The 144,179-nt window shown below is 43.0% G+C and overlaps 1 protein-coding gene and 1 pseudogene across 1 annotated transcript; one reads left to right on the forward strand and one right to left on the reverse strand.

Moving 5' to 3' along the window:
- The first annotated feature begins 8,888 nt into the window (after positions 1 to 8,888).
- Positions 8,889 to 114,970, forward strand: LOC126281842 (myrosinase 1-like; annotated as a pseudogene).
- A 13,053-nt stretch (positions 114,971 to 128,023) lies between these two features.
- LOC126281843 (translation initiation factor IF-2-like) lies at positions 128,024 to 129,398 on the reverse strand. Its single transcript, XM_049981093.1, has 2 exons — positions 128,876 to 129,398; positions 128,024 to 128,529 (listed from the first exon to the last, which is right to left on the reverse strand). The coding sequence occupies exons 1-2, from the start codon at positions 129,396 to 129,398 to the stop codon at positions 128,024 to 128,026; spliced, it is 1,029 nt and encodes a 342-aa protein (XP_049837050.1).
- Positions 129,399 to 144,179: the final 14,781 nt, after the last annotated feature.

The raw sequence follows: 144,179 nt of genomic DNA on the forward strand, positions 1-144,179 counted from the left end.
TTTGAAGCACCGGACCCGAGACTGCAACTTGATAATGATGTGCTGTCAATGTGGTCTCTCACACAACAGTTCCTGCTACGAGAAGAACTGGGAACCCATGTAAACGTCATTCGTAACAATACGAAATCCACTGGTAACAACGCTCCTGTGCTGACAGCGATCGTGTCAAGAGCGACTACGAAGAGTGCGGTGCTCTGATGTGCACTTGTTCCTCACTCACCCCAAGAACACTGTATGTGCTCCGACCTGAGTCTGGAGAATACTACAGTATCAGGCACAGTTTCGGCTCAGTTTCATAGGAGTGCTATGGAACGACGTGGCCATATTTAAAATACTGATAGCTCCACTTGTTCACAACAAGCCCTAAAGGCAGTGAAAGGCTGTATCCCACTCGTCAGATTGTTCTTACTCCTCGCACTCTCCACATTAACCAAACAAGAGACCCACTGCCTGAAATTCTGCCTTTCATTGTCATAACTTTGGATCGTTCTCCATCAATAGTAATAGACCCTATTTATATCTCAGGCTGTTGCCCCCCACTTTCTGTACCTGTCACTGTTCGGTCCCTTTCATGTGGCTGACTTGTTTAGAAACTTACGCAAAATTCACTGGCCTCAACCAGTTATTTTACATCTATTTTTCAGCTGTGTCGAGTCCCTTTCTGAAAGGAAAGTGTAGGTGGTGAACTTCGTCGGCCAAAGGGTTTTCTATCATTTCATGCAAAAATGTACCACTTCTTGCGAAGACACACCGCTGTGTATGCAGGCAAGAGGAAGAACATATTGGACCATGTGGTGCACCAACACCCAGAGTAAGGCACGAATGGCGACAACAGCGACGAGGTCTGCGTCTCTTACGGAAGTACCAGGATGACGTGCACATTCTGAAGGAGCTCAACGTGAGTACTCGCTGGCGTTACGCAGGCGTAGTACTCGGTGAATCTACCGTGTTATGATGTGACTCACTTGTAGCACAGGCTCTGCTGTCTCACATTAATGAAGTACACTTCTAACATTCTCCGTGGTGACTGTCTGTTCTAAGTCGTGTCTCCCTACCACTTTCGCGCAACGACGCTCTCAGCGTGTTTTTTAGGGAATTGACTAGTTTGAACCTGGGACCTGTTGCTGCAGGTAAGGAGACGCCAGACTACACATGAGATGTAGAGTTCAGAAGAGTTCACGGAGACTAGCGGTGATATAACCAAATACTTAATGATTTCAGCGTCAGCTCCACTGCACTCCATGTAAAAGAATCTTAATACTAACTAAATTTAGTGGAAGGGGTTCAAGGCTTTCCTATTTCTAGTTAGCTGGTAAAATAACGTCGAAAAAGCAGTTAAGTTTACCATTGGAAATTTTATTCTACTCACAAAACATCATTCATAAATTGCACTATTGATAAAAGGAAATGTTTTAATACAGGATGGTAAAAACCAACTGCGTTCAACAAAAATGTGAACGAATATTCCCTGAATGGGTTTCAAAGTTCTACAGTGGATCGAAGGATGACCTATGCCATATCACATCTATAATCTAGGTTTAATTTAAGTTTCACAAAAGAGGAAACTATCAAAATGGTCTACAGTGACACTCAATTATCTTTAATTACTTATCTAACTTGTAAATTACAGTGGCTGATGTGGCTTCCCAATAACTATATAACAGAAAAATCATAGCGTTTCAGATTTTAACTTAGGTAGCAAATGTGAATACCATGAGCTTTAATTGACGAACGACACTAGTATTACGCAAAACGGGGGTGTAACAGATGAGCCTTCTGCAGTTCTGCTGTTATACGGCATCGCGTTCGTTCATTACCTTGTCGTTGGTTAGGTAGCGTCAGGGGGCGTCGGCCGGCACAGCTCCACGCACCTCTCCGTCTCGGAAGCAGCTCTCTCCTAACTTCCCCTTACTACAATTTACCAAAGTTGGTTTAAAAAAAAACTATCTGGCTGTGTTTTCATCTGACCAATCAGGGTCTCAATGTTAACCTTAAGCTCAGTCTACAAAAATTCTGTCTATCCAATGAGAAACGTTATACTTTTCGTGGTAGGGCAATGTTTTTAAAGTTTGCAACATAACAGAGACGCGAAAAAGTCTCACGTTAAAACTTGCAGCTGGTGTGGCCCTTTTTGTGTTATCGTAAGATCTATACTGCTCTTCTGGAGAGCTCTATCTTTTAACATGGGCTGGGGGAGGGGGGTCCTGGCGGTTACTTTTCGTGGTGGGGAATCTTTTTAACGTTTGCAACGTAACACAGATGCGAGAAAGTCTCAAGGTAAAACTTATGGCTGGTGTGGCCCTTTTAGTGTTATCGTAAGACCTATACTGTTCTTCTGGAGGGCTCTAGCTTTTAACATGGGCAGGGGGGGGGGGTCCTGGTCGTTAGCTGGCGACGTGGGTGCCTGTCCCTTATTGTAGGGCCTTCTATCTTAACACAGTTCTGCTCTCGGCTTCTGTTCTCGTTTCCTCTCGGAACTGCGTCTGTCTCTCGGTGGGAAGGTATGACATGCATTTAAGCATTCTTGTGTTAGTCTGTGGTTACTCGTATTACTTTGGTTAACTTAATTTCACGATTTATTTGGAGCTATGTGACATACTACTGGATTTGGTTATCATGTCAGGGTTTTCATGGAAGGTGTTGGATTTGCCTGACACCTTACACACTGTAATTCTTCATGCTTTCCCGGCGATCTGTTGACATCTTGGATATTCGGGAATCCAGCCGGATGTTCGCGTCGTTCTCGCACGATATTTTAACAGTGTGCCTCGCTGTCTTCTTCAGGTGCTACCTGAGACTGGTCCTTGAGTCCAGTATTTATGCCTGGGAGGAGCTGGGCGTTCCCTAATCGGTCCACGCAGATTCGAGTGTTCCATCTGTGGTCCGCGCCCGCCAGACTCGGCTTCAACGGACATCAAGAGCATATTTTGCTCACCCACCAAAATTGAGCCTATGCTGGGGAATGTAAAAGATGACCTGGGGCTACGCAAGCCAGGTATTTACAACATACCATGCCAGTGTGAGATGTCATACATTGGCCAGACCACCAGAACAGTGGACATCAGGTGTAAAGAACACCAGAGACATACCAGACTCATGCAGACAACTAAATCAGCCATAGCAGAGCATTGTCTGGAACTTGGTCATTCAATGGATTACAATGACACCAAGATTGTGACAGAGACCTCACGATTTTGGGACAGTGTCATTAAAGAAGCAATTGAGATTAAGGTCACAGACAATCTAATCAACTGTGACTCGGGATACCAAATCAGCACTGCCTGGAATCCAGCGCTTGAGCTTGTGAAAACTTAATGCAGGACACTCCGGGATTCTGCAAGAAATATAACTGGAGACCGAAAGAGCATCCATGAGACAAGGTGTTGGACATTAGAGACCAGATCTGACACACCCCAGATCATGAACTCGACTTCAAAAGACGGCCAGGCCGGGCGCGGACGGCGGAGGCGACACCGGCGACCAGAGAGGGACAATGTAGCCGCGTCTGGCAGGCGCGGACCTCAGATGGAACACACGACGCGGCGCGGACCGATTAGGGAGTGCCCAGAACACAACAGAAGTGGAAACCGTAGTGACAGTCATGAGATAGAGTACCCAACATCTCAGATCGGGTCTAACACACCCCAAATGACAACCACAACCGTTGAGGACGGCCAAAACGGGCGCCGACGGCAGTCGGAACATCCGCGACTGGAGGGGTCCGTTGAAGCCGAGTCTGGCGGGTGCGGACCACAGATGGAACACTCGACTCGGCGCGGACCGATTAGGGAACGCCCAGCTCCTCCCAGGCATAAATACTGGACTCGATCAACTCAAGGACCAGTCTCAGGTAGCACCTGAAGAAGACAGCGAGGCACGCTGTTGAAATATCGTGCGAGGACGACGCGAACATTCGGCTGGATTCCCGAATATCCAAGATGTCACCTTACACACTGTTTATCAGAAAAAGTGCAACATCAGGACAAGGCATGCAACAAACTTCAAATTCGCATGAAGTGTACTATGAGTTGGGCACAATAAAACGCCAGGAAAACGTATCATCTGCCTTATGATATGCAAAGCAGTTAACATTATTTGCCATCAGTTGCGTTTTGATTAAGATGAATTACCTGTTTGATGGTGCATGAAGTATTTTTCCGGCCAGTTTCACTTTGCCCACCCTGTACATTTTTGGATTTGCAAATGATTAGAATTTAAAAGCAACTACACAAAACAGGTAATAGTAACATCTTCTACATTCTGTATATAATTAAGAAATACACATTACGTCTCTCATTTGAAAGTTATTTGTTTGTGAGTAAACTATGATGTTTTGTTTTGTGGGGTGCGCAACTGCGCAATCATCAGTGCCCGTACAATGTCCCAGTTCTAACATAGTCCAATTTTTACACAACCCAACCTAGCTACTGTCACAAATGATGATGATCATGATGAGGACAATGCAAACTCCCAGACCCTGGACAGATAAAATCCCTAGTCCAACAGAGAATCGAACCCAGGACTCCGTGATCCTGTGGCAGCAATGTTAGCCACTAGATCTCGAGCTGCGGACTTTGTGAGTAACTGATCTCATGCATTGACTAAGGATGAATGTCACCCATTTCCTGACTGTGACATGAACATGGCTGTTGAGACCGTGGACTGTGGTTTGTAGTCTGCAATATTGCTGCTCTTATGGACGGACTCCTTCGAATGTCATTTGCATGGGGAATCTATGAGTTCAGGTGCACCGTCATAACTGCAGCCCCAGTGGAGATATGTACCGTTTACAAGGGTGAGCTGGATTGTACAGCCATTTACCAAACCTAGATTCAAGAAAGTCGGCCCAATTGGCACTACAATCTGGAGTCAGTAGAGTTGGACGGAATGTGCCGACAGCGGCAGCAGGTTGCAATGTGACTGCAAACGCGAACTTAGGTGTCTCAGAGGGGGTGCGGGTGTGGGGGCAACGCTTGGCAACACTGTACTCGCAGCCGGGACTTATGTGTATAAACACCTTACCCGGGCCGCCCTGCATGCCGCAGGAAGAGGGCCCGAACTCTTCCAAAAGGAAAGGGAACTATCGGATCTTCGAACAAGCAGAATAATTGCACCACCTACCCAGTTCAGGTGTAGCTGCGAGCGAACTAACTATTTCCTGTGTATTGTGTTAGTTATTTTAGCGTGTGCTATAGTGAATCTTGAGGCTCAAGTGACAAGTGAATACGTGAAATAACGGATCAGGTAATTTCACTGCTCTCTGAACCTTTTAATTCACGGAAGTTTGAAGAAAAAATATAGAAATCAAGAGGCTAGGTAGGTCGAATCCTGCTTTAACAATTTCACAGATTGATAAAACGAAAAGTCGCCAATTCTATAGGAAATTTAACTCTGAATTGTACAACAAGCATGAATGGCTGTGTGGTTGTGACATGAAAAATGCCTTAGTTTGTTTCCCTTGTTTATTATCTGGAGGAGATCTTTCATGGTCTAAACACGGAGACTATGAGATTCAACAGCTCCACGACTAAATTAGAAAACACTAACTTTCTTCAGCACATGTAAATAACGTTGTGAATATGGCAAGTCTAGGCAACGTAAATATAGCTACCCAATTAGACAGTGGATACAGAAGGTCCGTGGCATTACACAACCAAAAAGTTACCAATAATAGGTACATGTTGAATTTAATTATTAACTGTATTCGTTTCTGTGCGTTGGAACTTGCCCTCACGGGACATGATGAGACTGAATCATCTTCCAACTCTGGTGTTTTACGTTCCTTGATTAATTTTAGTGCAGAATTAGACTCTGTATTATAGAGAAAGCTACAGTTTTCAAAGGAACCTCGAAAACTATCCAGAAGGAACTCCTCCAGTGCATGCATCAAGTCTGCCAAGAGGAAATTAGAAAGGAAATTAAGGGTGCTGAGGTTTCGGCCATAATAGCTGGCGAAAGCAGTGACGTAACCTGTGTTTTCCAGATAGAATATAGGTACATCATTAATGGAAAACCAGTTGAAAGATTTTGGGACTTCATAGCACCTGAAAAGCAAGATGCCCAGTCTTTGGCAATGTCAATGATTGAAGATATAAATAATCATTTGCGGAATTTTCCACATAAGCTAAAAGCGCAAACATATGATGGTGCAAAAGTCATGAGTGGTTCGTCACGTGGGGTGCAAGCTCTTGTTGATGAAAAGTTTCCCAGTGCTTCATACATTCATTGTTATGCCCACCAGTTGAATCTCATTATGCTTAAAGACGCTTCCATTAATAAAAATGTGCGAATATTCTTCACTAAACTTCAGGGACTTTGCAGCTTCTTTTCAGCATCTCCTCAAAAGAACAGTAGTCCTCGACGAAATAGTACGAAAATGACTGCCACGTTCGTTGGCTTTTCAGTCAAGGAGCGTCAATGCCGTTTTCGAATTTAGGGAAGCTGTTATGATGTGCATGAGTAATATGAGCCAGGGGGGAAAACTGTGTAATGAGAACATGATTCTGCAAGCCTGTGGCTTAGTAACAATTTTGAAGGATGAAAAGTTCATTGTTTGGCTTTCATTTTTTCATAAAATCATGATCAATGTTGATATTTTGTGTAACCAGCTACAAAAAAGGGATACTGACTCAACTTACGCCCAAAATCAGCTGACTGCTTTTGAGCGTGAAATTGCGAACATTAGGGAAGGAGTGAGTGAAAATTCAACAGGTTTCCACGAGTACCATAAAGAGGGAGAACTGAAGATGGCGCAGCGATGTGTAATCTACTGCAGGAGGCAAAAGAAATATGTGATAACATAAGTTACGAGGCAAAAGAAAGATTCAAGTTCACAGGACACGTAGCTGCAGCCTCTCTCTTTCTACCAGAGAAATTCACTACTTACTCTTCCAGTTTCCAGAAAGTTCTTTCAGAGCTGCTATTGAATGCTACTGTTTTTTGGAAGCAAAGAAACTTCGAACAGAACTCTCTGTTATTTATGGAAGAGAGGAGTTCAAAAACATGTGTGGAGCTTTGAGCTGGATTACATAACAGACACCAATCTTTGTGATACACTGAGCGAATCTGTGAAGCTCCTGAAAGCGATAATTACAATTTTAATGACCACGTCAGAAGCAGAACGTTGTTTTTCTTCACTGAAACGCATCAAATCCTTCTTGCGGAATACTACGGACCAAGAAAAACTATCAGCATTAGCGATGCTCTCTATTGAACGAGACCTCGTTTTAGGAATTGTAGACTTCAATCAAAGACTGACTGAAAGATTTGCAAATATGAAGGAAAGAAAAATAGAGTACCTGTACAAGTGATCACCACCACATCCAAATTCAGAGATAAAATCGAATGGCATTAACATCAGTCCTGCTGAAAAAGGTTAGTAAGGCATGCCTGCCGCTTTTGAGTATATAGAGCTGCAGTTGATTTTAATTCGTTTTATTCTGCAAAAGTAATACTTTCTTCAGTGTATACTTTTTGGTTTTATAATGAGTAGATGCAGGAGTGACACGAGCGAGCGGTCTGTTTATATCAGGCATTACAAAAACATGAGCAGTGCACTGATTTTCTCTCTTTTGTTAATATTTTCCTTCGTGAGCAAAGTGCACCACCATCTTCTTTTGTCACGAGCCGCCACTGCTCTAAAGCAATGAGAAGTGGCCCAATACTAGTGGGAGAAACAACAAGACTGGGTACGTTAAGAGCGTCAGTTCGTCTTTTCAAACATATCCAAGCTTTGTGTATAAAATCACGATGGACCTGTCCCAGTGCGGAGTGCCTGACTAGAATTAACGTTTCTAGGCTGCATTCATAATCGTTTCATCAACCCAGCACCTAGTATGATGGTATGACGTATTGATACACAACAAAATCACTTCTGGTTTGCATAGGTGGTGCTATGTATAGTAGCCTTTACATTCCGATGTGTTAGTCCAGTAGTTTTGGGCTGTTTTTAAGGACCATGTGACATATTTCAACTAGATAATACAAGACTGCATGTTCCTCAATCTATCGTTACTTACCTCCTTCTGCCCCAACTACCCTCTAGACAGCTTTGAAAGTCATGATCAGGTTGGAATTCTACCTGCTAATCTAATTTCGTTTCCATTGCTGGAAGCCACAGTGGAAAGCATAATTACCTCAGGCTGTGGTCTGATGTTGCATTGCTGTGATCTCTACATACTAAAACAGGTGGGGATTGACTATAACAAATTTGGGAAAACCTACCACAAACCCTCGCAGCCCACATCTAGCAATATGTTGCCTTCGACTGCTACCAGCTCCAAGACATACTCTGTACCAGCTGTCAGATCACGCAGCATCGTCTACATCTGCCTACTGTCTGTGCAACCTGCTGGTTTATGGGCTGCTGCTAGATGTGGTACTGTGGAGCTCGCACTAGTACCATCAAGCCGAGGACACCTCTAGAGTGACACCAGCTGGCCTCTGTGAGTCTTCATGGATCTTGGGTGTGGATCCATCGCATGAAACATGTGATTTCCCACAGAAGAGTCCGGCTGTTCTGCGCCAGTGCCTAAGGTTTGGCAGGTGTCTGATGTCAGTCATGACTCAGCAGGGTTTCTTGCTACTGTTCTTCACTGAGGTAGCGTACAGACATGACGTCGTCGTCTGCAGCGTGCCAAGCACGTGGCATCGTAATTTTCTCAGGTTACCTTGGCCGCCTGTGCTTCAACACATGAATTCAAGTTGCCACCAGCATTCATTTTACGAGAGTCACAGTGAATAATTCCTAATGGAGTATTTCCAAGAGACTAGTAGTATGTACCTTTCATCTTGCATGCTATCCTCAGTCCAATATTCTCCATAAAACAGCGTCCACAACACTGACACTACAACAGTGCTTCCAGAAATAGCCAATTACTGCCAGCAACATGTGCGTCAGCATTCAGCATCATCATCTCAGTGGAGTGAATGAGAGCAAACTGATTTTCTTTGCACCAATTATTGACAAAATGGAGAAGCAATTACATGGGAGAGTTGTCTTGAAGGAGCAATTCGTGAAATTTTGCTCAGCGTTGGTTTGAATGGGTGGATAATACTAGATGAATGTTTAATGGTATGTGCCTAGATAAGTGTGGAAATGCAATTTGCTGGAGCATAATGCCCCATGCACTCAACCTCCACCAGTGTCCTGTTTTAAATGTAAAGGCCTGGCCAGTTTGCTGGAGAATGCAGAGAGTGTGCATGATTAACACACACATGTAAGGATTAAGAAACATTAGTAGGAAAAATTATGATATGATATTAGTTTAAGACTTTTTCAGTGTTTCTTTTTATTTTGTCCTGCTGTGGTACATTCAGGCTTTGCAATGAGTAAACCTGGGGAACGACACGTTACACTACAGATGCGGTTCAGTGTTTACTTTTGCAATGGCCCACATGAGGAAAGATAACGCTGACAGCATAAGCAGTTGGAGCAATTACGAGAAACCAGAGCCTTGTCCAAATTATCAGGATCCATCCCAGAAACTAATGCACCTACGTCAGTTTTTTGTGTAAACCAGGAGAGGCCGTGTTGACATTTTTGGACAACATTTTGACAGCTCTGAAGCTGAGTTGTTGATCAGAGGTACAGGTGTTACTTACGGCTAAATTACGTTACAAAGGAGGTGCAAAAACGTACATGATGTATCATGCAGAATGTTCATACATCTGACAGTCTATGGAGAGTCTTATTGCAGCGTTATAGGAGAAAGAATAGCTGTAGATAATCGTATTATTGGGTGAAAGATAGGGTGAGTCCATCCGCATCTGCATGGAGAGAAATAGGAAACTTAATGTCAATACATATGACTTGTATTAAGAAAGGTACGGTCAAAACTTCCGAGACTTAACAGGAGTCACATGAATGTCATTACTATCAGAAGAGTTGCCTGCAGTTACCCAATTCCGTGAAAGAAAGCCTTTCTTTTTTTCCATCGACGTCAGATGTTAGTGATGTAGCTGATCGGGCCACATATAGAGCTATTGTTGTAAGATGGCTGCCTATTGTTAAACGTTAGGCCCTCAAAATTCCGAGTGGAGCTTCTAGTTAATTTTAGCCTAACAGAAACACGTTGTCAGGCAGAATTTTGCTTAACTGGTTTCGTAGGTGGAGGAAAACACCAGTTTTTTTTAGATACAAGAGTGCACTTGTTTTTCGAAAGTTTAACGACAGTATTATAGAATTGATAGATTGCTATTCACCATATAGAGAAGAAGTAGACTCGCAGACAGGTGCGAAAAGCGAGTACTACACACGTGAGCTCGCAATCAAAAGGTCTTCTATTAACATAGAAACACACACAATCACGAAAGCACAGCTCTCTTTCACATAACAACTGTATCTCGCCTCTGACGGCGTTTTAACCTGGAGAAAACTGTTGTGAGTGGTTCATCCTTGGTGCAAGGGGGAGCAAGTGAACTGTATTTAGAACCACTGAGAATTAATTTACCTGATAAAACACTGAAAGCTATGGGAAAACTGCTATGGATGTGTGTAGGAGCTCATCTGATCCACTGAGAGAAAAATGATGAATTAGGTAAATCATGAAGTTATATGTGCGGCAGGTGGAGGATGAACAGGTGGTGCCCTTCAGAATAGATAAATTGGGGACTGAAGACCTTAACTTGTCTACCGATTTGTTGATCCTCGAGAGAGATTTTCTTGATAAGATGAGCTCGGACCCTACATATAAACAAGCCACCAGTATATAATTATAGGAGAAGATAAAACATTCAGAATGAACGGAAAAATTATCCAAGGAGGAATTGTTGCTGGAGTTTGAAGACCAGTTTAATCTTTCTTGGGCTTTCCTAGCACACCCTGTAGCACAACACAGATTCCGAATTGGGAATGGGCCAATGTGTATCAGTGTAATGCCTGGACTTTATAATGTGCAGCTGGTGACTGAGTTCGTTAAACAACATTTATGGAACAGCATTATTGAGGAAAGTAGCAGTCTTTAGTGAACACCAACAAAAAAGGTATTGATCGAACCAAAGCTTATCGTTTTTGCTGTCACTACAGACATCTTACCAGTCATTTAATTACAGACACAAATCGAGTACTGAACATAAGTGGAAGTTTGCACAATTTGGGGGCAGTGCTTATACTTTTCGCGCATGAATATGGTGAGTTGGAAGTAGCAGTGGAGGAAAGACGGAAAACGGCATTTATACATCTTTGAGCACCACCAAAACCACCATATGCTGTTTGGTTTGGAAAATGCGTCAGTCACATTTCAACTGTCAGATGAAGTTTCGCAAGAGTTAAGACCAAGGCATTATATTGGATGGCGTAGCGGTCTTTGCAAAGGATACAGAGGAACATGTGCAGTGACTAAAATCGATGTCCTGGAAGTTGCATGCAGCACACTTAACACTAAGGTAGTATTGCTTCACACTACAAGAGGTACAGTATTTGGGCCACATTATTAGTTGTAATGGGGTCTGGACAGATCCTACATTAATGAAGACCGTATAAGATTTTCGTACATTTTGTAGAGAGAAAAATTTACACTCATGTTTGGGTTTAGCGAATTACTATATAAAGCTTATCCCAAAAGTTGCAGAAATAGCGTGACCCCTCACTTATTGAAAAACGGTGTACGATAAAATTCTATTGGAAATCAAAATATGAAGACATGTTCAAAGAATTAAAAGAACTGTTGACAGCTATCAGGCGTTAATTATTACAAACTGTGGAAAAAAATCGATATTGTTTTGTGATTCAAATAACTACATGGTTGCTACGTATTAAGTCAAGAAGTAATCGTGGAATGGAAATCGATATCCTGTGCCATACACTAGCTACATAAAATGGAGAAGAACAATTCGGCCATGAAGAAGCCAACTGTTAAGCCCCATTTGTGGAGTACCAAATTTGTGATGATTTCTATATCGTAGAAAATTTATTGTAGTAACACATCATGTCACACAAAAGTGTGGTTGGAAAATCCATCAGGTAAAAGTACATGGGACACTGAAGCATAGCGAACACGAATTTTGAGGTAACCCATCGACCTGGAAAAACCCACAGGAATGCAAATAGTCTCAGTAGGAAGGATTATTTATTACAAAGACTGGGTTACACCAGTACAGAACTTCAGGCAGAGCAAACATCTGACGAAGCCTATAAACTATCTACAATGCAATGGCAGTTTCTCAGTGTGTTAAGTGAGAAGACAAAACTTAAGCCACATGTTATGGTTCCAGCAATGATGGATTGGGAAGCGTTAAGTGAGGCACGTGATCAAGGATGATCAAGGCATGGGGATCGGAGAAGCAGGGAAATGGAGGTAGTCGAACAGTACTGGTACTATACTTGTCAACAGGATGCGGCAAAGTGTCTGAGGAACTGTGTACTGTGTGCATATTGAGCTGAGTTGAGCTATCAAGTATTCCACTTCAGAGATTAATGGAGGCTAACAAGCCTTTTGAAATTATTGTCAGGGAAATGCTATGCAGAATATTTTTCATGCAACGTGCAACTAGTGGCTAATCCAAATCAGCAAGCTGACAGTGTAGCTCACATCACGGTAAATAATTGCTAGTCCAAGTTTGGTGTTCCAGAAACGTTAATATTGGACGAGGGCACTAACTTTATGGAAAAACTGATGAGACACCTTTGCCATTTGTTATTTAAGTACCACACCCAGTTTGATGAATAGTGGTGTGAGCGTAGTAAAGGTCTGGTTAGACCTGTTAAATACATGTTTGGCCCTGGCAAGGCCGTTGTGCATTTTTGCAGTCTGTGTAGGGGATACTTCCATAGAAGTAGCTGATTTACAGACCATGGACAGCTAACTTCTACCCTGCTACGACCGACTCAGTTTCTGGGTGGTCTACAACAAACTTGGGAGGATCTGCCAACTAGAGTGGAAATGATTATACCTCTGGAGGTAAATATCCTGTCAACGTACCACCAGATATGAGTCTCATGCAATCCCATAAAATGGAGCAATTTTGGATAGTTTGTGAAAGTCAGGACGAAATTTCGGTAAGAGCACCAGATGGCAAGTAATATTCATTAATGTCAAAGAGACAAAGTGCAGCGATGACGGAGATAGGAGGTTATCGGGTGCCCATCCACAGTAGTCCCAACTGTCACAGAGACACTTCTAGGAGGACAGGTGCAGAACGAAGCTGACGATATATGTCGGCAACACGACCTTATTTTCAGAAGGGGGGACATGACTTGGTATACTTTGTATATGGTACAATTATAGTTATAATAAATTGTTATGAACAAGAGCAATCAAAGCAAAGTGTAGACCTGTGTGGCAACGGATTACTACCAAATGGTACGCAATGTGGTATTTCAGTAACTACTTTCTGGCTTCTGGTACCAATAACAAAACAAACATTTCCGCTACTGCACCTGCTTGACAGTCCTACGGAAGTATTATCCATTAGGAACCTGACCTTCCTAAATGCACCTTAAATCACACCTCAATCTGATCTTGGAGTAGGCTCATACCCATAGAGACTGGTAGCATTAGCACAGAACGAATGTTCCAACATCTTCAACAATATCACAGTACATACCGACGCCAAGTCGTAGTGATGGGATCCTCGTCTTCATGTACCATCTTACTCGTTGTCCTCACATAGAGCCATCAGCAATTTTATACCAACTGCAGGAAGGGGGGGGGGGAATGGGAGGGGAGGGGGGGGGCGGTGGAGGGGGCGTGAGGGAGTCAGGCACTCCTCTAGCATTTATCTAGACTTGAGTGTACATGTGTCCATAGAATATTAGCTTTATTGTACTAAGAGGAAGGACATCTGCTATGAAAGCGTCAATAAAAACTTGAAAAATTGTAAATAGTATACTTTTTTGTAATAGGTCCACAGATTTAGCAACAAACTGGGATTTGATGGACAAGATCTTCTAAAAGGGGAAGTAGCGTTGTGCCAAAATCCCTCTGGAGGAGTGTTATGCGAACACCCGTGACATACTTCACAACCTGAGGCCAGATATGTCAGCCAGCTGCTTGAGTAATTGCGCTGCCATGGCTGGAAAATTTCTGAGGGGGCATGGTACAAAATTTCAGGCCACATCTGACGTCACACTGCCTCGGTCCCTATGTACCAGAAGAGGGATGTAGTCGTAGTAGAACTGGGCAAACTTACCATATGCACTCCAGCCCAGTCCTAGCAGTATGTTGTCGCCGAACGCTATCGACACTGAGACGTACTTGGCAGCAGCTGAAACGTCACCCAGCATCATCTACGTCTAGCCACTCGTTCCGCTAGTTGCTGCTTTACATGCCGCTGCGGAATCCCATGCTGGCAGCGCTTCAACTAATACCATACAGATGTGGCTGGCTCCTGGGTGATTCCAGCTGGTCTGTGGACATCTATAAGCGCTCGTTAGTTCGAGACCAGCGCACCATGTTCCTGACTGTCCAGGTATCAACTAGTTGTTCCATACCTGTGCCCGCAGCTTGTCGGCACCTGTGCTGACTTCGCTCGTGATTCAGCAAGGTTTCTTGCCACTGTTCTTCACTGAGTCCTCGCCCAGCACAAGCCGAGCATACCACTTGCTGAGGCAGACACAGCCGCCTGGGGATCAATGCATGAATACAGTGGTTGTTCAGTGTTGCCCAGGCCAGCAGATTCCTAAGATCTTTCACTCACTGACAACATGTGATCGTGGGTTGATGAGAAACTCGCGAACCACTATGATTGATGGAATGCAGCATAAGGTTGGGACATTATGGAATGACGTCATCCAAGCTCTTTTCAGCTGGATGCCCAACCAGACTAGAAGCAGTGTTGCTGTCTGAAGTGTCAGCGTAGCGAACAAATTTTCGCGTCCTCTGGTCCTCCACTTCACGTACGTAATAGCATTCCTCTTAATTTTACTGTAGAATTTTGAAAAATTCTTTTCTTTTTTGGAAAAAGTAGCTCCTTTTCCTGAAATTTCGATAAGTTTACTACTCGGATTGAAACTACGCCTGTTCATTAAAAACCTCTACACGACACTTTCACTTACATATAATGTGCATCTGTTAGTCTCAACTTTAATTTTCACTTATTCTGGTTTTTTCTGAAAATAGTAAATTATTGTAGAAGAACTCTTCAAGAAGACGTACAATGCAACTAACACATTTCCCGTACTCTTATAATTCAGTATTCAGGAAGGGAGATACTGGTTTCACAATGTGACGTACATGACTCTCGATGCCGGCCAGGGTGGCCGAGCGGTTCTAGCGCTACAGTCTGGAACCGCGCTGCCGCTACGGTCGCAGGTTCGAATCCTGCCTCGGGTATGAATGTGTATGATGTCCTTAGGTTAGTTAGGTTTAAGTAGTTTTCAGTTCTAGGGGACTGGTGACCTCAGAAGTTAAGTCCCACAGTGCTCAGAGCAATTTGAACCATTTTTTGACTCTCCTTGTTTACGAACAACGCACGTGAACCGCTTCTCCATCTCTCGGGCGCGCATCCTGCCCACTGGAGACGTTGACGTGGTCAACCAGCCAGGCATCGAGTACTACAACAAACTCGTCGACGAGCTGTTCGCAAACGGAATCCAGCCCATGGTAAGAGAGGTCCCGAGCTCGAGTCTCGGTCCGGCACACAGTTTTAATCTGCCAGGAAGTTTCAAAGTAATAAATAAGTTATATTCCGTGTTTTTATTTGCTGGTCATTCGTGAGATGTCGGGATATCTTTAAGTAATAATATAATTCCGCAGAACCTAGTCTTAAAAGTAATACAAGACCCTCAAGCTGTAGAAACAGTCCCGTATTTTAGTGACAGTTCGACAGTAAAAAAATTCCGATGCCAAATTAACTTAATTAACTAGCACCGATCAAAGGATGTAATAATAGGAATAATTACAACGATATACCTAAAAATACGTTTGTTAGTGTTCATTTGCAGATGACTTTAGTTTATAATCGCGGTAATAACACTGGGTTTCATTTACATTATATAATAGTGATAGAGAGATTTCTAAACCAGATTTTAAAATATAAAACAGTCTCAGGGGCACATTGTAAGCTTATTTGTCCGTCGCTGACATAGAAAACCGCAAACCTTCTTTCCTTGACGTCTGGGCAAACTGTGCAGTGACTAGAGTACATGTAAAGCTTACTGGGACAGGGTAAATGTTAGCTACAATGAAGTCGATAATTCGATTGTAATATTGGCATTTTAATTTGATATCCCCCACAACTGATAAAATTTACAAAAAAAAAAGTGAATTTCTTTGTCCACCCACACACTCCTGAGAATGGCACATTAACAATTTGCAATTACGCGCCCCTATTGCCGACAGCTGCATTGATAAATACTCGGAACCTCGCAAGGATAACTACCAGATCAAGAATATTAGGTAAGTTGTTGGAAGTGGTTAAGCGTTGGTGAAAATCTCGCTTCTGAGCACACAAAGAGCTCCAACCGCAGAACTCTGCACGGAACACGCGTTGGTGCAGTGCTGCGATACAGAACGATGGCCAAGACGCAGTCTCCAAGTTCGTACCCCTCGATGGCTGAAGGCGAAGTCCTCTCTCTACAATTCTCCCGTCTCCCACGCGTACGAAAACGCGGCGGAAGAATACTCTGTTTTCGGCCAATGTCGAACGCTCTAACATTGCCGAAATCCCTCCAACGGCATTTCTGAGATCTACCCAATGATCGAGTAGGTCAAAACGCCCCTAGGCAAACGAAATTCCCGTCTTCGCCACGTGTTGCCCAGCACAGGTGGCTCCGGACGCCGGGCTACCCCCAGAAACCCCGTATTGTCCCGCCTTTCCGGTGACCGCAACCTGCCGCCCACGGCGGCCCGGCGAGCTACGGCCATCTGCAGACTTAACATTCCACAATTCTCAACTTCCGACACTTTTCAACAACGCTTTCAGTTAGTGAATTAATCATGCATACATGCAATAGCATACTTTAAAACACTCCGAAGTACCAAGCAAAGATATCCAAGAGTCTCGAATCAGAAGAACCTGTTGACGACAGTCTTGCTAAGCCTCCACCTATCCACCTGTAGGTGAATCTTTGATTTAGGTACTCGCTTACAGTGAGAGTAAAATGAGGGGTTGCTGCATCCTATGGGAACACAACCATGTAAGCAATGGTTTCTTAGTGGAACTGTGGTTCCAGGAGTTGTTACAGCGTATCAAGATAAATGAATCCCGTAACTGTCTCTTGTGCAAAAATGAAGGGTCCATGAACGGCTATCTTTTCGAATTCAAACCACGCGTTCACTTTCCTTGTGACACTTTGCCGTTTACTGGTAATGTGAGGTGGCTCGTTACACATTTAGTTCAGCCATATTTGTTTCCTGTTCCGGAGACGTGGAATGTGGCATAATTAGTAAACGAACTGTGGTCAACGAGACGTTCATTGTGTGCAGCTTCTATCGTATTACATCACACAGCTTTGTGGGCTGCATAATCTTCACGATCTAATTCTTCAAGCACTCGAAAGTTGTACGCCTTTTTCTTCAGGTGTAAAACTTCCGAACTCCTTGGACATGACGTGTTTAACTAGTTGCTTAAACGGGGTTTGGTGCATTAGAACGTATTTCGATTGGTTTTCTCATTACCTGAATAGTCTATTGGGGTACGTCTACCGGAGTCTGATTCATTGCGAAAGTTTCCATTTCTTTGGAATTTACTGACAAGTAAACGGATGTTTGCTCTTGTTTTTGTGTCCTTAAACCTCCAGATAAGATAAACTGCACAATCAAAAATCTCACAGTTATGCACTAACAACAGCCACACGTTGTCCAATCGTAAGTAGTCTCCTTGATTAGCATGTAAAAAACAACAGGACATGTTATCTCATAAAATGATTATAATCATATATTATGTAATGTATTCGTTACTCATTACAATCAGATACTGTAACTATAAATCTTTTATCATCCTCATCTATTTCACGAACAGGTGTGTGGAAGGTACTACACAATGACTTGCGGCTGATACAAACACGCTTCGTTTTACACGAAATCAGAACACTTTGGTTACCGTCACTTAAATTTCGTTATCATCATATCGCAGATGAATTGTTTTAACAGGCAACGAACAAGGAGAAAGAACGTGATAGCATGTAAAGTCAGCAGTGAACGTCTTGAGTGCATCGAACTACATAAGAATTTCTGAGCAATATAATGAACGATATGACTTTGGACGAACGCGTAAAAGCAATATTACGAAATGCGAAAAGAACAGTTAAATTTATTGAAAGGATATTACAAAAATGCAGTTCATCTATAAATGAATTCGTTAGTGAGAGCAGTTCCACAGTGTGGAACCAACGTTTTGACTCGTTATGAAGCAGGTAAGGACTACAGACGCTGTTAGGATCGTAACAAATCTGTACAGCTCATATGAAAACGTAACAGACACGGTCAGGGAACATCAAGGGAACTTTGGTGCAAAGTTGACTTACTTCTCATGGAGACCTCCTGTGTAATTGTAGTGACCAGGCATTGTAGGAAGCCTGTGTGAGCATTGTGATGACAATGTGATATATCTCGCATAGGGACGATGAGAATAATATAAAGAGAGTTTTAGTACCGCACAGAGGCGTGTAGGCAAACACGGAACAGGAAAGAAAATCACTAATAGTGATTCAAAATAGGCTCCAACATGCGACGTGTAGTGACTTGCGGAGCGTAGGCACAAGTATAAACGTAGACGTAGAGAAACCAGTGTCGGGACTATACTATCAAGATTCTCCTCACCTCTATTATTTTCTGCTTCTTTTTGTCCCCTGTCGAGACTCCATTTCCTCTCTTTCTCTCTTCAACTACCGCTTCTCTGTTATTTCTCTCTTTCTCTTACTGGTTAACAAGTTTGCGGCAACTGACATTTTCGAAACTGTATCAGGACTCATTTGTACAGTTTAAATTTTTTCTTTCATTGTTACTTTTATTTCAGCTGATTTTGTTCGTATTTTTGACGATGCACCCTGGCTTTATTGTATTAAGATATGTTTTAAACAGAACTGAAAGTGGTCACCACCGACTGAAATACATAGTCTAAGGAGAAAAAATTTCTCACCATCAACTGGAATGAACGAAACAAATTCTCACCTCCTGGATCTCTGTTTTTATTCGCGGATATGTCACAGCTTGTGCTTACTAATTTTATCTCTTTCTAGAGTAAGATTCGGGCTGTACGAGTTGGATTTCGACAGCCCGAACGGAACCAGGACGCCGAAGGCTTCTGCAGGTGTCATATCGCTGATCTACGAGAGCAGGGAAGTGCCTCAGAAGTACTTCCGCTACAGTCTTGTCGGAACTTGTTACTGCCACTTTAAACGACTGGCTCTAATGTGAAATAAATGACTCTAGCTAACTCTGTCAGTCATTTAAATACTTACTTTGAATACTAATCAACTATCAGCATAAATCACAGACGTTTTTTAATCAGATTTTCAAGTTCCTTTGTAACCTTCGCATCATCCATATTAAAAATCATGACTGTAACACGTGAGATGGTTACTCATGAAGGTATCGTGATACTTAAACAAGTGATGCTTCATATACAGGGTGGTCCATTGATAGAGACCGGGCCAAATATCTCATGAAATATGTGTCAAACGAAAAAACTACATAGAACGAAACTTGTCTAGCTTGAAGGGAGAAACCAGATGACGCTATCGTTGGCTCGCTAGATGGCGCTCTGCCATAGGTCAAACGGATAACAACTGCGTTTTTTTTAATATGAACCCCCATTTTTTATTAAACATTTTTGTAGTACGTAAAGAAATATGAATGTTTTAGTTGGACCACTTTCTTCGCTTTGTGATAGATGGCGCTGTAATAGTCACAAACGTATAAGTACGTGGTATCACGTAAAATTCCGCCAGTGCGAACGATATTTGCTTCGTGATACATTACCCGTGTTAAAATGGACCGTTTACCCATTGCGCAAAAGGTCGATATCGTGTAGACGTATGGCTATTGTGATCAAAATGCCCAACGGGCGTGTGCTATATATGCTGCTCGGTATCCTGGACGACATCATCCAAGTGTCCCGACCGTTTGCCGGATAGTTACGTTATTTAAGGAAACAAAGTGTTCAGCCACATGTGAAACGTCAACGACAACCTGCAAGAAATGATGATGCCCAAGTAGGTGTTTCAGCTGCTGTCGCGGATAATCCGCACATCAGTAGCAAACAAATTGTGTGAGAATCGGAATCTCAAAAACGACGATGTTGAGAATGCTGCATCAACATCGACTGCACCCGTACCATATTTCTATGCACCAGGAATTGCATGACGACGACTTTGAACGTTGTGTCCAGTTCTGCCACTGGGCACAAGAGAAATTACGGGTCGATGACAGATTTTTTGCACGGGTTCTTTTTAGCGACGAAGCGTCATTCACCAACAGCGGTAACGTAAACCGGCGTAATATGCACAACTGGGCAATGGAAAATCCACGATGGCTGCGAAAAGTGGAACATCAGCGACCTTGGCGGGTTAATATAGGGTGCGGCATTATGGGAGGAAAGATAATTGGCCCCCATCTTATCGATGGCAATCTAAATGGTGCAATGTATGTTAATTTCCTACGTAATGTTCTATCGATGTTATTACAAGATGTTTCACTGCATGACAAAATGGCGATGTACTTCCAACATGATGGATGTCCGGCACATAGCTCGCGTGTGGTTGACGCGGTATTGAATATCATATTTCATGACAGGTAGATTGGTCGTCGAAGCACCATACCATGGCCCACACGTTCACAGGATCTGACGTCCCCGGATTTCTTTCTGTGGGGAAAGTTGAAGGATATTTGCTACCGTCATCCACCGACAACGCCTGACAATATGCGTTAGCGCATGTCAATGCATGTGCGAACATTACGGAAGGCGAACTACTCGCTGTTGAGAGGAATGTCGTTACACGTTTTGCCAAATGCAATTGAGGTTGACGGACATCGTTTTGAGCATTTGTTGCATTAATGTGGTATTAACTGGTGATCACGCTGTAACAGCATTCGTTCTCAGACATGATAAGTTCACAAAGGTACATGGCCGGCCGCAGTGGCCGGCGGTTCTAGGCGCTACAGTCTGGAGCCGAGCGACCGCTACGGTCGCAGGTTCGAATCCTGCCTCGGGCATGGATGTGGGTGATGTCCTTACTTAGTTCTAAGTTCTAGGCGACTGATGACCTCAGAAGTTAAGTCACATAGTGCTCAGAGCCAATTGAACAAAGGTACATGTATCACATTGGAACAACCGAAATATAACGTTCAAACGTACCTACGTTCTGTAATTTAATTTAAAAAACCTACCTGTCACTAAATGTTCGTCTAAAATTGTGAGCCATATTTTTGTGACTATTACAGCACTATCTGTCACAAAGCGAAAAATGTGGTCCAACTAAAACATTCATATTTCTTTACGTACTACACGAATATGTAATAAAAATGGCGGTTCCTATTATTAAAAAAAACGTAGTTGATATTCGTTTTTCCTATGGCATCGCCATCTAGCGGGCCAACCATAGCGCCATCTGGTTCCCCTTTCCCTTCAAGCTAGACAAGCTGTGTTCTTTGTAGTTTTTTTCGTTTGACGCTTATGTCGTGAGACAATTGGCCCGGTCACGATCCAGGGACCACCCTGTACAGTCCGACCGGCCTCACAATGAGCGGTCCTGACAAGAATCCGTAACCGCAGCGACGCCAGGAGACGTGCACGCGTAAAAAAATGGCCTGCAGCACAAATAAATTGCAGTGAAAACAAGGTCAATTTACAGCCACACTGGAATATATAATAAGTGTGCACCCAAATTCTTATGGAGCAATACTCTAACATTACCCGTCTCCCAGTAAATTAGCAGGAAACTTGGATATCACTTCCTGTTGCCTTACGGCACTTTCGACATTAAATAAATATATCTGGTTTCCCCCTTCAAGATAGACAAGTTTCGTTCTTTATAGTTTTTTCGTTTGACGCTTATTTCATGGGATATTTGGCCCGGTCACGATCAATGGACCACCCTCTACAAATTAGAGACTGTCTAGTTTTTTATTCATTTACGTCTACACATACATCTCCATCCACATCGACATACAGTATGTACTCTCCAGTTCTCAATTACGTGCCTAGCAGACGAGTCATCGAGCCACCTTTAAGCTATATCTCTACCGTTCCTCTGTCCAACAGTGCGGGAGAAAGCGAACACTCAAGTCTTTGCGTGCGAGCCCTCACTTCTCTTATTTTATTATCATGATCGTTTCTCCCTGTGTAGGTGGGCGTCACCGCCACACACCACACTTGCTAGGTGGTAGCCTCTAAATCGGCCGCGGTCCGGTAGTATACGTCGGACCCGCGTGTCGCCACTATCAGTGATTGCAGACCGAGCGCCGCCACACGGCAGGTCTAGAAAGACTTCCTAGCACTCGCCCCAGTTGTACAGCCGACTTTGCTAACGATGGTTCACTGACAAAATACGCTCTCATTTGCCGAGACGACAGTTAGCATAGCCTTCAGCTACGTTATTTGCTACGACCTAGCAAGGCGCCAGTATCCGTACTATTGATATTGTGAATCATGTACCATAATGAGCGACGTTCGTCATTATTGGATTAAAGTTAAGTATTCCACCAGCTACGTCCGTTTTTCTCACTTCTACACTCCTCGAAATGGAAAAAAGAACACATTGACACCGGTGTGTCACACCCACAATACTTGCTCCGGACACTGCGAGAGGGCTGTACAGGCAATGATCACACGCACGGCACAGCGGACACACCAGGAACAGCGTTGTTGGCCGTCGAATGGCGCTAGCTGCACAGCATTTGTGCACCGCCGCCGTCAGTGTCAGCCAGTTTGCCGTGGCATACGGAGCTCCATCGCAGTCTTTAACACTGGTAGCATGCCGCGACAGCGTGGACGTGAACCGTATGTGCAGTTGACGGACTTTGAGCGAGGGCGTATAGTGGGCATGCGGGAGGCCGGGTGGACGTACCGCCGAATTGCTCAACACGTGGGGCGTGAGGTGTCCACAGTACATCGATGTTGTCGCCAGTGGTCGGCGGAAGGTGCACGTGCCCGTCGACCTGGGGCCGGACCGCAGCGACGCACGGATGCACGCCAAGACCGTAGGATCCTACGCAGTGCCGTAGGGGACCGCACCGCCACTTCCCAGCAAATTAGGGACACTGTTGCTCCTGGGGTATCGGCGAGGACCATTCGCAACCGTCTCCATGAAGCTGGGCTACGGTCCCGCACACCGTTAGGCCGTCTTCCGCTCACGCCCCAACATCGTGCAGCCCGCCTCCAGTGGTGTCGCGACAGGCGTGAATGGAGGGACGAATGGAGACGTGTCGTCTTCAGCGATGAGAGTCGCTTCTGCCTTGGTGCCAATGATGGTCGTATGGTCGTATGCGTGTTTGGCGCCGTGCAGGTGAGCGCCACAATCAGGACTGCATACGACCGAGGCACACAGGGCCAACACCCGGCATCATGGTGTGAGGAGCGATCTCCTACACTGGCCGTACACCTCTGGTGATCGTCGAGGGGACACTGAATAGTGCACGGTACATCCAAACCATCATTGAACCCATCGTTCTACCATTCCTAGACCGGCAAGAGAACTTGCTGTTCCAACAGGACAATGCACGTCCGCATGTATCCCGTGCCACCCAACGTGCTCTAGAAGGTGTAAGTCAACTACCCTGGCCAGCAAGATCTCCGGATCTGTCCCCCATTGAGCATGTTTGGGACTGGATGAAGCGTCGTCTCACGCGGCCTGCACGTCCAGCACGAACGCTGGTCCAACTGAGGCGCCAGGTGGAAATGGCATGGCAAGCCGTTCCACAGGACTACATCCAGCATCTCTACGATCGTCTCCATGGGAGAATAGCAGCCTGCATTGCTGCGAAAGGTGGATATACACTGTACTAGTGCCGAAATTGTGCATGGTCTGTTGCCTGCGTCTATGTGCCTGTGGTTCTGTCAGTGTGATCATGTGATGTATCTGACCCCAGGAATGTGTCAATAAAGTTTCCCCTTCCTGCGACAATGAATTCACGTTGTTCTTATTTCAATTTCCAGGAGTGTAATTCCCTTGTCATGTTCCAGACCTCACGCCAGCCTGCGTGAGCCAAAACGCGTTCATATCGGCCTCCTTTAACCATACGGTTGGCTCTCCTGCCAACCACAACAGTTTTCACAGTCTGCGGAGAAAGAGGTGATTCAATCTTCATGAGAAGATATTGCCGCAGCACAAAATACCTTTGTTTTAATGACTACCAATCCAATTTGTGTATCATATCCGTGGCACCGTCTCCGATTTTGCTATCGTACAAAACGATCTGCTCTTCTCTGAACTTTTTCAGTGTCTTCCGTCAACCATACTAGATGCGTTTTGCATATTCCACAGCAGTACTCCAAAAAAAGGTAGACAAGCATCGTATAAGCAGTCTCTTTACTAAACCTGTTACATTTCCTAAGTGCTGCGCTAATAAACAGCACTCTTCGCTTTGCCTTCCGCACAACGTTAACTATGTAATCGTTCCAATTTAAGTTTTTCGCTGCTGTAAATCTTATGAATTTAGTTTAGTTTACACGCTTTAGATTTTTCTAGTTTATCGTGTTATTGAAACCTGGCGGATTCATTTTAGTGTTCATGCAGTTGACTCCACACTTTTCATGATTTAAATTCAGTTTCCACTTCTTGCACCATACAGATATCTTCTTTAAATCATTTTTCAATTGCTCTTGATCATCTGACATGACGGAAAATGACAGCATCATCTGCAGACAATCTAAGACTACTTAGATTGTCTCCTAACTCGTCTATGTAGATCAGGAACAACAGATTGTCTATAACACTTCCTCGGAGAGCGCCAGACATTACTTCTGCTTTATCCAATGACTTTCCGTCAGTTATTACCAGCCGTGATCTTTCTGACAAGAAATCACGAACCCAGTCACACGACTAATTGTGAGACGACTATCCACAGACGTGCAATTTAATGATAACATCACGAGACCGTTTTATCCTAGCTGATTCCTAATGTTGGAGCACAGTATATGTTGCAAAATCCCACTGCATATCGACGTTAGTGATAACAGTAATTCAGCGGATTTCTCCTCTTCCTTTCTTGGGTATTGGTGTGAAACTTTATAGTCCCTGGTTTCGGATCCTTCTACGAGCGAACGACTGTATATGATTGCTAATTACAGAGCTATTGTATCAGTATATTCCGTCCGAACAGGCCTCGGAAGGTCCAACGGAACTGACCGACCGCCGTGTCATCCTCTGCCCACAGACGTCAGTGAATGCGGATATGGAGGGGCATGTGATCAGCGGACCGCACTCCCGGCCGTTGTCAGTTTTGGTGACCGGAGCCGCTACTTCTCGATCTAGTAGCTCCTCAGTTTGACTCACAAGGGCTGGGTGCACCAAGCTTGCCAACAGCGTTCGGCAGACCCAGACGGTGACCCATCCAAGTGCTAGCCGAGTCCGACAGCGCTTAACTTCGGTGATCTGACGGGAACCGGTGTTACCACTGCGACAAGCCGCTGGCTTGAAACTGACTAGTATATGTCTTTTACGCTGCTTCGCTACACAGAGGACATCTACTTCTTATTTACTCATGTCCACAGTTGTTGATACTAACTTATGAATATTTCCTTCGTCTTCCTTTGTCAAGGAATGTCGGAATACATCGTTCAGTAACTCTGCTTTGGTTGAGCCGCCATCAATAACATCACCCTTGTTATCACGCAGTGAAGGTAGTAATTGCATCTTACCACCGCCGTACTTTACGTGTGACCAGAACCTTTTTGGATTTTCTGCCATATTTCGAGGCAAGTTTTATTTTGGAAACTATTAAAAGCATCTCGAATTGAATTTCACGTTAAATTTCGAGCTTTCGTAATACTTCAGCATTCTTCGGGATCTTGCACTTTTTTAAATTTGGCATGCTTTTTTCGTTGCTTCCGGAACAGTGTTTTGACCTCTGGGCTAGAATGGGAGATCAATACCACCCGTTATTAATTTATTTGGTATGTACCTCTGAATTGCCGCCGACACTACTTCTTCGAATCCAAACGACATCTCGTCTAGTCTTACACTATCAGATTGGAAGGAGGGGAGACTGTCTATTAGAAAGGCATTAAGCTACTTTTTATCTGCTTTTTCTAAATACGGGTATTTTACTATTATTTTTGGTGGGTTTGGATATTACGATATTCAATATAACTATAACAACCTTTTGGTTACTTATCCTTGTATCTGTCGTGATGCTGCATTGTCTGGTCATGATTATTTGTTGCTAAGAGATCAAGTATGTTTTTGGAACCACTTACGCTTTGAGTGGGTCCCCGAACTAGTTGTTCAAAATACTACTTTTCAAATGTTTAAGATATGGTGTTTGGACTTTCGATGCGGCTCATTTTATTAGACATAGAACAAATTTGTACTTTGCTGAGTCCGAAATTCAGAAGCAGTGGTCCTCCCACCGGTAATCATCTGCCGAACTGACATTAACTTTCGAGAATCTCCAGGCTATTTATACGTAGAAACGAAGTGGGTGAAGAAAACAATGAAACAAGCAAATCATCATTATAAACATGTACCTGCAAAGGATATCATTTCTCAGATACGACATATTACGACAGACTTAGTGCAGGTATGTCACTTCTGGGACAAAATATCCATTCTACTCTAATGTTAGCAAACTGGCCACCTCGCCTAGCTTAGTTTAATGACCCTAACGTAAAGGAACTTCTCATCTGGGCTCTTTGTTTTGTTTTCAGGCTGTCATTAATAGCTCGTAAATGTCGTAATTACCATTATTTATGATCCAAAAATTTCGGTCTTCACTCCCCCTCTGTTATAGTGAGTTAGTTCCTAGTGGTTCCTCACCAACAGTCCTTCAACGACTACCACCACTCTTCTCATATGCACCATCAAGAGATGGGACTCAGCTGATCATTATCAGCAGCAAAAGCAGCAAATTCCGTTGGTAATCCCAACTTTTTTTCTGTTTTATGCAGTTTTCATTAGGGTACCACATCCATTATTATTTTTGGCATGCACGTCAACGTATGAAACTGTTTTGGTTTTGAGGCTCCTTGCTACGGTTCTCCTAATTTCCTCCTACTTTTCAAGAAGACAACATTTCCAAAGTGTGATATTTTAACATATACTCACATTAATGTCTGCAATTTATTATTTAACAACAAATCTGCTCCCGTTACGTAACTTCTCCAAGCACTGCACCTACCTCCATTGCTATTTACAATGTCAGCGTACTTCATTAAAATTTTGTTCACTTTATCCCAGTATTACAAACACATACGATACTTGTCACCTCAGTCAGTTACCATACTGGAATATTTAAACAGATTACATGAATACCCGGCATTAAATAATTTCTGCAATGCACTATTTAACAACAAATATGCTCTTGCTACGCACCAAGTCCATGTTTCACTGTAAGGAGTTGACCTCCGAATTATTAATGTGTTATACAATAGTGACATCACTTACAGATTACCGAGGAGGAGCCTAACACTATTACATTGTACTGAACTTCTAAATAACTGCGCAACATTACAACAAAAAGCAATATACATCGCTAAATTACACTAATATCCCACGCTTGTAGCGCTATACTGGGATAGGATGTGGGAGACAATCACACCTTTTCGTAAAACCACATAGAAATTTTCCTCACCCCAGTACTGCCCTTAACTGGGGCTGCTCTTTCTCCATAGGACTTGGTGCAGCAGGTCTTGCGATCACGATGCCTGGCTCTTCGCATCTACAGAGCTGACACAACTCAGCTGGTGACCACCAGCAACAGTCAAGTCTAAAATAAAAGAATTAAAAACCTTCCCACTGCTGGATAGATGTGTGTGCGTCAACTGGAACAATGATTTTATATGCTCTATGAACGCCTCCCAAACTCATTCTCCCACCAACCAACCCAGCCACAGGTTTCTGAATGAGCGCTGGCGCGCCGCAGCGGGGAGGAGATACGCTGTCATTCATCCTGTCGCCAACCACTAGTGTCATTACAAAAAACACACTCGAAAATTGGCTTCCATTTGACCGATTTCCAATCTGGTCAAAGCATCCAGACGCTAGTAGCGGACATTAATATGAGATGTGCACACCTCTCGAATTTCATGCCACATTTATAACGAAAATCGTGACAGACGTGTCTGAAAAGTGCACATGGGATTTGCGATAGGCTATAAGTGGTCCTTTCTTCGAGGTACTGTAGCGTAATACCCTCTACGAATCAAGAGTAACATTTAGACATAGGTTATCGTGTTTCGTCAACTAAATACAAGGAAACGGAGAGAAAATAAAGTCATTACAGCAGCATTTACATCAGGTGATGCAAAATACTTAAAAGAAAAGAGTTTGCCTTACTCCATGCTTGTACAGCCGACCTCACCTCTTGACTGTACCTACATGGTAAAGGATCATCACCAGATAGGACTGACAGTTGACATCAAACAAAATATTCAAAGAAGGGTCCATCATTTTTGCACTATCGCAGAATGGACAAGAGAGTTCCAGGGATGACGATCTTTCCACACGTGGGCCTGGATACCAGTAACAGAACAGTTTGCGTAATTACTGTGATTCGCTTTACTGAACAGAGCACATGAGCTTCGGGCCAGATTCGCAAATGGCTTTAGTAACCTCCTAGTACATGCAACTCCAACATGACGACGAAATTGACACATGCATTAGTAAAGCTGTCTGATCAAGAGAATTCATGTTGTGGATACTATGTATATGGTTTATAACATACGATTTGAAATGTGTAGCTCTGTGACTGTAGTTCGAACGAAGCATTTCTTAACGATGAGAAAATAGCAAAAGCCAGATTAATAGTTCCCACTGAGCAATGGCCAAGTAAATTTTGCTTTACATCAGCATCGTAATCGATTAGTGATGTATCTCTCCGTCTCTTTACTCGCAGTAAGTTGCATATATTTAGACTCAGAGGTAACTCCCAGTCCCTACTCCATTTTATGGCAGTTAATGTTTCAGATGATGGTGTACAAGAAAATCACTGTAAAGAGCATGGCGGAGAGTACAGAACCACAGTGTTATTGCTTTCCTTTGCTGTACCACCCTAACATAAACATTGAGAAAAAACACTGTATACCTTTGTATTTGCCCTAACATCGTTTATCATTTTTTTATAATTATTTATTATCATCGCTTCGTCAGATATACGATGTTGGTGTTCTAAAATTTGTTCCTACAACAAATGCAGAGTGTCATAGTCCTTCTACTTCAGTGTTGTTTACAGATGAGACCATGTTTACAATATAGTTCATATAGAACAAGACATCTACAGAATAACGAAACCCCATACACACCCTATCAGTACATTAGAATTTTCTTGTTATTATGCAGTGTAAATGAGTTTAGTGGTAGTTGTTTTTCAAACAAAGCAATTCTTAGCAAAGATGGAAGCAAACTATAGTTTAGAATCTCTAAGTCGCCTGTGTATGGTATGCATCAGATATACATACACGTCTATCATCGACATATGAAATCTGAATTCGTGATCTTAGCTTTTTTTAAACTTATCCAGCTGTGTGGGCAATCCTACTTTCTAAAACAAAAAAATTCATGTTTCTATGCTGGCCAGTGCAATCATAGCCCTCATATTAACAGAGATATTAAGTATGGCTGATGTAGGAAAACAACTGACAATATTTTAACGGAATTGCTTTATTTTCTGCAACGTACAAAAATATTTCTTACAATATTGCTCCTTTCGTCAAAAATGCTCTTACTGCAGCAGAAACAGGTCTGCAACGCACAGACACAAGCAGAGATGAGGGCCGCATTTACTGCAAGCAGCAATATGTCTGTATAGAAGGAATAGCACTCCAGTTTCTTCCCAAAAGCAGAGTTCAACCAGGTGAGCATTCTAGAATGCTCTCACAGTCACGCGGTGTTCTCCTGCTGCTTTCAGGATAACACTTTACCAGCTTTCACAAGATTTCATGGAGATTTAATATTAGATGTATACTGTGTGGGATAAGTGCATCTTTGTTCTGACAAATATTATCCATAAAGAAAGACTTTTGAAACCACACAACAGACTCAGTCAATAGAGTGTTCATTTGTTCTCAACCCTTCAGTTGTCCACCACAATGGAACCATATTGTTTGATCTCTGTTACTGGTATAAAAGAATTCAGCTTTTCTCAGTTTGTCAGGGCAGTGCTTAATAGCTAATGGCCAGCCATAAGAGGATGTCAGCCATACATCAAATGTTCTATATTTAGGATGATCTAATGCAATGTCTCACACATCATAGATTGAACTGCACAGAGATGCCTATTCTTGGAATGAATCCTGGTGTATTTCCATTCTATTAGAAGTATCATCAAAGACAGTACGAGGCTTGACATCTGAAGCATCACAGATCACTTTATTGTGCTGTTTTCTACCATCATGTATCTCACATAATGATGATAGTAAAAAACGAATAATGAGATTAGAGTGCATATACATAGATATAATCCCATTTTTTTCTTTTTTTCTTTTCTTGTTCAGAATGTAAGGAAAGAAAAGCATAATACTACCACATTGTACCCTATGCCATGCACTGTAAAGCGGCTTGCAGGGTATTTGTTTATATTTAGACGTAGGATAATGCATTGTCTATATGAAAATATCAGTGAATTGCTGGAGTAGCTGACCTGAATTTATATAAACGTAGCTACTTCACCTACATAGGTCTGGAATCCCTCTATCGTATAATTATACCATCACCAGAAGCATTAACTGCCGTAAAAGAGTGCAGAGACTGGCAGTTGGTAACGAATGTATTAAATGTAACGTACCACATATAAATAAACAGTCGAACACATCCATTACTGTTTCGTCATGATATTGATGTAGGAGCAGATCTTATTTGGTCATTGCTCTGGAGGAAATATTGATCCAGTTCTCCTCTTTATTCTCACCATTAACAAATACTTTATTAAAACTATAGACGTCAAAGTATACACATGTGGCCCAAGTACAGTGTTTTGTTTATTTGGTAAAGCGAATCAGTGCAATCAAGCAAGTCGCTGAATGGTCTGCAGGCCTACGTGCGAAAAGACTGTTATCCAAGACACTCTCTCATCCACGTGATGCAAACGCTATTTCGTCTATGTTACTGTGTATTTGGAAAAAGCAACACATTAAAAATGTCGAAATGTTACTGTTGATTCCTAGAGAGTACCGCACTACAATACCTAAAAAAGAAGGGAAAAAACGAACATTTACAACAAATCGGAAACCCCGCGCACTTCTGAAATTTGTCTGTCACAGTTTCTCTTTTTTAACACGGTATGCGATTTGAGCGGCATACACATCTCTTATTTGTGTCTATTAATACCTGTCGGCATACCTTTTGATCAGACTGCAAATCATTAAAATGGAAACGAATTTCTGAGTAACATTTTTAGAATTATATTGGTGGTCAGGGTGGGGATGATGGACAGCATACCTGCTCTGTGCTGTGTCTGGCCAGCCGGAATAGAGAAGTCTGTTGGTGGATTGGTGGTGGAGATGTATGTATGACACTGAAGACCGCTGCTCCAGTAGGCCAAACGCACATGCATCTGCTCAGGGGGGAATGGCTCCTAATTCCCTTATCTGGGGTAGGGCCACTGCTGACAGTAGTTGACTGATGATGCCTCTCCTCCTGCATAGTTTTAAAATGGCAGGTGTCGTGACCATAGCATATACTGGAACACTGTAGCCAGTGACGGCTGCAGCACTGACTCATCTAGATACAGGGCGGCCCCAACCGAGTGCACTGCTGGAGTGGACTTCGTGTGGGTGGAGGAGAAGACTTCCAGCATGTTTACATGTTTGTTACATAAATGTTTAATTGCTTTCCCCAATCCTATCCCTGTGGTAGGAGTACAAGTGTGGGATATTAAGAAGGAAAATTGGGAGAATGGCAGGAAATAGCCCCAAAACTATAAACAGTATTGTACATCTATGTGCTTGCAGAAAATTCCATTTGACATGGTACACTGCTGGGAAACAAACGAAATTGTGAATGTCTCCTCAGTTTACTGCTTTTGCCACTGACTGACGGAGGTACAGAGCACAAACGTTTCAGATCCTCTCATGATTCTGAGTATCCAAAGACGCACATTTTTGGATCATAAGTTGTGGTAAGGAACGGTGGACTAAAACAGTCGGACACCTGGATAATCATGGCTGCACTACTTGTTGGCCACTTGGTAGTTAAAATGCTAATTATGTGCCACTAATTAGATCTATAGTAAACTAAGAGCCTAAGTGAGCAGTTTGTTTACGTAAAGGTCACTTAATTTTTGCTATGGTTAAGTGGCCAAATTGTTTACATGAGAGAGTAATGGATCTTTTGGCCAGAAACCACGGACCTCCACTACTACTGAGTAAATGAATGCATTATAACAGATTATCTGGTTCATACTGGCTAAGGTCAAAAGATGTACTGATCAACTGGGGTACAGAGCATTAGTGCACCGGCATACTTCCATGTGGCTCTTCAAAACTATTCAAAGTAGCACGAACCTGCGACAACAAGTGTTTCGGTCAAGCCTTCCCAGTACCATTCCCTCCAAGATCCCCCATCCTGAACCTGTTCTATTCTTCTGAAGCGGATGTTTAAAAGGTTTGGTGTATTCCAGTACTGTTTACAGTACTGACAAACTGTGGAAACGCATTGTTGGTGGTAGTTCATGTATTCAGAACACTCCTGGGCCTTTTCAACGCGTTTGGGCTTCACTGAGGATGCTGGTTTCGTGACCTGCGCCTGTTAGGATAATTTGCTTCTCTCAGTATCCTCTAATAGCCTTTTTCGTTTGTATCTATGATAGTCAAACATCTCGTAGAAAGTAAGAAGAAGGAAGAATGGAGGTGGAGAGAAGAGACTATTTGATTATCGGTTATTTAGGAGTCTGGTAGTAATGGAAGAAAAGATTGGCTTTAACGCTATGGCCTAACAATCCTCTCGCCCAGCATGCTCCACAGATTCCCGTAGTTTAACACAACTTTCGAGTGTCAGTGTACTTTGGCTGGACGATAAATCTAAGATTGTGTAACAAGACCAAAGCTGTTAGTGATAGTTAAACGACAGTCAGTATCATTAGTTTATTTGGAATGAGCACAAACAGATACTAACAAAAAGAATCCCATCAGTATGTTATGCTCTTAGGGTTTAATTATTAGTTTTTAACGGCCAATGTATTATGCTGACTTGCTATTCCTAAGTGCTCTCAATCCTCAGCTATTGAATTGTTTTTGGGGATCGAAAGCATCAAACATGGGTACATTTTTAAATTGTAGAAAACAGCGCTAAGAGTAACAACTAGAAGTCTTAGGTGGGCTCGCTTTAAAGAGCTATTTAGAAATGAGGAGTTCTAACTGGCTCAAGTAAGTATCTTTACCATTTTGTGCTGCTTCTCAGAGACAAAATTGCTAAGTATACCACCAATATTCATAATCATTGGACAAGAATCATTATGAACTCACATTTATCAAGGAAAACAAACAAAACGCCACAAAATAGTATTTTCTGTGAGGAAATAAACTTGTATAATAAATTGCCCAAGGAAATGAAAGACATTACACCGGTTCACAAAGCCAGTTAAAACTTTCTTTGTAACTAATGCATACTACACAGTTACATGGCACGTGCAGGACTCAAAGTAGTGAGTATCAATGAAATGCATTAGCTACAACACTCAGTACATGATCACGGCTTAATACTTTTGTAGGAAAGTCAAGTGTCAGGATCTAAAGTAAATGGTAGTAAAACAGTGACCCAGTTTTTTTCAGGTGGAGAGAGGAGAGGTCACGTAGCATATTTGAATGTTGATGTATCAGGAGCTGGTTTCTGAACAGGCTGGTCTTACCACAAGGAGTACAGTAACGTTTATATGGAAAATCAGTCATTAGTAGATGTCCTTAGTGTATTTAGTGATGAAGAGCAAAATTATGTTTTTTATGTTATTAGCTATTAGGAGGTATTTGTGTGTAAATCAAAGAACATGTACAAAATGGTTGAATCAAAAATTGGGTGTAGGTGTTAAGGTACTGCGCTAGTATTCAGGGTCCACTATGTCTAGCCATCCTGATTTGGGTTATCCACGTTATTTCTAGATTATTTCCGGAAAATTCATTGAATATGTGGTGCAGTCCTTTCAGTCGCCATGATTCTATGGTTTCCAGCTACAGCGCACTGGACTGAGGGATGCACTGCAAATAGCAACGTCCGTTGGAAATATTAAAACACCTATTGCACAGGAAAAATCGTTGCACATTTTGTCCAATGTGCAGCCCTATGTCGCTAATTATCTTCTTGTATGCCCGACTCCTTGTTTCAGCGACATGTTTCTTGTTGCTCATGGCGAGATCAGTGATTACCACATGTCACATTCTCGTCTGTCAGCTGAGGGACCAACTCTTTGCTCTTGCTTAGGGGCTCCTTGTTCTTCATAAACAAGATCAGAGGCAATGTGATAGACACATTAGGTAATTCATTTAAAATGTATTGAAAGGGTTTCAAGTACATGTCCCATGTCTGGTGATACCCATTACATTACAGTCTAGAAAGCTTTCCAACTGTTTCACCAAGGGTTACAGCTAAGGGTATAAAAGGCGATGAGGACCTCTGGGATGTCGGAAAGCTACCTCGTATCATCCAGACCTTGCCATCCTGACCAAATAAGGCTGGACGATGCCATATTATCCCAATCGTACCAATTTTCTTTAATGTTGCTCAAGTTCTCGTCACTATCTCGTTTGCGCGCAAAGTTTCTCAAGGACGTAGTAATAAAGTTTCGAAAACAAGTCTCCAGGTAGAAGATACTGAAGACGTCACGAAGACAGTACAGCTGCCACTGTGATACAGCTGTCCTTAGCTTGTAGTACAAGTTGGCCATCAGCCTTGTCCTTGTGCCTGTATTGGTGCAGCTGTACTACTATTAATGTCCCCGAAAATGTATCTGTATACTTTTTATCATGTAGTGCATGTTCACCAGTATTTTACAAAAATTGTTAGTAGCAGTTTTGTAAAAAAAAAAAAAAAAAAAAAAAAAAAGAGGCGACGAGCAAGCTGCCTGAGCCCGTCACGGGCAAGTGGCATAGCCAGCAGCCCCATCGTCAACATTTCCTGGAAATACACGCACCTTTTTCAAACTAGTGATCACGAGTTATTGTTGTACTTACTGGTGGGAGAAGACAATGAAGAAGAGACATTCTACTCCAACACTTGCATAATGGAAAAGTTGAAACATCTCCTGTCTTTAAGAAAAGGCTTAACAAAAATTTCGTTTACGACACTTATCAGTGGTCATTTATTAGACGAAGGCAAAATCCTGTGAGTTTTTCAAGTTAAATATTTACCAGTTTAAATGTTTCCTAGATCTGGCCAAAAAAGGTTTCGGGAAGCGTTCATCAAAAAGATATTTGTATACAGTAATACCTGATGCGAAATTAGCCGTAACACTAAAGCAAGACTACAATAGTTTATCTATCAATTATTTTGTTGTAAATGTTGTTTTTCCATATATCTGACATATACGAACAAAAGCAGAACTGTCGCATTTTCTGTTCAGGTAGGACATTCTACGTTTTGAAGACAGTAAAGCAACGTTTTGCACAACTGCAAGACAAATTATCTGAACTGTGTTCACAATCATCAAGCTGAACTTGTCGTAGCCACAGAGAATTTTCTCTAGTATATCACAGCGCTATCTATGTTCCATTTTCAATAAAGGACAGTTTCGTAGACTGCTACAATCTTACACTGGAATAAATGAATACCTTTAACGGAAAGAGAACCAAGGGACACCTCTGCGAAACTGGATGCAAGGTCTAATTTCTTGTGTATCCAGACATAATTAAACCGACCGAAGAATGACTGTTATACGCCTAAGTGTATGCTACAATTAGTTCAACCTTGCCCACACGGTCCACATAAGAATGATATGTAAGGGGTTGTAGTGAATTGCTACAGTCATCATTTAAAGCCGGTTCCTGAAACTTTGCAAATAGGGTTTTCGGGCTAGTTTACAACTGGCTTCAGGTACATGCCATTTCAGTTCTTTCATCATTTCAGCGACACTTTCCCACAAGTCATTCGTGCTGCCCTGCTCTGTATACGCTCAATATCACCAGTAAGTCCTTTATGGTGTGGGTCGCACACATGTGGGCAATATCCTAGGATGCGTCATATCAGTAATTTGTGAGCAGTCGCCTTTGTAGACTGATGGAATTTTGCCAGTATTCTACCAATAAACCAAACTCTGATACCCTGCCCTAGCCATGACAGTAACTATGTTGTCGGTCCATTTCATAACCTTAAAACGTGTTACAACCAGGTACTTGTACGAGTTTGTTGAATCCAACTGTGGCTTGCTGATATTGCAGTCATAGGATACTACGTTTTTCGTTTTGTGAAGGTCACAATTTTAAATTTCTGAACATTAAAGGCAAGTTATCAATGTGTACACACATCGAAATTTTAGAAATACCTGAATGAATATTTATGCCGCTTCTTTCAGACAGCATTTCACAACAGATAATTGCATGATCTGCAAAAATCTGAGGTTACTGTAAATATTGTCAGCAAGATCATGAATATACAACGTGAAAGGCCAGGGTCTCAACACATTTACTGGCGTATACCAGAAGTTATGTCAACATCTGTTGATGAGTCTCCATTCTAGATAGCTTGCTAACAGGGGCGGCTCCTGTATAGGTTTGCAGGTTTGCGCTACCCCCAAGGAATAATTTTGTTCAACTGTGTTTGCCTTCTGAGCGTTCTATACTAGTAGAGAAGTAGGGCGCCGTTTATCTGTTTTGAAATGCCCGGGATCCAAACGCCGAACGCAGCGGAGTTGAACGGAATTTGCCGACGCCGACAGCGGGTTGCACTGTGGCTGCAAACATTAACTTCGGTGTCTTACAGGGGGTGCGGGGTGTGGGTGCAATGCTTGCAACACTGTACTCGTATGCGAGTCTTGTGTGTTACGTGAGCCACCCTGCCGGTCGCAGGAAGAGGGCCCGAAATCTTCCGAAGGGAAATGGAACCATCCGATCTTCGAACAAAGATGGATTCTCGGGCCACCTTACGAGTTCAGGTGTAGCGGCGAGCGAACTATTTCCTGTGCGTTGTGTTAGTTATTTTAGCACGTGCTACAGTGAATTTTGAGGGTCAAGTGACAAGTGAATACGTGAAATAATGAATCAGGTAATTTCATTGCTCTCTGAACCCTTCAGTTCACGGAAGTTTGAAGAAAAATTAACGGAGTGATTCAACACCTCCATGACAAAATTATAAAACACGAACTTTCTTCAGTCCATGTAAATAACGTTTTGAATATGGCATGCCTAGGCTACCCAATTAGACACTGGGTACAGAAGCTGCATGGCTTTACACAACCAAAAAGTTACCGACAATAGGTACAATCTGAATATAATTATTAACTGTATTCGTTTCTGTCGTGCTTTGGAATTTGCACTCAGAGGACATGATGAGACTGAATCATCTTCCAGTGCTAGTGTTTTTCGTTCCTTGATTAATTTTAGTGGAGAATTAGACTCTGTATTAAAATCGTATTTAGAGAAAGCTACAGTTTTCAAAGGAACCTCAAAAACCATCCAGAATGAACTCCTCCAGTGCATGCCTCAAGTCTGCCAAGAGGGCATTTGAAAGGAAATCGCAGTATCGATTGCCACGAGGACGCCCCGCCACGCAGCAGCCAATAGAAGAAGAGCACCGAGACTTCCTGCTGATAAGGCGACGATCCATACAGCAGGTATACAGCAGCTAGCCAGCGGAGAAGAACAAGTTACCTATGAACAATGTATCCTGTACTTTGCTTCGCTCAACATATCAGAAGTTATGTAATCTGTTTATTTTTCTTAATACAAGTTATTACTAATTGCTTGCTTTGTGTTGCATATCCTGACATCCTGGAAAAGTTCCTCGAATTGAACCCACACTTTTGTTCTACTTATCCACTAAGGATACAGCAGAAATTAAGGGTGCTGAGTTTTTGTCCGTAATGGCTGACGAAAGCAGTGACGTAGCCTGTGTTTCCCAGATCATTATAGTATATAGGTACATCATTAATGGAAAACCAGTTGAAAGATTTTGGGACTTCATAGCACCAGAAAAGCATGATGCCCAGTCTTTGGCAACGTCCATCATCGAACAGATAAATAATCATTTGGGGAATTGTTCACACAAGCTAATAGCGCAAACATATGATGGTGCAGCAGTCATAAGTGATTCGTCACGTGGGGTGTAGGCACTTGTTAAGGAAAAGTTTCCCAATGCTTCATGCATTCATTGTTATGCCCACCAGTTGAATCTCATTATGCTTAAAACCGCTTCCATTAATAATAATGCGTTAATATTCTTCACCAAACTTCAGAGACTTTGCAGCTTCTTTTCAGCACCACCTCAAAGAACAGCAGTTATTGACGAAATAGTACGAAAACGACTGCCAGGTTCAGTGCCTACTTGTTGGAATTTTCAGTCAAGGTGCGTCAATACCGTTTTCGATTATAGGGAAGATATTATCACGTGCATGAATAATAGGAGCCAGGGGAATGAAAACACGATCCTGCAAGCCTGTGGCTTAGTAACAATTTTGAATGATGAAAAGATTTTTTTGGCTTTCATTGTTTCATAAAATCATGATCCATGTGGATATTTTGTACAACTGGTTACAAAATGGGATACTGACCCAAGTTACGCACAAAATAAGCTGACAGCTTTTGAGTGTGAAATTGCTAACATTAGGGAAGGAGTGGTTGAAAATTCAACAGGTTTACACGAGAACCATAAAAGAGGCAGAACTGAAGATGGCGCAGCAATGAATCTACTATGGGAGACAAAACAACTATGTGATGTCGTAAGTTACGAGACGAAAGAAAGATTCAAGTTCACTGGATACCTAGTTGCAGCCTCTCTCTTTCTACCAGAGAAATTCGCTACTTAGTCTTTTTTCTCTGTTATTTATGGAAGGGAGGAGTTCAACAACATGTGTGGAGCTTTGAGCTTTCTGGATTACATAACAGACAATAACCTTTGTGATACACTGAGAGAATCTTCGAAGCTCCTGAAGGCAATAATTACAATTCCAATGACCACATCAGAAGAAGAACGTTGTTTTTCTTCGCTGAAACGCATCAGAACCTTCTTGCGGAATACTATGGACCAAGAAAGACTATCAGCACTCGCGATGCTCTCTAGTGAACGAGACCTCGTTTTAGGATTTTCACACTTCAATCACAGAGTGACTGCAAGATTTGCAAATATGTAGAAAAGAAGAATTCCTGTACAAGTGATCACCACCACATCCAGATTCAGAGATAAAATCGAACGGCGTTAACATCAGTCCTGTTGATTTTAATTCCTTTTATTCTGCAAAATTAATACTTTTTTCTGCGTACACCTTTTGGTTTTATTATGAGTAGATACAGGAGAGACAGGAGCGACCGGTCTGTTTGTATTAGCCATTATAAAAACATGAGTTGTGTTCTGATTTTCTCTCTTTTGTTGATGTTTTCTTTCGTGAGAAAGTGCACCACCATCTTCTTTGGTCATGAGCCGCCACTGCTTGCTGCACCCTCGCTAGGAAAAACTCCTCAAACCAATCACAAATTACACTTGATACCCCATACGATCGCATTTTTAATAATAAGCATAGTTATGGTACTGAGTCAAATGCTTTCCGGAAATCGAGAAATATTACACCTACCTGACTGCCTTTATTCAGGGCTTTCATTGTGTAATGTGAGAAAATGCAAGTTAGCTTTGACACAGTCGATGATTCCGAAATCCGTGCTGATTGGCATGGAGGAGGTCATTCTTTTCAATATACCTCATTATGTTTGAGCTCACAATGTGTTCTAAGATGCAACAAATTTGCGTGCAGGATGTTGGGCGGTAGTTTTGTCCATCATTTCTGCTGACCTTCTTGTAGATGGATGAGACCTACGCTTTCTTCCTATAGCTGGGCACAATTTTTTGTCTGAGGACCCTGTGACTGGTTATACTTAACAGAGGAGCTAATTCAGCCGCAGCATAAAAATTGATAGGGGTTGCATCGAGCCCTGGGGATTTGTTCAGTTTTAACTAGTGGGTAAACTCTTGACTGACTGCAAATTTTAAGCACACAATTTCTTGTAAGACAGGAGGCATTGCTTGCTTTAAATTACACTACTGGCTATTAAAATTGCTACACCACGAAGATGATGTGCTACAGACGCGAAATTTAACCGACAGGAAGAAGATGCTGTGATATGCAAATGATTATCTTATCAGACCATTCACACAAGGTTGGCGCTGGTGGCGACACTTACAACGTGCTGACATGAAGAAAGTTTCCAACCGATTTCTCATACACAAACTGCAGTTGACAGGCGTTGCCTGGTGAAACGTTGTTGTGATGCCTCGTGTAAGGAGGAGAAATGCGTACCATCACGTTTCCGACTTTGGTAAAGGTCGGATTGTAGCCTATCACCATTGCGGTTTATCGTATCGCGACATTGCTGCTCGCGTTGGTCGAGATCCAAATGCCTGTTAGCAGAATATGGAATCGGTGGGTTCAGAAGCGTAATGCGGAACGCCGTGCTGGATCCCAACGGCCTCGTATCACTAGCAGTCGAGATGACAGGCATCTTATCCGCATGGCTGTAACGGATCGTGCAGCCACGTCTCGATCCCTAAGTCAACAGACTGGGACGTTTGCAAGACAACAACCATCTGCACGAACAGTTCGACGACGTTTGCAGCAACATGGACTAGCAGCTCGGAGACCATGGCTGCGGTTACCCTTAACGCTGCATCACAGACAGGAGTGCCTGCGATGCTGTACTCATCGACGAACCTGGGTGCACGAATGGCAAAAATTCATTTTTTCAGATGAACCCATGTTCTGTTTACAGCATCATGATGGTCGCATCCGTGTTTGGCGACATCGCGGTGAACGCACATTGGAAGTGTGTATTCGTCATCCCCATACTGGGGTATCAGCTGGCGTGATGGTATGGGGTGCAATGGGTTACACGTCTCTGTCACCTCTTGTTCGCAATGACGGCACTTTGAACAGTGGACACTACATTTCAGATGTGTTACGACCCGTGGCTGTACCCTTCATTCGATCCCTGCGAAACTCTACATTGCAGCAGGACAATGCACGACTACATGTTGCAAGTCCTGTACGGGCCTTTCTCGATACGCCCGCTGCGGTGGTCTAGCGGTTCTGGGCGCTCAGTCCGGAGCCGCGCGACTGCTGCGGTCGCAGGTTCGAGTCCTGCTTCGGGCATGGATGTCTGTGATGTCCTTAGGTTAGTTAGGTTTAAGTAGTTCTAAGTTCTAGGGGACTGATTACCACAGATGTTAAGTGCCATAGTGGTCAGAGCCATTTGAACCAGTCATTTTTTCTCGAAACAGAAAATGTTCGACTGCTATTCTGGCCAGCACATTCTCCAGATCTCTCACCAACTGAAAACGTCTGGTCAATGGTGGCCGAGCAACTGGCTCGTCACAATACTCCAGTCACTACTCATGATGAACTGTGGTATCGTGTTGAAGCTGCATGGGCAGCTTTACCTGTACACGCCATCCAAGCTCTGTTTGACTCAATGCTCGGGCGTATGAAGGCCGTAATTATGGCCAGACGTGGTTGTTCTGGGTACTGATTTCTCAGAATCTACGCACCCAAATTGCGTGAAAATGTAATCACATGTCAGTTCTACTATAATGTATTTGTTCATCTGCATTTCTTGTTGGTGTAGCAATTTTAATGGCCAGTAGCGTATGCTATAAAACAAGTTTGAATGAGTGACATGTTTGACACTTACATGAAGTTCGATTTTCTGGGTTTGACCATATGGTTGCTTACGCGCTTGCTATAATATGTTCAGATGTGTTACGATGTATTATGCATTGACTTCCAGGACTTAATATTGTACTGTTTTATGTAACCTATTACATGTGTGAAAATAATATTTTTGCAGAAATATTTTGAAACAGTTTAGTAGCTGTATCTCCCCATGCTTCAGCCTTCTTGAAAATGTTTTTAGAATCTTCATCACCTATATCGAAAAAGAAGTTGTAGCTCCTCACCTGTTCGATAATTTCTTCTGTTTGCATGATTTCTACTGCGTGTGGACGGCACACTCACCTGTACGACAGACCTGCCTCCCGCCTCCTCAGGCTCGGCCGTCAGTGTGAGCAGAGGCAGAAAATGCGCCTGCAGGCACTCACGGCGGCGAATCTGTGCATTGTGAGACAGACTGGCGCTCGACACGGCCACAGGCCAGACGCCGGGGCGGAAAGATCGCCCTGTGTGTGACAGACACGATGCGACAACACTCGTTTCAAGGCCGCGGGCAGCTCGCTGCTACTCAAGGTCGCACACTGCGTGGGCAGACACCGTTCCGAGTGGTCAGATCTTGGACCAATGACCGTATCTCTATACAAAAATTAGAAATTTTACAACAGTCTTTCAATTATCTGATAATCAGTGGTAGCCAAGGTTGTTTTCTCAGTACTGAGTCACAAATTTTAGAACATTCTTTCAATTATTTGATTTACCCAGCGATAATCAGTGATAGCTAAGGTTGTTTGCTCAGCGATGAGTACCGTAAACAATTACTTCAAATCCTATATATATAAACGCACATACACACGTTCCAAAAACTGCATGACTTTATTGACTTTCCATAATGCAGCAGCTAACACTGTTGGTAGCACTCTCCGCTGTTGTTGCGGCACAGACAGCAATCAACCGGTTCCCGGAAGGTTTCCTAAGGTTTCCTTCTAGGGAGCGCCACCGCGGCTTACCAGATCGAAGGCGCTTGGAATGAGGGTGGTGAGTGCTAATTAACATCTACAGTATCATATTTTTTATCATTATGTGTTCTAAATGAATTTCTCGAGATGTCTCATCATTTGAGGATTGAGACTGGTCTGGATAAGACATTTGTAAATACACTTCAGCATACATATGCTCAGTTCCTATTCTCATTTCAAGGATTGTACCTACTGAAGGAGTCTTACTGGACAATGTCTCCGAACACACATGTTCCTTTCTTTGTCTAAATTGCTGTCCAAATGTGGGGTTCAATAGGAGTTTACAGGTACTTAAATTAATGCAGATTTGAAACTTCCTGGCAGATTAAAACTGTGTGCCGGACCGAGACTCGAACTCGAGACCTTTGCCTTTCGCGGGCACGTGCTCTACCAACTGCGCTACCTTCCAAACTTCACAAAAGCTCTTCTGAAAACCGTGCAGAACTAGTACTCCTGGAAGAAAGGATACTGCGGAGATATGGCTTAGCCACAGCCTAAGGGATGTTTCCAGAGGAGCTGTCAGGGCAAGTCGTAAGTCGTGCTTGTGTAGTTCAGTTGGTAGAGCACTTGCCCACGAAGGGCAAAGGTCCCGAGTTCGAGTCTCGGCCCGGCACACAGTATTCATCCGTCAGGAAGTTTCATATCAGCGCACACTCCGCTGCAGAGTGAAAATCTCATTCTGGAAACATCCCCTTGGCTGTGGCTACGTCTTGTCTCCGCAATACGGTCTAAGGCGCTACAGGACTGTGCAGCTAATCCCGGCGGAGGTTCGAGTCCTCCCGCGGACATGGATGTGTGTGTTTGTCCTTAGGATAATTTAGGTTAAGTAGTGTGTAAGCTTAGCGACTGATGATGACCTTAGCAGTTAAGTCCCATAAGGTTTCACACAAATCTGAATTTGTTCCCCACAATATCGTTTCTTCCTTGAGTGCTAGTTCTGCAAGGTTCGCAGAAGAGCTTCTGTGAAGTTTGGAAGGTAGGAGACGAGGTACTGGCAGAATTGAAGCTGTGAGGACGGGTCGTGAGTCGTGCTTGGGTAGCTCAGTTGGTAGAGCACTTGTTCGCGAAAGGCAAAGGTCTCGAGTTCGAGTCTCGGTCCGGCATACAGTTTTAATTTGTCAGGAAGTTTCATATCAGCGCACACTCCGCTGCAGAGTGAAAATCTCACTCTGGTTTATGCAGATTTGATGAAAATCAATAACAGCCGTCGTTTACTGGTAGAGTTCGTACCTTCTTAAACTTGCAGTGCGATATAGCAGAAAAGATATTTCGCAAAGGTAATATTTCATTTCGAATTGCGTTGCCTAGTACTTGGCTACTAATTTATTGAAAGTACTTTAAAAATCATGTAATACTATCGAGCAATAAAGGATTTTTGTGAAGCATGTTCATTGACTAAACAAGTTTTTATTCAGAATACTTAAACCACTGACTGCGACACTCTGCGATATATTTGCCGCTTTTCTCTTTGTTCCCCACATCGTTGAGAGGTGAAGGCTGCTTTAAAACCCTTTCCATGCACGGTCTTTCCTGCTGGAGCACCAGGCCCGAGCCCTGCGGAGTGGCCGTGCGGTTTGAGGCGCCATGTCACGGATTGCTCGGCCCCTCCCGCCGGAGTTTCGAGTCCTCCCTCGGGCTTGGGTATGTGTGTTGTTCTTAGCACAAGTTAGTTTAAATAGTGTGTAAGTCTAGGGACCGATGACCTCAGCGGTTTGGTCCCTTAGGAATTCACACACATTTGAACATCTTCAATAGGCCCGAGACCGCAACTTGTTAGTGAGGTCCTGTCAGTGAGGTCTTTCACACAAGAGCTCTTGCAATAAGAAGAGCTGGGGATTCATGTACACGTCGGCCGTGATGATACGAAATCCACTGCCAACGCCCCTGGACTGAGAGCAGTCATGTAACGAGCGAATCCAAACCGTGGGGTGCTCTGACGTGTGCTTGTTTCTTACACACCCCAAGAACACTGTAAGTGCTCCGACCCGAGCCTATGAAAGTGGGCTTCAACTCACCTTCATAGGAGACAACGTGATCACGTTCAAAATACTGATAGCACCTTTTGAATACATTATAGGAGTGACAGTGATCAATGTATTGCAAATATTTAGTATCATTTATTTATTATGGTGACCGGTTTCAACCACTATTGTCTTCATCTTCAGACCTACATGTCGTATACAAAGCTTTAATTAGAGGGCTACATACATTTAAAAAAATACAAGAAGTTATAAAGCTATAAATCGATGAATTACCAATGAGTAAGAACCTTCTTCTGTTGGAGAATCGCTACTGGAGAAACCAGTGCACGTCTTACTACATATAATGGAGGCTCCGCCCACTTCTGATGGAATGATGTCATTACTAACCAATGGACTTCTTTCCCCTAAAATTGTTGAAAGCTGCCTCATCTTTGGAACGGCGTCCAACTTCACCATGGCAACCAGTGGTTCCAAATAGTTCACTAACAGGCCTTGAGAGGGCAACCCATGTACTGTCAAAACGAAGTTTGTTTATCCTACATGTTTAAATATTTTTAACGCTTCTTAATTGACAATAGCTGTTATATAAGCTTAGTGTGTGTTTATTTTTAATTCTTGACAATGTTCTTTTAACTATGAAATTTTATATTGTTATTCGACTTATAATCCATTGGTTAGTAATGACATCATTCCATCAGAAGTGGGCGGAGCCTACATTATATATAGTAAGACGTGCACTGGTTTCTCCAGTAGTGATTCTCCAGCTGAAGGAGGTTCTTACTCATTGGTAATTCATCGTTTTATAGCCCTCTAATTAAAGCTTTGAATACGACACGTAGGTCTGAAGATGAAGACAATAGTGGTTGAAACCGGTCACCATAATAAATAAATTGTGATCAAGACTGTTTTTGATAGCAAATACTGACAGCTCCGGTTGTTCACAACAAGCCACAATCGCAGTGAAAGGCGGTGTCCCACACGTCAGATTTTTCTGGCACCTCGCAATCTCCACCTAAAGCACAGAAGAGATCCTCCGCCTGAACTTTTGCTTTTCATTGACATAACTTTTGATCGTTCTCCACCACGGATAAGAGCCGTTATTTATACCTCAGGCTTTTGCCTCCCACTTTCTCTATCTGTCACTGCGCTATCCCTTTCACTTGTCTGACTTGTTTAGAAACCTTCATAAATTCCACTAATCTCAATCAGTTATTTTACATGTACTTTTCAGATGTGTCGAGTCCATTTCCAAATGGCTAGTGGTATTGTAGGTATTAAATTTCTTCGCCCGACGGGTTTTCTGTCATTTCATGCAAAAATGCCCTGCTCTTCTTGCAATGACACACCGCTGTGTACGCAGGCAAGGGCGAGAACATCTGGGACCACATGCTGCACGAACACCCGGAGTACGGCACGAATGGCGACAACGACGACGTGGCCTGCGACTCGTACCACAAGTACCAGGAGGACGTGCAGATGCTGAAGGCGCCCAACGTGAGTACTCGCTGGCGTTACGCAGGCGTGGTACTCGGGGAATCTACCGAGTTACGATGTGACTCACTCGTAGCAGAGAGTCTCCAGTCTCACGTTAATGAAGTACACCGATGCTTAGAAGAACTGAAACATCAGGGCGAGGCACGCAACAAAAGTCAAATTCGAATGAAATGTACTTCAGAGTGGGCACGATAAAGCGCCAGGAAAACGCTTCGTGTACCTGACGATAAGCAAACTGTTTACATTATTCACCACCAGTTGCGTTTTGATTCAGATGGATTATCTGTCTTCAGGTGCTTGAAGTACTTTCCTGGCCAGTTTCACTTTGCCCACCTTCTACATTTTCGGTTAAATTAATTATTACAATTTAAAAACAACAGCACAAAACACGTTAAAGTAACACCGTCTACATTGTATAATGAAGAAATACTTTGTATGTTCCTCACTTAAACGTTATTTGTGTTGTGTTGGCAGAAGAGCCAACACTGTGTTACGAATGGAGGCCGAACTGCACGCGATTTAGCTCATGCACGCTGGCGGTGAAGAGGGAAGAACTATACTGACGTGAGGTATGGAATATGACAAGGATTTAGAATTCAGAAAGCGGACGTAATTAGTTTGATACTTAACTTTAATCCATTAATGATGAACGTCGCTCTTGAAGGTACATGATTCACAATATCAATATCAATAGGAACTGAATATGGCGCCTTGCTAGGTCGTAGCAAATGACGTAGCTGAAAGCTATACTAAACTGTCGTCTCTGCAAATGAGAGCGTATGTAGACATTCAGCCATCGCTAGCAAAGTCGGCTGTACAACTGGGGCGAGTGCTACGGAGTCTCTCTAGACAAGACCAGCCGTGTGTCGCCGCTCGGTCTGCAACCACTGATAGTAGCGACACGCGGGTCCGGCGTATACTAACGGACCGCGACCGATTTAGAGGCTACCACCTAGCAAGTGTGGTGTCTGGCGGTGACACCACAATTTGTTTGTGAATAAATGATGTTGTGCCACTCCTAAGGACAAGTCTCTACCAACTCCTGGCGCTATTCGACTGTGACACGAACATGGCTCTTGAGATTTGTGGTTTGTCGTCTGCAGTATTCCTACTCTTATGGGCAGTATGCTACGAACGTCATGCTAATGTGTAATCTAGGGGTTCAAGTGCACCGTACTTTATACCGTGCAGAATCTCATCTACCTCTTGCTACTGGTGCCCCAGAGGATGTAAGTAGGCTGTTTAGGTTTTTTTATTGGTAACGCCAACGCCACGTAGCGCTCTGTAAGAAAATCACTGGCTGTGCTGTTTGCAGTCTGTGGCTAGTTTGCATTGTTGTCTGCCATTGTAGTGTCGGGCAGCGGCAGCTGGATGCTAACAGCGCGTAGCGTTGCGCAGTTGGAGGTGAGCCGCCAGCAGTGGTGGACGTGGGTAGAGAGATGGCGGAGTTTTGAAATTTGTAAGAATTGGTGTCACGAACTGATTTATATATTATGACTATTAAGGTAAATACATTGTCTGTTCTGTATTAAAATCTTTCATTTGCTAACTATGCCTGTCAGTAGTTAGTGCCTTCAGTAGTTTGAATCTTTTATTTAGCTAGCAGTAGTGGCGCTCGCTGTATTGCAGTAGCTTGAGTAACGAAGATTTTTGTGAGGTAAGTGATTTGTGAAACGTATAGGTTAATGTTACTCAGGGCCATCCTTTCGTAGGGATTTTTGAAAGTCAGATTGCGTTGCTCTAAAAACTATTGTGTGTCAGTTTAAGCACAGTCGTGTATAATTTTTCTAAGGGGACATTTCATATGTCGACCTTAGCCAAGGATACCTCACTGGAATCTTCTGATTTTTTTCCTTGTAGTTTGTGTAATTAGTGTAGCTTTTGTTTATTGCTAGCGCGTAATCATAGAGAGAATTTCCTTTGTAGTTGCAGTCTTTCATTGTTGTACAGTAAAATAGTTGTGGCATGCATGTAGTTTTGCACGAAGTATTTCGCAGCTGCGCTTGCAATTAACTAGATATTATTTTCAGTGCTATGTTAATGTGTTCTCTTATTTTTGTTCTTCAAATTGTGGTTTTCTGTGTTGTCGTGTGAAAAATTGTGACAATAATGGCGTGTGAAAAACGTAACACTAGGCTCCAAAGTAAACTGAGAAATGACAGTGAAGACGAAAGCAGTGTGTTAGCGCCACCATGTAATGAATTAACTAATTTTCAAAGTAGTAATTTGGTAATTGTGCATAGGGAAATGGAGCGGGTTGCAAATAATGGTGTAGGCAGTGAAACAATTAGTGAACAGGAAAGCGTTATCGATCGATCGGTCGACAACAGCTCGCCTCAGGATTCCGAAATGACAGGACACAATATTGCAAATACTGTAGATTCAGGTTTTGCGTCCTCACCGTTTTCTCAAATAAGTCAAGACACATTTTCTGTATTTCAAACTGCGAATATTGCCGGTGCAAATGCATTGCCAAATAGGACTAAGGAACATGTTTCAGACACCAGTGCATTGATATTACAATTAATGCAACAAATGGGACAAAAGCTTCAAAAGTTAGACACAATGGAACAAAATCAGAGACAAACACAGCAAAAGCTTCAAAAGTTAGATACAATGGAACAAAATCAGAGACAAACACAGCAAAAGCTTCAAAAGTTAGACACAATGGAACATAATCTTCAAAAGTTAGACACAATGGAACAAAATCTTCGGAAGTTAGAGACAATGGAACAAAATCAGAGACAAACACAGCAACAGTTGGACACAATGGAACATAATCTTCGGAAGTTAGACACCACACTTGAACAAACACGTGAAGATTTAATTACTGAGTTACATAACATTGAATCGAAATGTCAAAAAATCTGTAATGACGTAAAAACACAAATTTGTGAGCATTTTCAACCTATTTTTTCGCGGCATGAAAACTCATTACAGAATCACGAAGCAGCCATAAAAGAATTGCAAACTGTTGTTCGTGAAAATCACGACACCTTTCAAGCTAAAATGGACTCAGTTGCATCCACCGATTCAGTTACGCAACTTGCAAGAACTCAGGAAAACTTAAAGGACACAGTAAATTCGATTTCAACACAAATAGACACTCTGAAACTTGGTTCAGAAAAACACACTGAGGAAATGTGTTCACTATCGGAGAAAGTAGCCGAACTTTCGGATCAGTTCACTAATTTATCTACGAAGGTAGATGATAATTTGAATGACACAAAACCAGTAGTCTTTAATGACACAGAAGAGTGCGAACAAATTAGGAAATTCAAACAAAGTCTGAATCAAATTAGTACGCAACACCAAAGAGAAATCCGGGAAGTACAAGATCAGCTGACACAGGTAATACAACAATTACGTATTTCAGAGGACACTCGCGCTCCAATACGGGAAGAGGGACATAGAAAACGGAACAGCCACAAAATAATAACACAGGGCACTTCGCAAATTATGAAAGAAATTGGCAAGGTACACCGAATTCTGAGATGGAACCGCCGACACGACGTAACAATGACCGATATGCTACCCGCCGAGACGATGATTTTGACTATAAGCTGTTCATTACTACACGTAAATTCAAAACATTTAAGAATTCTGGCAACGACATTCATCCACAAGCGTGGGTCCATCAATTCTCTCATTGTTTTCCTCCAAACTGGTCACTAGAGCACAGATTAGAATTTATGTGTGGCTACTTAGAGAATGAACCAGCTGTAAGAATGCGATCGGTCATTCACTATTGCCACAGTGAAGGAGAATTTTACCATGCCTTCCTCTCAGCATATTGGTCCCAAGCCACACAAGACCGAGTAAAACATGGCATCATGATGATGAAACATTTCGAACAATCTGAATTTTCCAGTCTTGTGAAATATTTTGAAGACATGTTGCACAAGAATCAGTACCTGTCAAACCCATACAGCCCGTCAGAACTCATCCGCATTTGCTTAATCAAATTGCCTGATCATTTACGACGTATTATTTTGGCAGGACGTTCCAGAGAGGACATTGAAGCTTTTCAGGGGCTGTTACAAGAATTAGAAATTGACACAGGCAGTCGTGGGATGCAAAAACACGAAAACAATCGTTACAGGTCACATCTGTTGCAATTCCGCGATGAAAGAAACAAAAACTGGACACGACAAGGCTATTCTCACAACACAAATCGTGACCAAAACAGACACCACCCATATGACAACCACTGGAAGAGTAATAACAGTTAAAGAGAAAGATCCCATTTCCGTAGTAATGAATATGACAGAGATAACCATAGAAACAGACAATATGGGAACAAAAACAATTATTATCAAGGGAGACAGAGTAACTTCAGACGCAAGGGTCCACCGCGCAGTGATAATTCAGGGAGAAATTCTCCACCACATGACCGACAAACAAGAAATTACAGGAACTACCGACATGACGACAGACGATATAATCATAATGACAGACCGGAATTCCATTAGAACTGGCGAGCTTCAAGCATGGCAGGGCCTTCTCGTCAAGGTGAATTTGTAGAAGTTAGATCTCCTAATCCCAATAACGGCGCGCGCCAACAAAGAAACAGACAATGACTCGCACCGCAGGCAGCCACCTGCGCCTGCTGGCTCAGAGAAAAATAACAGAGACACTAACCTTGAGAAAAATTTTAGCGTTCTTTACCGCCGTAAACGACATGATAATTTCGTTGAAGCTCGAGCTTTGCATAGTAAGAAGAGTAAAGACTTGCACTACATTTTACATGTAAAATCGTTTATTGAGAGATAATCAGCTTTTTAACTTTGTCTTTGAAATAAAACATTTCACTTCACATTTCTAGTATGCTTTGTCACACTGAGAAACTGTTAACATGCAACAATGTTTTAAAGTTAACTATCCAGTCTAGAACCTAGGGAACATTTTTAAACAGAATTTACGAATGCATTGTTATAGTGAACAGACGACACAGTGCTGTATTTGTACATTCTTGCTTGTTAGTTGCACGATTACGTAACGACTACAAGGCTCACATACTTAGAACATTTACCAGTATTGCTAATGAGATTTTAATGCAACATTTTGGTTTACTTGAAAACACATTCTTTATTTGAAGTTCATTCGGTGAGATTAAAGATGACTTAGCATTTGGTTTCTATAATAGCTACACGATTATATCACGACGCTACTAATATGTGACACAATTTACATTGTTGCTTTTGCGGTGTATCTGTTTTATATCTGCACAGTTTTTCTATATTATTCTGGAAAGTAAAACATGTTTTAGTAGTAACTTTTGTGGTATAGCTACAATGAGACAGCCTTTATCGTAGCACAACAATACGTTACATTAAAGTACTTTCTTGATCATGGTAAGGTACGTAATAACTACGATATCTATACGCAAAGCATTTCAATTACGTTTATCATGAGGTAAGTACATTGACTTCTGCAGAACTTAGCTTTCGGAGGACGATAACTACGACACTGCCACAGAGATTATCTTACAACAAGACGCACAGTTTAGCGCTACAGTACACGTAGTTGAGTGATTAATTTTGTACTTAAAACATTTATTTTTAAAGATATTAGAAGTACAATGATACAAAGGCATTGCTGTAATCTGCAACACCTGAGGATATAATTACATTAATCCTCAGGGGGGTACACGCTTACTTTGTGTACCATGTGTGTGGCAAGCACAAGGAGCCCTAGCTAATATGGTATTTGTTTATACAACTTTACACATCGGTACCATATTTCTCTAATACAGAATTACACAGCTATCTGATGGTTTAACTGAGAGACAAACTTTTTTTTACTACATCAGTGACAGATGTTTACGTAATTATACGGTTGGATTACTTCACACTTATGAAATTGTATTTTGTCTCTACTTTGTGAACAGTTCATATTTTTTCGGATCCATTGTGACACTATGAGAGCTTTGAATGATATATTTGATATGGGATCATGATTTTTAAAGTACGTTTGAGGTAGATGACACTTTTGACATGAGCAGAGAATTTTTTTTAGGCTTTGAAATTATTGCAGAAAGCCATGACATTTTTGAGATCTGACTGAGGTGTTATGATGTTATTATTACGACGACGATGTGAATTATGCTGCTGAGGTATGTTTAAGCTGATGCTATATGAGTTATTTGGTTATGCTACGTATCTGTTATGATGAAATAATGAAGAAGTGTCGACGAATAAGGTAAGGAATAATGAGTAGTGGTTAGGGACTCTGGTTTGTGAAAAAGGTTGTTGGAAACCAGGAATCGTACTTTAAGAGTTATGAAAACTATGTATATGCGTGAATGTATCACTATGCTGTCAAAAATTTTTGAACACTATTATTTTTAAATGATTTTATTTCTACAGATTTGTAACGCAAATTCTTGACCTGTGAATTTTTTTAATATGAGACTGCCACTGTAGCGGAAACTGGTGTCGTAAATATTTCGATAAGACAGTTAAGTGACCACCTGCACGTAATGCGTCGTGGGCACACAGCTGCGCGACAACCACCTGACAAAAGAAAGCCATTAGTTTGTGCCTTTCAGAGGCACAGGTAAAAAAAAGGGAGGCCATTATCCTCGCTATTGACATTCCTTTGTAGAAAGCACCGCAAATACGACACGCTCATTACTGAGAAAGATACTTACATCTGACACCTGATTATAACAAACGTCTTTCTACGAGAGTTGAGAGAATTCTACTAACTTATGAAATGTCACATGACTATTGAATGACATTTTTATGCTTTGTCCATAGTTGCTTATTTCATTTGATATCTGTTTTCCGGCTGTGTTGCATCATTGATTTTATAAAATAAAATTAAATGCATTTGCTAATGTGAACACTTTCTGCCAACAGATCTATTAAATAATAATTTTATGATCCATATTCTTCGAAAAAGGAGCACTTTGAATAGAAAGAACAATAAGAAGGGATTAATCACAGTAGCTGAATACAAAATTTTCTTTTCAAGTACATGGTAACATTTTTTTACAATAAGTTTTTGTGGTGCACCACTTCAATTGCATAGACATTAAGATGTGAATAGACATTGTCCTTATCTGCATTGTTGTCTTTAGCGTAATATTTTTTCTGCTTGAGCTTTGTCATGTTTAGGTATAAATTATAGCATTTGCTGCGGCTGTTTGCCATTCATAGTGCTACTGAATGTCACTTTGTATTACTAGGTTAAGCCAATTTTATTACTGATTTTTTTTTCTTGTTTGCTACGCATTGCCTTATATTAGTTGTAATATTGCTGCCTTTTTTTGCCACTTTCCATTTTTTAACATTGCTGTTTGTGTAAATTGTTTTGTGCTGCTGCATTGCCTCATCCCTTAGTTAAGCATCTGAGCTCAGTTGATTTAAGTTAGCTTAAGAGGGGGTAGCCTATATAAGAGAATGAGTTGTGATGAATTTGAAGAAATGCACTGAGAGGTTATACGAGAAAAGTACAGAAAGCAGGTATAGATAGGACTTTTTGGAAATAATGAAGAACGAAGGGAGATCTCTGAGAAGTAAAGAAAGTTTTGTTTGCAAAATACTGCAGTAAAACAAACCCTGCCCTTTCCTTTTGTGTTATCCCACTATGTGTTTGTGTACTCTTGTGTATTTGTTTTCTTCCTGTCTCTGTGTGCTGTTTCATAGAATTTTTTCTCGTCTAATACTAAGCTACATTCACTATGATGAGGAATACTGTTATCCTCAAATATAATTTGAGTTAATAACATGTTATTTACTTCGTAAAGATGTTTACCCATTATTTATTCTGTTTTGTTCTAATGCTCATGTGTGAAGTTGATGTTTCAAAAGTTATTCTGATCTTTTATGTACGTACTTATGTCGTAATTTTTGTAACACTGATGTATTTGCTATTTCGATTCTTTTGTAAAGCCTGTACTACTGCAAATGTTATCTGTATTGTTATGTTCTTTAAAGATGTATTTTGTACCTTTGTTATTGCATTCTTATGTTATAAAATTGTAACTGACACCAGTTCATCAAATTAAGTAACTTGTAAATTACATTTCACTGCACACGTTTCTGTTGGTCATAGTATATGGACAATATGTGAGAAGTAGGGACTGATAGTGTTTTCACATGTGTTAATAATTCAGTAAGGGACTGGATAACAGCATTGCTGGTTGTAAGGACATTTCAAAAACAATTTTTGTGAGTGCACAAGTGGTGGTTATGGACTTGCTATATTATCCGCAAGACTCTTCAATGGTGACTGTGCGCCTGCACAGTCAAACAGATGGCTGGTGGCCATCTCTACAAGGACTACAGTGGGTCTACACCTTTGATGACCCACCAATACCATTATTTCTACAAGGACTGCAGTGGGTCTGCACCTCTGGTGGCCCACCAATAGTAATCTCTACCAGGACTACAGTGGGTCTGCTCTGTGATGACCTACCTACCGATAGTCTTCAATGTCAACTGACTCTGCTGTGGCCCATTACCTGTCAGCATGTCAAGAGTCAGCACTGTCTTTTCGTTGGAAGGACAACACTACTTCTTCAAGACTGCATGGAAATCCACTACTCCCGTGTGCACTTTCTTTTGCTGCTCAGACTTTGAGAAAAAAAACACTGCTATTTTACTGTGATGAACGATCAGGACTCTCTTTATGGACTGTGAGAAAATTTAGTTTTCGACCAACATTGTATCAATAAGTGTGTGCATTTGATTTCTTTGTTATTGTAATTGTAATTATGAAAAAATTTTTCAAATCTGTATTGGCCACTGCCCAAAACAATTTGTAAATTTTTTTGTGGGGAGCATGGGGGCTATGTAAGTAGGCTGTTTAGTTTTTTTTATTGGTAACGCCAACGCCACGTAGCGCTCTGTAAGAAAATCACTGGCTGTGCTGTGTGCAGTCTGTGGCTAGTTTGCATTGTTGTCTGCCATTGTAGTGTCGGGCTGCAGCAGCTGGATGCTAACAGCGCGTAGCGTTGCGCAGTTGGAGGTGAGCCGCCAGCAGTGGTGGACATGGGTAGAGAGATGGCGGAGTTTTGAAATTTGTAAGAATTGGTGTCACGAACTGATTTATATATTATGAATATTAAGGTAAATACATTGTCTGTTCTGTATTAAAATCTTTCATTTGCTAACTATGCCTGTCAGTAGTTAGTGTCTTCAGTAGTTTGAATCCTTTATTTAGCTGGCAGTAGTGGTGCTCGCTGTATTGCAGTAGCTTGAGTAACGAAGATTTTTGTGAGGTAAGTGATTTGTGAAACGTATAGGTTAATGTTACTCAGGGCCATTCTTTCGTAGGGATTTTTGAAAGTCAGATTGCGTTGCGCTAAAAACTATTGTGTGTCAGTTTAAGCACAGTCGTGTATAATTTTTCGAAGGGGACGTTTCAAGGAGAGACGTATAGTTTGTGAGGGCATGCTAGATCATAGGATCGTACAGCCATTTAGTGTTCCCACATTCAGGAAACGGGATTGTTTCCAGCAGGAGAAGTATCCACGAAGGCAGTGTGAGGATCTAAGGAATGCCGTGGAGTTTCACTACAGCCACCATGTTGTGGCTCCCCATTACTGTACAGCAATGAGAAGTGGGCCAGCAGAGGTGCGAGCAACGGCAAGAGTGGGCACATTCCGGGCATCAGTTGCCTTCTCTGACAAATCTAATCTTTTGTGTACAGAAGTCGAGTCTCTGATGAGAATGAAGGTTTCCAGATAGTATTCATTATTATCAACCCATCACAAGATGGTATGAGGTATTGGTACAAAACATGATCGCCGGCCGGAGTGGCTGAGCGGTTCTAAGCGCTACAGTCTGGAACCGCGCGACCGCTACGCTCGCAAGTTCGAATCCTGCCTCGGGCATGGATGTGTGTGATGTCCTTATGTTGGTTCGGTTTAAGTAATTCTACGTTCTAGGGGACTGACGGCCTCAGAAGTTAAGTCCTATAGAGCCATTTGAACCATTTGAACACAACATGATCACTTCTGGTTCTTATAGATGGTACTACGGATAGTGGCTTTTAGATTCCGATGTGTTAAGGCCGGTAGTTTTGGGATACTTTCGAGGTATATATGTCATATTTCAACTAGATTAACAAGACTCCATGTCCCTCAAACTATTGTGACTTAACTACTGCCGCACCAACTACCTTCCAAACAGCTCTTCAAGCCTTGATCACGTTGGCCAGCTAGCTGCCAATCCAATTTCCTTCAAGTGCTGGAATACTACTGAGGCAAGACCTTTGTTAGCCACAGTGGCGAGCATAATTACCTCAGGCTGTGATCTGATGTTACAATCCTGTGATCAATACGTACTACAAGTGGGAACTGGCCTTAAGAAATTTGGGAAAACCTACCATAAACTCTCGCAACCGAGACCTAGCTGTAAGTTGTCTTCGACTACTACCAACTCCAGGACATACTCCGCACCACCTGACAGATCACCCAGCATCGTCGACATCTACCAACTATCTCTGCTAGCTGCTGGTCTATGGGCTGATACTAGATGTGGTATTGTGGGGATTGAATCAGCATCATACAGCCGAGGCCATCTCCCGGGTGACACGAGCTGACCTGTGCATGTCTCGATGGATCTTGGGTTTTGGTCCAATGCACCACACACATGATTTCCCAGAGATGTGGTGGGTTGGTCTACACCTGTTCCTGCGGTTTACCAGGTGTGTCAGTCAAGACTCAGCAAGGCTTCCTGCCACTGTTCTTCACAGAGGAAGAGCACAGACATGCCGTCCTCATCTGCCGCGAACCAAGAATGTAGCACTGTGATTTTATGAGGCTGCCGTGACCACCTGGGCCTCAGCGCATGGAGTTGCCACCAGCAGCCATTGTACAAGAGTCACTGTGCATAAAGACTTCAATTGCTAATGGAGTATTACCGAGAAACTGGTAGTATGCACCTCACGTATAGCTTCCTCAGTCGATCATCCTGACAAATAGCAGCGTCCACAACACTGACACTACTACAGTGTTTCCAGAAATAGATAATTAGTGCCAGCAATGTGTGCATCAGCAATTAGCGTCATCATCTCAGTGGAGTGAATGAGGGAAAACTGACTTCATTTGCTCCACTAATTGACAATGGAGAAGCAATTACATAGGAGACCTGTGCTGAAGGAGCGATTCGCGAAAATGGATTCAGCATTGATTTCACTTGGTACATAACAATAGATGAACATATATGCCGAGATAAGTGTGGAAGTGCAACTTTCTGCAGCATAATGTCCCATGAACTCAATATTCAGCAGTGTCCTGTTTTGAATGTAAAGGTCCTGGGCTGTTTGCTCGAGAATACAGAGAGCTGCATGATTAGCATTCACATGTAAGGATTAAGAAACATTAGTAGGAAAAACTGTAATGTAATGTAAGTATTAAGTTTTTACTGTATTTTTTCCTTTTGTTTTGTCCTTTTGTCGTACACTCAGGGTTTGCAATGAGTAAACCTGGGGAACAACATGTTACCATTACAGAGGTGGTTCCGTCTTTCCTTCATTTGTGGCTCACATGAGGAAAGATAACGCGGAGAGCATATGTAGTTAGAGCAATTACAAGAAACCAGACTCTTGTCCAAATTATCAGCGTCCATCCCAGAAACTAGTGCAGCTAGCTCGCCTTTTTGTGTAAAACAGGAGAGGCTGTGTTCACATTTGTGGACAATATTTTGGCAACTCTGAAACTGAATTGTTGGTCAGATTTAAAGTTGTTGCATACTGCTAAATTACGTTAAATAGGAGGTGCGAAAACGTATGAGATGGATCATGAATAATTAAGGAGTGCTCATACATCTGACAGTCTGGGGAGAGAGGGTCAGTTTGAGTTCTTATCATTCTATTTTTTTGTTTTATTATTTTAATTTTAATAATTATGCTTATTCTGCATTATAGGAGAAAGAATAACTGTAGATATTATTCGGCCAATTTAAACAGTGTGTCAGAAAGCATCATCCACAGATGCATGGAGGGAAATAGGAGAGTTAATGTCAATACATGTGACTTGCATTAAGAAAGGTATGGTAAGAATCTCCGAGAGACTTAACAGGAGTCACGGGAATGTCATTAGTATCAGATGAGTTGGATTCACTTACCTAACTCCGTGAAAGAAATGGTTTCTTTTTACAACCGATGTAAAATGCTACCGATGTGGCTGATCATGGCAGATACCGAAATATTATTGAAAGGTGGCAACCAATTTTTAGTCGGTCTCTCCAGAATTCTGAGTAGAGATAGTTAATTTAGCATAACAGAAACACGTGCAGAGGCGGAATTTTGGCTAACTCACTTAGCAGATGGAGGAAAACACAAGTTTTTACTGGAAACGGGAGTGCACTAATCTTTCGTAAGTTTAGCGACGACGTTATGGAAATGATAGATTGCTATTGACTCGCAGACAGGGACGATAATAAAAGAGCTACACACACGGATTTTCGGCTAAAAGGCATTCTTCTAACGTAGAAAACACAGCTCACACTCACATAACCACTGTCTCTGGCCAACCTGGAGAAAACTGTTGTCTATGCTACATTTCCTTGGTGAAACTGAACTGTGTTCAAGACCACTGAGAATTAATTCGCCTCATAAAACACTGAAAGCTATGGGAAAAGTGCTGTGGATGAGTGTAGGAGCTCATCTGTTTGCAAACAGGTTATGTGTGATTAATCCACTGGGAGAAAAATGATGAATTAGTAAAATCAAACAGTTTTGTACAGAGGAATATTTTACGTGTACAGCAGGTGGAGGATGAACAGGTTGTGCCCTTCAGAATAGATAACTTGGGGACTGAAGACATTAACCTGTCTACAGATTTGTTGGTCACCAGTTAGGAGATTCTGAAGAGAGATATTCTTGACATGAAGAGCTCAAACACTACATATAAACAAGCCACCAGTATGTAATTATAGGAGAAGATAAAACATTCCGAAGGAACGGAAAAATATGAAGAGCTGGAACACTATATATAAACAAGCCACCAGTATGTAATTATAGGAGAAGATAAAACATTCCGAAGGAACGGAAAAATTATCCAAGGAGGAATTGTTTGAGTTTGAAGACCGGTTTAATCTTTCTTGGGCTCTCCTAGCACCCCCTGTAGCACAACACAGAGTCCGAATTAGAAATAAGCCAATGCCTGGACCTCATAAAGAGCACCTGGTGACGGAGTTCTTTAAACAAAATTTATGGAACAGCATTATTGAGGAAAGTAGCAGTCTTTGGCGAACACCAAGAGAAAATGGTATTGATCGAACTGAAGATTATCACTTTTGCTGTGACTACAAATATCTTGTAATCTGATTACAGACACATACCCGGTACCAAACGTAAGTGAAAGTTTGTACAGTTTGGGGGCAGTACTGATGCTTTTCTCGACGGAATCTGGAAAGCTGGAAGCAGCAGTAGAGGAATGACGGAAAACGGCATTTACACATCTTGAAACGTGCCCTTTGGGTAATTTTATGAATTACTGTGCTGATAAACCTCTACGTTATTTGATTTTCATACGGCTGAGCAAAACTGAACCTACTCTAACATTACTATCTTTAGTCATTGTGATCAACACTAAACAGACACACAATATATTTAGCGCAACGCAGTCTGACTTTCAATAATCCCTACAAAAGAATGGCCCTGAATAACAATAGCGTATACCTTTTCATGAATCACTTACCTCACAAACATCTTCGTTACTCGAACTACTGTAATACAGCGAGTGCCAATACAGCCAGCTAAATAAAAGATTCTAACTACTGAAGTCACTAACTACTGATAGGCATAGTTAGCAAACGAAAAATTTTGATAGAGAAAAAACAATGTATTTACCTTAATAATGTTCAAAAGTCATTATACAGGTTGATTCAAAAAGAATACCACAACTTTAAAAATGTGTATTTAATGAAAGAAACATAATGTAACCTTCTGTTATACATTATTACAAAGAGTATTTAAAAAGGTTTTTTTTCACTCAAAAACAAGTTCAGAGATGTTCAATATGGCCCCCTCCAGACACTCGAGCAATATCAACCCGATACTCCAACTCGTTCCACACTCTCTGTAGCATATCAGGCGTAACAGATTGGATAGCTGCTGTTATTTCTCGTTTCAAATCATCAATGGTGGCTGGGAGAGGTGGCCGAAACACCATATCCTTAACATACCCCCATAAGAAAAAATTGCAGGGGGTAAGATCAGGGCTTCTTGGAGGCCAGTGATGAAGTGCTCTGTCACAGGCTGCCTGGCGGCCGATCCATCGCCTCGAGTAGTTGACGTTCAGGTAGTTATGGGCAGATAAGTGCCAATGTGGTGGCGCTCCATCCTGCTGAAATATGAATTGTTGTGCTTCTTGTTCGAGCTGAGGGAATAGCCAGTTCTCTAACATCTCCAGATACTGTAGTCCAGTTACAGTAGCACCTTCGAAGAAAAAGGGACCAAGAACTTTATTGGCTGAAATGGCACAGAAAACGTTCACCTTAGGCGAGTCACGTTCATACTGAGTTGTTTCCCGCGGATTCTCAGTGCCCCATAAACAGACATTGTGATGGTTGACTTTCCCGTTAGTGTGGAAAGTAGCTTCATCACTAAACACAATCTTTGAAACGAAAGATTTATCTGTTTCCATTTGAGCAAGGATAAAATCACAGAAATCGATTCTTTCAATCTTATCAGCTGCAGACAGTGCTTGAAGCAATTTCAGACGATAAGGATTCATAACTAACCTTTTTCGTAGGACTCTCCATACAGTTGATTGTGGAATTTGCAGCTCTCTGCTAGCTCTGCGAGTCGATTTTCCTGGGCTGCGAACAAATGCTTGCTGGATGCGTGCTACAGTTTCATCACTAGTTCTCGGCCGTCCAGAACTTTTCCCTTTGCACAAACACCCATTCTCTGTAAACTGTTTATACCAACGTTTAATACACCACCTATCAGGAGGTTTAACACCATACTTCGTTCGAAATGCACGCTGAACAACTGTCGTCGATTCACTTCTGCCGTACTCAATAGCACAAAAAGATTTCTGTTGAGCGGTCGCCATCTTAGCATCAACTGACGCTGACGCCTAGTCAACAGCGCCTCAAGCGAACAAATGTACAACTAAATAAAACTTTATAGCTCCCTTAATTCGCCGACAGATAGTGCTTAGCTCTGCCTTTTGTCGTTGCAGAGTTTTAAATTCCTAAAGTTGTGGTATTCTTTTTGAATCACCCTGTATATATATGTATATATAAGTTCATGATGTCCATATTACAAATTTACTCTCTCTGGCGGACACACGTCCAGATGATCCGCTCTTAAAATTCTGCCATCTCTCTCCCCACATCCGGCACTGCTGGCGGCTCACCTTCCAACTGCACAACACTATGAGCTGTTCACATCCAACTGCCCAACACTACAATAGCGACTATTTCAACAATGCCAACCAGCCACAGACTTCACATAGCACAGTCAGTGATTTTCATATAGAGCGCTACGTAGCGTTACCAATATAAAAACCTAAACAGCCTACTTACAATCTTTGAGCACGACGAATACCACCATATTGTGTTTGGTTTGGAAAATGTGCCAGTAACATTTCAGCGTTTGTTAGATGAAGTTTTGCGAGAGATAAGACCAAGACAGTGTATTGGATGTCATAACACTCTTTGAAAACGATGTAGAGGAGTACGTGCAATGACTAAAATCGTTGTTCCACAGGTTGGATGCAGGACTCTTAACACTAGTCTCTCTTCACACTACAAGAGGTACAGTATTTGGGCCGTATTATTAGTTGCGATGGAGTCTGGACCGATCCTACATTGATGAAGACCATATAAGATTTCTCTGTGCTTTGAATAGGGAAAAATTTATATTTGGGTTTAGCGAATTACTGAAAGAACTTACCGCGAAATTTGCAGAAATAGCATGACCTTTCACTTACTTACAGAAAACAGGTACACGACGAAATTCCAGTGCAAATTGGGGAATGAAAACATGTTAAAAGGATTAAAAGAACTGTTGACCACCAGTCAGATGCTCCATATTTATTTTTTGACGCAAATAATTAAATGTTTGGTTATGTATTAGGTCAAGAAGTAAATGGACAATGGTAACTGATATCCTATGAATCACACTAACTATATAAAATGGAGAGGAAAAATTCGGGTACAGAGAAGCCATATGTTAAGCCCCATTTATGCTATAGCATATTTCTGATGATACCTATGCGACAGAAAATTTATTCTAGCAACGGATCATGTCACATAAAAGTGGCTATTGCGGTTGAGAGATCCATCAGATAAAAGCACATAGAGCGCTGAAGCATAGCGAATACGAACTTTGAGGTAATCCATTTACCTGGAAAGAGTCACAAGAATGCAGATGGCCTCAGTAGGGAAGTTTATTTGTTACAAAGACTTAGTCACATCAGTAGAGAACGTCAGGTTGAGTAAACAGCTGACGAAGACTGTAAACTATCTACGATGCAACTACCATTTCACAGTGTGTTAAGTGAGAAGACAAAACTTAAGCCATATGTTATGGTTCCAGCAATGATGGATGGGGAAGCGTTGAGTGAGGCCTGTGATCAAGGCTTATCAAGGCATGGCGTAGGAGAATCGTGGAAATGGAGGTAGCCAAACAGTACTGGTACTGTACTTGTTAACAGGATCCGGCAAAGTGTCTGAGGAGCTGCGTACTGTGTGCACATTGAGCTGAGTTGAGCTATCAATTGTCAGCCGCTGTGACCGAGCAGTTCTAGCCGCTTCAGTCTGGAAAGGCGCGACGGCTACGGTCGCAGGTTCGAATCCTGCTTCGGGCATGGGTGTAAGTGATGTCCTTAGGTTAGTTAGGTTTAAGTAGTTCTAAGTTCGAGGTGACTGATGACCTCTGATGTTAAGTCCCATAGTGCTCAGAGCCATTTGGACCATTTTTGAGCTATCAAGTATTCCACTTCAGAGATTAATCGATGCTAATAAGTCTTTGCAAATTATTGGCAGGGAAATGCTATGTGCTGACTATAGCAGAACATTTTTCATGCAAGGTGCAACTGGTGGCTATTCCAAATCAGCAAGCTGACATTGTAGCGCACCCGATGGTAAATAATTTCTTGATCAAGTTTGGTGTTCCTGAAACGTTAATATTCGACGAGGGCAATAATTTTATGGCAGAACTGATGTAACACCTTTGCCATTTAGTGTGTATTCGTCATGTAAGTACCACAGCCAGTTTGATTAATAGTGGTGTGAGCGTAGTACAGGGTCTGGTTAGAACTGTTAAATACTTGTTTGGCACTAGCAAGGCACTTTTTCCGTCTGTTTACGGGATACTTCCATAGAAGTAGCTGATTTACAGACCATGGACAGCTAACTTCTACCCTGCTACCAACAACTCAGTTTCTGGGTGGTCTGCGTGGGAAGAGCTGTCAACTAGATTGGAAATAATTATAGGCCTGAAGGAAAATATCTTGTCAAGATACCACCAGATATGCCAGATATGAGTGTCCTGCAATCCCATAAAATGGAGTAATTGTGGAAAGTTTGTGAAAGTCAGGATGAGGAAATTTCGGTAAGAGCAACAGATGGGAAGAAACATTCAGTAATGTCAAGAGACAAAGTGCAGCGATACCAGAGAGAGGAAATTACCGCGTGTCCATCCACAGTAGTCCCAACTGTCACAGAGACAACTCTAGGAGGACAGGTGTAGAACGAAGCTGACGATATATGCCAGCAACACGACCTTATTTTCAGACGGGGGGACATGACTTGGTATACTCTGTATATGGTACTCTTATTATAAATTGTTTTGAACAAGAACAATCAAAGAAAACAGAAAGTGTTGATATGTGAGGCAACGGATTACTACCAAATGGTACGCAAAGTGGTACCTCAGAAACTGCTTTCTGGCAAGAACAACAGGGGCCACGGCTACAAACAAAACATTTCCACTGCTGCACCTGCTTGACAATCCTATGGAAGTATTACCCACTATGAATCTGACCTTCCTAAATGCACCTTAAATCACAACTTACTCTGCTCTTGACATGGGGTCATACCAATACAGACTGGGAGCATTAGCACAGAACGAATGTTCCAACATCCTCAGCAGTATCCCAATACATACCAAGTCATAGTGACAGGAATCTCGTCTTCAGGTACCATAGTAATCCTTGTCCTCGCCTGTCTAGTGTTTGTGTATCTACAGTTTGGAATCATCACTCTTTCGAACCAGTCCATTGTAGACCAACTTCTGGGTCACATCTAGTGTTCAAGTAGACTTCAGTGTGCATGTATCCATAGAAATATTACCTGTATTGGACTAAGAGGAAAGACTTTTGCTATGAAAGCGTCATTAAATACATGACAAAATTGTAAATAGTGCAGTGTTGTTTCTAATAGGTTGACAAATTAGCAGCGAACTGGGATTTGATACAACAGATCTTCTAAGAGGGAGAGGGGGGGGGGGGGGTGGAGTGTTATGCCAACACCACTGTGATAGACTTCACAACGCGTGGCAGATGGGTCAGCTATCTGTCTGAGTAACTGCGCTGCCAGGGCCAGAAAATCGCTGAGGATGCATGTTGGCACTGCCTCGATGGTCCCTATGTACAACATATGGTCGAGCCCAGTTCTGGCCGTATGTTGTCGCAGACCACCATGGACACCGAGACGTACTTCGCACCAGCTGAAAAGTCACCCAGCCTCATCTACATCCGGCTGCTGGCTCCCCTACTTTCTGGCCTACACGCCGCTGCGTGATCTGATGCTGGCAGTGCTTCAACTAGAGCCATACAGACGGAGCTGCCTCCTGGATGATTCAAGCTCGCCTACGGGCGAGGCAGCGCACCATGTCCCTGGCTGTCAGGGTATCAACTGGTTGTTCTACACATGCTCCTGCGGCTTGTCTAGCGCCTCACCTGACTTCGCTCGTGACTCAGCAGGGTTTTTTGCCACTGTTTTTCGCTGAGGCAGGGTGCAGCCGCCCTGGACTCCTCGCCTAGGACAAGCATGCTACTTTGTACCTTGCTGAGGTAGAGACAGCCACCTGGGAATCAATGCATCACTTCGACTCATCACCAGCGGCCATAGTATAAGAGCCTAAGACCATAGCTCCGAAACTGTTGCATTCTACACAGAGGTTGTTCAGCTGTTGCCCTGGCCAGAACATTCCTAAGATCTCTGACCCACCAAAAACATTTGATCATGGGTCGCTGAGAACTAGCAGGCTAGCACTGGCCACCAGGCTAGAAGCAATGTTACTATCTGAAACGTCAGCTTAGCGAACAAATTTTCGCGTCCTGTTTTCCAAATCACCTGCGCAATTAATGTTATTCCTGCTATACTGTATATTCACAAAAGAAAAATTTAGTTTTTTGCTGTTCCTGCGGGTATTCCAATGTTAAGGGTCACAGAAAGCTTATTAGTTATCTTGATTTTACTGTAAAATTTGAAAAATTATTTTCTTTTTTCTCTGGAATAAAATAGTTCAGTCTGGTAAAATTTCAATAAGTTCACCAGTCGAATTCAGGCTACTCCCATTCATTAGAAACCTATAAAAGACATTTTAACATACATATGATGTGTATCTGTTGCTCCCAACACTGTTAACTGTACTCTTCACTCAAACGGTTCAAATGGCTCTGAGCACTATGGGACTTAACATCTGAGGTCATCAGTCCCTTACAACTTAGAACTACTTAAGCCTAACTAACACTAGGACATCACATACATCCTTGCCCGAGGCAGGATTCGAACCTGTGGCCGTAGCAGTTGCGCGGTTCCAGACTGAAGCGCCTAGAACCGCTCGGCCACACCGTCCGGCACTCTTCACTCATTATGGTTTTTTTCTGAACGTAAGAAATCTTTCTAGAAGAACTCTTCAAGAAGATGTCCAATGTAGTTAATACGCCGTTCCCGTACTCTTACAATTAGGTATTGAAGAACAGAGATGCTGGTGGCTTACATGATTCTCCTCGTTTTCGAACAGGTGGACGTGTACCGCTTCTCCATCTACTGGGCGCGCGTCCTGCCCACTGGAGATCTTGACATCATCAACCAGCCAGGCATCGACTACTACAACAACCTCATCGACGAGCTGCTCGCCAACGGAATCTAGCCCATGGTAAGTGAAAAACATAACGTGTAGGTCCGAGCAAATAAAACGTTACCGTTGTGTAATCACGAATTGATGAATGGAGCAAGATGTTTCGTTCTTCATGTATAGCCGTGCGTCAACTTGTATTGAAAGTAAAATAAGCTTGGTTCGCTTTCTTGAGCAACTAGACTCCGAGAACTCTTACATATAGTGCCGTGGGTGGGCTTGGGAACACAGTCATTCATGAGATATGGTGTTATCTATACTTGATGATGTCATTTCACAAAATCTTGTCCTACAATACACGACCTTCATTTTGTAGAAAGAGTTCGATATTTCAACAAAAGTTCGACAGTACAAACATTCCAATGTCATCTGTTGTTAATAAACTAGCATGTTTCACTGGGTCTAAGAATATTAATAATTACATCGCCATACCTAAAGAGATGTTCGTTAGTGTCCACATGAATTCAGTTGATAATCACACTAATAATACTGTGAACCCCTGGAAGAATTTTGCATATAGCACAAAGATTAAACACTTTTTTTAACACTCATGAAAGAAATTTCTATACATGCAAGGGAACTGGAGGCTCTATTGGGTTTTTATTACGTTATGTAGTGGTAATACAGATATTTCGAAACCAGATTTTAAATTATAAAACAGCGTCGATTCCGACCATAAATTATGCAGATTTAATTTGAAGAAGCACGAAATTAAGACTTGGGTGAATTGAAGATACAGTTTGTTTCTAGTTTCAAAGGGAGCAATGTGCAACGATCAACTGAAACAGGAGAAACAAATATAATATAAAGTGAATTCTAGCTCTGAGCAATGATATTCCAACGGCAGGTGAGGACCAAAAACATGTAAATGACCCTGTAGAAATCGCTGCATAACGCACGAAGTACTGAATTTAACTGGTGAAAGGGAAGATATAAAAATCAGACTGTGATGTCGACAGAGGGGAGTGTGCGAAAAATATAATCGACAGCTGAACATGGCAAAATGGGAATGGGCGGAGGAAAGTGCAAGGCTGAAGGAACATGCATGACCATGGGAAAGATAGGCGCCACCTGAAGGAAAATCAGAAGGACCCTTGAAGGAAAGGAAAAGCTGCATGAGTGTCAAGAGCTCGCATGGCAGTCCAGTAGTAAAGAAAGAAACGAAAACAGAAAGGTGGAATAAATATCTACAAGGACTATGCAAGCGAAACGAGATGCAAGGCAATATTGTGGATAGGGAAGAGGCAGCAAATGACTATGATGTAGGTCATATGCTATTGCTAGAAAAATGTGCCAGAACACTGAAATACGTAAGGCACCCTAAGTTAACGGCATTGGATCAGAATTATTGAGGTCCTAGAGAGAACACATTTCAAGACTGTTTCACTTGGAATGCAAAATATATGAGACTGACGAGATTCTCTCGGACATCTAGACCAATGTAGTAACAGCAATTCCGAAGAAATCAGGTGACGACGGGTTTTATTATTACAGATCAATCGGTCAAATAAAGCATAGCAGCAATATTTCACAAGAGTTATTTACTGAAGCATAGAAAACATTGTTGAAGCTAACCGTGGGGAATGTCGGATTGCGTAATACTCACCCTACGGGTCATCTTATGCGGTAGAATGAAGAAAACCAAACCTACGATTATAGTATTTGTAAATCTGGAGAAAAATGCACAGTGTTGACTGGAATACTCAATTTTAAACAATGAAGAACCCAGAAACAAAATACTGGGGGTGAAAGTTCTTGTATAATAGTTATAAGAGCCGAATGCCGTGAAAGGAAGACAGTAGCTGAGAATGGAGTCAGTAAGGATTCAGTGTGCACATTGAGTGAACATTAAAAGAATCCAAGGAGAAATTTGGGAACGGAATTAAAGTACTAAAAGAGAAAATGGATACTTTGAGGTATGCCGACAGCCCTGTAGTTGTGTCTGAGGCGGCACAGGTCTTGCAATGGCAGTCAAACATAACGAATAGTGTCTTGAAGTTATGAGAATACTATCTACAAAAGTGAAAGAAAGGCAATGGGATGCAGTAGGATGAAATCAGGCGACGCTATGGGAATTAAACTATAAAATAAAATATTAAAAGTAAGAGACAAATACCGCTGCATTGCCAGCAAAACATCTGACGATAGCCGATGTAGAGAGGATATGAGGATATGAGACGTAGACTGGCATCAATGAGAAAAGCATTTCTGAAAAACGTACAGTTGTTAGCATCGAATACAAATTTAAGTTTTAGTAAGTTTTTTCTAACTGTGTTAGTCTGAACCCTTCCTACAAGGAGAAAAGAAACATTCGAAACTACGTGCCAGAGAAGGACGCTGAAGATTACATGTGTAGACTGAGTAACTAATGGAGAGGTACCAAATTGTTTTTGCGAGAAGAGTAACGTACGACGGAACTTGATTGAAAACTCAGTTGATAGAAAACATCCTGAGACGTGAAGGAATAGTCATTTTGGTAATGGCAGGAGGACGGGGTGGGGAGGAAGAGCCGTGAGGCAAAAATTATGAAGGCACACAAAGACCTGACCACAGCAAGCAGGTTCAAATGGATGAAGGTTGCACAGCATAGACTAACACTGGAAGCTGCATCAAAACACACTTCGAACTGAATACCAGAACAAGAAAGCAACGATGAAGCTATTCTTCTCCATTGCTGAATGAGTACGTCGAAGAAGTAATGAGTGACATAAGAGAAATCTTCAGAGGTGTGATTCAAATAGTGGGTGAATGGAAGCCAATGGTATGATTCATTGATAACGTTGCCGCCCGTAGCGAATCGGTGGATAAATCAGGACTTTTTGCAAGGAATGAACAGGCTACTGATCACAGATATCGGTTGTGAGTAAGCGAAAGAAAGCCAAAGTAAGCCAAAAGTTTTAAGAAGCAGAACTAGAGACTATTTATCAGGTAACATGAAGGTATTCATATGACTTGAAACCAAGCACTGCAAGGTGGACAGAGTAAGAAGCGAGTTACCGAAGGCAAGGGCTGCATTCATTCCACAGAGAAGGCTACTATGGTAAAGCACAGCCATTATTTGACAAAGAAATTTCTGAGAATGCACTTCTGGATGTGAAACATTGGTTGTGAAGAAATTGGAAAAGAACAGAATCAAGGAGTGTTGAAATGTGATGTTGCAAAATAATGCTGAAAGTTAAAAGTAGTGATAAGCAATGAGGGTAATTTCCGTAGAATCGGCGAGAAAGAGGAATACGTTGAACAGTAACTAGAAGGAGGGGCAGGAGAAGTGTTAAGACATTAGTTAATAACTCCAGTGGTACTAGAAGCATTTATAAAGGGAATAATTGCAGGGTAAATCAAAAGACAACATATATTTGATGTTGTGTGCTACTGATAGGAGGAGATTGGCACGAGGAGAGGAATCCATCATGTGCCGCATCAGACCAGTCAGGAGGTTGGGTAAGGGTTGGATACGGACAAATTAACAAGATCGCTTGTATGCAGTATCCGGTTAATGAACTGTAATGTATGCGAATAAATTTCCAATACACGAGCTAAGCACATAGCGGTTTAGAGCAGTAATAAAACATGTCCATAATCAATCTAGTCTGTAGCACAAGTTACTCTCAGTAATCATAAAACACTTTGTAGAGAAGGTACTGAAGTATACAACGTGAAGTTGAGGACCACTGCACTCCAGCATTCAGGCCCATATGTGACTCTCTGAACTGGCTGCGTGACTGCATCGTGTGGGAAATCGAAATTTCTGTCTGGGCCTAACACTGTATATAGGACACAATATATACAACGATCAGCCAGCCAGTACTGAGAGATGCTCATTTTGTTACATTCCGTGGACTATATATATTCCCGCCATAAAGCAGTTGTACAGAGTGCATGATTTTAAGTTTTAACAGAGAATCACCAAATTTATGCTAGAGAAACATAATCAAAATATGATATGGTATGAGATTGAAAATATATGGTGTGCAGGTGACGATGTACCACTGGGACCTACCGCAAGCACTGCAGTACATCGGAGGATGGCCCAACCCACTCCTCGCCGACTACTTCGTGGAGTATGCTAGGGTGTTGTTTGAGAACTTTGGTGACAGGGTGAGTACCGATGTCTCCACTATTTCTGGCATGGGTCTCTGCCCGTTGTGACACATGCCTGACAGCCATGGTTCTTCCGGTGAAGTGGTGGATCACGTTCAACGAGCCGGCAGCCTTCACCCCTGGCTACGCTTCTTCTGGTGGTCGGGCGCCCTCGCAGAACGCGTCAGGCATCGGTGATTACCTGGCTTCCCACACTGTCATCAGGGCTCATGGACTCGTCTATCGTCTGTACGGCGAACAGTACAGGGCCACACAAAATGGTATGCTTTTATATATCGCTAAGCTTTGCCTGACACACTGAACTAGGTTAAATGTTCATTTTGTTTCAGTACATCCATACCGAGGGAATCCTTCAGCATACAGAACATGTGAGAAAACAATATTACACAATAAATTTTTTCGAAGAACAAAATAAGTGTTAATGCATCTAACATATATCTCAAATGATGCAGTCCTCAAGGATGTGGAATAGATCAAAAATGATAAATATGTTCCATTTAAAAGGTAAAGTCAAATTTGCTACAAATCTTGTAAGTGTCAATACACTGAGCTGCAAATGATAGTTCTTAGGCAATTATAGCCATATATCATCAGTTACAAAAATCATTTTACAGCATATATTTAAAGTGACGGCATTACTGCACTGATTTTGAGAAGAATTCAGATTGGAGATACATAGCACTCGTATTATTTGATATAATTAGTAATATATACACATCAGACAATTCTGCTAAGAAGTTCGTGAGTGCACAAGGAACTGACCACCAATAAATCCTTTAGGGTTCTCCTAAACTGAATTTTATTGGTAGTTAAACTTTTTGTGGCTATTGAAAAGTTATAGAAAATGCGTGTTGTTGAGTAATGGACCCGAGTCATGGCCAAAGTAAGGGAATTTAAGGTTTTCAGAAGAATATTCTTACTTCTTGTATTGATTTCATTAAGTGAACTGTTCGTACTTGAAAAACAGATGCATTTTTAATGAATAATTATTCTGGGAAACATTAGTTAGTGTCTCTAGGTCCTCAAACACGGCTCTGCAGTGTTTTCTTGTGTTCACACCACAAACAATTCTTGTTATACATCTCGTATTGTTTCATTTATCTCATCATCAGCCTGCTGGTTGTTTCCAGTGTGTCACAGACAAGCGTTTCTCCATCCAGTTAATAATGCCATTAATAATAAAAACTGGTTTATTCATTCATTGATTGTTTTGTACGATTGATATAAACAGCTCACTTTCTAAAGAGGGGCACACAATCCAGCATGCAATATGGAGGTATCAGCCCAGGCATACAACGATGTGTCTCAAAAGTTTATGGCGGAGGATGGATGGTAGTGGGAACTGGGCATCTGGATTGTCAAGTAGATGTGCCAGAAATTCAGAACCAGGCGGTTTCCAGATTAAAAAGTGATCCTTATTTCTGCAAACCGATTCTCTAAGAGGCATAGATGTTTTACATTCTGTGCTGACAAAGCTCTGCCGGAGCCAGACTGAAGGGTGTACAGCCCGAAAAGAAGCGAAAGCTGTGAGACACGTACATTCAGGAAGAGAGCTGGCAGATAAAACACCGACCCACAGATTCAACAGCTGCAATTTTATAATACGTCCACAAGAGACTGTAACTAGTTGCTAATGTTTATAAGAGAAAGACCTGTAAACACCTGTATAGAACAGCGATTTGTCAATCTGATAATAATTGTCCTCATACGCTCAATACATGTCGGCAATATTGAGAATAATTTGGATGGTATCAGTACCGTTCCTCGATATTTTTAGTATTAACAATAAGATAACACTCGCCCTCAGACGCTCATTATATTGACATATTGACAATAGTTTTGGACGTGCGAGGGGCTCTTGACTTCCGTGTGAAATTTTTACCATTGCTAATGGTACGCACAAATCGTATGTTGTTTATACCGCACGAAAAGGACGAAACGGCTCACACCAATGACAGCAGAGTTTTTACAGACCGTACAGTCAATAAGAAGACAGTACTCATGCAACGCGATAGCAGCGCCTGTAATGCTTAAGTTCCAACACGTCTGTGACATGAAGGTTTGCAGATAATGTATTGGGACTCACCCCTAAGCTTTTGAAGAGAACATGAATATTATCATACATAGTGAAATACAAAAACTCGGCCATATAGCCCAAATGAAGCTCACATGGCCTGACAGCAGCTTGTCCAGCGAATAAGGAGGGATTTTGTCGTCCGTGAATGTGACAATACACGACAACCCATTTTCATATGTTAATTTTCCCGCCTTGCTTTAACTCGGTGTCTCGGTTCCTTACAATTCATCATAATAACTCACACCCCAAAATAAAACTTTTCAATATCATGTGATTGCACAGAAATCCATGTGAAACATAGCAACTTTGTCTAAATCCAGTACGCTGAACAAATTTTGCCATCAGTCATTAGGAAATCTGAAAAGTTACACTTAAATGTATTTTAAGTGGTTTATTGATTTTAAAAAATATTCAACAGCAGATTAATGCGATTTTGAATTTTTAACACAATATTGTTGATATCTTGATTTGTGTCACTGATACTGAGTCTTAAGCTATTTCCTAGGTTGTCTTCTGTTAACCTTGTATGTTAAAAAGTTGTTCAAATTTATATCTGCTTCCAAAAAGACAAACTTTTCTTCTGGAAAATGATCTGAGTTGTGGATATTTCTCTCCGGTCAAATAAGTTTTATAAAATGCAAGATGGGAGATTAAATTCGAAAGTTGTTGGAGGCAGTCCGTGGTAGGTAAATGCAGCCTCCACTTGTACAGATAGAGTTATCCATGAAATCTATGCCTTGGATAAAGAATTTATCTCTCAGTAATTTTCGGGTTTGCAGCCGGGCACCCATCAACATTCTGCCACGATATTTCGGCCCAGAGACGTCCGGCTATCCTCAGGTGAGTAGACGAAGTACTGAAGAGACCTGATGCAGACATGGTATTTCTAGCGAATTCCGCGTATGCGAATCGTACTAGCGGGTTACGCTTCATGCGTTAAGAGGTGACATGCGCGAGGCAGCAAAGTAGTGTATGCTGCCCTCATCGTGCGCATGTAATATCGGATGCTGATAGCCCTCACAAAGACTTAATGCATCTGGAGAAGGTTTTTAAAGAGAATGGCTGTACCTCGCGTCAAACAGCAGAAGGCCATGCGCAATTATAATAACAGGAAGCAACGCTCTGAGGAGTCTGATGACTAAAAGTCACTTGCGTTCCTTTCATATGCCGGGAAATTATCTTCTAAAATAGGCAGATTACTTAGGGAGAATATCAATGTCGTCTTCCGGCCACCAGCAAATAACAGGGCCTTAGTCGGATCCGTTAAAGACGATTTACAATTCAGGATAGTTGGTGTTTATAAAATTCCCTGTGAGTGTGGCCCAGGAACGCTGTGTAGAACACGTAAGACACAACCGTCTGTGGTAACCCTTAAAATCAGCACTAGCAGAACATTACATTTCCATGGGACATTCGCCGTCCGGGGTGGCCGAGCGGTTCTAGGCGCTACAGCCTGGAACGGCGCGACCGCTACGGTCGCAGGATCGAATCCTGCCTCTGGCATGGATGTTTGTGATGCCCTTAGGTTGGTTAGGTTTAAGTAGTACTAAGTTCTAGGGGACTGATACCTCAGAAGTTAAGTTCCGTAGACCTCAGAGCCATTCGAACCATGGGACATTCAATGGATTACAGTAACACCAAAATTTTACCACCAGTTTCCAGCTTTTGGGAATCTTTAATTAAAGATCCGTGGAAATACGTCCTGCAGACAATTTAATGAACCGTGATAACGGCTTTCAGCTGGATAAAAAGTGGAATCCAATTATTATCACAGCGAAATAGACATGCTCAGTCGATACTCAGCGATTAGACTGTTCTTACTTCACCACTGAGGGCAGCACAGGCTACCAGGATGCCTCGCGCATGTCGCCTCCAAACGCATGTTCCGTATCTCGCCAGTATGATTCGCACGCGCGGAATTCACTATAAATACCATGACTGCATCAGGTCTCTTCGAACAAGGTTCTCAGGTGGAGCCTGCACGCACGGCCATTCACGCGGATTGTGACTCTCCATGAGGAAGCAGATATCGTCCCCCTCAAGGAGACCACACGCAACAACGCGCGGCGGCTCTATGAGAAAGTGGCTGCGCTTCGGGGTACTGTCCATGGGCTACGCCAAGGTGGGACTACAAGTCCACGTCTCTGGCATCGCCATCCGGTTCCGCTGACCATCCTAAAGGAATCGGCTTCCGAACAGGACTAGCGCTGTGCCTGGTACGCCCACCACGGCTGCCTACCTTTCGTTAGTACTGTCACCGTTGGAGGGTGGTACGGGACTTCAAGTCCTACCGCCACACCTCCAGAGTGTATTGCAGTGACGCAGCGACACTGCCTTGTGAATAAATTCCCTGTCTCACCAACACAGTTAGAACGCCAACGACCGGTGATGCTGTGAAGTAACATCCCACACGAAGGAAAAAAAAGGTCTCTTCAGTACTTCGTCTACTCACCTGACGATGGCCGGACGTCTCTGAGCCGAAATATCGTGGCAGAATGTTGATGGGATCCGGCTGCAAGCCCAAAAATTACTGGAAGAAGAAATACGCTGGGAAAAGAATTTATCTGTTGTCCCAGCTTGTGCCATATGTCGACTTGTTCTCCGCCAGTCTGAGCTTTACTCCGAGCACCTGGTAGTGGATTCGTCTGTCGAGACGGTAAAGAGCAACTTGTGTTTGTAACCAGTGGGATACAAAGATTTGGTGTTGCTTTCCTGCGAACGTCGAACTCATTTGTCCAGTCAGATGTAGACAGACATGCAGTTTAATGTGTACTCCATCCGCTGCACAGCTAGGCATTTTTCATGTTAACAAATATTGCGAGAGGAGAAATAAGTGAAAAAACGGCAGGATAAAAAATTCTGATGCTAACCTGACATCGAAGCCGAGTAGTTCTGCATAGTATATTTCAGTGATGATCCAAATGGCAATCTGTTGCAGGCAGCGTAGGAATCACGCTGAGTATGCAGGGAAACGAACCGGCAACAAATTCGACAGAAGACTTGGAAGCCGCTGACCGACAGCAACAGTTTGAAGTAAGTACGGTATCTGCTACAGCTGTGTCGCTAACTTTTAACCTGTACCAGTCAAGTTCTAACTTTGGACTACCATACATGTGTACTCCTCAGGACACCTTGCACTGTGTGACAGTATGTCCTTTGTTTACTACTGTCGCTTCCCCCGCCCCCATACACACACCTTTTCACGTTCCAGTAGAATGATTGTTGGTAAGACTACGTCTGAGCTTAAATCTCTCTTATTTTACGTTGATAGTCTTTTCGTGTCATACACGTCCAAGGAAATTGGTTAACTCTTCTAGAAATAGCATACTTGAATACACTCTGAAGTATCAAGGGAAGAAGTCCAAGAGCCTCGTATCAGAACAACGTGTTGGCCACAGCGTTGCTGAGCCTCTGCCTATCAGTCTGCAAGTAAACCTCCGATTTAGGTATTCGCTTACTCTGAGAGCAAAATTAGAGGTTAGAATTGGAAAGAAAATCAGCATTGACCTTTTTTGTTGTTTTATTGTCAGCAAAATCGACTTTTAGTCACTTAGTGACCATCCTCAGTGCTGTAATATACAATTAAAATTGGTAGCCACTGGTATCTAGCTATAACTACAAGTTTAGAGCGATCATATACGTTTATGTTTGAGTCTATTAATTCACAATGGTTTGAAGTTCTGTCAATTTTGTCAGAGAAAAATCAAAATAATTTGATTGATTCCATAGACAAGAGGATGTTGGAAGATATAATAACCTTTCTGACACCATTTAAAATAGCTTCTTGTGATCTCCAAAACCCCTACGCTTTATTTATGTGTACTGTGGAAGTTAAAACTTCTCTCCTTCCTTGGAAAAAATGATGGCGACAGCCCATTTCTGATAGATTTAAAGAGTACAACCAGATCTGTTTTAATCAGCAAATGGGACATAACAGTAACCCATAAACTTGCAACGTTTTTGAATCCAAAATAAAAAACCTAAAATTTCTTAGCAGTGCCTAAAAAGATGAAGTTGTAAAGGAATCGAAAAATTATGTTGCGAGAAACTGTCCACAGTTAAAAGTTAAGGAGAAAACAACATCTGGAATTCCTGCAAAGAAAACAGAAGTCTGACATACTTTTTAATGAATTTGAAGATTCCTCAGAAGATGATTCGACGAGAGATCTTGACTTTGCGTCAGATGAAACTCTCAGACATACGAATGATAAAGTCCAATTTTCGGAAGGTATCGACCTGATATCTTGGTGGCATGGACGTGAAAACGTCTATCCGCGTCTATCCAAACTCGCATACTTCGTGCACTGCATTCCAGCGTCCAGCGCGCCATCTGAGAGAAGCTTCTCTACTGCGGGACAAATAATGCAGGACCGACGTACGTCTTTGAAGCCACAGACGATTCATGACATCATGTTCCTGCATAGTAATCTTCCAAAGTAAAAAGGTACTTGTACAGCTTCTCTTACTTCACTGTAGTTTTTGGGCTTATCTGAATTAGTTACAATTTTTTTCATCTGATTCTTTCTTTTACAGAATTTGAATCAGAAGCAAGGAGAAGATGAAAATGTTTAATCTGAAGCCTGTGAGTATTTATAGTAAAGAATTTCCTCGACATATTGTTAGTGTTTTTACTATTCCCAACAAGAACATTTAAGTAGCATTAGGTAAAAGAAGGAAATATTTAACAATCAATTTGTTTTGTTGTAATTTTCATATTAAAGAGCCCAATTTTAAGTTTTTACTCTTCGCAACAAGAACATTCAACAGCTAACACATCAATATTATTAAACTAGGTAATGATGATCTCATAAGTGCCTACCTAAATTCAAAGTGCACTACAGTAACATTTATAGCTGCCGAGCATTGTCGCTCTTTGTGAACAGTGAAACAGCCCGGTCGGAGCGGTCGCACGGCTGGCCTCGTAATTAATTACGAGTAGGACTTCAAACTACGGCTCACGACCACCAACAAGCTGTGACTGCGATAGCCCGTGAAAGATTATTCAGATCACATTGAAAACTTACAAAATATTCAAATCATCCAAAATAATAATGTGTCTTTTAATTTACCAGCCAGTTAGTAAAGATAAGGGCTGAAATTCGTAACAAAATTGAACATTTTAACTGTAACTCGGTATTGCTTAACAGGGAACAGTGCCTAACATTTGAAGTTATGGGACAGTGGTTTTAATATAGACTTCTTGAAATCGTTTGCAGTTCCATTAAACTATGAAAACAAATTATTTTTTAACATTGAATGTATTAACTGCGAAATCTACTGTAAATTTTGTCTTACTAATTTAGACCAATATTGAGGATGTTTGAAAGTGTGAAAAACTTTGTTTAGTTGAGAATTAAACAGACATTTGTCGCTAGGTCTTAATTCGATAAATCAGTCAAAAGATGAGGTTCGAGATTTCAATCGTATTCTTACCTAAAGCTAAATGGACTCCTAATTTCTATAACCACTGATTTTGTTGTCACTCTTCGGAAGACGAGTTATTTCTTCCAGACAACTTCAATTATTGCTGGCAGTTTAACTTTTTCACAGGTGCGCCAGCGTTTTGCAGTGTAGGCCTAAAACTGTAAATATTTTCACCTGGAAATGACGAGGACTGAAAGCGTAAGCTATAATATAATCATCAGCTGACATGAATGGCTTCAAAATTTGACACATCCAAGGAGTGAGTACAAAAAAACTGTCGGTAAATGATGCAATGTGCTAGTAACAGTTTAAAACCATCGTCATTTTCAGGTACCATGCCACAAGAGCAGCGAAATATAATTGTTTTTATACATGTATTTCCATGATTTAGTACTATTACATTGAATTTTATGTTTTTAAGTAGCGTTTACAATCTCACGAGATCCGAGCCGTTTCTGTGTGTGCTCCGGAGCGCCAAAGCTTTCCTGATTGAAATGGTCTGCTTTAGAGTAAGTATAGAGAATTTCCTGTGATTTAAGAAGTCAAAAGTAGTTACGTTGTCGCAGAAATGGCACCCTAACAATAACTATGTCATTACCCACCATAATTCTAAGTACTGCTGTCTACTACTATTAATTACCCATTCAAAACTTAAATATATGAGGATCCGGATAAGGAACTTGGGGATGTGGATTGCACTTTTCTTATCCGCGCAGACCTCTATCGATGGCCCACTTGACAGTCGTCTTCAGATGAGACGCTGCTGTTGCTGAGCCTCGTCCACCTAATGCTGCTTTGGACCCAGCGTCCCCATATACAGGCCAGCGGGGAGTTCTCAGCGCATGCACCATGGGAATTTATTGATGGCAGCGCTGGGCGCATAAGGACGTTGTCGTTAGAGGATTCTCAGAATCTGAGTGCTTTTTTTTTTCAGGCCATCAGACGGCATCTCATATCGACAAATAGTTACTAAGCCTACAAGTAGCGAGCGACAAGATACCTCTGTGACACTACGAGGAAAAAAATTCTTAATTTGTTTCTCCTACTTCGAAGACTATTCCAATTAAGGGATTTTTCTTTTCTGCTGTGACGAGTTTCCACAGGATCAGCAAAAGAGGTCAGGTAACAAGGTTGTTACACGTTGCTGCGGGCTTCCCTGCTGAAAGGGCAGCTGTTCGATCGATCAGAGAAAATAATACCACAGCCGTCATTGGGGGGCAGTTGCTTCCTTACTCAATGATCATGCCTGCCCTACTGAAACGACAACATGGTAGATCTTTTCAGTCCCAAAAAAGAACTTCATGTCTAGAGATGTTGTTATAAGATCTTGGCCTGGTACTGTTCTTGTATCAATATTGCATGATTTGCCCCAAATTCACAAGGAAAGAGTGCCATTACACCGCACTGATAGTAAATTGGGCCTACCCAGCTACAACTTGGCGAAATGTACACTCCTGGAAATGGAAAAAAGAACACATTGACACCGGTGTGTCAGACCCACCATACTTGCTCCGGACACTGCGAGAGGGCTGTACAAGCAATGATCACACGCACGGCACAGCGGACACTCCAGGAACCGCGGTGTTGGCCGTCAAATGGCGCTAGCTGCGCAGCATTTGTGCACCGCCGCCGTCAGTGTCAGCCAGTTTGCCGTGCCATACGGAGCTCCATCGCAGTCTTTAACACTGGTAGCATGCCGCGACAGCGTGGACGTGAACCGTATGTGCAGTTGACGGACTTTGAGCGAGGGCGTATAGTGGGCATGTGGGAGGCCGGGTGAACGTACCGCCGAATTGCTCAACACGTGGGGCGTGAGGTCTCCACAGTACATCGATGTTGTCGCCAGTGGTCGGCGGAAGGTGCACGTGCCCGTCGACCTGGGACCGGACCGCAGCGACGAACGGATGCACGCCAAGACCGTAGGATCCTACGCAGTGCCGTAGGGGACCGCACCGCCACTTCCCAGCAAATTAGGGACACGGTTGCTCCTGGGGTATCGGCGAGGACCATTCGCAACCGTCTCCATGAAGCTGGGCTATGGTCCCGCACACCGTTAGGCCGTCTTCCGCTCACGCCCCAACATCGTGCAGCCCGCCTCCAGTCGTGTCGCGACAGGCGTGAATGGAGGGACGAATAGAGACGTGTCGTCTTCAGCGATGAGAGTCGCTTCTGCCTTGGTGCCAATGATGGTCGTATGCGTGTTTGGCACCGTGCAGGTGAGCGCCACAATCAGGACTGCATACGACCGAGGCACACAGGGCCAACACCCGCCATCATGGTGTGGGGAGCGATCTCCTACACTGGCCGTACACCTCTGGTGATGGTCGAGGGGACACTGAATAGTGCATGGTACATCCAAACCGTCATCGAACCCATCGTTCTACCATTCCTATACCGGCAAGGGAACTTGCTGTTCCAACAGGACAATGCACGTCCGCATGTATCCCGTGCCACCCAACGTGCTCTAGAAGGTGTAAGTCAACTACCCTGGCCATCAAGATCTCCGGATCTGTCCCCCATTGAGCATGTTTGGGACTGGATGAAGCGTCGTCTCTCTCGGTCTGCACGTCCAGCACGAACGTTGGTCCAACTGAGGCGCCAGGTGGAAATGGCATGGCAAGCCGTTCCACAGGACTACATCCAGCATCTCTACGATCGTCTCCATGGGAGAATAGCAGCCTGCATTGGTGCGAAAGGTGGATATACACTGTACTAGTGCTGACATTGTGCATGTTCTGTTGCCTGTGTCTATGTGCCTGTGGTTCTGTCAGTGTGATCACGTGATGTATCTGACCCCAGGAATGTGTCAATAAAGTTTCCCCTTCCTGGGACAATGAATTCACGGTGTTCTTATTTCGTTTCCCGGAGTGTATATGGATGTTCTTCGTCCCTTCGTCGGCAAACACGTACATCACATTTCCAACTCAACTTAATGTATTTGGCATTTAAATGCATCGAAGCTTCGTCGTTGTCCATTCTTGTGCTCCACTTGAAGAATAGTTTAATCAGTGAAAATCTCAATGTGGAAATGTTGGAATTTTGTTATTTGTGGTTATAACAATTTACTTTTTATTTCATTATAAATATCATAAACAAACTAACCGGTTAGCTATGTGTAGTCCCTTACGCCCCTCCACTGCTAATTAATTTTTAGAGGGCAGCACCCTCAAAATGAAGAAATTTCTAGAGAAATGTTGACAACTTGTTTCAGTTTGGCCACATAGACCCGATGTCCTTCATTGTTCCTTCGAACACTTTAATTCCCTTCAAACTGGATGTGGAAACTGATGGAAAACTCCCATCTCTGCTAACAGAACGATGGCACTCTGAGACATAGTATTTATTCCAAACCTGTACATATTGACCGCTTCCTGAATGAATATAGCTATCACACACCATGCAACGCAAAGGGATTCTGAGACCACTCCCCCAAACACGGAAAGCTTTACACAGGAAATTGAACTCCTAAATTCTGTATTTAAGTGGAAGAGATTCTCTGAGAGGCGGATCGGTCATGCCTCCATGTTCATATCTTCACTGCAACTATAGCGAGGTGAGTCGACATCAGCTGCTTTCCTACCATACATTGGGAGCTTACCAGCTAAAATAGGGAGAATTTTAAGAAATTTAACAACAAGACTGTCTTTCACGCGCCTGTCACGATTAATGCGTTTTCCGGTTCTGACACGGGTGATCTGGTGTTAAAGAAGTCCTGTTTTGTAAAATTCCATGGCACTGTGGTTAGGCATACGTTTGTCAAACTATTCCTACTGTTGAGGACAGGTGTCAGTACCACTACCACCACACAATGTTGCAAGAATATAAAAAAATCGGCATGGTGGAGCATTGGTTACCCAAGGGAAAGACAATGAAACTTAATGTGACACAGATGATTGCTGCCGCTTCTTCTACCTCGGACTGTGTTCTGCAACAGTCCATTGAAATTAGTCTGGCTAGTGATCATGTTAATTGGGTCAAGGGCTGTATACTCCCAGCAAGTCGTGGGATCCAGTGCTGACATACATTAAAACACGACGTGCTTCATTGCCAGAAGGGTCTAAGGACTGTAAGGTGTCAGACAAATCCAACACCTTCCGTGAAAACCCTGACATGATAAGCAAATCCAGTAGTATGTCACATAGCTCCGAATAAATCGTGACATTAAATTAACCAAAGTAATACGAGTAACGAGTGAGCAAATGGAATACCACAGACTAATACAAGAATGCCTAAATGCATGTCGTACCTTCCCACCGTGAGACCAACGCAGTTCCGAGGGAAGAAACGAGAAGCCGAGAGCAGAACCGTGTTAAGCTAGGAGGCCCTACGATAAGGGACGGACTGGACACCCACGTCGCCAGCTAACCACTAGGGCACACAACCTGCACGTTTTAGCGTGAGAGTGTTTGGAGTCCTGTTACGTCAAGGACCACCCCCCAGCCCATGTTAAAAGATAGAGCCCTCCAGAAAAACAGTATAGATCTTGCGATAACGCAAAAAGGATCACACCAGCTGCAGGTATAGCGTTGCAAACTTTAAAAACATTGCCCCACCACGAAAAGTAAAACGTTTCTCATTGGATAGACAGAATTTCTGTAGGCAGAGCTTAAGGTTAACATTGAGACCCTGATTGGTCAGATGAAAACACAGCTAGATAGTTTCTTTTTTTTTTAAACCAACTTCGGTAAATTGTAGTAAGGAGAAGTTAGAGAGAGTTGTTTCCGAGATGGCGAGGTGAGCGGAGCTGTGCTGCCCGCCGCTGCCCTGACGCTGCCTAAACACCGACAAGGTAATGAACGCACGCGATGCCGAATTTTTGAGCGCATAAGGCTTCACTCAGAACTGCAGAAGTCTCATCTGTTACACCCCCTTTTGGCGTAATACTAGTGTCGATCGTTAATTAAAACTCATGGTGTTCACATTTGCCACTTGAAGTAAAGATCTGAAACGCGATTATTTTTCTGTTATATAGTTATTGAGAAGCCACATCAGCCACTGTAATTTACGACAAGTTAGATAAGTAATTACAGATAATTGAGGGTCACTGTAGACCATTTTGATGGTTTTCTCTTTTGTGAAACTTAATTTAAACCTAGATTATAGATGTGATATGGCATAGGTCATCCTTCGATCGATTGTAGAACTTGGAAACCCATTCAGGGAATATTCGTTCACATTTTTGTTGAACCCAGTTGATTTTTACCATCCTGTATTAAAACATTTCCTTTTATCAATAGTGCAATTTATAAACGATGTTTTGTGAGTAGAATAAAATTTCCACTGGTAAACTTAACTGCTTTTTCGACGTTATTTTACCAGCTAACTAAAAATAGGAAAGCCTTGAACCCTCTCCACTAAATTTAATTAGTATTAAGATTATTTTACAGGGAATGCAGTGGAGCTGACGCTGAGATCATTAAGTATTTGGTTATATCATCGCTAGTCTCACTGAACTCTTCTGAATTCTACATGTCATGTGTGGTCTGGCGTCTCCTTACCAGGAACAGGTCCCAGGTTCAAACTAGTCAATTCCCTAAAAAACACGCTCAGATTGCGCGAAAGTGGTAGGAAGACACGATATAGAACAAACAGACACCACCATGAACGTTTAGAAGATCTAAAGATGAGTTGTGGTAGTGATTCTTCGTTTTTATTTCCCTTTACGACTGGTAGCGCTGCTATAGAGGAATCGGCGTAAGAGAATCGCTGGCAGCTGCTGCAATGGGGTACGGTTAAATCAACCAGTGAGGTAAGGCAACTTTGTAAACGTCTCTATGGAGCTCCTCAGTGTCATTGTAATTCTACAGACAGCGTCTTCGTCTGCAGCCGTCAGCACGATGCAGCTGAAAGTCAACAACAGCGCTGCCAGTTGTCAGGTACACGCTTAATCTGACTGGACTGCTGTATGTTTTGCAGTGGGGCAGCGCTTGCAGCAGTTGGCACACGTGCAGACTCCTCTCTGCCGGTCCGTGTAGGGACACCGGCTGCGCAGCAGGCTCCAGCAGCACCTCACCTGAAGATGGCAGCCCAGTGCAGCGCAGAAGCGTTGTCTCAGCTTGAATTCAAGATCTGGCTACGTACCCAAGAAGAATATCACGGCATAATGTAGTAACTTAAAATGCTTCCAGTTGAAAGCCCTGGGATCCTACTTCAGTTAAGGAAACAACACTAACTGCCAATAGTTGATATCCACCGAATTCTTCAGTTCCTCCAACATGCCACATAAAATTTTACCCTATGTCATAGCATTCCGTTTTTCATATGCAAATCCTTTTGTGTAGTTACAAAATATCAAAAATGTATATTCTTTGGTGTTCATCAGGCTGGAATCTACGCACATCCCATCGACACTGAAGACGGCGATTACCCAGCTGTAGTGCGTCAGAGGGTAGATGCTAACAGTGCAGCAGAAGGGCGACCCCGATCACGGTTGCCAACTTTCACTTAAGAGCAGATCGGATACATCAGGGGTAAGCATTTGCCGTTGTACAGCTACATTTTCCATTGATGCTCAATACAGAACTTCTGACATTGTTATTTCTTCAACAGAGCATCAGATATAACAATGTAAGTAATATTTTTACTCTTCAGATTCATCTTCTTTAGTTTCGAAATGAAGAATCAAATTTTTCATGTAGTTCAAGCATTTATCACGCCCAACATTTGGTGCGTCTGGATCTTTATTGCACGTAATGCCACATCCTGTATATCGGAGGTCCGTAACCTCCAACCCTCTTTTTGGCATACACAATCGGGTGGTAGCAACTTGATGAAATTGTCATTGCCAGTATTTGTTTGACAAGGACAAAAAGTGAGAGATCGCCGACCTAAGTATCAATACCTCTTGTTAGCTTCCAAGACTTTTTCGTAGCGCGCCGTCGAGCGTAATGTGGAACATGCCAAGAATAATTCCTAGTTAATGAACTTTGTCTAGAGGGTTGCAAGAGTATATCATGATGTCAATATGAGTTTCTGAGACCAGCTGAACAGCAGTCTGAAGTCTCAAATGATAACCAACAGATGAAATCATTACCTTTTTTGCCAGAAACCAGTTATTGTTGGACAAATACTATTCTTTTGCTAAAAAAATATAAATAGTAGTTATTGTGAAAGTCACAGTACCAACAAAAAAATCTGTGAATTAGTAAGTGGTCATTTTCCATGTAAATCAACTATGATAGTTAAATATGTAATGGCGTTCCGTAATGAAATTCGTGACGCAGTAAATAATCTATAATAAAATGGAAACTCTACGTAGCCTTGATGCATTCTCAAAGTCTCAACTGTCCTGAGAATTTGGGAATGGACAGGAAATAAGTTAGATATACTTGATGTCTATAAGGCTCTGGACTGACGGTCAGGAAAAATATGTCTACAGACTGTGCACCAGCAAATACAAACGTTGTTTTATTTATGCTATATGGTATCTGAATGAATTCGTTATTACTAGTGGCACTGTTCATAGAATCTCCTAGCTTTTATAGTCGTCAATGATTAGTTCTCAGTTTGTACCGCTGTTGTTATGCGTGCGGAAATGATAAGACTTCTAATACTACATGCCTTGTTTCAAAATGGTATTAAGAGAAAATGCTCACTCCTCTACCGTCAATTTCTCGCTGATTGTCCTGAGAACCAAAGGCATAGTCGACATGTAATACGATGAACCCCTATCTCTGTTGTAAACTTCACAAATCTGTATGTAGGATACGTGATGACATCACGTGAATTGAAATTATCTAGCCCTTATTCTTGATCGACTTTTGGTCCACGTACAAGAGCAACGGTGACCCAGCCGTTACCGTATTCTTCATATCCTTGTTAGCGAGAGAGAAGTTGAAAACTGCACCGCAAAACACAGATGGCCCATGCAAGATGACTTGGGCGCCTACGTAATCCTTGGTAGTAATAGAAATGTTGTCTCGCTGGTTGTTGTAGCAAGAAAGTGTGGCATGCAGGTGGAGTAAGGAGCGGGTCTTTCCATTCCATAAGGAGGAAGACGACCAGTGTGCAGAAGCATGCACTATTTCAGTGATGTCACTTTCATGTCCAACGGCTGGAGACGGAACAACTCCCGTGTAGAAATCAATGTTGCTTCTGCAAGCACAAATGGTATGGAACTCAACTTCCTCTGGCCATGCGTGAGACGTAGGAGGCAGCAGATAGTGCGTCTCTTCAGTATCTCCGCAGAAACGATATGTAGCGTCCTGAAGACATTCGTCCTATGCCCTCCCGTGATGTAAGGGGGCCACTAAGCTTTAGCGCTGCTGTCTCTTGCATGTTAAAGTATTTGATGTCTCGTGTTAAGTCCAGGCGGGTATGGGTCCCTCCACCACGTAATGACAGTCTCCTGAAGTTGAATATGACTTCATACAGCTCACAGTGTGTTGCTTCCTCCCAGAAGCCCATCTTTTAAGAGTTATTTCCAATTTTATACCTGGTGGTATTTTCGGAGGGTACACAATATCTCGACGAAAATTCAAAATCGTTCATAGTTACAATTTTTCTTGGCCGTTGGACTTTGGTTCATCCTCTTAGTAATCAGGGTAATTGCAAGAGTACTGTACCAAGAGTCGAACAGGACAACATTTGAAAACAATAAATTCAGTTGCGACTTCATCCACTGCAGAGTCGGCGAAAAACGATCCTTGACGGTTGTCGTGGGTCATGTGGTCACTTCTCACTCCCACCTAAATCTATCACCTAAAGGATACCCCTCAGTTTCATTGCAACTCTACAATGATGAGCCAAAACAATATTACTGCCTGCTTGATAGCTTTTTTGTCCATATTTGGAACGAAATACAACAGTGACTCTGCATATCAAGGATCCTATATTTGGTTTGTAGATTTGTGGAACTATGTGGCACTAGACGTCTATCCACAGGTCATGTAATTCGCATAACGGGCCGCTAATTAACGTACGTGGTCGCCGGATAACGACCCAAATGGGATCTACAGGAATTACATCATGCGAATTTGGTCGCCGAGACATCGACGTGAGTCCACTATAACGCTCTTGAAACCACTGCAACATGGTTCTGGCTCAGACACACAGTCAGTTATAAATCTGAACGATGACATCGCGCAGGCCGAGGTGGCCGAGCGGTTCTAGGCGCTACAGTCCGGAACCGCGCGACCGCTACGGTCGCAAGTTCGAATCCTGCCTCGGGCATGGATGTGTGTGATGTCCTTAGGTTAGTTAGGTTTAAGTAGTTCTAAGTTCTAGGGGACTGATGACCTGAGATGTTAAGTCCCATAGTGCTCAGAGCCACTTGAATTTGATGACATCGCTGTTGGGAAAACATAAAGCGTAAAGGGACGCAGGTGATCTGCAGCTGTCAGCATGGCTTCGATTACTACAGGTCTCATGCTAGTACAGGGGGTGTCTCCCATAGCATAACATTGCGCCCACCAGCCTGTGATAGTGGCGCGCCGCTCAATTCGAACCGCCGTTCACCTCGCTGACGGCGTTTATGGAGACGACCAGCGACCTCACGTAGCAAAAACCTGAATGTCCCATTTCCATTGACCGACAGCCGAATCCCGTTAGTGCTGTGCCCTCTGCAGTCGTAACTGACGATGTCGTTCTGTCAACGTGTGGACACGTAGGGGTGGTCTGTTGCGAAACTCCATGTTCAACAATGCACGACGAATGATGTGCTCCAAAACACTTGTGCATGCAGCAGCATTGTGCTTTCTCGGCAGAGATGCCGGAGATCGCCATCTGTCCTACTTTACAGAGCAAACATGCCTCCGAACCTCACCTTCTGTAAAGAGTCGTGGACGTCGGACCATTTGGCTCCTAGTGGTAGTGTCACTGTCCTTCTACCTCTTTTCGTAGATGCTCACGACAGTAGCACGTGAACATTCGACCAGCTTCGCCGATAGTCACTCACAGGCTCTGCGTAATAATAATCTGCCATTCGTCAAAGTCCTTTATCTCAATGGATTTCCTCATTCGCAGGCCATTTCTTCGCTAGGGTGATCCCCCGACCGTGTCTACTCAGATTATATGCATTTAGTAGCGCGTCAAGTGCGCACAGCACTACCAGGCGAGACAGAACGTAGCGGCGGGCAGCGCTCCCAATGTTTTGCTTGCCAGTGTATAGGTGGCTATTGTGTTTCACCTGCAACGTTTGCGCCTCATAGTTGAAGAGTGGCAAAAGTGCTGCCAGTTGTCACAGATCTTCCTTCTCCGACACTACTGCAGTGCTATGTTAGATATGTTTTGCATTATTCTAGGGATTTTGAGAAGCAGGTTAGTGCAGCTTATTTACACAGAAAGAAGTCACTGCAAATATGTCTGCAGCTGCTTAATTGAAATATAATTTGAGGTGATTAAGGATTAACTGTAATTACCACAGCAATCACCTCTGAGTGCAGCTAACATAATAAGTAAAAAATAGTGTGAAAGTAAATTCTGAATTAACTTGATGTGATGGTTGTTATTGTTACATATATTTTTTCGCAACGTTTAGTGTTATTCATTGAGATGCTTCAACGTCTTTAGGTGAACTGTGAATGTAGCACTGAAGCTGCCTAATACTATACGAGCACTAAGCGTTAAGAAACTAGATTTTAGCTTTGACTGAATGTTAATATGTGAACCCCTCAAGGAAATGATCTCTTCCGAACTGTTTATATATAGCAGAAATAAAACTCTGTTGCAGGTTCAGCCGACTTCTTCGGACTCAATACTTATGTCACTAGTTTTATAACGTCAGGTGAAACTGGAATATCTCCATCCAAGAGCAGAGACTCGGGCGTCATCATGGTCGGTGGTGGGGTAAGTAAGCTCTACAAGTCCGTCACATCATCCTCCTCCAGATGTGCAACTTTCAACAATTCTGAGGTTGAATCAATTAATGTGAATCCCATACTGGATTTTTGCGTATATATCAATTAACATATATTTATAAAATGAAAGAACTGCTTAGGGCACTCGTTATTTGTTCACGTCAGCTGCACGTTATACGTATCGTCAGACTCTTACTAAAAAAAATAACAATGAGTACACATAATTTATGTTAAAATGCCGTGGCATGAAACTGTACACATTCGTTTCATCCGCGTATGCGAGGAACTTCTGAGATGCAACACTGGCAACTATGAAGAAATACGGGGTCTTTATGCGCTTTATACAGGGTGGTTAGAAAATCTCTGAAACGCTTGCAGGGATGTTGCATGGCAGGTTGTACTGAGACATAAAAGTGAAGAAAAAAGTCGGGTATGTTGCGCCGTTTCCGAGTTATTTATCATTGAAATCAGCCAGTCGGAGCGTCGCTTTCTCGCATTCGAGCGGCGTTGCCCACAGAGTGCTTCGCTTGGTCAGCTGAAACTTGAATTTGCGTCCACGACGACCTGATTGGCTAAATTCAAGCTGAATAACTCGGAAAGGGCGCAACGTATCGATTTTTTTTCTTAACGTTTACGTCTCAGTACAACCTGCCCTGCAACATCCCTACATAACTTTCAGACATTTTCTGATCACCCTGTATAGCGCACGGAAACTACTCGGATAATGTCGTAAGAATTCTGTTGATAGATGTGTTCTTTCTAGTTAATGATAATCAATAATTAACCATAATTACCTGCTGCAAGTAATCGATCGTTGGAGTGCTTCTCGTTGCGCAAAGTGGGCATCCAAAGTTATTTGCTACAGCTCAGTCTCCGTTTCTGTTAACTTACTATGGTGTGCATAAATTTCTGTTGCTTTAATACAAGCACGTACGACAATTAGTCGCTTTAGCTACAATGCTAGTCTCGTGAAATTTTGCATAACTTGTTCCAGTACGGTCGCCCTATCACACTGTTCAAAGCGACAGTTCGTCTAGAGTCCAGCTGAAAGAGTGTTTCGGTGCATACCGCTCTAAACAGCTGTGAAACCCTTGGTTTCTTCTATAACAAAATCATCGAACGCAGAAGTATTACAAAAAAAAAAAAAGGACATCGTTGGCAGACGCTGCTGTGTTTTAAGATGAGAGGGAACACGCAAGTCTAATGTTCGGACACTTTTTTTGGTTGCGATTAGAAGGGAATAAATGCAGACCAGTCTGAGTGAAAAAACTATGCAGCAATATTCGTGGTGGTAGTACTGTTCTCGGGAAACAGTGTTCAAGAACTCCTCCCACAAAAAAAGTAGCGTTTTCGTGTTTCGTATCGAACTGCCTCTCGGGTTGTACGGTTAGGGAAGTCGGGCTTAACTTCCGCATTCGACGGAGGGATTGCCATACTCTTACGACTTCCCTCACTTGATCAGATACTCAGAGAAGTTTCAAAATGAATCCATGACGTTGGTACAAAGTCTGCTGATCAGCATCTGCATTGTGCTTCCTCTCGCTGGAGACATACCGCTGCTGAAAATTTCTTCCACAATGACGATCGAAGCGGCTGCCTACAAGTCCATTTCTCCTACTGCTGTCTGAAATGCTGGCTAAAATAGGGCTCTAGAATCTCATTTTGAAATTGAAGTTCAAATGGCTCTGAGCATTATGGAACTTAACATCAGAGGTCATCGGGATTCGAACTTGCGACCGTAGCAGCAGCGCGGTTCCGGACTGAAGCGCCTAGAACAAAAAAATTGTTCAAATGGCTCTGAGCACTATGGGACTTAAAATCTGTGGTCATCAGTCCCCTAGAACTTAGAACTACTTAAACGTAACTAACCTAAGCACATCACACACACCCATGCCCGAGGCAGGATTCGAACCTGCGACCCTAGCAGTCCCGCGGTTCCGGACTGCAGCTCCAGAACCGCACGGCTACCGCGGCCGGCTGCAGAGAAACGTAAAAAAGATTATAACCAACATAGATACCTGTAACTAGTATACACAAACCCATGCATGTACGAAATCGAATGTCAGGATTGCAACAAATTTTAGATGGACAGCTTCAGTATAAGATATCAAGAGCATAAGAGAATTTGCGAGGACATACCGTCTACATTCTATACCCACTTAAAGAACGCTAACATCAATATAATCTAAAATATCAAAAACTTAAGTTAATGATATACAGAGCTTCCTGGTATATCAAAATGCGCAGTTTTTGAATCCTTTAACTGCATGACTGTGTGTTACTTCTCCAGCTAGTATTACAGGAGTTACACCTTGACAATTGAATCGCACTTTGTGTCTAATTCAAACATAAAGACAATTTACTAATTCTAGCTAATAGCCTGCATCTAAATGTAGTAACTTAGAAGTTATTTTTCGTGCTCCTAATAATGCTGTGTGTGTCTTCCTGTGTCATAGTTTACTGTAATTAGTTACGTATTTCGATCTACCAGGTAATATATATGTGGACAATAACGGCCCTTATGTATTCTGGTAGCCGTGTGCTGTCCTACAATACTTCACAAGGTCTTGTGTGGCAGTTTGTTAATTTTCATATAATTATTGCATTTATTTCAGTCGCTTTCTTCACAACTAGGTTCCAATCGATAAAACACTGTCCAAATGAAGAAATGTATGCCAAGAGGCAGAAACTTCATGTAATACTTGTATCTGCTGTTCGCCAATTTCAGCCTCATCGTCATTAACAAACATTTGTATATACACTCCTGGAAATTGAAATAAGAACACCGTGAATTCATTGTCCCAGGAAGGGGACACTTTATTGACACATTCCTGGGGTCAGATACATCACATGATCACACTGACAGAACCACAGGCACATAGACACAGGCAACAGAGCATGCACAATGTCAGCACTAGTACAGTGTATATCCACCTTTCGCACCAATGCAGGCTGCTATTCTCCCATGGAGACGATCGTAGAGATGCTGGATGTAGTCCTGTGGAACGGCTTGCCATGCCATTTCCACCTGGCGCCTCAGTTGGACCAGCGTTCGTGCTGGACGTGCAGACCGAGAGAGACGACGCTTCATCCAGTCCCAAACATGCTTAATGGGGGACAGATCCGGAGATCTTGCTGGCCATGGTAGTTGACTTACACCTTCTAGAGCACGTTGGGTGGCACGGGATACATGCGGACGTGCATTGTCCTGTTGGAACAGCAAGTTCCCTTGCCGGTCTAGGAATGGTAGAACGATGGGTTCGATGACGGTTTGGATGTACCATGCACTATTCAGTGTCCCCTCGACCATCACCAGAGGTGTACGGCCAGTGTAGGAGATCGCTCCCCACACCATGATGCCGGGTGTTGGCCCTGTGTGCCTTGGTCGTATGCAGTCCTGATTGTGGCGCTCACCTGCACGGCGCCAAACACACATACGACCATCATTGGCACCAAGGCAGAAGCGACTCTCATCGCTGAAGACGACACGTCTCCATTCGTCCCTCCATTCACGCCTGTCGCGACACCACTGGAGGCGGGCTGCACGATGTTGGGGCGTGAGCGGAAGACGGCCTAACGGTGTGCGGGACCGTAGCCCAGCTTCATGGAGACGGTTGCGAATGGTCATCGCCGATACCCCAGGAGCAACAGTGTCCCTAATTTTCTGGGAAGTGGCGGTGTGGTCCCCTACGGCACTGCGTAGGATCCTACAGTCTTGGCGTGCATCCGTGCGTCGCTGCGGTCCGGTCCCAGGTCGACGGGCACGTGCACCTTCCGCCGACCACTGGCGACAACATCGATGTACTGTGGAGACCTCACGCCCCACGTTTTGAGCAATTCGGCGGTAGGTCCACCCGGCCTCCCGCATGCCCACTATACGCCCTCGCTCAAAGTCCGTCAACTGCACATACGGTTCACGTCCACGCTGTCGCGGTATGCTACCAGTGTTAAAGACTGCGATGGAGCTCCGTATGGCACGGCAAACTGGCTGACACTGACGGCGGCGGTGCACAAATGCTGCGCAGCTAGCGCCATTCGACGGCCAACACCGCGGTTCCTGGTGTGTCCGCTGCGCCGTGCGTGTGATCATTGCTTGTACAGCTCTCTCGCAGTGTCAGGAGCAAGTATGGTGGGTCTGACACACCGGTGTCAATGTGTTCTTTTTTCCATTTCCAGGAGTGTAAGTCGCCATACGGCTTCTTGTGTAAAACACACATGAAGGCAAAAAATAAAACATGGTAAAGAGTGTTGAGGTATGTTCCAGCCAACGTTGCCAAAGCTATTTGTAATGGGGATATTATTAATGTCAACGAGTATGAATTGCCACTGATTATGACTGCGTTATAAAGTGGCTCTGCAGCGATGGCTGGAGCTCATAAATAGCCTGATATACTGGCTCCTCATGCCAGACTTGCTGTCACAATCCGAGGACTGTCCTCGACTCAATTTGTTTGTTTGCCAACAGTTACTGTTACTACTGTGTTATATCAAGCGTGTAAAGAGTTACAAAGGACAAGCGAAGTACAGCGAAGCGTCTTAACTGAGGTTTCTTACTGCAGAACAGCTAAACCTATGTTGAAAATTGGACATACGAGAAGACAGTAACATTGGAAAAAGTTGAAGACTTGTGAAGTAATAACGAAAATTTAAATAAATTCAATAATCACTTTACAATAGTCTATAATGAAAAACTACAATAAAAAATTAAAAGCTATATATAAGATACCGAGGCAATTTAAAAGAATGATGTGTTTTGAAACTGTCGTTTTCTAGTAACATGGGGGCGCTGGTTGTGGTCTTCCTTGTTGTATTTTGCTTAATGTCGTAGAGAACGGACAGTGGCAATGAACAGATGAAAAGCAGAGGCGGAAAGAAAGGAGACCACACTTCCACAGCATTTATTACACTACTGGCCATTAAAATTGCTACACCACGAAGATGACGTGTTACAGACATTTAACCGACAGGAAGAAGATGCTGTGATATGCAAATGATCAGCTTTTCAGAGCATTCACACAAGGTTGGCGCCGGTGGTGACACCTACAACGTGCTGACATGAGGAAACTTTCGAACAGATTTCTGATACACAAACAGCAGTTGACCGGCTTTGCCTGGTTAAACGTTGTTGTGATGCCTCGTGTAACAAGGAGAAATGCGTACCATCACGTTATCGACTTTGATAAAGATCGGATTGTAGCCTATCGTGATTGCGGTTTATCGTGTCGCGACATTGCTGCTCGCGTTGGTCGAAATCCAATGACTGTTAGCAAAATATGGAATCGGTGGGTTCAGAAGGGTAATACTGAACGCCGTGCTGGATCCCAACGGCCTCGTATCACTAGCAGTCGAGATGACAGGCATCTTATCCGCATGGCTGTAACGGATCGTACAGCCACGTCTCGATCTCTGAGTCAACAGTTGGGGACGTTAGCAAGATAACAACTATCTGCACGAACAGTTCGACGACGTTTGCAGCAGCATAGACTATCAGCTCAGAGACCGTGGCTGCGGTTACCCTTGACGCTGAGATTGTCCTAAATGCATTCTCCGAAAATTATTTAGAGCAGTTAGTCCACGAACCCACGCGAATTGTGGATGGTTGCGAAAACACACTTGACCTCTTGGCCACAAACAATCCAGAGCTGATAGAGAGCATCATGACTGATACCGGGATTAGTGATCACAAGGTCGTTGTAGCTAGGCTCAATACCATTTCTTCCAAACCCATCAGAAACAAACGCAAAATAATTTTATTTAAAAAAGCGGATAAAGTGCCACTAGAAGCCTTCCTAAAAGACAATTTCCATTCCTTCCGAACTGACTATGCGAATGTAGACGAGATGTGGCTCAAATTCAAAGATATAGTAGCAACAGCAATTGAGATATTCATACCTCATAAATTGGTAAGAGATGGAACGGATCCCCCGTGGTACACAAAAAAGGTCCGAACGCTGTTGCAGAGGCAACGGAAAAAGCATGCGAAGTTCAGAAGAACGCGAAATCCTGAAGATGGGCTAAAATTTACAGACGCGCGAAATTTGGCACGTACTTCGATGCGAGATGCCTTTAATAGGTTCCACAACGAAACATTGTCTCGAAATTTGGTAGAAAATCAGAAGAAATTCTGGTCGTATGTAAAGTACACAAGCGGCAAGACGCAGTCAATACCTTCGCTGCGCAGTGCCGATGGTACTGTTATCGACGACTGTGCCGCTAAAGCGGAGTTATTGAACGCAGTTTTCCGAAATTCCTTCACCAGGGAAGACGAATGGAATATTCCAGAATTTGAAACACGAACATCTGCTAGCATGAGTTTCTTAGAAGTAGATACCTTAGGGGTTGCGAAGCAACTCAAATCGCTTGATACGGGCAAGTCTTCAGGTCCAGATTGTATACCGATTAGGTTCCTTTCAGATTACGCTGATACTATAGCTCCCTACTTAGCACTCATATACAACCGCTCGCTCACCGATAGATCTGTACCTACAGATTGGAAAATTGCGCAGGTCGCACCAGTGTTCAAGAAGGGTAGTAGGAGTAATCCATTTAACTACAGACCTATATCATTGACGTCGGTTTGCAGTACGGTTTTAGAGCATATACTGTATTCAAACATTATGAATCACCTCGAAGGGAACGATCTATTGACACGTAATCAGCATGGCTTCAGAAAACATCGCTCTTGTGCAACGCAGCTAGCTCTTTATTCGCACGAAGTAATGGCCGCTATCGACAGGGGATCTCAAGTTGATTCCGTATTTCTAGATTTCCGGAAAGCTTTTGATACCGTTCCTCACAAGCGACTTCTAATCAAGCTGCGGAGCTATGGGGTATCGTCTCAGTTGTGCGACTGGATTCGTGATTTCCTGTCAGGAAGGTCGCAGTTCGTAGTAATAGACGGAAAATCATCGAGTAAAACTGAAGTGATATCAGGTGTTCCCCAGGGAAGCGTCCTGGGACCTCTACTGTTTCTGATCTATATAAATGACCTGGGTGACAATCTGAGCAGTTCTCTTAGGTTGTTCGCAGATGATGCTGTAATTTACCGTCTAGTAAGGTCATCCGAAGACCAGTATCAGCTGCAAAGCGATTTAGAAAAGATTGCTGTATGGTGTGTCAGGTGGCAGTTGACGCTAAATAACGAAAAGTGTGAGATGATCCACATGAGTTCCAAAAGAAATCCGTTGGAATTCGATTACTCGATAAATAGTACAATTCTCAAGGCTGTCAATTCAACTAAGTACCTGGGTGTTAAAATTACGAACAACTTCAGTTGGAAGGACCACATAGATAATATTGTCGGGAAGGCGAGCCAAAGGTTGCGTTTCATTGGCAGGACACTTAGAAGATGCAACAAGTCCACTAAAGAGACAGCTTACACTACACTCGTTCGTCCTCTGTTAGAATATTGCTGCGCGGTGTGGGATCCTTACCAGGTGGGATTGACGGAGGACATCGAGAGGGTGCAAAGATGGGCAGCTCGTTTTGTATTATCGCGTTATAGGGGAGAGAGTGTGGCAGATATGATACACGAGTTGGGATGGAAGTCATTACAGCATAGACGTTTTTCGTCGCGGCGAGAGCTTTTTACGAAATTTCAGTCACCAACTTTCTCTTCCGAATGCGAAAATATTTTGTTGAGCCCAACCTACATAGGTAGGAATGATCATCAAAATAAAATAAGAGAAATCAGAGCTCGAACAGAAAGGTTTAGGTGTTCGTTTTTCCCGCTCGCTGTTCGGGAGTGGAATAGTAGAGAGATAGTATGATTGTGGTTCGATGAACCCTCTGCCAAGCACTTAAATGTGAATTGCAGAGTAGTCATGTAGATGTAGATGTAGATGTAGATGTATCACAGACAGGAGCGCCTGCGATGGCGTACTCAACGACGAACCAGGGTGCACGAATGGCAAAACGTCATTTTTTCGAATGAATCCAGGTTCTGTTTAGAGTATCATGATGGTCGTATCCGTGTTTGGTGACATCGCGGTGAACGCACATTGGAAGCGTGTATTCGTCATCGCCATACTGGAGTATCACCCTGCGTGATGGTATGGAGTGCCATTTTTTACATGTCTCGGTTACCTCTTGTTCACACTGAAGGCACTTTGAACAGTGGACATTACATTTCAGATGTGTTACGACCCGTGGCTCTACCCTTCATTCGATCCCTGTGAAACCCTACATTTCAGCGGGATAATCCACGACCGCGTGTTACAGGTCCTGTACGGGCCTTTCTGGATACAGAAAATGTTCGGCTGCTGCCCTGGTCAGCACATTTTCCAGATCTCTCACCATTTGAAAACGTCTGGTCAATGATGGCCGAGCAACTGGCTCGTCACAATACGCCAGTCACTACTCTTGATGAACTGTGGTATCGTGTTGAAGCTGCATGGGCAGCTGTACCTGTACACGCCATCCAAGCTCTGTTCGACTCAATGCCCAGACGTATCGAAGTCTTTATTACGACCAGAGGTGGTTGTTCTTGGTACTGGATTCTCAGGATCTATGCACCCAAATTGCGCGAAAATATAATAACATGTCAGTTCCAGTATAATATATTTGTCCAATGAATACCCGTTTACCATCTGCATTTCTTCTTGGTGTAGCAATTTTAATGGCCAGTAGTGTAGATTATTTCAGTTGGTTTGTAACCGTATCCTACATGGTGTGCATCACTTGCAAAATATTTCATAGCCTCAGAGGACAAAAAATTAGCCACGGCTAAAGAAATCATTACAAGCATCATTTAATATCTTGTTGGTCCACCCCAGGTTTGATAACTGACTGTGTTCGGATAGGAAGTGACTCCACAATGTTGTGCAGGTACGCTGCATCCAGGTTAAGCCACTCGCTGAGGATTTGATCACATAATTCCTCCAAACTGCGGGAATGGTGATGTCGGCGTTTTCGCTGGTGTTCCAATATGTCCCACTGCTTTTCTGTGGTCTCCAAGCCAGATTACTTTTCCGGCCAGCCGAGATGTAATAGGGCGGGGGAGTGTTTACAACAAGAATCACATGTTTTTACAGCCTGACGAACTTTACTGTTGCTGTCTTTATGCACCGATTTGAGCACTGGGACGTCGCATTTCGTGGCCCCGTGTGTAACACCGCTGGCCGTAGACACGATGAACGGTACACTGCGAAGCAGCAACAAATCCAACAACTTCACACAACGTAAGGTACGGCAATAAAAAGCAATAAAACTGAGACAGTTTTAATACTTTCATCTTTCATTACCTCCTTTGCATTACTGCAGATGACGTGTCACTGAGTACATTTGTACTGTCCATGCAGTACACGTTAGGTGCCTAGTTGTTTCCACTGCCCTCTGTGGAATACATAAGTTCTTGTACACTTCACTAACCTGCTATCTTCATGATGATGATGTCCCCAGCGCAGAAAACAGCACGCAGGCCGTGGATTCTTTTTCTTGAGGCTGAAATTAACTTCGCAAGGAACTGCTGCTACGAATAAACTATAACTCATTTGGGATGCCACTCGTGTTTTCATTGATATAGACACGAGAAACTATTCTTGATCACAACGTATTGAACATATCTTTCCACAGTCATTATATCTGGCTAAAATGACATGAAATACATCCTGCCACAGACAACATGTCTGTCTACTGCAACCGTCAGAACTGGAGAACAAAATTACATGAATCAAATACTACTATTACAGACAACATGTCTGCACCTAGCGACGGTAAGAACTGTACTAAATAAAATTGCATGAAACAAATACTGCTATAAGAGACAACATGTTTGTCTACTGGAACGGTCAGAACTGGAGAGCTGGACTGCCCGAGACACTTCGCGCGCCAAGCCAGCAAGGCGTGACCCGAACGTCACCGAAGTGCATCGGCAGTAATATCGTCAGTCTTTTGTTTTAGTAATACTTTAATTTTAATAATTTTGAAATGACTCGTTGATAGCAGGCTGTTGAGAGATGTTTATTTAAAAAAATGAAGTAATTTGGATGACAGATTTAATTAATAATAACAGCTAAAGTTTAACGTTTTTGCGCCCTACTGCCGAACACAGCAGCCAATCACAGAGCAGTAGCATCATGCAGGCGGTCTTTCTCACGGAATGATACCGAATTTCTCACCGGTACCACATTGTGTCATCTCTATGCTTCTTGCATCTCCACTGCCCTGGGAATAGCTTCCTGGAGCCTAATATGATGGCTGAATAAGCCAGACATATTACAACGGCCATGAGCATGGCCAAGCAGACTGCCCCCTTTTGCCACTCTATCAGGTCCTTACATTTATGCATGTTTACATACAATGTCCGCTTGAAACATAAGCTGCCCCGCTGGTCGCTACAGCCTTGCGCTCGTGTAGAGGCAGTGTGCGTGCGGTTTTAGCGTGAGACCCGACCGCTGCGCCACGTGTGAAGGCTTAACGAATCATCTGTGGGTGTCCGGAGAGCTTACCATTTCAGAGTCCCTTCTCTCATGTTCACGTTTACGTTAAATGAGGCTTCATTTTTTATGGCTCCAGCAATATCCATGGGGATTCCGCAACCTGCTGAACTGGATCGTTAACGAATACCCAGGTTATCCAATCTTTGTGACAGAAAACGGCCTGGGAAATAATGGTGGTCTCAACGACACCGACAGGATCAATTACTTTATGGTAAGTTTCTTACTTTCTGTCACGGTTAACAGTTTGCAGTTTACCTTCGGAAAGTGAACCTTTTACATTTGCTGGATGTACATTGCAGTCCTACTTAACGGCTCTTCTACAAGCTGTCCACATAGACGGCGTCCCAGTACTCGGCTACACTGCATGGAGTCTTATGGACAACCTGGACTGGAACGAGGGATTCACGTGAGTGCTTATGCATTCTTTTTTTTTCCCTTTGCATTTGCTCATAATGGAGATTGGGAAAAAGCAGTAGCGTTTTTGCCTCTTCTTCGACAATACGCAATGATTGAGCTACCATAGGCACTGCCGACAGCCGTCACCGTTGTTCTAGGTCTTCTACAGAACTTTCTCTCTCTCAGCGGTACATACTTCTGAGTGTGAATGATAATAACCAAAAACCATCATGTGATATACACTCTGTCCGCAGTATATAATTCTTCTGATCACATGGTTCGTGATCAGCAGGAGTACTACCACATTACGTATAACTTCGACAGTAAATATCAGTCAGGATCCTAAAAAATTACAACAAATTCTTGCATTTATCAAACTGACAGACAACATCAAAGAAGCCACAAAACACATTAAATATTCTCCTACACACTGTGATTTAGCAAAATGTTTGATATTGCAGAGTTCCACATCTTATTTATGGAAACACAATAGTTACATTTGTTACACAGTTCACTGATAAACTCTACAGATGCCTGAGAGATAATGTCGAGTCGTTTGTTGTTTCAGAGAAATACTCATAGACAAGATTGCTCTCAGGGCTGGCCCAGGGCACGTTCACGAGTTCTCTCGTTTGTTTCTTGTGTGTTAATCTCATGTGTTATCTTACGTGTTTGATTTCTTGTAAATAGGATTTGTACATTGACAGTACCCAACTGTATCTGAATTCATGCCGTAAGAAGATCACTTGTCCTGTGCCATTAATGAATTATCTGCGATAAACATCAAGAGAGATCAAATCCCGGATCTCAAAGCACCCCTAAAACTCACGGGTGATGCTTACATATAAACGGATGTTGAACATTGAATGTTTTCCTTAAGCTGTTCCATCCATACTCATTGATAATAATAAATAATAACATTAAAGAGAGCTCTGAATAGTCAAAAATGGACTACCACAGCATGCACGATTTTTCTCTATTACCTACATATAGTTTAACATTTTATAAAATATTCCCATCTTAAATCAGACAAAAACCAGTCTAATTAATAGTCCTGCTACGTCTCTGTACCTCAGATGTACAGGGTGATTATAATTAAACTTTCAAAACTCTGTAGAAATAACACCACTGGTCATAATGACGTCAAATTGCAATATTGTCGGAGAAGGGGAAAAAGTATGGTACAAGAAAAAAATAGTGTGGAAATTGATCAATAGATGGCGCTGTATGTGTCAGAATACGTAAATTAAATCACCTGTCACGCGCACGAACCACTGAAGTTGGTAAAAACACGCTGGGTACGCGGCCGTTCCTCCTTGCGCGTCTGCGACGTTCGCCATGACTGTCTCAATTCAGGATCGCGGCCTGCCTTAAAGTTGTATTACAAGAATGATGACTGTGCACGCGTCGCTCTGCAAAAGTTCCTGACACCGAAGGGTTTGAAAAAAGGCGTTGGCCCAGTGACTGCCGTGGGTCTGGAGAAAATGATTCCGAAATTCGAAATGACGGGTTCTTTTGGTATGCTACATGGTAGAGGCAGGAAACGAATAAATTCGAAGTCAGTGCAAGCAGTGGCCACAGCAATGCAGGAGGAGACGAGTGGTGGCGTGCAAACGTGTAGGGCACGGACAATTGCCCGAACATTGGACGTACCCGTGAGCACGGTGTGTAAAATCCTACGAAACATTCTTCTTTGCTATCCTTTCAAAACTGCGTATGTGCACGAGTTGCTTTCTGTTGACCTGCCAGCAAGAGAGACATTTGCTTTACAATTTCTTGCTCGCATGGAAGTGGACAATGACTGACAGTGGAAGATATTGTGGCAGGCGAAACCCACTTCCATTTGATCAATACACATAATTGCCGAATATGGGTAATAGAAAATCTACATGCAAATCAACCAGTACCACTACAAGCTGAAAAGGTCACTGTGTAGTGCGGGTTTCCGGCATCATTTATCGTAAGGCCATATTTTTTCGAAGAGACAGGTGCTTCTGATTCTGTTACCTGTACCGTCACTGGTAAGTGCTATGAGTGTCTTTTGCGCAACCACGTCATTCCAGCTCTCCAACAGCGTGTCTGTGTGGATAGGATCATTTTTATGCAAAATGGCGCACCTCCGTACGTTGCCAGTCCAGTTAAGCAGCTGATGAAGCGCCATTTCGGAAATGCTACAATTATCAGCCTCCATTTCCTTACAGCCTGGCCGTCCCGATCATCTGATCTTAATCAGTGTGACTTCTGGCTGTGGGGCCACCTGAAAGATGGTATGTTCAGTGTCCCGACTGCAAACTTGGCTGCATTGAAGGCACGCATTACGCAACATATTCTGAACATGGGCCCCGGTACACTTCGATCAGTTGTGGAACATGCTGTTTCTCGATTTCAACTGGTTGCAGAAAGCGGTGGACAGCATATTGATCATGTTTTGCGTTAATCACACGGACATTAATGATCCTATTTGATTTTGATTGCTGCTTTTTATGCTTTTGTGGTCTGAGGACAATTAAAGCCGATGTGAGTGATGTTTTTTATGCGGTTTTTGGCCTCAAGACAATTAAAAATCGATTTTTCCCATCCGATGTGATATGACCTTGCCGTTGTGGATGGGCTTACGTAACTAACAGCATCACACATGTACACCCATGCACACTGAGCATTACATTTCGTTTAACGTCTATCGTACACCTTAGGCATTGTTGTATGATTCATTTGTCGTTTGTAGTCAACCAGTATTAAATTATGATGCCTACAGCGCCATTTATTGGTACATTTTGGAGCTATTTATTTTTCTGCAGAAATACGTTTTCCCGTTATACGATAATATTCCGCTGCAATTTGACGTCATTATGACCAGTGATATTATTTCTGTAGCGGTTTGAAAGTTTAATTATAATCAGCCTGTACTATAAATAGTTACACCACCGAGTCGAGTCAGTAATAAATGCTTGCATAAAATATCTCAGTAACTTTCTCTTGTTAGATTATCATTTTCTTTTACATGTTCGGTTAGGGAGGAACTGAGTAGTTATTTTCCACACCCGCTGATTTCTTCAAATGCATCTTAATCCATGGTTCTCAATACGTATACTCTCTTATGACATATCTATCGTCATCCAATAATTAGAATCCAAGATCTGGCATATACAGCACCTCAGCTACACCTGTGCATACACGATATAATCAAAAGCACCTGGACACCTACTACTGGGCATTAATGTGGAATGTGTCCACCCTGAGTCTCTATTTCGGTTTGAACTTAGCTCAGGGACACATTCAACGAGATGTCTGATGTGTGTGGTCGAATGGCAGACCATTCTCCTCTAGAGCCAAAGCTATAAAATGTATTCGAGTTGGACGCAGATTCTGTAACAAAGACGACGTTCTAACGTATCCCAAAGGTGCTGAATTCGGTTCAATTCAAGACTCTAGGCGCACCAGCAACTCACTAACTTATAGATGCTGCTTTATGACGGGGTTGGTTGTAGTGCTTATACAGCCATCGTCTCGGAATTTTTTCTACGGCATTTATCGTTTTTTAAGCACAATAAGGGGACCACACCTTGACCACGAAAGGCTCCCCCATACTGTAACACTACGTCCGCTCCAATTACCTGTTGGCATTATACACGATGGTAGTTATCGCTTTCCACGGATTCACCAAAAAAATCCTCCAACGGACACAGTTTAAAGCGTGATTCGTCACACCGAATCACTCGATTCGAGTTACGCTTTGACCAGTAGGGTTACTCTATACACCACTCCAGGCGTCTCATAACACTGACTACAGGGACACCTGGCATATGAGCAGTTGCTCGACCATTATAATCAACTTTCTTCAACTTTCTAAACTCATTGTGCTAGGTGAACAGCTGGTAGCACTTGTGTACTCACGAATGATTCTTTCAGCTGATTTCATGCATTTTTGTACAACCAATCTGCCGAGTGGTCTGCGGCTCCTGTCCATTATTATAAGAGGTCTGTCAGGCCTTGATTTAGCTTCGGTGCTTCCTTCCACATGCCACTCCACTGTCACATCACCAATAGTCGACTTGATGAGCTCAGAAGAGTCTAAACGTCCCCGATGGATTTGTTACACAGGTGACACTCAGTGACTAGTTTCTGTTCTGGGTCACTGAGGTCGTCTGACCAATCAGTTCGGTTGTAACTGTTTCTGTACCAACAATGCAACACTACCCGGCTCCTTATATGAGGGCGGCTCCCCCTCTCATGGCATCTAACGGTCAGTGTCATATTCCATAGGGTTGGTTGTCTGGATATTTGTGATCAGTTACCGTAACTATAAATCCTTTTGCATACTTATCTATTTCACGAACAGGCGCGTGAAAGGGTCTACATAATAACTAGTGTCTCATACAAACACGCTTCGTTTATCATCAGTTTAATTTCATTATCGCCATACCGCTGATGAATTCTTGATATCTGGCAACGAACAAGGAGACAGAACGTAATAGCAGCCGATTTTCGACGAATGCGTAAAAGCAGTTGAAACGTCTCTGTCAAGTCCATTCATAAGATGCTTGTCGAATGCGGTGCAACTTATTCACGTTACTTCCTGATTTTAGCTCAGTTCATGAACTGTTACAGAAATACTGTGCACTCAAATACGGCCTATTGAATATTATATGTGTGTTTTAATGTGGGGTGTCGTTTTTGTTTCGTGGAAAACGCTGAGTTGGTCATCGTCTGCTAGGAGCAGACAATGTTGTTTCTCGTTCGAAGGAGTGCACAGGATGACCAACTTAGGTTTCCAATACCTGAACAGAGAGGTTTACCCATCTTAGTCGAAGGCTGTTTTTGTGTGTGAGGTTGGTGACAGAGGGCTATCCCTCTGGTAGCTTCCGCTTCACGGGGAGCTAGGTGATCTCGAAAGAGAAATCGGCACTCTTCGGTGAACGCTTGGTGAGTACGGATCGTAGCTCTTAGGGGGGGGGGGGGGGGGGTTCAGGTAATAGGAAGCAAGTTGAGTTAGAACTTCGTCATGTTTAACTGTTGAAATACTTTAGCTTAACTGAAGCGTGTGAAGCGAGTTATTTTTCCGAATATTCCAGAATTATATGGCTTTAAATAGGTGATTCTTGGGTGTTTATGTTAAAAGTGTGGAAGTTACTTTGTGCATTTTGAACAACGATGAAGTAGAATTTCAAACGGTAAATCTGATTAGGAAAGGCTGGTTAGGATCACTACAACCGTACGTGAGTGTAATACTGTGTCGAAGCGAGTATGATTTTTAATGATTTTTGATCTTATATTTTGTGAAAGTTGCTTTTGTCTTGCGTGTGTCGATTTTGTGCCACGTGTTTGGTAATCAGTGACCCTTCTGGTCCAACACGGCACTGCAATAGGCTTTATTTTAACAGTTTGCTTGTTTAATAATTTCTGCAGGAATATCTGTTCTTTCGTGCACTTTCTACAAATGCACCACGCGCTCTAGTTCGGCCGTTTGCAAGCAGCAGACGCAGTTACTATGTTGAATAATTATCGCACAGCCTCGTGCATTGGTTAAACCTCTGTCAGGGAATAGTGCATGCGTAGAATCGTAATGCGAATCTTACTCAGATATTTTTATGGTATGAATGCAAAGGAGATGATAGTATCATTGTTTCTCACCCCCGTTTTCTATGTTTCTTCTTGCTCTAGTTAAATATTGCTCTGTTACATTCTCACGTAATTCTTACTTAAATATTTCTAGTCAGGCATCACTTATGTGTAGTTAGGATGTGCAACCAAGTACTTAGATACAATAAATAACCTACGTGAGAGATAAATTCTGTGGTGCTGATCTTACCCACTTACTCCGGTTTCCAATCCTGAATTAATCAAGTTGCTTCATGCAGGACATGGAGTGCTATTTATCTGGCTACTTAAAGAAATTTGCATACTTGTAATTAAATTATTAATGTAATTAAACTAATAATTTTCCAACTCCGTTTTTTTCCCTAAATGGTTGGGAAGGGCTTGTGCTGGTGGCGACCCTGTATTTCTGAATTTGTATCATTATTTGTGTGAGAGAAGCAGCTTGAAATACAAGATAACGTATATGGCTCGATGAGTAACGTCGTTAAGATAATAATACGTTACACAGTATTACGAAATGCGAATAGAGCACTTAAGTTTGTTGGAAGGACTTATCAAAATGCAGTTCATCTATGAATTTGTTAGTGAGAGCAGTTCTACATTTTAGAACCAGCGTTTTGAACCCGTTATCAAGCACGTAAGACTACAGACATCGAGCGACCTCAGAGACGCGCCTTTAGGATCGTAACAAGTCTGTACAGTTCATTTGAAAACGTGACAGAGATGCTCAGGGAACTTAAATGGGGACTTTGGAGAAAAGTCGACTTACTTCTGACGAAAACTTGTTGGGTAACTGTAGAGAGCAGGTACTGTAGGAAGACTATGGGAGCATTTGTAAGTAGGCTGTTTAGTTTTTTTTATTGGTAACGCCGCCGCTACGTAGCGCTCTGTATGAAAATCACTGGCTGTGCCGTGTGCAGCCTGTGGCTGGTTGGCATTGTTGTAATACTCGCCATTGTAGTGTCGGGCAGCGGCAGCTGGATGCTAACAGCGAGTAGCGTTGCGCAGTTGGAGGTGAGCCGCCAGCAGTGGTGGACGTGGGTAGAGAGATGGCGTAGTTTTGAAATTTGTAAGAATTGGTGTCATGAAGTGATACATATATTATGACTACAAAGGTAAATACATTGTTTGTTCTCTATTAAAATCTTTCATTTGCTAACTATACCTATCAGTAGTTAGTGCCTTCCGTAGTTTGAATCTTTTATTTAGCAGGCAGTAGTGGCGCTCGCTGTATTGCAGTAGCTTGAGTAACGAAGATTTTTGTGAGGTAAGTGATTTGTGAAACGTATAGGTTAATGTTAGTCAGGGCCATTCTTTCGTAGGGATTTTTGGAAGTCAGATTGCGTTGCGCTAAAAATATTGTGAGTCAGTTTAAGCACAGTCTTGTGTATAATTGTTCTAAGGGGACGTTTCATATAGACCAGTCTTGTACAATTTTTCTAAGGGGACGTTTCATATGTCGACCCTTAGCCAAGGGTACCTCACTGGAATCTTCTGATTTTTTTCCTTGTAGTTTGTGTAATTAGTGTAGCTTTTGTTTATTGCTAGCGCGTAATCACAGAGAGAATTTCCTTTGTAGTTGCAGTCTTTCATTGTTGTACAGTAAAATAGTTGTGGCATGCATGTAGTTTTGCACGAAGTATTTCGCAGCTGCGCTTGCAATTAACTACATATTATTTTCAGTTATATGTTAATGTGTTCTCTTATTTTTGCTTTTCAAATTGTGCTTTTTTGTGTTGTCGTGTGAAAAATTGTGACAATAATGGCGTGTGAAAAAAGTAATACTAGGCTCCAAAGTAAACTGAGAAATGACAGTGAAGACGAAAGCAGTGTGTTAGCGCCACCATGTAATGAATTAACTAATTTTCAAAGTAGTAATTTGGTAATTGTGCATAGGGAAATGGAGCGGGTTGCAAATAATGGTGTAGGCAGTGAAACAATTAGTGAACAGGAAAGCGTTATCGATCGATCGGTCGGCAACAGCTCGCCTCAGGATTCTGAAATGACAGGACACAATATTGCAAATACTGTAGATTCAGGTTTTGCGTCCTCACCGTTTTCTCAAATAAGTCAAGACACATTTTCTGTTTTTCAAACTGCGAATATTGCCGGTGCAAATGCATTGCCCAATAGGACTAAGGAACATGTTTCAGACACCAGTGCATTGTTATTACAATTAATGCAACAAATGGGACAAAAGCTTCAAAAGTTAGACACAATGGAACAAAATCAGAGACAAACACAGCAACAGTTGGACATAATGGAACATAATCTTCAGAAGTTAGACACCACACTTGAACAAACACGTGAAGATTTAACTACTGAGTTACATAACGTTGAATCGAAATGTCAAAAAATCTGTAATGACGTAAAAACACAAATTTGTGAGCATTTTCAACCTATTTTTTCGCGGCATGAAAACTCATTACAGAATCACGAAGCAGCCATAAAAGAATTGCAAATTGTTGTTCGTGAAAATCACGACACCTTGCAAGCTAAAATGGACTCATTTGCATCCACCGATTCAGTTACGCAACTTGCAAGAACTCAGGAAAACTTAAAGGACATAGTAAATTCGATTTCAACACAAATAGACACTCTGAAACTTGGTTCAGAAAAACACACTGAGGAAATGTGTTCACTATCGGAGAAAGTAGCCGAACTTTCGGATCAGTTCACTAATTCATCTACGAAGGTAGATGATAATATGAATGACACAAAACCGGTAGTCTTTAATGACACAGAAGAGTGCGAACAAATTAGGAAATTCAAACAAAGTCTGAATCAAATTAGTACGCAACACCAAAGAGAAATCCGGGAAGTACAAGATCAGCTGACAGAGGTAATACAACAATTACGTATTTCAGAGGACACTCGCGCTCCAATACGGGAAGAGGGACATAGAAATACGGAACAGCCACAAAATAATAACACAGGGCACTTCGGAAATTTTGAAAGAAATTGGCAAGGTACACCGAATTCTGAGATGGAACCGCCGACACGACGTAACAATGACCGACATGCAACCCGCCGAGACGATTATTTTGACTATAAGCTGTTCATTACTACACGTAAATTCAAAACATTCAGGAATTCTGGCTACGACATTCATCCACAAGCGTGGCTTCATCAATTCTCTCATTGTTTTCCTCCCAACTGGTCATTAGAACACAGATTAGAATTTATGTGTGGCTACTTAGAGAATGAACCAGCTGTAAGAATGCGATCGGTCATTTACGATTGTCACAGTGAAGGAGAATTTTATCATGCCTTCCTCTCAGCATATTGGTCTCAAGCTACACAAGACCGAGTAAAACATAGCATCATCATGATGAAACACTTCGAACGTTCTGAATTTTCCAGTCTTGTCAAATATTTTGAAGACATGTTGCATAAGAATCAATATCTTTCAAACCCATACAGCCCTTCAGAACTGATCCGCATTTGCTTAATGAAATTGCCGGAACATTTAAGGAATATTGTTTTGGCAGGGCGTTGCAAAGACGACATTGAAGCTTTTCAGGGACTCTTACAAGAATTAGAAAGTGACACAGACAGTCGCGGGATGCGAAAACAGGAAGACAATCACTGCAGGTCACATCCGTCGCAATTCCGCGATGAAAGAAACAATAACTGGTCACGACAAGGCTATTCCCACAACACAAATCGTGACCAAAACAGACACCACCTATATGACAAGCATTGGCAGAGTAATAGTTACAGAGAAAGATCGCATTTCCGTAGTAATGAATATTACACAGACAATCATATAAACAGACAATATGGCAACCAGAACTATTATTATCATGGGAGACAAAATAATTTCAGACGCAAGCGTCCACCGCGCAGTGATAATTCAGGGAAAAATTCTCCACCACTTAACCGACAAGAAAGAAACTACAGGAATTACCGACATGACGACAGACGATATTATCATAACGACAGACCGGAATTTCATCAGAACTGCTGGGATTCAAACAGAGCTGGGCCCTCTCGACAAGGTGAATTTGTAGAAGTTAGATCTCCAAATCCCAATAACGACGCGCGCCAACAAAGAAACAGACAATGACTCGCACCGCAGGCAGCCACCTGCGCATGCTGGCTCAGAGAAAAAATAACAAGAGACACTAACCTTGAGAAAAGATTTAGCATTCCTTACCGATGTATACAACATGATAATTACTTTGAAGTTAACTCTGAGCACTAGGAAGAGTAAAGGCTTGCACCACATTTCACATGTGCAACCGTTTATTGAAAGATAACCTGCTTCTTAACTTTGTCTTTGCCATAAAACATTTCACTTTACATTTCTAGTATGCTTTGTCACACTTAGAAACTGTTAACATGCAACAATGTCTGAAGTTTACTATCCAGTCTAGAACCTACGGAACATATTTAGACAGTATTTACGAGTGCATTGTTAGTGTGAACAGACATCACAGTGTTATTGTGTGTGTACATTCTTGCTTGTTAGTTGCACGATTACATAATGACTATAAGGCTCACATACTTAGAACCTTTAAAAGTATTGCTAATGAGATTTTAATGCAACATTTTGGTTTACTTGAAAACACATTCTTTATTTGAAGTTCATTCGGTGAGATTAAAGATGACTTAGCATTTGGTTTCTATAATAGCTACACGATTATATCACGACGCTACTAATATGTGACACGATTTACATTGTTGCTTTTGCGGTGTATCTGTTTTATATCTGCACAGTTTTCTGTATTATTCTGGAAAGTAAAACATGTTTTAGTAGTAACTTTTGTGGTATAGCTACAATGAGACAACCTTTATCATAGCACAACAATACGTTACAGTATAGTACTTTCTTGATCACGGTAAGGTACGTAATAACTACGATATCTATACGCAAAGCATTTCAATTTCGTTTATCATGAGGTAAGTACATTGACTTCTGCAGAACTTAGCTTTCGGAGGACAATAACTACGACACTTCCACAGAGATTGTCTTACAGCAAGACGCACATTCAGCGCTACAGAACACGCATTAAACTATTTATTTTTCAACATATTTGAATTACAAAGAAAGTTTTCCTTGATACATTTCATTCCATTGCTGTAATCTGTAACACCTGAGGATATAATTACATTATTCCTCAGGGGGGTACACGCTTACTTTGTGTACCATGTGTATGGCAAGCACAAGGAGCCCTAGCTAATATGGTATTTGTTTATACAACTTTACACGTCGGTACCATATTTCTCTAATACAGAATTACACAGCTATCTGATGATTTAACTAAGAGACAAACATTTTTTTACTACATCAGTGACAGATGTTTATGTAAATATACGGTAGGATTACTTCACATTTATGAAATTGTATTTTGTCTGTAGTTTGTGAACAGTTCATATTTTTTCAGAACCATTGTGACACTATGAGAGCTTTGAATGATATATTTGGTATGGGATCATGATTTTTAAAGTACGTTTGAGTTAGATGACACTTTTGACATGAGCAGAGAATTTTTTTTAGGCTTTGAAATTATTGCAGAAAGCTATGACATTTTTGAGATTTGACTGAGGTGTTATGATGTTATTATTACGACGACGATGTGAATTATGCTGCTGAGGTATGTTTAAGCTGATGCTATATGAGTTATTTGGTTATGCTACGTATCTGTTATGATGAAATATTGAAGAAGTGTCTACGAATAAGGTAAGGAATTATGAGTAGTGGTTAGGGACTCTGGTTTGTGAAAAAGGTTGTTGGAAACCAGGAATCGTACTTTAAGAGTTATGAAAACTATGTACATGCGTGAATGTATCACTATGCTGTCGAAAATTTTTGAACACTATTATTTTTAAATGATTTTATTTCTACAGATTTCTTGACCTGTGAATTTTTTTTATATGAGACTGCCACTGTAGCGGAAACTGGTGTCGTAAATATTTCGATAAGACAGTTAAGTGACCACCTGCACATAATGCGTCGTGGGCACCCAGCTGCGCGACAACCACCTGACAAAATAAAGCCATTAGTTTGTGCCTTTCAGAGGCACAGGTAAAAAAAAAGGGAGGCCATTATCCTCGCTATTGACATTCCTTTGTAGAAAGCACCGCAAATACGACACGCTCATTACTGAGAAAGATACTTACATCTGACACCTGATTATAACAAACGTCTTTCTACGAGAGTTGAGAGAATTCTACTAACTTATGAAATGTCACATGACTATTGAATGATATTTTTATGCTTTGTCCATAGTTGCTTATTTCATTTGATATCTGTTTTCCAGCTGTGTTGCATCATTGATTTTATAAAATAAAATTAAATGCATTTGCTAATGTGAACACTTTCTGCCAACAGATCTATTAAATAATAATTTTATGATCCATATTCTTCGAAAAAGGAGCACTTTGAATAGAAAGAACAATAAGAAGGGATTAATCACAGTAACTGAATACAAAATTTTCTTTTCAAGTACATGGTAACATTTTTTTACAATAAAATTTTGTGGTGCACCACTTTAATTACACAGACTTTAAGATGTGAATGGACATTGTCCGTATCTGCATTGTTGTCTTTAGTGTACATTTTTTTCTGCTTGAGCTTTGTCATGTTTAGGTATAAGTTATAGCATTTGCTGCGGCTGTTTGCCATTCATAGTGCTACTGAATGTCACTTTGTATTACTAGGTTAAGCCAATTTTATTACTGATTTATTTTTCTTGTTTGCTGCGCATTGCCTTATATTAGTTGTAATATTGCTGCCTTTTTTTGCCAATTTCCATTTTTTAACATTGCTGTTTGTGTAAATTGTTTTGTGCTGCTGCATTGCCTCATCCCTTAGTTAAGCATCTGAGCTCAGTAGATTTAAGTTAGCTTAAGAGGGGGTAGACTATATAAGAAACTAACTATGATGAATTGGAAGAAAAGCATTGAGAAACTATAAAAAAATGGTTTGGCCAAAAAAGTAGTGTATAGTGGAGAAAAACTATTTTTGAAAGAGGATGTGAGCACAATACAGAAAGCAGGCTTCGATATGACTTTTTGGAAATAATGAAGAATGAAGGGAGATCTCCGAGAAGTAAAGAAAGTTTTGTTTGCAAAATACTGCAGTAAAACAAACCCTGTCCTTTCTTTGTGTTATCCCACTATGTGTTTGTGTACCCTTGTGTATTTATATTCTTCCTGTCTTTATATGTTTATCTGATAAGACTTACGTTGTAGAATTTTCTAATATTAAGCTACATTCACTATGATGAGGAATACTGTTCTCCTCAAATATAATTTGCATTAATAACATGTTATTTACTTAGTACAGATGTTTACACATTATTTATTCTGTTTTGTTCTAATGCTCATGTGTGAAGTTGATGTTTCAAAAGTTATTCTGATCTTTTATGTATGGGCTTACAATTTTTGTAACACTGATGTATTTGCTATTTCGATTCTTTTGTAAAGCCTGTACTACTGCAAGTGTTATCTGTATTGTTATATTCTTTAAACATGTATTTTGTACCTTTGTTATTGCATTCTTATGTTATAAAATTGTAACTGACACCAGTTCATCAAATTAAGTAACTTGTAAATTACATTTCACTGCACACGTTTCTGTTGGTCATAGTATATGGACAATATGTGAGAAGTAGAGACTGATAGTGTTTTCACGTGTGTTAATAATTCAGTAAGGGACTGGATAACAGCATTGCTGGTTGTAAGGACATTTCAAAAACAATTTTTGTGAGTGCACAAGTGGTGGTTATGGACTTGCTATATTATCCGCAAGGCTCTTCAATGGTGATTGTGCGCCTGCACAGTCAAACAGATGGCTGCTGGCCATCTCTACAAGGACTACAGTGGGTCTACACCTTTGATGACCCACCAATACCATTATTTCTACAAGGACTGCAGTGGGTCTGCACCTCTGGTGGCCCACCAATAGTAATCTCTACCAGGACTACAGTGGGTCTGCTCTGTGATGACCTACCTACCGATAGTCTTCAACGTCGACTGACTCTGCTGTGGCCTATTACCTGTCTGCATGTCAAGAGTCAGCACTGTCTTTCGTTGGAAGGACAACACTACTTCTTCAAGACTGCATGGAAATCCACTACTTCCGTGTGCATTTTGTTTTATTGCTCAGTCTTTGAGAAAAACACTACTATTTTACTGTGATGAATGATTAGGACTGTCTATATGGACTGTGAGAAAATTTTAGCTTTTGACCAACATTGTATCGATAAGTGTGTGCATTTCATTTCTTTCTTATTGTAATTATGAAAAAAATTTTCAAATCTGTATTGGCCACTGCCCAAAACAACTTGTGAATTTTTTGTGGGGAGCATGGGGGCTATGTAAGTAGGCTGTTTAGTTTATTTTATTGGTAACGCCGCCGCTACGTAGCGCTCTGTATGAAAATCACTGGCTGTGTCGTGTGCAGCCTGTGGCTGGTTGGCATTGTTGTAATACTCGCCATTGTAGTGTCGGGCAGCGGCAGCTGGATGCTAACAGCGCATAGCGTTGCGCAGTTGGAGGTGAGCCGCCAGCAGTGGTGGATGTGGGTAGAGAGATGGCGGAGTTTTGAAATTTGTAAGAATTGGTGTCATGAAGTGATATATATATTATGACTACTAAGGTAAATACATTGTTTGTTCTCTATTAAAATCTTTCATTTGCTAACTATACCTATCAGTAGTTAGTGCCTTCCGTAGTTTGAATCTTTTATTTAGCAGGCAGTAGTGGCGCTCGCTGTATTGCAGTAGCTTGAGTAACAAAGATTTTTGTGAGGTAAGTGATTTGTGAAACGTATAGGTTAATGTTAGTCAGGGCCATTCTTTCGTAGGGATTTTTGGAAGTCAGATTGCGTTGCGCTAAAAATATTGTGAGTCAGTTTAAGCACAGTCTTGTGTATAATTGTTCTAAGGGGACGTTTCATATAGACCAGTCTTGTATAATTTTTCTAAGGGGACGTTTCACATTGTGCTGCCAGTATGGTATATCTCACGTAGTAATGAGAAGAATAAGGTAAAGAGAGATAAAGAGGGACGTAGGCAGACACGTTCCCTTCGCCAAATACATGAATGGAATAGGAAAGAAAATCACTAACACTGATTCAAAGTACACTTCACTCTGCAAAGTGCCACTTTTTATGTATCTGCTGGAATGCCATCTACTGCTTGGGGAGTGTAGGCCTATGTATAACCATAGACATAGAGAAACCAGTATCGCGGTTACACCATCAAGATTCTCCTTACCCCTACCATTTTCTATTTCTTTTATCTCCTGTCGAGACTGCGTTTCCTTCCGTTGTCTTATCAATGCCGTCTCTCTGCTATTTCTCACTTTTCCTCCTTCTGGTTAACAAAATTTGTAATAAGTGACATTTTGTAACAACATGATTCATTTATAAAGGTTACATTTTCCTTTCATTTTTTCGTTTATTTCAGCGGATTTTGTTCCTATATCTGACGACGACACACTCGCTTTTTCGTATTACGATATGTTTCAAACAGAACCGAAAATGGCCATTGCTCGCCGAAATTCCATACATAGGGAAAACATTTCTATCGTAAGCTGGAATGGACGAAAATCTCTGTTTTTATTTGTGAATATGTAGCATTTTGTGCTTACTAATTTTACCTCTTTCCAGAGTGAAATACGGCCTGTATCAGGTGGATTTCGACAGCCCGAACAGAACCAGGACGACGAAGGCTTCTGCAGGTGTCATATCGCAGATCTACGAGAGCACGGAGGTGCCTCGGGAGTACTTTCGCTACAGCCTCTTCTGAACTTGTTGCTAACACTTTACGTGGCTGTCTATAATAGTGAAATGACATTGTCTAACTCTGTTAATCATTTAAATACAGACTTTGGATACTAATAAACCATTAGCATATAACACAGACGTTTTTCATTCAGATTTCCACGTTCCTTTGTAACGTTTTCATCATCCGTATTACAAAATACGACAAAAAACACGTGATATGGTAACTCGTGAGGGTAACTTGATACTTAAACAAGTGTCCATATATAATTGACAGGCTGTCAAGTTTTTTCTTCATCTACGTCTACACCTACATCTTGTCGTGATCTCGTGAAATTATTTTGTGACATTATATACCGTTAACAGTACCAATGATTTCGCCCCAAGTCGGGAGACAAAAATGTTGTGAAGTCGAGAAACTATTTTGTGACATCAGATACCATGAAAATTACCAATGAGGTGGCCTCACGCTGGTAGCCAAAAATTTACTGATCTCGAGAAATTAAAAAAATTAAGGGGTTCATGTTTTAATGTAAAGGATTCCTTATGTGATCAAAACATGAAAGAAATGTGTATGTTGTCGTGCTGTTTACACAAACCAAAACAAAATTATAAATCTCAGGGCCGATTTCATTGGGCGTAGACACGACTCAGTTATTAAGAGGAAGGAGGAGGGAACGAATCGTCTCACTATTCTTCGTTACCGTTCGTCGTATACTGCTGTTGGCTGCGAGCTGTGCTGCGCGATTCGACTGTCGTTGCGGCGGGTCCCAGGTACGATCTCCGTGTTGTCTGCGCGTTGTCTGCCAAGTGGCTGAAGCTGTACTTTCACGGCGTCGGAAGGCGGATGTTGGCAATGGTGGAAAACGCCCATGTCCTCTCGCTTCTGCAGTGTCTCTACAACTTCCCTTTCGCGCTACTCATCCATATCTCAGCTCAACTCCTCTTCGTAATATTCTTCCTTTCGGCGTTGTCATTGACGAACGAAATTTTCACTGCAGCCCAATGACAGGTCACATTTTAATCGCGACGCCTCTGTGTGCGGGGTGCAAATTTTTTATCTGGCGTGGGCTGTCGTGTGCCTCGTGAATTGGCATCTTTCTCACGATTTTACCTTCTTAAGACTTTTTCCTGCATTCCGAGGCTGTTGGCCGAGCGGCTACACAACACTTCTTTATAACCGCTCTCTTTGCGTGAGTCCTGGACGGAGTCATGTTTGGGCACCATCTCAAAATCTGCTGGCATCCGTGAGTTATGAGGAATGTCCTCACTGTCGAGAAAAACGTCTTCGGAAGAACACTGACCTCTTTCAGACGCCTCCTTGCGCCAATTCCCTGCGCTTTGTGTTCCCTCCTCGCTGTGCCTGTGGGGTGCTGGAAATGTCGGCACATTCCTGCTTTCTAAGGCAGATAAAATGAGTGCCACCCAGCCAGAAGAAACTCTGATGCTTTCGAGTACACATTCTTGGCATTCGGTCCTAATGGCCGTGGATGTCCATCAGTCCTCGCCACGGCACACTTCTCGTTGTCAGACAGGCCTTTCCCATCGTGTCCTCCATCGTGCGAGGCGCGGGCGAACCGGCCCGGCTTCCTGCTGTGAGCTTGCAGAATGACTGCAACCAGGGGCTCTCCCCAGGGCGTCCGGTTCGACTGCTCCCGGCGCCTCGCCGAAAGTGGCCGCTGTCAGACATATTACACAGCTCCGTGTCATTACTATTAAGCTTCTGATGCAGATAGTTGAAAGCCATGGCTAAGTGGCCATCTATGTTCACTTGGCCCGTCGTGCACTCACTTCAAGGAAAACAAAAATTTTCACTCCCTAAGAGTTACACTTACACTTCATTCACTGATGTGGGATACTGTGGTCAGTCGTGCCCTAGCATGTCAAACACAATCGACCATTTACACATATGGCTGCCCTTAGTATAGAGGTGCAAGACATGTACAGGTAAATAAATTTCCGTACAAATAAACTTCATGAAGAACACTGTTACATTGGACTTGAAGATAATGTCACATCTATACCCTTAGTATAGAGGTGCAAGACATGTACAGGTAAATAAATTTCCGTACAAATAAACTTCATGAAGAACACTGTTACATTGGACTTGAGGATAATGTCACATCTATACCCAAGACAAGACATGCACAAATAAATGAAGATCAAAAAAGTAACACAAATAACACTGAATTCAATAAATGTGATGATAATGTCACATATGTACATTAGACGAGACGTGCACAAATATATGAAGATTAAAACAAGTAAACAACATGAGTAACACAAATAGCATTGAACACAGTGAACGTGATGATAACGTCACAGACGTATGCAAGATCTATGCAAAATAAAGATGTATTCCGTACGAGTATAAATCAAAATAAACCAGCTTTTCTACATTCTCACCATTAACAATTGGTTTATTAAAACTACAGACTTCGAGATATACACATCTGACCAAAATGTAGTATTTCTTTCGGTAACGCGAATCAGTGCATTCAAGCAAATCGCTGAAAGCTGTGCACCCCTACGTGAGAAAGATTGTTATCCCTGAAACTCTCTCACCGTTTTCCAAAAATCCAAAAATGCTTCATGCTTCTCTGACTCTTTTTCAATGTTGATTGACTGTGTACCTGCTCCCTGCTGCGGCCGGCCAGCCTGGTTAGAGAAGTCTGTGGGGTGGACCGGTGTTGGAGATGTACATATAGCACTGAGAACTGTTGCTCCACTCAACCACTCACAAGTGTGTCTGGTCAGGGGAAAGTGGCTCCTAATCCCCTTCTCTGAGGCTTGGCCACTGCTGAAGCTACATCTCCCCCTCCATAGTTTAAAATGGTAGGTGCCATGACCATAGCATATACTGGAACGCTGTGGCTGGTGATTCCTGCAGCACTGACTCAGCCAGATACAGGGCCTGAACAACTGGGTGCACTGCTGGAGTGGGCTTCACGTGGGAGGAGGGAAAGACATCCAGCACGTTTATATGTTGATTAAATAGAAGTGTAATTGCCTCCCGCAATCCTATCCCTGTGATAGCAGCTCAAGTTTAGAAGAAGAGCCAAAGAAACTGCTGCAACTACCTCATATCGTGTAGGGCCACAGCAAATGTGTACAAGTGTACAAGTGTCACAACACGACGTGGCGTGGACTCTACTAGTGTCTGTAGTAGTCCTGGACGGAAATGACATCATGAATCCTGCAGGCCTGTCCACAAAGCCGCAAGAGTACAAAGGGATGGAGATATCTCCTCAACAGCAAATTGTAAGGCATCTCAGATATGTTCAACAATGTTCGTGTCTGGGGAGGTTGGTGGCCAGCGGATGTGTTTAAACACAGGAGTGTGTTCCTCGAGCCACTCTGTGGCAATTCTGGATGTGAGGGATGTCGCGCTGGATTTGGCCACGTACGTCGGAATGCACAATGGACGTGAATGGCTGCAGGTGATCAGACACGATGCTTAGGTACGTGTCACCTGTTAGAATCGTATCTAGACGTATCAAGGGTCCCATATCACTCTAACTGCACACACCCCATAACAGTACAGAGCTATATTGTAACAAATAAGCCCTCGGTCACAAATATTAAGTCAAAATTGACCTGGTTTCGACGCTACTGTGAGCGTTGTCTTCAGAATTAGACTAACTGTTCTAAAACATATTAGGTATATCGTACATTAATAAAATTAAAGTTTATACTGACTCGAAAGGTGCAGTGCTTACAAGTCACATATTAAAAAAGATCTAAGCCGGAAAGGCGACGTCTTGAACAGTTGTGAGATGGCGAGCCGCTAAGGACTGCTCGTACTGTGAACAAGGGTTGCAACAAGTGCGGGCAAGTAAACATGGTGTTGCTGCGAGCGCCATCTAGTAGCCGCAGAAACAACTAGGCTACTGTACATGCAAAATTAGGCACATGAAATTGTGATGCAGCTGATTCAGGCATAACGTAAGCATTAATAATAACAGGATGAAGTTACATATTTATCTGCTTTAAATAGAGATACATTTTGTAACGTAAACAACGTTAGTTATGACATACAAGAAAACAGCAAAGATGTGACAGGAAAACAACATTTCGGTAAACTGCATGAAGAAATCTGAATAAAAGATCAAGCAATGGCTTTATACAGTCAAAAAAGTTTTTGTTTCGCAGCTGCAGCTGTTCGTTGAGAATGAGGCCATCATGACGAGTGAGATGTTTGAAAATCTCCAATTCCTCTAAGACATCTAACCTACGCCCCTTCTTTTCGGTATGCACAATATTGTTATCGCCTATGGCTTTAGGCACGTGTCCAGTAATTAAGAGATGGTCGGTAAAGGATGAATTTAGGGGACTGGTGACCTTCTTTCTCAAAAGATGTTCTTTATATCTGATGGTGAAAGCACGTCCAGTTTGTCCTATATAATAGGAGGAGCAGGTATCGCAGATCATCTTATAAACGCCAGAACTTTTCGTAGGGGAGCGAATGGATTTCAAATTGTGAATGAAGTTTCTTTTTAGATTATTATTAGTAGAGAAGGCAGCATTGCAGTTGTACAGGGTGTTTCAAAAATGACCGGTATATTTGAAACGGGAATAAAAACTAAACGAGCAGCGATAGAAATACACTGTTTGTTGCAATATGCTTGGGACAACAGTACATTTTCAGACGGACAAACTTTCGAAATTACAGTAGTTACAATTTTCAACAACAGATGGCTCTGCAAGAGATGTGAAAGATATAGAAGACAACGCATTCTGTTGGTGCGCCATTCTGTACGTCGTCTTTCTGCTGTAAGCGTGTGCTGTTCACAACGTGCAAGTGTGCTGTGGACAACATGGTTTATTCCTTAGAACAGAGGATTTTTCTGGTGTTGGAATTCTACCGCCTAGAACACAGTGTTGTTGCAACAAGACGAAGTTTTCAACGGAGGTTTAATGTAACCAAAGGACCGAAAAGCGATACAATAAAGGATCTGTTTGAAAAATTTCGACGGACTGGGAATGTGATGGATGAACGTGCTGGAAAGGTAGGGCGACCACGTACGGCAACCACAGAGGGCTACGCGCAGCTAGTGCAGCAGGTGATCCAACAGCGGCCTCGGGTTTCCGTTCGCCGTGTTGTAGCTGCGGTCCAAATAACGCCAACGTCCACGTATCGTCTCATACGCCAGAGTTTACACCTCCATCCATACAAAATTCAAACGCGGCAACCCCTCAGCGCCGCTACCATTGCTGCACGAGAGACATTCGCTAACGATATAGTGCACAGGATTGATGACGGCGATATGCATGTGGGCAGCATTTGGTTTACTGACGAAGCTTATTTTTACCTGGACGGCTTTGTCAATAAACAGAACTGGCGCATATGGGGAACCGAAAAGCCCCATGTTGCAGTCCCATCGTCCCTGCATCCTCAAAAAGTACTGGTCTGGGCCGCCATTTCTTCCAAAGGAATCATTGGCCCATTTTTCAGATCCGAAACGATTACTGCATCACGCTATCTGGACATTCTTCTGAATTTGTGGCGGTACAAACTGCCTTAGACGACACTGCGAACACCTCGTGGTTTATGCAAGATGGTGCCCGGCCACATCGCACGGCCGACGTCTTTAACTTCCTGAATGAATATTTCGATGATCGTGTGATTGCTTTGGGCTATCCGAAACATACAGGAGGCGGCGTGGATTGGCCTCCCTATTCGCCAGACATGAACCCCTGTGACTTCTTTGTGTGGGGACACTTGAAAGCCCAGGTGTACCGCCAGAATCCAGAAACAATTGAACAGCTGAAGCAGTACATCTCATCTGCATGTGAAGCCATTCCGCCAGACACGTTGTCAAAGGTTTCGGGTAATTTCATTCAGAGACTACGCCATATTATTGCTACGCATGGTGGATATGTGGAAAATATCGTACTATAGAGTTTCCCAGACTGCAGCGCCATCTGTTGTTGACAATTGTAACTATTGTAATTTCGAAAGTTTGTCTGCCTGAAAATGTACTGTTGTCCCAAGCATATTGCAACAAACGGTGTATTTCTATCGGTGCTCGTTTAGTTTGTATTGCCGTTTCAAATATACCGGTCATTTTTGAAACACCCTGTACTTGTTGCGATGCATGCGCTGAATCTGATAAGGAAATCGGTCCTATGAAAGGAATAGAAAAACGTTTTTTGGGTTAATTTCAGTGCATGAGGTGTTGAGCGTGGTAGTTCTTGCAGTTTTCTATATTACGATATCGTCCACTATGTTAGGCGTATATTCATTATTGACTACTATGGTTTCAAGTACATTAATCTCCTCATTAAACTTTTCTGTTAAAAGTGTTATGGAGGTAGCTCGGTGGATGGCAGAGTGAAAAAAGGCCATTTTTTGTGACCGTGAATGAAAAGAGGAAGCAGGCACGAATTGGTCAGTATACGTTTCTTTTCGAAAAATATTGAAAGTAATGTTATTGTCTTTTATTGTAACCGTCAAGTCTAAATAATTTAATTGGCGGTTATCGTTTTCGAGTTCAATAGTCAAAGAAATTTTTTCATGGAGGTCGTTGAAAAGTTTAAATATATGATCAATTCTATCGGCGGGTCCGTTATAGATGACTAAAATTTCATCAACGTATCTTGTGTAAGAAAGGATACCTAGTGAAGCGGCTGATACACGGTTAAACAGCTTTTTTCCAAGGAATTGATAAAGATGTCGGCAAGGATGCCGGCTAAAGCGTTGCCCATTGCGAGCCCATCAGACTGCTGGTACAGTTGTCCGTTGAATTCAAAGTAGTTGTACTTGACAACGACTTTAATGAGATTCATAAAAACGGTAATCTGTTCATCTGATAGGTCTTTTTTAAATTGACGTAAGTTTTCTTCCACAATGATGAGCGTCTCATGTACCGGGACATTAGTATAAAGATTTTTAATATCTAAGGAAAAAAGCTTGGTGTCTGAACTGCATACTATCTTTTTAAAATTTTTACCAAAACGTGGCTGTTAGGAACGGAATAATTATTTTCGAAAACGAAGGATTTTTTCAAAGTTTCGTGTAGAAATCGGGCCAAATCATGATATGCGCTATTCATGCTATTGGAGATTGGACGTATTGGATCTTCAGTCTAGGATCTTAGGGGAATTGCAGGAAATGGCCCCAACACTGTAAATACACTCCTGGAAATTGAAATAAGAACACCGTGAATTCATTGTCCCAGGAAGGGGAAACTTTATTGACACATTCCTGGGGTCAGATACATCACATGATCACACTGACAGAACCACAGGCACATAGACACAGGCAACAGAGCATGCACAATGTCGGCACTAGTACAGTGCATATCCACCTTTCGCAGCAATGCAGGCTGCTATTCTCCCATGGAGACGATCGTAGAGATGCTGAATGTAGTCCTGTGGAACGGCTTGCCATGCCAATTCCACCTAGCGCCTCAGTTGGACCAGCGTTCGTGCTGGACGTGCAGACCGCGTGAGACGACGCTTCAGCCAGTCCCAAACATGCTCAATGGGGGACAGATCCGGAGATCTTGCTGGCCAGGGTAGTTGACTTACACCTTCTAGAGCACGTTGGGTGGCACGGGATACATGAGGACATGCATTGGCCTGTTGGAACAGCAAGTTCCCTTGCCGGTCTAGGAATGGTAGAACGATGGGTTCGATGACGGTTTGGATGTACCGTGCACTATTCAGTGTCCCCTCGACGATCACCAGAGGTGTAAGACCAGTGTAGGAGATCGCTCCCCACACCATGATGCCGGGTTGTTGGCCCTGTGTGCCTCGGTCGTATGCAGTCCTGATTGTGGCGCTCACCTGCACGGCGCCAAACACGCATACGACCATCATTGGCACCAAGGCAGAAGCGACTCTCATCGCTGAAGACGACATGTCTCCATTCGTCCCTCCATTCACGCTTGTCGCAACACCACTGGAGGCGGGCTGCACTATGTTGGGGCGTGAGCGGAAGACGGCCTAACGGTGTGCGGGACCGTAGCTCAGCTTTAATGGAGACGGTTGCGAATGGTCCTCACCGGTACCCCAGAAGCAACAGTGTCCCTAATTTGGTGGGAAGTGGCGGTGCGGTCCCCTACGGCACTGCATAGGATCCTACGGTCTTGGCGTGCATCCGTGCGTCGCTGCGATCCGGTCCCAGGTCGACGGGCACGTGCACCTTCCGCCGACCACTGGCGACAACATCGATGTACTGTGGAGACCTCACGCCCCACGTGTTGAGCAATTCGGCGGTACGTCCACCCGGCCTCCCGCCTGCCCACTATACGCCCTCGCTCAAAGTCCGTCAACTGCACATACGGTTCACGTCCACGCTGTCGCGGCATGCTACCAGTGTTAAAGACTGCGATGGAGCTCCGTATGCCACGGTAAACTGGCTGACACTGACGGCGGCGATGCACAAATGCTGCGCAGCTAGCGCCATTCGACGGCCAACACCGCGGTTCCTGGTGTGTCCGCTGTGCCGTGTGTGTGATCATTGCTTGTATAGCCCTCTCGCAGTGTCCGGAGCAAGTATGGTGGGTCTGACACACCGATGTCAATGTGTTCTTTTTTCCATTTCGAGGAGTATAGTATCATACACTGAAGTGCTTGCAGAAAATTCCATTTGGCACGATGCTCTGCTGGAAGGAAGCGAAATTATGTACAGAAAAGTAAGTTTATCTTATTTCATGATAATATTAGAGGATTGAGTAGTAAGGTATAAGAGCTTCTTGTCCATTTGGAAAACTTAGAAAGCTCTGAAAATATAGTTATCCTATGCACGTTTGAGCACCACGTAATCACATGGTTATATAAGTTGTATATAAAAGATTACACTGTTGGAGCATGCTCATGCAGAAGTAACATTGGAAAAGGAGTAGTCATTAGATACATTAAGACGGAACACAACTTCAAAGACATTGACACAAATTAATTTTGTAGTGACCAGCACATATAAGTGTGCGCTTGTGAATTAATGCGGCAAAGTAGTTCGTTTTTGATGTAACTCTTCAGGCTTTCCCGGCGATCTAATGTGGTTGCCAACATGTTTATGGAGTGTTTTGGGGAGAGGGCATTGGAGACAGCCACATTTAAACCCACATGCTTCTTTAGGTATGTGGATGACACCTTCGTGATCTGGCCACATGGGATGGACAGGCTCAATGAGTTTCTTGAACATCTTAATTCATGCCACTCTAATATCAAGTTCACCATGGAACTGGAGAAGAATGGCCAGCTGCCATTTCTGGATGTACTAGTCCAGAGGAAAGCAGATGGATCAATTGGCCACAGTGTGTACCGGAAACTAACACACACTGATTTATATCTGCAGGCCAGCAGCTGTCACCACCCTGCACAGAAGAATGGGGTTCTGAAGACTTTTGTCCACAGTGCACGTGCCCTGTCAGACCAAGGGAATCTACCTATAGAGATAGAACGTCTCAAAACAGTTTTCTGCAAGAATGGATACACGGACAGACAAATTGAGAGGGCGCTCCAACCATCCACTATATCACAGGTTCCTGAAGAAGACCAAGATGGAGCAAAGAATGTGGCATATCTGCCCTATGCTGGCTCTATTTCTGCCAAAATCAGTAGGATCCTCCGTAAACACAATATCAAGTGTATTTTCTGTCCATCCAACAAGATCGGGGGACTGCGGGGGACTGTCAAAGACGACCTGGGGTTACGAAAACCGAGGATTTACAATATACCTTGTCAATGTGGCATGTCCTACATTGGCCAGACGACAAGAACTGTGGAGATCAGGTCCAAAGAACATCAGAGGCGCACTAGATTAAGACAGGTGACTAAGTCAGCCATTGCTGAACACTGTCTAGAACTAGATCATGCCATGAAGTATGAGGATACCAAGATTATAGCACAAACACCCAGATTTTGGGACAGTGTTATAAGAGAATCGATAGAAATAAAAATGGCTGACAAATCTTATGAACCGTGACACAGGGTACTAGCTAAGCAGACCCTGGGATCCGGCTCTGGAATTGTTACAGGAGCAACGGGGCAGCTGCAACACTACACAAACAGAAGAACCAGAGACATGGAGATGGAAAACGAGCCCCTGACGGATCGCCAGGCGCACCAGACCGAAGATGGAACACCCAGTAATGGGACTGGTGGGCGCGGACCGCAAAGGGAACATCCAGAGCCGCAGCGGACGAAAAACGGAGCGGCCTCGCGTGGATCTGCACGGAGATAACTTGTCCTCCGATGTGCGATGGAGTTCGCAGCAGTTAGTGCTTTGCCTCCCATGCATGCCGATGTAATGCGTCTTCACATGTCGATTGTCTTCTTGGGTGTCTCTTCGGCACAGTTCTGCAGTGCTAGCTATGCAGCTAGCAGGTGTGGCTAGCGGGTGATGCCGCGGCAGTTTGCGGCCCTGCGTCCGGATTTGAGCGTTGTGTGACCGGCCAGCACGTTCGTAAAAGGTGCCTGGAAGAGGTCACAGAGCAGAGGTACTTCCGCGATGTCGTGAAGATGAGCGATGGGGAAATCGTAAGGCAGGTGCAATGCCAGCCGAAGGATGCGATTCTGCAGTGTCTCCAGCTTCTTCAGGTTCGTGTCGGTGGCGTTCCCCCAGACGGTGGCGTATTGGAGTACAGGGTGGAGCAGCGCCTTCTAGAGAGTGATGCCCAGCCGCGGTGGTAGTCGGGAGCCGGGGTTCAGCACCGGGTACAGGATGCGGAGCCGGTTCCGCACTTTGGCCTTCACTTCGCGGATGTGCGGAACCCACGTGAGTCGGCGGTCGATGGTGACGCCGAGGTAATGCGCCGTGGGACGCCACGGGACAGGGCTGCCACCGACGGTGAGCGGTTGCAGACCTGCAGGAACGAGTCGCCTGGTGACGATCAGAAACTGCGTCTTGGCCCCATTGAATTGTAGACGCCACTTGACGGCCTAGCCTGCCAGGGTGTCAACGGCGAGCTGCAGACGGCGGCGCATGACGGCGGCATTGAGGCTCCTCGTATATAGAGCCGTGTCATCCACGTACAGTGCGAGCCGCACACGGTCGATTTTCGGCGCATCAGAAGTGTACAGCGAGTACAGGAGTGGTCCCAAGACCGAGCCCTGTGGCACACCGGCGTTGATGCGGCGGACGGAGGACAAGCCATGCGCAGCCCGCACATGCAAGGTCCTGTCGGCAAGATATGAATGGATCAAACGGACGTGCGACGTCGGGACCTCAAGTTCAAAAAGTTTGAACAAGAGGCCGCGGTGCCACACACTGTCGAAAGCACGCGACACGTCCAGGAACACCGCGCCGAAGAACTCGCGCTGCTCGAGGGCGACGAACGCATCTTCCACTAGCCGTAGGAGTTGGTGAACGGCCGAGTGGCCCCTGCGAAAGCCGAACTGCTCTTCGGGCAGGAGGCCTTCCTCGTCAACGTGGCGCTGCAGCCGCCTGATGTACACCCTTTCAAAGACCTTGGAGACGGCCGGCAGTAAACTAATAGGTCTGTAGTTCGCGGGCTGACGCAGATCCTTCCCCATCTTCGGAATCGCCACGATCTCTGCATGCTGCCAGGACTGAGGAAAACTGCAGGACAGGAGGATTACATTAAAGACGTCGGCGAGATGAGTGACAGCCACCGGCGGCAACTTCTGGAGTAGGACGTTGGAAACCTCGTCTGGGCCCGCAGCTTTCCTGGGGTTCAGGGCACGCAGGATGGACGACACCTCCTCCGCCGTCGTCTCTTCAATGACGTCAACGTCATCGCGTGCCTCCAAGTAGCGTGGGAGCCGGTCAGCAACCAGGTCGTCGTGGACAGCGTCGGTCGGGTCTTCAGCCTCAAAGACGTCTGCGAGAGCATCAGCCTTCGCAGCTGGTTCGCAGACAACCTGAACATGGACCAGCAGCGGAGGGATACGTTGAGTGCAGCGTAGGAAATGCTTCGTCGACTGCCAGGCCGTGCCGTCGTCAAGATAGAGGGTGGCGACCTTGTTATTCCAGTCGCGATTGCGATGGTTGTCAATGGCGGCCCGGATGTTCCGCCGCATCCTGTTGAGGAGGCGCTTGGTGTCGGCATTTCTTGTCCGCTGCCACTCCCGGTAGACCCGGTTCTTCTCAGTGATGTCCGGCGGCAGCTGGCGGGAGTAGTCAGGCGGAGTTCGAGGTCGGGGCGGCGTTGCTATAGCGGCAGCGTCGATCGTGGTTGCCGCAAAGGGCAGAAGTGCTGCGCCCGCTCCAGCTTCCGCAGGGCGTGGCGCGGCGGCGAGTGAGTCCGTCACGGCTGCTTGAAACCTGCCCCAGTCGATGCCAGCAAGTGAGATGCCTCTCCTGGGCTGTTGGAGGGCGTCTAAGTCGATATCACAAACCACTGGGGCATGATCAGAAGACAGTGCCGTCCTCTTCGTGGCGGTGATCTCATGAGGGATGCCCTTGACGACCGCGATGTCGATTATATCCGAGAGGCCACGAGCAGGGAAGATTGTCGGGTTGTACAGCCCCACCACAAGCGCACGGTGGCGTTCCGCTACCCGGAGCAGGCAGCGGCATTGGTGATCCTGGAGTTCCAGGAGACATGTTTACTATTGAAGTCCCCGGCGACGAACACCTGCCCCCTCAAGGAGAGCAGAGCATCGATGTCAGCAGGGTCCAGTGGACGAGACGGCGGTCAATAGGCAGCGACGAACGTGATGGCGCCCGCCGAGGTGTGAACGACGACACCAGTGGCCTCCAGGGTTGCCAGTGGTGGAAGTTGTATCACGTGATGACGAATGCCATTGCGGACGTAAACGGCTGTCCCACCACCCGCCGTCAGTCGATCGGTGCGATAGCTGGAGTAGTTGGCCGCCCTGACGTCGACCCCAGGTTTCAGATGGGTTTCGTTGATAAGGCAGACGTCAACGGCTTCGTCTCGAAGAAAATGGCGAAGTTAGCCAGCTTGAGTGCGGACGCCGTTGGCATTTCACGCTACGACCGTGAGCCCTCTAACGCTGCCCACGGTGCAGCTGGTGAGTCTTGACAGCGGTCGGGGCTGGAGAGGCCATCGGCACTGCAGCGGTGAGTTGCTGCGACAGGACTTCAATCAACTTCGTAACACTGGTCACCAAGGCAGTGAGCTGCGCGACGAGGTTGGCCAGGTCAGCAGTGGAGGCAGCCGGGCGCGGCCCCGTCGCTGGAAGGGGGAGGCGTGGCTGACTCGCTGTGAGAGTCCACCTGGGGCTGCTCGACTGACGGTGCTGAGCGCTGGGTACCCCCGCGCCGGCAATTGGCGGAGCGCGGTCCTGCAGACGTCCCGGGAGAGGCAGTACCCGGGTCCGCCACTAGCAGCTGTGGTGGAGGCGCAGGAGCCTCAGGCGTCGGCACTGCCTCGGATGGGGCAGGAGCAGGAGGAGCCGACGCAGCAGGGACGGCGGAGGGGCGTCCCTGACGTTGCCGCAGCGAAAGAGACGCCGGGCCGTCTCGTTGCTGGCTTCTTCGGACGCGGCGCTGGTGTTTGGCCACGTTGGCGAGCGATGGCACGCTTCCACACCTCACACCCACGATAGCTGGCCACGTGAGCACCGCCATAGAGTGCACATGTCGGCTTCTCGGTGGGCAGACGGGGGCACGCACTTCCTGGGTGGGCGCCGGCGCATTTAACACATCTGTCCGGCATAGAGCATTGGCGCGCGACGTGATTGATCCCCTGTCAGCGAAAGCACTGCACAGGGCCTCTCCTGGAGCGAAGATCTTCGGTCTGAACCGGAACGTCGGCGACCCGCATCAGTTGGTAGAGTTTGCGGTTCTCCACTGTGTCGGAGCAGATGACCAGGAAGAGCGGCATATCATCGCGTGATTTAGGCGACTTCATCTTCACGACTGCCCGTATGTAGAAGCCCAGGTCAGCGAGTTCGCGATGTAGGTGATTGGCTTCCATGTTGAATGGGAGGTCCCGGATGACAATCTTCAAGACTTTGTCAGGTGCGGAAGCGTGGGTATAGAACGGGATACCACGCTCAGACGCCTCCTGAGTGACCCGGCGATAGTCGTCAGCAGTTCGGAGTGTGACCCTGTACAGGTCTCGTCCGGCAGGCTTCACAGTATACACGGCCGTTGTCCAGCTGAGCAACAACTTCTGCAGTTGCCCATAGGGCGACCGAAACTGGAGCACCACCGGCGGAAGATGGGAGTCTTTCTTCGGCGCAGGATCGCGCGGCAGCAGGTCCGGCGCGTCAGCGAGCGCGTCGAATGAGTTGGCGACGGCAGTTGGAAGCGTCGTCGATGACTGCATGCGGCTTGCAGTGCGCCGGGCCGGGACAAAACCATCAGCGTCAGGGGCGAAATCTTGCGTGGCCCTCTTCTCGATCGGCGAGCTGCGAACAGCGGACGTCGCGGCTGTTACCCTCCTCTTCTGTTTCCTGCTTCGTCCGCGGGGCCGAGGGGCGGTGGAGCTCTCATCTTCAGAATCGGGGAGCGGAGCAGACAGAGCTGTCTTCAAAGTTTCCGGAGCTGTGGCCATCAAATCCATAGCCATAGCAATGGTCGTCATAAGTGGGAGGCCAGATGGGGCCGCCGACGGCGCAAGCGCGATCTGCCACACCCTTCGCGTCGCTAGCAAGCGCAGGTACGTCCTTCTGGCGGCTGCACATCTCAGCGACTGCTACTCCTTCGGCCTTTGGTCGCGTAACGGAGCGGCAACGCTCCAACAGGTCGTGGTGAGCGGGCGCGGATCGTAGGGGGCACGCTTGGTACCCCAGACCGTAGACGAAACCCCCAGGAGCGGGTTTGGTGGGTGCGGACCGCAGAGGGAACACCTAGAACCGCAGGGGACGGAAAACGGAGCAGCAACGCTCCAGCAGGTCGCAGAGAATGGGCGCGGACCACAGAGGAAGCGCCTGCAGCCGTTGGTGGAGGGAGAAGGCCATAGGCATAAATACTGGACCAGGTCCACTCGAGGAGCAGTCTCAGGTCGCACCTGATGAAGGTTACGAGCTACGTGACCGAAATATCGTGCAAGTACGACGCTGATATCCGGCAGAACACCCGACAACCCAAGATGTAGTTCGTTTTTAATTGCAACTGTGTGTACATTGTATACTGTGTATACATCGGCACTGCAAAATACCAACCCAAGTGCTTTGCATACGAATGGAAGAACTAGTAGATGCCGACCTCGAGGAAGATCAGTTTGTAATCCGTACAAATGTTGGCACACGGAGGCAATACTGACCCTACGACTGAGGTTAGAAGATGAATTAAGGGTTAGGTTGTTTTTTGAGGGGAAGAGAGCAGACATCGAGGTCATCGGTATCACCGGATTAGAGAAGGACGCGGAAGGAAGTTGGTCGAGCCCTTTCAAAGGAACCATCCCAGCATTTACCTGTAGCCATTTAGGGAAATCACGGAAAACCTAAATCAGGATGGCCGGATGCGGGATTGAACCATCGTACTCCCGAATGCAAGTTCAGACAGATTAAGGAAAGGCAAACCTACGTTTTTAGCACTTTGCTGCCTATAGCACGTTTATCGGCAGCAAAGGACCTGCAAGAGCAGTCCAACTGAATGGACAGCGCCTTGAAGAGAGGATATAAGATGAACATCAACAAAATCAAAACAAGGATAATGGAATGTAGTCGAATTAAACGAGGTGACGCTGGGGGAATTAGTGTAGGAAATGATTCACTTAAAGTAGTAAATGAGTTTTGCTGTTTGGGTAGCAAAACAACTGATGACCGTCGAAGTAGAGAGGATATAAAATGGAGACTGGCAATGGCAGGGAAAGCGTTTCTGAAGAATCGCGTACAGATTTAAGTGTCAGGAAGCCTTTTCTGAAAGTATTTGTGTGGAGTGTAGTCACGTATGGACGTGAAACATGGACAAGAAATATTTTAGATAATAAGAGAATAGAAGCTTTCGAAATGTGGTGCCGCAGACGAATGCTGAAGATTAGATGGGTAGATCACGTAACTAATTTGGAACTACTGAATAGAATTGGGGAGAAGATGAATTTGTGGCACGACATGACTAGAAGAATGGACCGGTTGGTAGGACATGTTCTGAGGCATCAAGGGATCACCAATTTAGTGTTGTAGGGAAGCGTGGAGGGTAAAAACCATAAAGTGAGATCTAGGGATGAATACACTAAGCAGATTCAGAAGGATGTTCGTTGCAGTAGTTAGTCGGAGATGAAGAGGTTTGCACAGGATAAAATAGTGTGGAGAGCTGCATCAAACCAGTCTCTGCGCTGAAGACCACAACCACAACAACATTCATCGCCACTAGGAATTTTGAAGTATTTATGTTCTGTGGTGATTAAATGTAGATTTTCTGAAGTATTCGGAGGATCCTACAATTTGTTACAGTAATTAACTTTCCAACAAGGGTGGGTAAAGACAATAGGACCGTAAGTGACAATGTTTTCTTTGATGAAGCTCAAAGCGAGAAAAAAAACTGTTTACTCAGTAACAAATGTTGTCTCTGATCATTATGCACAGTTAGTTAGGGTAAATAACATAGCGCCTGACAGTATCGCTCCTCCTCAATTTACACCAGTTAGAATAATTAATGGCTTTAGAATAATTAATAACTACAGGACAAATGTCTTTAAGAATAGTTTACAAAAGATGACATCGGATGTAATTTACAATGAACCAAATGGTAACAAAACAGTGACTATATTCCATGATGAATTCGTATCATTATTTGAAAGTAGCTTTCAGCATAAGCCAGTCAGAAAGGACACTAAAAGCCAGGGATTAAAGTATCTTGTGAAAAGAGAAGGGAAATTTTTCTTTTGGAGAGAACAAGTAGGGATTCCGCACTAGTTACACACTACAAAAAATACTCAAAATTACGTAGGAAGTTTATTAAAAAATCAAAGTACATGCACGCAACGTCAGAAATCAGTAATGCTCACAAAAGACTTAAGCCAATATGGAATTTAGTGAAGCAACAGGCAGGATAACCAGCCACATAACAACAAAACAGCACTACTGAACTGAATGGAAGGGCTATAAATGAGGAGTCACAGGTGAAAAGTGCATTTACTAATCGTTTCTAAAATATAGTAGAAAGCATAGGGACAAACAGCTCAAGAGCAACATCACAGCAGTATGTTAAAAATGTAACTTTCACAAAATTCAATCATATGAATGTATCGCCAACTTTTCCTCCTGAAAGAAAGAAAATTATGTTCTCTAAAAAATAATAGCTCTTCCGATTTTCGAGGTGTTTTCAATAGAGTACCAAATATTTGTTCCTATATAGTAAGCTCACTTTTACCTGAAAGATCTAATGCTTCACCAACTAATGGAATTTTTCCTTTTCTTCTTCTACGTTATCAAGCCCAGTGGACCGAACGCTGCTACAAGTTTCCTCCTCCATTGTATTCTGTCCATTGTTTCTATCCGCCATCCGTCTACATCTACTGATGCTTGGTTTGAATCTTCATGGAGGCCATTGCTCCAACGCTTCTTGGGTCTCCCTGGGAGTCTCTTTCCTGTCGGTGTGAAATTCAGGAGCTTCTGAGGCCATCTGTGATCTTCCACCTGGGCCACATGGCCGCCCACTGCATTCATTTGTCTTTGACAGTTCCTGCTATGTTGGGCTGCTCATATAGTTCTTGAAGCTCCTCCGTTCCCCTGTGTCTGCATCCAGAACCAGACCGAAGATCTTCCGAAGCAGTTTTCTCTCAAAAACGAGGAGCTTATGGAAGTCCTGTTTCCAGATACTCCATATCTCACAGCCAAATAGAACAAATGGATGGATCAGGGTTTTGTATAGTCGAATCTTGAACTGTCTGGAGAGGTGTCTGGACTGGAGCAGTTGTGCTAGGCCGTAGTAAGGTCGGTTTCCTGCTTGTATTCTGGCATTGATCTCTGCTTCACATGACGAGTTCTCAGTGAAAAGTGCCCCTAGGTGTTTAAATTCGTGCTCTCTCCTGTAGGACTGGCCTCCCACGTGCAGTGATTGTAGATGACCAGCGGTCTGACTCTGACCGCGCGTCATAACGAGCTACTCTGCCTTCGCTTCGTTTATGTTTAGCCCAAATTTGTCGGCAGCCTCCTTTAGTGCGCTGATCATTAGCTCCAACTCCTCTTCAGACCTAGAGAGTAAACAGATGTCGTCTGCATAGGATAAGTAGGACAGTCTCTTTCTTCGATTTCAGTTTCTTCGTTCTCTTGGAAGGTCTCACGTACGATCTTCTCGAGGGACAAAGCTGAACAGGATAGGGGACAAAACATCTCCTTGCATAAGTCTTGTCACAATTTCATACTCCTCAATTGCGCCATTTCTCATCTTCACCCTTGCACGTGTTTCGTTCAGACACATCTTTATCAGATTGATGAGTTTCTCTGCCATGCCAAACTCCCTGAAACAGCTGAGCAGGCTCTTGCGATGTATACAACCAAAAGCGTTCTTAAATTCAACGAATAAAATATGCAGATCTTTACCATATTCACCCATCTCTCAGTGATCTGCCGGAGACTGAAGATGTGATCTACTGTTGACCGCCTTCAGAAACATTTCCCCAGTTTTTTGACCTCTGAAGTTTGTTTCTGCTTCAGTGATTATTTCCTTTATATATTTCCTCTTTGCTCTTCTCAAAGTTGCTTGTGTAGTCTTATGGACCTCCTCAAATTGTGCTTCGCCCTGTACTAGACTTGTCCGAGTCAGCCACTTGCTCCTGGCTTCCTTCCTCCTTTCCAGGCCATCTGCACATTCCTTTCCAAACCAGATCTTGTTGCCCACTGTGTTTCCTTTGCCGTATCCCTAACTGAGCTCTGGATGTGCAATTTCCTGATTTCGCGTCCATTTCACTGAGTGCTTCAAAGCGGTTACTAAGTTGTGCCTGGTATTCGATCTTCGTTGCTTCATATTTTTCCATAGACTGAAATATCCCGTTGTGAAACCAGTCTTTAAGAAAGGTGGCAAGAGAGATATCAATAATTACCGACGTGTTTCTCTGTTAACATTGTAAGCTACCGCTTCTGTTTTTGCTCTTTTCTGCTGATGGTTAAGCCTGAGAGACGAACGCATAAGTGAAAAATTTTGCACAACGGATTTTATAACGCTAATTTGTCGCCCTTACACATATACGCTCTCCAGAAGGGTAAGCTTGTCCTTTGCTCTCTATGTGACGTTAACTAGTCGTATACAAATCTGATTAGTTTCTAACCATATCCTCAGTATACGCTAGAATGTTCAGATGCGCTGACCTACAAACACTACCTCCACCAGGTGGTTGCAAACATGAAATAAGGACATAATAAAATGACAAAGGAAAGTACTAGCTATGAAATGATACACTCAGTAGTGTTGAATTCTTTACTCTTCTGCAATTCACGCCATTTAAGATTGCACAGTACGAGCAACATTATAGTTCTGCCTATTCACATTTGGTAATCGCTCTGTCTGTCACTGTCCTGTGATATATTCGCGATCGTTAATTCAAGCGCGGAATACTGACACCAGCTATGGCAATTGAAATTATATTTAGAACTACACTCGCGACTAGTAACGTGAAGCCTCAGCACAAAACGAAAAAGACACGTGATCAGCAATTTACTTTACTTCCCTCGCACGACCACTACAGTGATCTGACGCTTATCGCTGCAAAGCTTCTCGGCTCAGCGAGATAACATAAATTCTATTTCACCAAAAGCTTCCGTGTGCACCTCCACGGCTGCCGTGGAACACCAGACGATCCTCAGGCTCTCGCTACAAGTACTCTACATCTACATCCATACTCCGCAAGCCACCTGACGGTGTGTGGCAGAGGGCACCCTGAGTACCTCTATCGGTTCTCCCTTCTATTCCAGTCTCGTATTGTTCGTGGAAAGAAGCATTGTCGGTATGCTTCTGTGTGGGATCTAATCTCCCTTCGCGAGATATACGTAGGAGAGAGCAATATACTGCTTGACCCTTTGGTGAAGGTATGTTCTCGAAACTTTAACAAAAGCCCGTACGAGCTACTGAGCGTCTCTCCTGCAGAGTCTTCACTGGAGTTTATCTATCATCTTCGTAAAGATTTCGCGATTACTAAATGATCCTGTAACGAAGCGCGCTGATCACCGTTGGATCTTCTCTATCCCTTCTACCAATCCTATCTGGCACGGATCCCACACTGCTGAGCAGTATTCAAGCAGTGGGCGAACAAGCGCACTGTAACCTTCTTCCTTTGTTTTCGGATTGCATTTCCTTAGGATTCTTCCAATGAATCAATCTGGCATCTGCTTTACCGACGATCAACTTTACATGATCATTTCATTTTAAATCACTCCTAATGCAACTCCCAAATAATTTATGGAATTAACTGCTTCCAGTTGCTGACCTGCTGTTTTGTAGCTAAATGATAAGGGATCCATCTTTCTGTGTATTCGCAGCACGTTACACTTGTCTACATTGAGATTGAATTGCCATTCCCTGCACCATGCGTCAATTTGCTCCAGATCCTCCTGCATTTCAGTACAATTTTCCATTGTTACAACCTCTCGATACACCACAGCATCATCCGCAAAAAGCCTCAGTGAACTTCCGATGTCATCCACCAGGTCATTTATGTATATTGGAATAGCAACGGTCCTATGACACTCCCCTGCGTCACACGTGAAATTACTCTTACTTCGGAAGACTTCTCTCCATTGAGAATAACATGCTGCGTTCTGTTATCTAGGAACTCCTCAATCCAATCACACAATTGGTCTGATAGTCCATATGCTCTTACTTTGTTCATTAAACGACTGTAGGGAACTGTATCGAACGCCTTGCGGAAGTGAAGAAACACGGCATCTACCTGTGAACCCGAGTCTATGGCCCTCTGAGTCTCGTGGACGAATAGCGCGAGCTGGGTTTCACACGACCGTCTTTTTCGAAACCCATGCTGATTCCTACAGAGTAGATTCCTAGTCACCAGAAAATCCATTATACTCGAACATAATACGTGTTCCAAAATTCTACAACTGATCGACGTTAGAGTTCTGTAGAGATCTATAGTTCTGCACATCTGTTCGACGTCCCTTCTTGAAAACGGGGATGACCTGTGCCCTTTTCGAATCCTTTGGAATGCTGCGCTCTTCTAGAGACCTACGGTACACCGCTGCAAGAAGGTGGGCAAGTTCCTTCGCGTACTCTGTGTAAAATCGAACTGGTATCCCATCAGGTCCAGCGGCCTTTCCTCTTTTGAGCGATTTTAATTGTTTCTCTATCCCTCTGTCGTCTATTTCGATATCTACCATTTTGTCATCTGTGCGACAGTCTAGAGAAGGAACAACAGTGCAGTCTTCCTCTGTGAAACAGCTTTGGAAAAAGACATCTAGTATTTCGGCCTTTAGTCTGTCGTCCTCTGTTTCAGAACCATTTTGGTCACAGAGTGTCTGGACATTTTGTTTCGATCCACCTACCGCTTTGACATAAGACCAAAATTTCTTAGGATTTTCTGCCAAGTCAGTACATAGAACATTACTTTCGAATTTCCCAGTAACGAGGTCGCACATCTCGCCAGGACCAACCTCTCTCTTCGACGCTCCAGGAACAAGTCTTTCTCAGTCACTACGCTTTTTCGTAGCTCCTGTTCTTTTTTCTTCCCCCTTTTAATGCGTGTGGGCAATCATAATGCTGGAAGGCATTTGTTTCCGAGCGCCGACCAATCTCATTCTTGCAACCGACCGAAGCTTCTAGAAGCTTCCAGACTGTTCCAGAAGCTTCCGCTCCGGCCGTTGGGAATACCACCTACACGCCGCCACGCGTTTTGTGAGCGAGCCCTTGTGTCCTCCTTGTCCTCGGCCACGTGGCTCCCGCTAAGCCGCGGTCCACCCGCCTGGGGTTTCCAGAGTAGCTTACGGGCGCTGTTGTCTTCAGCTCTCAGGCCTGCCTGCATCGTTTGTGTCTTTCCCGTTCTCCTGCCAGCCTCCCGTGTCCGTCCGCTTCACTATCGCCCAACGTGCAGATATTACGCTACAAATTAAGATCCCTAGCCGATGTCAGTATCGTTTATGGTTTCCTGTCTCTATACTTCCGGAGTGGTAGTTGTAATGTCGCTCAAAATGATGCCACCTTACAATACCTTCACGTTCTGAGCAATTTTGTACTTGCATGAGGTGGCTCTAATAGTGTCATCTTATGCAGTACAAAATTCATTTACATTTTGCCCTTGTTATCATTCTAAATTTGACAAAGGCAGTGGGACAAATGAATACCAATGTGTCTTTATTGCAACATTTATACTCGGGATTCTACCAACTTTGGTTGAATTTAATTTAAATTAATTAACATGGTAATTATGTGTAGATTGGTTCGTTCGTGCTTTATGTTGTTATTAGTCCTTGTTTGTGGCACGATGATTACAATGTTCAGGTGCAAGATTACGCATGTCAGCAAAAGAAAACTGTAAACTACCAATGATATTTATCTATTTCATTGTGGCAAATGGTAGTCACTTTATCTTAAATTAAGTTCCTGTTACATACCCACTCATTCTTCCCTAACTTAATTTATAGTAATGCAACATAAAAACACATTTGATATACGTGGTCGTCCAATATTAACAATTCTCATGTTCGCAGAGGGCAGTTTCGTCATTATCAGTTCATTTAAACAAATAGATATTCAATTTCATTTAAACTAATTAATATTCATCGCATATACAATTTCCTGTGTAATTGGATCTGGAAGTGTTTCTGTCTCTGGTGTATGAGTCAGTTAGCTTTACATAATTGATAACCTGCCTGGGTAAATCCAGTACTTACTTTTAGTGTACATCTTGTAAATTCAATAGAGTCAATACTGTTATTTACGTTGGCAATTTATATTAAAGGAAATTACTAATGCCCGTTTTTGGATCGACCTCTCAATATAATAAAGAGAAACAATATATAAGTATTCAAAGAGTTTGCTTACAGGAAAATGTGTAAACATGATTAATCAGATACACCTTAAATTAATAAAGTTTACAAAATACAAAACAAAGAGGAGGAAAAAAACAAAAAGCATCGATAAAGTTTTGTCTGTGGGTGTTAGTACGAGTCTATCTGACGTGGCTCTACTGTTTGTATGATCATGACACATAGGCACTGCTTGGCATTACACTGACAATATCGATGCTAGTTTATTTACAGGAGGGCACTGTAGTCTAGTGCCTTGGCAATGGGGTCCCTGGGCACTGCGCTTTCTCGTCGATTATCACCGATAGTTTACAGTGACGTAGGGGGATGGCATGTCTGTTCACAAGGTGAACTGCAAGGCAAAGTGCTGCGTTGATGGGCAGTTTCATGGGTTTTCTTCACCGAGACAGATAACTGGTCGATAGGAAGGTACACCGGTTTTTATTTGGTGCAAGTAGTGGGTATAATGAAACCTATAGTTCTTCTTCGTTGTCTAAGAGTTCCTGTAGCTGTCCCTATTTTAATCTTCATGTATTTCTTCTTTGGCCTTTAGTTTTTGTGTTCCTGATCTTCTTGCTTCGTGATCTTCTGTCTCTTGTAAACTCTTGTAAACAGGTAAGGAACATAGGTTTTTGTGGGTAATCTTAGTATGAGGATTGGGTTAGGTCTCCTGCTTGGAAATCCGAGCCTCGGTTCCCATTGGATGGTGTCGGAAGACATGAAACTATTCTATTTTCGACGTTGAAGTCGCTCGTTAGGTAATAATTTTGCAATGGTAGCAATAATGCTTTCTTTATCAGTACACAAACGTCTGTGAAAGGCCTGCGTTCGGTTGCTGTGATCCTATCAGTTACCTGCCATGTCATCTGCTGTCGATGTCTTATTGAACATGCCGCCACTTTGTAAGTCGTTCGGGCGCTTGCTGCGCGGGTCCATTGATACCTGGAAGGCAGCGGCCAGTGTCTGCTGTCCCGTTATCTTTTGTGCGTGCAGTCCTCGCCGACAGCGGTTTTCCCTGCTGCGTCCGCCAGCAGTTCAGCCACCCCGGCACCTGTCCCTCCAGTGTTATCCTGAGCAGCTCGTCATACTCGTTCCGGTTCTCCGAATACCTGCACCCACTAAAGTACACAGTCTCAATCATCAATACCTCTACATGGAATTCAACACATACATAAACATCTTACATGCATAGAATGACTTTCTAAGATGGTCGGCAGTGAAACCTTTTCAGCAAATATTATAATTTCTAATTTTATCCTATTCCAATTTGATGGTTACATATATTCTATGACCTACCCCCATGAACCATGGACCTTGCCGTTGGTGGGGAGACTTGCGTGCCTCAGCGGTACAGATGGCCGTACCGTAGGTGCAACCACAACGGAGGGGTATTTGTTGAGAGGCCAGACAAACATGTGGTTCCTGAAGAGGGGCGGCAGCCTTTTCAGTAGTTGCAGGGGCAACAGTCTGGATGATTGACTGATCTGGCCTTGCAACAGTAACCTAACGGCCTAGCTGTGCTGGTACTGCGAACGGCTGAAAGCAAGGGGAAACTACAGCCGTAATTTTTCCCGAGGATATGCAGCTTTACTGTATGATTAAATGATGATGGCGTCCTCTTGGGTAAAATATTCCGGAGGTAAAATAGACCCCCATTTGGATCTCCGGGCGGGGACTACTCAGGAGGACGCCGTTATCAGGAGAAAGAAAACTGGCGTTCTACGGATCGGAGCGTGGAATGTCAGATCCCTTAATCGGGCAGGTAGGTTAGAAAATTTTAAAAGGGAAATGATATGTTAAAGTTAGATATAGTGGCAACTAGTTAAGTTCTGTGGCAGGAGGAACAAGACTTTTGTCAGGTGAATACAGGGTTATAAATACAAAATCAAATAGGGGTAATGCAGGAGTAGGTTTAATAATGAATAAAAAAATAGGAGTGAGGGTAAGCTACTACAAACAGCATAGTGAACGCATTATTGTGGCCGAGATAGACACAAAGCCCATGCCTACTACAGTAGTACAAGTTTATATGCCAACTAGCTCTGCAGATGACGAAGAAATTGAAAAAAAGTATGATGAGATAAAAGAAATTATTCAGGTAGTGAAGGGAGACGAAAATTTAATAGTTATGGGTGACTGGAATTCGTCAATAGGAAAAGGGAGAGAAGGAAACATAGTAGGTGATTATGGATTGGAGCTAAGAAATGAAAGAGGAAGCCGTCTGGTAGAATTTTGCACAGAGCATAACTTAATCATAGCTAACACTTGGTTGAAGAATCATAAAAGAAGGTTGTATACAGGGAAGATCCTGGAGATACTGAAAGGTATCAGATAGATTATATAATGGTAAGACAGAGATTTAGGAACCAGGTTTTAAATTGTAAGACACTTCCATGGGCAGATGTGGACTCTGACCACAATCTCTTAGTTATGACCTGTAGATTAAAACTGAAGAAAGTGCAAAAACGTGGGAATTTGACATGGGATCTGGATAACCTGAAAGAACCAGAGGTTGTACAGAGTTTCAAGCAGAGCATAAGGGAACAATTGACAGGAATGGGGGAAAGAAACACAGTAGAAGAAGACTGGGTAGCTCTGAGGGATGAAATAGTGGAGGCAGCAGAGGATAAAGTAGGTAAAAAGACGAGGGCTGCTAGAAATCCTTGGGTAACAGAGGAAATATTGAATTTAATTGATGAAAGGAGAAAATATAAAAATGCAGTAAATGAATCAGGCAAAAAGGAATACAAACGTCTCAAAAATGAGATCGACAGGAAGTGCAAAATGGCTAAGCAGGGATGGCTAGACGACAAATGTAAGGATGTAGAAGCTTATTTCACTAGAGGTAAGATAGATACTGCCTACAGGAAAATTAAAGAGACCTTTGGAGAGAAGAGAACCACGTGTATGAATATCAAGAGCTCAGATGGCAACCCAGTTCTCAGCAAAGAAGGGAAGGCAAAAAAGTTGGAAGGAGTATATAGAAGGTTTATACAGGGCGATGTACTTGAGGACAATATTATGGAAATGGAAGAGGATGTAGATGAAGACGAAATGGGTGATAAGATACTGTGTGAAGAGTTTGACAGAGCACTGAAAGACCCTAGTCGAAACAGGGCCCCCGGAGTAGACAAACAAAACTCTACCAGCTGGTGAGCAAGATGTACGAGACAGACGAAATACCCTCAGACTTAAAGAAGAATATAATAATCCCAATCCCAAAGAAAGCAGGTGCTGACAGATGTGAAAATTACCGAACTATCAGTTTAATAAGTCACAGCTGCAAAATATTAACGCGAATTCTTTACAGACGAATGGAAAAACTGGTAGATGAGGACCTCGGGGAGGATCAGTTTGGATTCCGTAGAAATGTTGGAACACGTGAGGCAATACTAACCTTACGACTTATCATAGAAGAAAGATTAAGAAAAGGCAAACCTACGTTTCTAGCAATCGTAGACTTGGAGAAAGCTTTTGACAATGTTGACTGGAATACTCTTTCAAATTTTGAAAGTGGAAGGGTTAAAAATAGGGAGCGAAAGCCTATTTACAATTTGTACAGAAACCAAATGGCAGTTATAAGAGTTGAGGGGCATGAAAGGGAAGCAGTGGTTGAGAAGGGAGTGAGGAAGGGTTGTAGCCTCTCCCTGATGTTTTTCAATCTGTATATTGAGCAAGCAGTGAAGGAAACAAAAGAAAAATTCGGTGTAGGTATTAAAATCCGCGGAGAAGAAATAAAAACTTTGAGATTCGCCGATGACATTGTCAGAGACAGCAAAGAACTTGGAAGAGCAGTTGAATGGAATGGACTGTGTCTTAAAAGGAGGATATAAGTTGAACATTAACAAAAGCAAAACGAGGATAATGGAATGTAGTCAAACTAAGTCGGGTGATGTTGAGGGAATTAGATTAGGAAATGAGACACTTAAAGTAATAAAGGAGTTTTTCTATTTGGGGAGCAAAATAACTGATGATGGTCGAAGTAGAGAGGATATAAAATGCAGACTGGCAATGGCAAGCAAAGCGTTTCTGAAGAAGAGAAATTTGTTAACATCGAGTATAGATTTAAGTTTCAGGAAGTCTTTTCTGAAAGTATTTGTATGGAGTGTAGCCATGTATGGATGTGAAACACGGACGATAAATAGTTTGGACAAGAAGAGAATAGAAGCTTTCGAAACGTGGTGCTACAGAAGAATGCTGAAGATTAGATGGGTAGATCAGATAACTAATGAGGAAGTATTGAATAGGATTGGGGAGAAGAGAAGTTTGGGCACAACTTGGCCAGAAGAAGGGATCGGTTGGTAGGACATGTTCTGAGGCATCAAGGGATCACCAATTTAGTATTGGAGGGCAGCGTGGAGGGTAAAAATCGTAGAGGGAGACCAAGAGATGAATACACTAAGCAGATTCAGAAGGATGTAGGTTGCTGTAGATACTGGGAGATGTAGAAGCTTGCACAGTATAGAGTAGCATGGAGAGCTGCATCAAACCAGTCTCAGGACTGAAGACAACAACATATTCTATGGAGCTCTCACTTTACATTTAAACTTGCTGACGTGGGAGTAATATTTTCATTAGTACATTTTGTGAAGTCCAACACCAAGGTCCATTACGTGAGTTAGACGTTTTCTACACTTTTTGTTAAAACTATACAACCAAAAAGCAAAAGAATTCACAAACGCACTGGCCAGCATGTCTACTCTACTTTTACTCATACAACAAAAAAAACTTCCTGTTTTTATCATCTCAGAAGCTTTCTTCTACGCCGTGGTTCTCTGGTTGCGGAAGGTGTGTAGCTTTCCCTGTTAACATAAGAACAGAATGCGCCACAGCGCAAAGATTAGTCATGTCTTTCTCTGTTGGAAATTTTGTTTTTTCTTGTTGAGATGACCGCTGGTTGCGTCTTTGTTAGGTACCTGTATACAGATGAATCGTTTGTGTGATATTTTGATCTCTGCTCAGTATCACAGGTACTATAATGCGATCTTATAATTAACCCATTTTTTCAAGGGACAAGTTTCGGAATTTCTTGTGCCTATATTTGGCGTGTTCCCCACTTGTATTTAATCTTATGTGATCGAGTAACTGTACTTGACAGTATGACGTCAAATTCCTTCACGTTTTTCTCAGATATTAGTGCGTTCATACGCCATAGCGTAGATCAGTCCACCCATATACATTTTATCACTAACAAACATAAAAGAATTTCCCCTCTATAATCTCGCGGTGCCCTCTCGAGAACTTTAGGCAGAGCTGGCCACCCAATTGACCTCTTATCATTATAAATACATCAAACGTCACTTTTTATTTTGCGGTTCGCTTTTGCGAACTTTACGCAAAGCAGACCACCTGTTCATCAACATAAACACTTCGAGATAACACAGCAGGCATACCCATTTGCTTCCGTAAATAATGTCTATCAAGTCACTCACTGGTGGCATTGTATTCACGCAAATTAAATATTCTGTACAATTAGTCGTTCCGCAAGCTGTCGCCCCCATTTATAAAGGTGATTCCGCTATTACACACCCAGATGACTAGAATATGTTTAAATAGATATAGCTTTTCATGACTAAACTCATTAGTATCGTTCTGTCCTTTTCAGGTACAGACCAGATGAAATCATTAACAGGTCCTTCATATGCTGGTGTCATATCTATTGTTCATTTCCCACAGCTTAATACTAATCATTTTATACTAGAATTATTATATCTGCTTACTATACACTTAGCAGTAATTTACATAATGTACATCTCATTCTCCGTTTGTCTGTTTTCCGTTCCTTGTTTTACTCTACGAAGCACTTGATATGGCTTACGTGGTGTAAACCAAGTGACTTCTCTGTTTTGATGGACTCCAGTTCCACTGCGTTAGCATGTGCCAATCGCCTAATCCTTACAGGCCCGTCATAGACATCGAAGAATTTGTGGGAAAGCCTCTTTTGTTTGTCGGACAAACGGTGAGATTTTACTAACACTCGCTGCCCAACAACAAATTCACGCTCATTTGCCTTTGTATCTGCTCGCTTCTTACGTTTTTCTCCTGCCATGCCAATGTTACGTAGCGCCTCTGCTACGAGGGTGGCATGTTGTTGTCGTTTCCTGGGCGGGAAATCGACTAGTTCCCTTATCCTCTCTGGAGCCGGTCTATTCTTTAATACAGAGATTGGTGACAACAATGTGGTGCTATGAGGAAGTTCATTAATAACATCCTGAAAATCTTTCAGGAAGACGTCCCACGTTGCATGTATTTTGCCACAATACAGTCAGTACAGGTTTCCTAGGTCCTTATCGTTCTCTCTGAGGGGTTTAAACTGGGTTTAAACCTTGAGAAGAACATGGGATTTATTTTGTGCCTCCGTAGCATTCTCTCCCAAATCTCTGATTTGTGTTGCAGGCCGTTATCAGAAAGAACTACATCAACCGTCCCGACCT

The sequence above is a fragment of the Schistocerca gregaria genome, chromosome 7 (genome assembly GCF_023897955.1).
Source record: "Schistocerca gregaria isolate iqSchGreg1 chromosome 7, iqSchGreg1.2, whole genome shotgun sequence".
Classification (NCBI taxonomy): domain Eukaryota; kingdom Metazoa; phylum Arthropoda; class Insecta; order Orthoptera; family Acrididae; genus Schistocerca; species Schistocerca gregaria.

Excerpts from the sequence above, each read along its gene's own strand:
- LOC126281843 (XM_049981093.1), bottom strand. The coding sequence starts at position 129,398 with ATGGCTATGGATTTGATGGCCACAGCTCCGGAAACTTTGAAGACAGCT. Across the intron at positions 128,530-128,875 it reads TCAGGAGGCGTCTGAGCGTG|ATGTGTTAAATGCGCCGGCG; the intron begins GTATCCCGTTCT and ends TATGCCGGACAG.